This window comes from Canis aureus, chromosome 13, assembly GCF_053574225.1.
Source record: "Canis aureus isolate CA01 chromosome 13, VMU_Caureus_v.1.0, whole genome shotgun sequence".
In the NCBI taxonomy this organism is placed as follows: Eukaryota; Metazoa; Chordata; class Mammalia; order Carnivora; family Canidae; genus Canis; species Canis aureus.
The window spans coordinates 39,543,154-39,687,332 of NC_135623.1; the positions used below are offsets into that span (position 1 = coordinate 39,543,154).

At 40.3% G+C, this 144,179-nt stretch overlaps 1 protein-coding gene and 2 long non-coding RNA genes across 26 annotated transcripts; 1 reads left to right on the plus strand and 2 right to left on the minus strand.

Annotated features, from left to right (window-relative positions):
* Nucleotides 1–4,878: 4,878 nt before the first annotated feature.
* Nucleotides 4,879–87,749, minus strand: LOC144282306 (uncharacterized). 24 transcript variants are annotated; one of them, XR_013350703.1, is made up of 11 exons: nt 86,917–87,719; nt 54,326–54,392; nt 48,238–48,468; nt 47,311–47,492; nt 46,197–46,268; nt 24,082–24,183; nt 21,534–21,798; nt 20,809–20,966; nt 18,256–18,327; nt 17,086–17,132; nt 14,500–14,648 (listed from the first exon to the last, which is right to left on the minus strand). XR_013350703.1 is itself a non-coding variant. In XM_077845788.1 (7 exons), exons 4-7 carry the CDS (start codon nt 48,409–48,411, stop codon nt 45,366–45,368), a joined length of 489 nt encoding a protein of 162 aa, XP_077701914.1. In that variant the 5' UTR covers nt 48,412–48,468; nt 54,326–54,392; nt 57,184–57,269; nt 86,917–87,730; the 3' UTR covers nt 44,838–45,365. The 24 variants fall into 24 exon arrangements, 8 of the variants coding, with proteins under 8 accessions (XP_077701919.1, XP_077701918.1, XP_077701920.1 ...); XR_013350701.1 differs by having other exon boundaries at nt 14,876–17,132; XR_013350707.1 differs by lacking the exons at nt 14,500–14,648; nt 17,086–17,132 and adding an exon at nt 4,879–6,231.
* LOC144282307 (uncharacterized) lies at nt 49,045–54,944 on the plus strand. Its single transcript, XR_013350719.1, has 2 exons — nt 49,045–49,157; nt 54,819–54,944. It is a non-coding gene; the product is annotated as an uncharacterized LOC144282307 (long non-coding RNA).
* A 43,716-nt stretch (nt 87,750–131,465) lies between the features above and the next one.
* LOC144281634 (uncharacterized) lies at nt 131,466–132,281 on the minus strand. The gene is made up of 2 exons (XR_013350067.1): nt 132,103–132,281; nt 131,466–131,999 (listed from the first exon to the last, which is right to left on the minus strand). It is a non-coding gene; the product is annotated as an uncharacterized LOC144281634 (long non-coding RNA).
* Nucleotides 132,282–144,179: the final 11,898 nt, after the last annotated feature.

The window sequence follows — 144,179 nt, forward strand, 5'->3', positions numbered from 1 at the left end:
TCTTTCGTTGTAAGATTATCAGGAAGTTCTTTGACGCTGCCCTAAGAAATCACTTAATTTGGATTATTTCAGGGTATATCGCTTTTATAAAACTGGTTTGGGCAGTTGCATCTTTAATGAGGCTGATTAGATAAGAGGAACAGATCCTCTCGAGATTGAAAGCTGTCTCAACAAATGTGGACAGTGTATTCATTTAATTTGTTTTAACCAGTAGATTTATTCACGCCCTGCCTTCTTCCAGAAAGGATTTAGGGCCACTTACCTAGTGTGAAGGTCTGAAGGTATAGGTACTCATGAATGCCTCAGATTAATATCTAGAGCATATAACGTGTCCAGATAGTTTTCAATTATCAATGTGTTAATCTGAGCTTGGAAAGAGCTTTTAAACTGCAGTGAAACATCAACTAGCTTCGAACCTGCATTTTTAGTAAGCTATTTTGTCATTTGGAAGCCTGTACAATGAGCCTATTATTCCTTTAAAAAAAAGAGAGAGAGAAAGAAAGAAAAGCAACCTTCTGGTGTTGCTTTTGTCCATCTTATCTTATCATTCAGCAGCCTATTCAGGATCATATGTGGGAAACCATGTGTGTAAGATTGAGCCCTATACCCACTGCAGGAACTTCTTGGAAAAACATCCTTCTTAAGTGGGTGGCTATGTAAAAAAAACAAAAGAGAAATTCTACTTTTGTGATGAAGCTGGGGGCTTTTTATTCAGTATGCTTCAAATCTCATGTTTAAAATTAAGAACATTCAAAGCAGACCATCTATGTAGATATTTTCATACCCCATTTTTATGACAAATGCCTACTTAGCTTAGATTATTAGCAAATTCTTACAGTAAGAGGGATAGAGTACCATCTTTAAAATCATCTGCTATGCCTCAATATTCCTTTGTTTTTGAAATGAGTTTAAAGGGTGACAAAGACATCAATTTGCTATTAATGTATGCCAATATTACATGAACATTACGGGGATAAGAATATTCACAGAGTTCCCTGAACATATAAATATGCATGATTTGAGGGCCCATGACAGAAATGAAAATAAATCTTTATTGAATCCTAATCTCAAGACAAAAACAGATTCATTCTGAAATCCTGCTAACTGGAATAACCCCAGTTTATACCCAGATTTTATCTCGGAGTTACAGTGGGGCCAAAGGTCTCACAATTGAAGAATATTCATCATGTAGCATGTCTGTTGACAGGAGTTTAAGAGCATTTAGAGGTGTGACAATTGTTCAGATGCTACTGGTCATTTAGAAGCCTCACTGGATTTTTCATTAAATTTGGTGACCACTGATTAACTAAGAGCTCATTCAACTGCAACCATTCATTTTCCCTTGAACAATCTCACAGCCATCACTTCAATGAAAAAAAAAAAAAAAGATAAGTAATGATCTCAATAGTAGGTGAATACCTATTGCAAATGCAGTAATTTCTACAGGGTTTATTTCTATTCTATATCATAAAGTTTGGCTGTGGCCCAGGGTTACTAAGGAGTAAGGTGGGGGGGGGGGTGAGGTATGAGAGGGGGCTGTTGGAAAGCCAGTAGTGAACTCCATCCTCTAAGCTACTCAAACACATTAATGTACTCATCCCCATGCATGGAACATGCTGCATCCATTTACCATATGCAGCTCAAAGCCTAGAATCTGTGTGCTTTCCTCTCTATTAGGGTCAGACGTGGCTGCTATAAGATGAGAAGACAAGTTATTATTCCCATGAAACCAAATATAAAATGGTCATAAACGGAATAGGCTAACTGAATAACAACAACAGCAACAACAACAACAACAATAATAATAAAACTGTTTTGGGAGAAAGGAAAAGGAAACACATAGCAGTTACAGTTCCCTAGCAATGATCAAATGCTGCAGTGCAGAAACAGCATAGCCATGACAAGACCATGGCAATGGTGAGCAAGGTTAATTGCTGACCGCACTGACAGCCCCTGGTTCTAATCCCTGGGAGGGTTTCCCTTGTCTTTTGTCCCTTGTGGCCTTGACACTGGTCACTCCAGGAAATTCTTCTTTGTGTATCATCTTTTGTGGCCACAGCCAAGGTAGACATTGTGGAATATTTCTTTCCTTGGTGTCTTAGCTTGGGGTACAATAACAAAATACCATGGACTGGGTGGTTTGAACAACAGGCATTTACTTATCGGGACACCTGGGTGGCTCCTGCCTTTGGCTCAGGGCGTGATCTCAGGGCCCCAGGATTGAATCCCACATCAGGCTCCCCATGGGGAGCCTGCCTCTCCTTCTACCTATGTCTCTTCCTCTCTCTGTGTGTCTCTCATGAATAAATAAATAATAATCTTAAAAAACAAAACAAAACAAAACAGGCATTTACTTCTCACATTTCTGGGGGCTGGTAAGTCCAAGATGGCCAGTTTCTGGTAAGGGCCCTTTCTAGCTTAGAGATAGCCTCATTTTAGCTGTGTTCTTATATAGTAGGGGTGGGGGTAGAGACGGGTAAGAGGATAGGGAGAGAAAGGGAGCTCTGGTCTTTTCCTTTTCTTATAAGAACACTGATCCACCATGAGGGCTCTACCCTAAGGACCTCAACAAAATCTAATCTCCACCCAAAGGCCCCATCACCAATCACATTGGATGTTAGGGCTTCAACATGTGAATTTTGAAGGAACAAACATTCAGTCCACAACACTTGGGGTTGGCTAGCTTCAGCGGCCCACTTCTAGGTGGTACAGGTTAGGGGCCTGGAAGTTTATTTAGGGATTTTTATAGCACAAGCTACTTTTCAGATAGGCTTGGGGTTTCTTTGGCTGTGTATTTCTCAAAAACTTAAAGAGATTTTCCATCTATTTGCTGTCAATAAGTTTCTGTGCAGGTAACCACAGTCAAATATTTTATCTAAAAATAGTTTTTAAGTTGGAAGACTTGCTTTCACCTACAAGATTCTGTGTCCTGTCATTTCAAAATCTTCCAAAGATGGGCAGGTATTTTGAACAAGGTCTCAGGTAGGAAGATCACAATCTACATCCCATCTTGGGAGTAGCCCACCACCTGTGCAGTGTGGCCATCTCCTGCTAAGGAGGCTACTATCTAAACTGCTTTAGACTGGGGAGAGGGGGAAAAAAAAAAGACTGGGGAGAGGGGAGAAATCATTGACTTCCAACTCAACAAAACTGCAAAGGTACTAGATTTTACAAGACCTAAATCACAGACTTCAGGCGGGGAACACCTACCTGAGCAATGCAGCACTTCTTTTTAACTCTTGTGCAGACTGGTTAACTCCAGCCTGAGGTCATCTCTTGCTCATAGAGCAGGGAACACACACTGTTACATTGAATTTCACCAGTTATCAGTCCTCAGGTGGCATGTTTCCTTTCAGGGAAGGCAGGAAATCAAATGTGTCACTTGCAATTCAGTCCAATGAGCTTCCCTTTTGCATTTTCCTTCAGGGCAACCCCTGTGGCTATAGCAGTCCACTCCCAGCTGCCAGCAGCCCAGAGTGTGCACAGTCATTTGGAAATAGACTCGGGATTTTCTTCTTCTCCAACAACCAACTTGTCATAGAGAGTATCTGATGAATCCTGGGGAGTGGGTTAAGGTAGAGTTGTTGGAAAAGGAAGAGTAGGAACCCTGGGAGTGTGAGTCACCTGTTCATTCACTTACCCAAGTGGGGGAGCCTTTAAGCTCTCCTTAAACCGATTACCAAGTCAACTCACTGATGGAATGCTAAATGGTCTGCTCAGCTTTATGGCCCAGACCTGTGCTCTCCAATATGGCAGTCACTAGCCATGTGGCTACTGATCTGAATGTGGTTTCTCTGAATTGAACTGTGATAGAAGTATGAAATGCACATCATATTTTGAAAACTTAGGCCAAAAAAAGTAAAATATTGCAATAATTTTTTATTGATTACTTTTACTTGGGAAATTTGATGAAGCCATGAATTCAATCTACACTGCAATTCAGCAACCCACCAGATCAGCCTCTGCTAGAAATAAGAAATTGTTCAAAGGTGATCATTGAAATGCTATGGTTTATTAACCATGACTTGAGTAGAGAATTTAAAGGTTTGCACCTGATTATTTTTTAAAAAACAATTTAGTTCAATTACAAGAAGTCAGCACACCAGCTTTCTATTCTTGGTTATAAAATATCCATAAATAGAATAAGTGCTAGAATCTTATCACTTAGAGGCTCTGCTGGTGACAACATTAGCTTTGTGAAAACAGAAAGCATTGAAATGGCAGTGAAAAACAAATACTTCATCTAGATCCTTGATCAGCTCTAAAGTAACATTCCTAGGAATGACGTCATTCTCATTAAGTGCCAAGATTTTAGCAGCTTCAGTTATCTGGGGTCATACCCTTTTCTTTCTTTCATTCTTTTTTTTTTTTTTTTTACCCTCCCTACATAAATATCTATACATAGTCAAATGTAATTTTGAAAATTCAAGTCATTACCAGAGGACCTAAGATTATAATGGTATCCTTCTTTATTTAGAAAGGATGGCATTGTTTTTGGCTTTGATGTTACATTTATATATAAATGGTGCACAAATGTACTATACACATGCATACATGTACTATAGCTGATATCACCATATCTCAATCTGGTTGTGTCTTCTGCCTTGCAAGGCTATCATGTCATTTTGTGCATTTCCTGGAGCCAAAGGTATGTGCTTATATGAGGAAATGGAAGAAAAAACCAAAACTACTCCTATTTAACTCTTACTCAAAACAACTGGACTGAGTAAGCCAAATGAAATGTAAATCACACACACTAAGTGCACACATTTTTCTTCACTCTTCATATAGGAAGAGAGTCATAATTAAAAATAGAATATCAGTTGAATTACTATCACTGTAATTCTTGAAGAAAATATCAGAAATGTAGAGCCGAGAAAAGATAAATTTTCCATTTTATTCATCATCAGAAAAATCACTTTTGTGGAACAGAAAAGTCAGTGGTTTTAAAGCTTTACCTAACATCCTGTCACCTGGGGTATATGTGGGGAGCAGTGGCAGGTAGGGTGGGGAAGACTTGTTAAAACACAATCTGCTGAGCCTTAACCCCACCCAGAGTCTCTGAGTTAGGGTCGAAGGTAAGTCTGAGGTAGGGTCAAAGAATTTGCATTACCATAGGTTTACAGGTAATGCAAATTCTTACAGCATTACAGGTAATGCTGCTATTTTTGGCCCAGGGAACCTTACTTTGAGAACCACACCCTTAAAGTATCATTGGAGAGAAGAATGTGAATGCTTTATCTGATCAGTTCAACACCTGGAGCTGAAAGGAAAATGGAGAAGGGGGATCAATCTGTAACCAATTTGAGATCCAGAGTCCTAACCCAACCACCTCCTAGTACACCTCCTTTGGAGGTGTTGGCAATGTGGAGATATAGTAGATAGTATTTCAAACAATTATAAGTGTGGCTTCTTCATCACTCTTTTAGAAGAAGTAGGCTTGAAATAAGATTATCCTCATCAATCTTCATTGATAAAGAGCCAGTAAATAATACATGGTTTTATTTTAATTCTCATATTGACAAGAATCTTTCTCTTTCCCAATAATAGAATCTAAGAATAATAAAATTATTATTCTGGTGATGGCACAGATTAGACTGAGTCATGAGGCTAAGGTGAAGTCAAGCTGGACAATTTCTTGCCCAGAAAAAAGGAATTTCTGAGTCACAAGAAAGAATATGACAGTGATTCAGTTGTAGTTTCTGAGGGCTTACCATGTTCCCCACAATTAAAAGGATTTCTGCATCTCAGACAGGGCCTTCTATGTATCAGAGCCTTAATAAACACTGCATGAAGATATGAATGAATAAATAAATGAATGAATGAATGAAAAGAATTTATGACACAGCATTCACTATTTGATGTCACACAAGCCCAATGATCTTGATGAGTTAAAGTCCAATGCCTCACCTCAACTTCTGTGCTTTACATCAGCATCAGAATTCATGAAAAAGGCACATATCATGGCATCTGCCCAACTTAGAAAAGTTCTTCCAGTGGCCATCTCTGATTCTTTGGTGAGTTTCAATCTCTATGTCACAGAGTGGGCAAGGCCAATCAGAACATCCATTTTTTTCTGGCCATGGTGATAGATCCAAGTAGGTGGTCAGATGACCCAATCAGGGCCAGTAAAACTCTTCCCCTGGGATGTTTGAGTTGAAATTCCAAAAGAGAAATTGCTTGTCCTTTCTGGTCATGCTGCTTGTGGGATGTTACCTGGGCAGATGACAACTGGGCGAGTACATAAGTAAGCCAGGAGTTGAAAGGAGAGAGAAAGGCGAGGCAAGAGATAAAAGGTAAAAATTTATGAGTGTGATTAGAGACTCATTCCCAAATGTATGTGTTTTTCTTGCTGGGTTCACATCTGGACTAAAATTTCCAACCACCCTTACAATTTAATTTAATCATACAACTGAATTCTAGCCAGTACATATGAATGAGCATGATGGATGCCATAGAAGGCAAAATCCACAGAAATCTCTTGTGCCTGATCATTCATACTTTTTCATCTTTTCTCAGCTTGTTACAAACAAATGCGATAACCTTGTAAGCTATACGTTGAAGACAGTAGAACCACAAAAGGAAGGAGGCCACTTTGAAGAATGTTGTCAACTGATCAAGAAATCCAGTTTGGACTTCCTGTTAGCTACAAATAAGTGTCATTATGCTTAATCAGAGCATATTTCAGAATTTGTTACAGTGGCCAGTATTATCTTAACTAGTAAAGGAATTAGTTAATGTATAAATGTCATTTAAAACATGAGGCTATAAGACATTTTATAGGGACTAGGTTTAGATAGAGAATACAGGTAATTTGGGGGTGCCTAAGTGGCACAGCTGATTGAATGCTGACCCTTGGTTTCAGCTCAGGTCATGGGTTGTGGGATCAAGCCCCACTTTGGGTTCTGTGCACTCAGTGCAGAGTCTGCTTGAATTTCTCTCTCCCTAACCTCTGCCCCTATATCACATATTCTCTTTCTTTCTCAAATAAATAAATCTTAAAAAAAAAAAAAAGTAATTTGGCGAAGACTAATCCCTGAGGTCCTTCAACATTTAAAAATCAGGAAAAAGGAAAATTAGCAAAGAAGTCTTAGAAGAACCATGTAGGTGAGTAGGAGAAAAATCAAGGGGGTTATGTTGTTCTAGAATTAATGTGAAGAAAATGTTCAAGAGGATATAACATATGTACTATACTCAGTCCCTGGGACCCTTTATTTCTACATCTCCTCTTTCAATCCTATGAGATACTTCAGTGTTCTTCAAATACATGTCTTATTTTTAAAAGTAATTTGAGTTCACTCCCTGTCAACCAAGAGTCCTTGACTGTGGTAGACACCCTCTAAGATAGCCCCTGCTAATTCCTGTCTACTGGTATTCATGCCGATATATTATCTCTTGCCTTCTAGTATGGCCTGGATTTACTGGTTCACTTCTAATGAATGGGTTACAAAAAAAATTGTGGCTTTGATCTTAGGTGTCGTCTCTCATGCTCTCTCTTGGGTCAATGACCCTGGAGAACACCACTGTTAACGTTATGAGGCATCCCTGTATAGAATCTCATGTGATGAGGGATCTAGATCTGCCAACACCACATGAGTGAACTTGGAAGTGGATCCTCCCTTCCCAGTTGGGCCTTTAGATGAGACCTCAGTCCCAGTCATCAACTTGAGTGAAACCTTGAGCCCCAATCACCAGCTAAGGCATCTCCAGGTCCTTAACCTACAAAAAATGTAAGATAAATATTATTTCAGCCATTAAGTTTTTGTGATCATTTGTTATGCAGCCATAGATAATAACACACTGACTACTATACTTGAGAAGTACAGAGTTAATTATTCTTATTAAATATGCCTAAATAATAAACACCGTAAGAATATTCTTTTTCTTATTTATGCCCCATATAAAATTATTTTACAGATAATTAATCCAAGCCTTCTAAAAACAAGGTAACCTGTCCAAATATTTGTGGCTGGCAAGGGGCAAACTGCGAAGCCAAACCAATTTCGTCTCTAAGTACAAGATGTGTTTGTGGAATTTGTGAGTAGTTAAGGGTTCATATGTAGAAGTAATAGGAGAAATATCTGCAAAGGTGGGTTGGAATCAGATTGAGGAAGTTCACTTTGAATATTAGCCTAAGGAGTTTTTATTAAATCTTAGATAGTAGGGATAAAGGCTTTCTTAGAAAAGGGATGATATGATGGAGCGTTGTTTTGGAAGATTTGTTTGAAATCTGCTTAAGTGGGAAGACACTGAAAGAAGAGGGACTTGTAAAGAGCTGGTTTAAGGTACATGGAAATAAAGGGATGAGGACAAGCCTCCAAAAGAAGAATCAATAGGACTTGGAGACTAATTTAACATAGCCTGGGGGGACTGAAGTAATAAAGAAGAATCCTAATGATATAGAGAATGGTCCTACCTAAACAGAATCAGGGAAATCAAAAGAAGGACTGAACTGGGGGATAGTGGGTAAGAGAAAGGGGAAGATAAATCTCAACCGCATGGTTCCATTAGAGGTAATAGCATTGAATGGGAATGTGTAGCTAGGAATCAGGAGGAGTCTTGCCAGTCCACACAGAGACAATTAAAACCTTGAGAGCCCATGAGTTCGCAAAGAGAGAAAAGGACAAGCAGGGTAACAGACACTGGGTTTTCAACTTCTATTCCCCACTTTGACCTTCTTAACCAAATTTTCATTCAGTTATCTCCCTACCTGCCCTCAGCCATGAGCTTCACTAGAAGTCGTTTTCAGATCAAAGAAGGTGGATCCTGAATAGTCTAAGCCAATGCTGGTCACTTCCATCTCCTTAGGCATGTCCATGGGACACAGATCTAGCCAACAAGATGTAAGAAGTTCTCCAGGAAGCTCCTAAGGAGGCCTGAGAGAAGACGGCCTCCTGTGTTTCTCTGGAAGTTGTTCTAGCTTGGTCTTGACATGAAATCTGGGATAGCTCTGACATCTTGTGGGATGTCAGGCTACAACTGGGCACAGGGATCGCATCCTGTGATACACCCAGAAACCAATCCCCAGGAAATTATTCAGATTCAGAGAACTGGAGGAGGAAGCAAGCCCAGTGAAACACAAGAAGGGTTATTCAGATGCTAGGAAGACCAAGAAAATCAAGTTAGGCTCTCAAGTCAAGGTCCTGGGGAACTGAAAAAAAAAGCCAGGGATTCTGATGGGGTTTATGCTGCTGAGGAGAAACTTTCCAGTGAGGGGAGAGAGAGAGAGAGAGAGAGAGAGAGAGAGAGAGAGAGAGAGAAAGCACTAGACCTGAGAGGGGTACATGGAGAGACCACCATCCTTCCAGACCAGCATATTCAAAGAGCTGCACTTGACAGGATTCCTGAGGTGATTCTAGGGTTGGCAAAAGGTTGCTTCTGAGCTATTATTAAACACATTCTCTTCTGAACAAGTCAACATTCATCGTGTCCGGGCTGTTGACTCAAAAACCAGCCTCAGTGCGCCTATTACTCAGATTCACCCTGTTAGTGTGAAAACATGGGTTGAAATGGACTTTGCTGATTGGAATTAAGTGTGATCACACTGGGCAGCCTGGGGGAAGCGCTCAGTTAGGGGAGGCAGGGAGCACGCGGGCTGGGGTGAGCACTACGAACAGGGGATGGGGGTTTCTTTCTCGAATGTTCTTTTGCTTCCACCATCCGCGTTGCTCTCTTTCAGCGTGCTCTCACTCACTTGCCCCCTTCCCGTTGGAGAGACTTCAGAAGACGCAAATAAAATGACCAAGGCTGGCTTGGGCAGTGGCTCCTCCAAAGGGAAAGGAAGTGTTTGGTGGTAAAGTGGGGGGGTGGGGCAGGGCCGTGCTTTCTGGGGTTCACCTGCGGTGGGGGGGGTGCTCACCCCTCTGGGCTGCTCTTCCGAATCCGGGCCTGGGCAGGTGGCAGCGGAGGGCAGGGGTCCCGAGAGTGCATGAAGCAGGTGCATGAAGCTTGGACTGGCTTCAAGATGCACATGCTTGGCCCGCATTGGGTTGATGTGTTAAAAATATACTTCACCGCCTTTAGTTTAGCAAAACGAAATCCCTCCTCAGCCCCCGTGGAGGCAGGGCGATTGGGTTTCAGGGTGAGGTGCTAGCGAGGGTTTTGGGGGGCATGCATGTGCGAGCTGCTCCCCTTCATTTTATTTCCAGCCCCTAGGCTGGTTTTACACTTTGGTTTTGTGTGTGTGTATATATGTGTGCCTAAGGGAATCAGGATTAGTGGGTCTTTTGTTAGGAAGGGGAGAGAGAAGTGATTCGCTTGAGCTTCGCACACATGGGCAGCCTCACAGGCAAAGCTCACAGCTTTGATTTGCTTCTCATTCGCTGACTTTAAAAAAAAAGAAGGGTCCATTGCCTCAGGCTGCTCTGTTGGAGGCTTGTATGGCAAGGATTGGGGTGACTGCTGTCTCCAGAATCCAGTTCTCAGCCAGGAAGCCAGGGTTTCATTTGAGCTCCATAAAGATTAAATGTTCCCAACCGGGGAAGAAGAGTTGGGAACGTTCTTTTTTCTATGTTGAAAGAAAAGGCCTTGTTATCACATGGCAAAAGGCATTACTGGGTGGTCCTTGTCTGAGAGCTGAACAGAGCCTACGGATTCCTACGGGAGTCTATGAAACCGATTTTTACCTACTTGGAAATGCCCGGCTTCTACCACCGGCCACAGCCCTCCTCATCGGCCAGCTTGTCCAGGTGGAGTGACCTGCCCGAATGATCCCAGTGAGTCTCCTCGCTGAGCAAATCACCCAGCCTCTTCAAATGGAATTGCTAAACACACACATGCACGCACACGCTCACACACACAGCACGTAACTTTTTTTTTTTTTTTTTTAAGACCAGGAACAAAATTACTAAGCAAAATTTCCCAATGAACACTTCTCTTTTATTTTTAAGGACAGAGAAAGACCAAGTGAAAAAGGAGCCTCCTCTCATCCTCCTCTCCCTCCCCCTCACAGTCCAGAATCCAAACACTATTCTGAGGATGGAGCAGAGGTGGAAAAGGTCAAGAAAATTAGGCCTTGTCTATTTACTGGCTCTGTTAGGAGCTATTGTTGCTCAGCAGCTCTTCTGAAGCTGGGCTTGAGCGTAGACTCAGGGATGGAGTGTGAGTAACATCTAATATTTCTTCACCTCAGAAATGATGTGCTTTGTTTCTCAAAAAGAGCAGAGATCCTGTTTCTGGGTAGCAGCTATCAGAAACTGGTTTTAACCAAGCACAGTTGGAGTGTGTGTGTGTGTGTGTGTGTGTGTGTGTGTCTCAGTGGAAGGGGGAAGAAGAGAAGGGAAAGAGAATAAAGTCAAATCCATTCAACCTTTGATTCTGTATTTTTTTTAATATAGAAAAAACTGAAAATCTTGAGCCAAATGAAAAGCAGTAAAGTGGTTGAGAAAGATTTTATGACTAAGAGAGGATTGCAATGGAAAATATGTAAAAAGAGAAGTTAAACCAGCTGGCTTATTTAATTTTGGCTTTCCCCCCTTTCTACTTTTTTTTTTCTTCTTCTTCTTCGGCTTAAACTGGGGAAAAATGTACTGTGTAAATATTCAGTGTTTTTCCTCGTATTTAGTCCTAACAAAATTCTTCACAGGGCTTAGTTTAATGGATCTCTGGGGACTGGGCGTGAACATGACATTTCACCCCTGGGTCAGAGACCACTTCCTGCTCCAACTTATAAGTAAAAGTTCTCACTGTCCCATGGGTCTCCTCTGCTCAGGAATGGGGCTGGGAGTCGGGGCTTGGAGGGTCAGGAGAGGGGGATGGGAGGGAAGCTTAATGACAAGTATTTCTGACATTATTTTATTGTAAGAACACTTCTCTTCCCATTCTGATGTCCTAGCCAGGAGCTAAATTTCAAAACTCTGTTCCAAAGTACATATTAATATATTTCCAGTTTATTAATTTATTCATGTATTCAGTAGACACCCTTTAAACACTGTCTGTGTACTGAGCATTGTGTTAAGTCCTGGAGAATTAAAGATAACTAAACTATATTCCCTGCCTTGTATGTCCTCAAATATATAGAAGAAACAGGTACCCAGACTGACAATCATAGCAATTACAGAGAGTTCTAAGTGGCAGCACCACAGGGAAAAAAGAACACTGCCCAGGGAGGGCATCGAAGGCATTTAGGAAGTGGTGATGTCAGAAATGAGTTCTGTGAGCTAAGTAGGTGCATAACCAGGAGACGGAGGAGAGGAGGAACAGCATTACGGGCAAAGGGAACAGCCACGGAAAAAGCTTTGTCCTCCTCCTGGGGACCTGGACAAGTCTGCGATGTCTTATTCTGATTGGGGTTCTGAGAACTCAGGAGGAAAAACTGAGTGGGATGGGATAGAACTGGCTTATGGGTTCAGAGTTTGACACCAAGGAACCCCCAAAGGCAGCATTCAGGGAGAAAGGTAGAATTAAACCTAGTGGAAAAAATACCCACATAGTGTCCTTTAGGCAAAACCCAGCGGTGGAGAAGCAGGAGCTGGAGGCAGCCCAGGGTTGAGGCCTGAGTAGGAGGCAGAGGCTGGAGAGAAACCTTTGCACAGAGCTCTAGGGGATTTTTAGAGGCAGCCTGATGGCGCATCTGGGGTGGGGGAGAGCAGTGTTAAAGGCATAGACCGTGTTCAGGGCGTCGTGGAAACAAAAGGTCCTTGGCAGGAAATTAAGGTCAGTCTTTGCTACCACAATGCCCAGCAACTGACAAGAATGGTAGAAAAGGGAGAGTCAGGGGCTCGATGATGAGGAGCTTTGCAAAATGTGCTCGGAGGACTGAACCAGCCTCCCAGCTGGGCCCTCCCCCCAGGCTGGCACTAGCACCCCTGGCAGTTACCAGTGTGTCCTGAGATGGTGCACAAGCAACGCTTTAAAGGTTTTCAGAAGCTTTATGTTTATTGTATACAAATCAGAAAAAAATCCACAATTATTCAGATACAACAACTGCTTACGACGAGACCTAACATAGTACCAGGATGAGCTGGTCTGTAGAAAAATACTAATACTAATACTAATACATACAAAAAACTAATACTAATACACGCAAAAAAACACAAAAGTTGAGAAGGAAGGTGGTCTATAAATGATTGAAGTTTGAAAATGTTGGCGATAGGCAACGAGGAACCCCTGATGAGTTCTAGGCACGGGGCTATGTTCTAGAACGCCATTCTTGGGGCAGGAGGAGGTGTGGAGCGGGGACTTGGGTGAGAACTTGAATTATTTGTTAAGGGAGAATTGCATTTACCTTCCAGAACTAATGGAAACTCTGTACACTTTTCATGTTCGTGTATCTATCTATGTAAAGTCTACTTTAAACCCTAAAGTACTTAGACAATTCTTCAAGGACCTTCTTTTAGTAATTTGAAATACCTATGATTTTATTTTAAGCTTGAACAACTCCGAATATATTTAAGTGAATAATTTTGGTAGAAATGTGCAGTGGTCAAAGCGACTTCTATGGTGTAATGAGACACTAATTGTGTCTATTAAATGTTAGTAAGTCCGTGTCCTTGTAATTATTTAATTTTATTTACATAGACCCTGGTGCCTTATTTTTTAAAATATGTCTGGTGCAGTGTGTATTAGTCATTTTTTAATTTCTTATTTTTTGTGATGCTTTGACATTTGGGGACCTTGTGGACTGAAGAGGAACTACTCCGGATTCGCTAATTCCTGGAGATACTAAACACTTTGCCTGCAAGCACAGCTCTCTTATGCAAACCAACCCATCATGAGTCCATACTGTCAACCACCTCCTTTTATCAGGTACTGTGGTCTGGGACATGATCCTGTGCTCTTAGTCACCCCAAGGCCAGTTATTAGACAACTAGAGACCAGCCCTATAGCCTGTCAAAATTATTCAAACTAATCCTAAACCTGCTCAGGAGCTCATTTCATCTCATTCACCTGCCCTGCCCATTTCTTTCTGTGAAAACCAAAATAAACCCAGTTGCTCATGCTTTCCCCTCCCTCCTTCTACCCACCCCCCCAACCAACTCTGGTAGGTCTCCGTGTGGCTCCACATGGCTTAACATGTCTTTATCTTCTTGTGAATTGTAAACAAAAAGCTTTTTTCAGAAACACTTATCTCTGTGTCTGTTATCTTACCAAACTTGATCAAAACAAAATCCCAGGTACATTTTAAAATATATTAAAGAAACTCAATAAACAAATATTTGTGAAATGAATGAATGAGTGAATATCTCTACCCACTAAAAACATGCCTCTTTTACTTTATTAAAACTGTTCTCATGTGGCTAAAGCCATTTACATTAGCTATCTATGACAGCTAAGACCTAGGTTACCAGAAATTGGAATTTAGAGTAATTTACATATTGCAAAAAAAGACATGAAGTAACTATGGACAGTGTTGTTTCTTTATTCCAGGAAGAACTCTAAAGAGGACTTTTTTCCAGCCAACACACCCATATTACGGTGTCTTTCCTGTGTGAGATGTTATTTTTTTTTATGCCAGAGTGGATTAACTGCTGTAACAAATAATCTTAAATCTCTATTGCATAAGACAATACAAATTTATTTCTTAATCACAAAAATCCAATGCAGGTGTTCAGAGTTGGACAGCCCTCCTGGCTGACTCTGTGACTCAGCAGTCAAAGATTCTTCCATCTTGTGATGCTGTCAGTTTCAAAACGTGACCTCCATGGTCACTAGAGAAGGTGGAGAAATTATGGGAAAGGTATGTCAGATACATACCCAACTTCACACACAAGTGTCATGTAAAATGTCTACATACATCCTATCAGTCAGAAGTGGTCACATCCCTCCCTCCCCACTGAGGGATCCCAGGGAACAGGGGTACACAGTCTCTGGCTAGGCAGCCACTTCCCAGCAGCCCCTCTGCCCTGGAGAATCAAACCTTTGCTGGCCAACTAACCTTTCCCACCAATTCAAGACATATTTCCCAGGATAGTGTAACTATGCGTTGGTCAAGTGGTAAGGTGAATCAGTATTTCTTAATCATTTGGGGGTCACGAATTTGATAAAATTGATAGACCTTCTCCCTAGAAAAACATGTAAGAATAACATACCTAATTTTTATGGAATTTCGGAAGCTCTGTGAATGCCCTGAAGCCCCTCCACTGAAATCCTAGAGGGTCATAGGCCTACACTTGTGGTATAGTTGAGATTATTCAGCTCAGAGGTATATTTTGAACAGTGTTGTAAATCATGAACCATGAGCTAACTTAAATTAGATTTTAGTTCTGCTAAATTGGGGTCTAATTTTTTTTTATTAATTTTATCCCCATGGGGAGCCTGATGTGAAACTCAATCCCAGGACCCTGGGATCACACCCTGAGCCCAATGCAGATGCTCAACCACTGAGGTGTCCCAGAGTCTAATTTTTTTTAAAAAATATTTATTGGAACTAAAAATCCAGAATGTCAGTAGTATGCCATTCAATTTTTAGGGGCTAGTTTTTCACTGAGCAGAAATTTCTATCGCTGTTACTGCAAAAGATTTCATCCACTCATCTGCCACTCTCCAATCTACTTCACATGCCAACCAGAGTGACACCTAAAAACTCAGATTTTGGTATGTCCTTTCTAAAGACCTTTCAGTGAATAAAGACTAAAAAGACATAAAAGACACTGAGTAAACTGGCCCCACTTGCTTCACATTGTGTGCTTTTTTGCTTTTTTATACTCCCTCACAACTGGTTTTTCTTCCCTTCCTCCCACCTCAGGGCCTTTGCACATGCCTTTGCAGCTTCTTTGAATTTTTTGTCTTCATTTTATATAGTTAACTGCTACTTTTCTTCCAGATCTCAGCTCAATTGTAATTGCCTCAGAGAAGACTTCATAAAGACACCAAGAAAGTTAGTTCTCTATATATATTCTTAAATTATGCTTTTATGTTTTGCTCCTAATGTTTATCACAGTTTATAATTACATTTTTGTGGTTATTTGATTTGTCTGGGTCATTCCCAATAAAACGTAAGATTCACAAGGGCAAAAACTGAGCATCTGGTATCACAATTCAATACCTGACTTAGTGGATGGACTATAATGGGCATTCAATATTTGTTGGATAGATGGATGGATGAATAGTGCCTGCTTTGCTCTGTATCTTGAAAAAGAAAAAAATAAGTGATAAAGGATCTTGGAACCAAATTATTTTCTCATTCTGAGAAATGAACATAATATCCAAGTTAGGATTTGCTGTGATTTTTTAGGAACTTTACAGTTAAGCAATGACATTTATTGTGCTCTTAGATACCTTTTAATCCAATAAGAGAAGCAAGCAGTAAGACATATTTTCATAATTATTTTATATTGCCACAAAGAAAACAGCTCACTGATGGATTAAGGACAGTGGAAGGGGACTCTCCTTAAGAAAGCTGGTGAGTAGGAGACTTCTGGGCTAATTTAGGAAAGCTTTCTGGGGCACCTCGTCCTATGGTCATAGTTTAAAGGTCTCTTATGATAGCTATTTTTTGAAATACATTTGGCACCCTGGGTGCCAACAAAAGATTTTCCCCACAAGTCTTGCTCAGACTCTAAACAGTTTTGTCTCACACTCCTTCTGATAGATTTTATTATTTTGCAAAATAGTCACTGTGTCTGCTTTGGGACAATTTTACATTCCTATTAGATTTGGCCATGTGATTTCCTCTGGCAAGTGACATGGCAGTGAGAGTGACAGGTGTAGAAGCATTGAGAGCCATGTGAGGTTCCAATACATTTTCCCTCTGACACAAGGCTCATCATATCCTCAGTTGGGAATTTTCTAGCAACACAGATCCCAAAGTGAAGAGGAGGATGGATGGAGCCATAGGTGACCTTAACCAACATGGAACATGAGCGAAATATTAGTTTTTATTCTTGTAAGGAACTGAAATTTGAGGGTCATTTATTATCGTGGCGTAACCCAGCAAGAGATGATGGATACGCTTTCCTCCACAAAAATTATATATCATTTGACTCAAATTTGGAGCTTTTTGACTAATGAAAAAATGGTCATTCCCACTTGGGTGAGTCATCCATCAGCATTATCCAAGCGCATGGCTTCAGGAAGGCACAAATACAGTCATGAGGAAGTGGAATTCTCAACCAGTAAAGCCAGTGGACTAACTTTTGTACTCACAGACTTCAAAGATATGGAAGCCACCTTGCCTCATAGCTCTGCTGGAACTGCCAAGAGGATGCCATCGTAGAGATGGAGGAAAATTTGCAATAAGAGATTACTATTAAAAAAATATATTACTATCAACCAAACAGAGATTTCCTTTCTTGCTTAAGAAAATCAGTGGGGGTATGAGCAGCCTGGGTAGCTCAGCGGTTTAGCGCCGCCTTCAGCCTAGGACCTGAGCCGGGAGACCCGGTATAGAATCCCACATCAGGCTTCCTGCGTGGAGCCTGCTTCTCCCTCTGCCTGTGTCTCTGCCTCTCTCTCTCTCTCTCTCTGTGTGTGTCTCTGATGAATAAATAAATAAAATCTTAAAAAAAAAAAAAGAAAGAAAGTCAGTGAGGGTAAAAAGAGATTTATCTGCTGATTTATACCAAAGCAAGAGTAGTCAGAGCTCATTGTACCATCTTTTTTTAATAGAGAAGTATAAAAGAAACTCATTCAAGACAAAAAGAGTTTGTACAAATTGGCTAAGTTCTTGCATAATATTCCTTCTCCTTCCCCTTCCTCCCATTCCTGTTCCATTTTCCCTTCTCTGTCTTTCTTCCTTGTCTTTACCCCAAATCTACTCTTGGCCATCTTTGGAAGATGCAAGGAAACTAAATATAAATAGATATATAAAGATGTTCACTATTGGAAGCAAAAAATAAATATACTCTTATAAGAGTTTAGTCCACAACTCTAAAATATTAAAAGAACTTGTTTAACCCTAAACCTCTAAAGTTTGAAAAACCTTCCAAAAACTACTTGATATTTGAAGGGGTTTGACACTTTCTTTTAAGTATACTAAAGTGTATTCCCATTTCCCTTGGCTTGTCCAACCATGAACAGCTTCTTGAGTAAGTGCTAGGATCATAAATCCTGTCTTGATGTAGAACTTGTACTTTTAAAGTAAGGATCATCTTACTGAAGAGACTTTTTGCCATGAGCTTTCTAGCTCAAGGTCAGTTCCCCTAAATACGCACGCATGCACATGCACACACTCACACACATACACCAGTATTTCTGAATTTCAACTGTGGTGCACATTACCAATTATGACTCCCTATTGTCAAGCAATATTGCCCTTCCTCTAAATGTGCTGAGTTTTTAAAATATTCAATAGAAGGTGCACAAAGCTGAACTTACCATTAAATCACTCAAGTCACTTTCTGGAAGCTGAGCAGGGATACGCAATTTAGATGCCTCAGTGTTCAGTCCCTGAAACATATTTTAAACCAGGAGTAGGAGCAGTTCAATTTATGTGCCATGGTGTTTGAATTTGCAAAGGTTTTCTGGTAATCTGAGGAGTATATTGAGTTACTGTCAGCAAATATTTTGCTTTATTTTTGTAGCCTTGTGATACAGTGAAAAGAGCTCTGGATGCCGAGTTAGGAACTGAGGGACTTCTAAAAGGGCTTTATATACAATATTTTTGTGACCCAACAAAAAATGTAAACGGTTTACAATTTCGTGACCATGAAAATGATGAACTGCTCTTTGTTCTGAATTGCTCTAGTTCAATGTAGAATAGTTATAATCAGATTGATCTGCATGAGAATTCAATGCTAATTATGTATACATACGGAAGAGAGTTGATTTTCCATAATGACTCTATGGTTTAAAACCATCAAAAGAAAGGGAGTATTGCAAAATTCACCACTCCAAAAATACTACAGTCCATCAATTAAGCAATACATGAAGCATGTAATGATGATAATTTCTGGGTATGTCAACCAAGAAACAGGCAAGCTAGTTGTTAACTTGCCTCACCATAAGAATGATGATTGTGTTAGTGCTTGGGTAGGTCATTCCCTACTCCAGCTCAAACTTTGAAGGAAGACAAAATGGATTTGCTGATCTGGCTCCTTTCTTTAAAATGCCAGAGCCAAGTAAGCCCATGTCTTAGGATATCTGTGCCATCAAAACCACAAAATATCCAATTTGTGACTATAGAGAAACCAAGTTATAGAAGGTGAGAACCTGAAAGGGAACTTTTAGACATCTTGTTCATTCCATTCATTTTAACCCTGCCATTATGAAGGCCAAGAGAGACAGGCTAACTTGTCCAACACAATCACAAATCTAGTGATAATGAACATAGAGAAAAGACTTTGCCCAAATCTGTAAACTTTTAGCCCAGGGCTTTCTTCTCTGCCATGTCACTGGGAAACCAACACTGGTTCCCAAAACTGAACCTAAGAGTAACAAGCATGAAATATGAAGCTTTCTATTAGGATTCAGAACTAGAGAATATCCCTTTGGAATTTTTAAACCTGGCAATAATAAAAATGAAGTCCTACTAAGGAAGTTTCAAGTATGTTCATTTTCCCCTCAATGCTATAAAAGAAATAAAACACCTGCTAGTCATATATCAAGTTCCCAAAAGAAGTCCATAAATTTTCTGCTGAGAGTAACCTTGCATTACTCTAACCTATTTTGAATATTCCTTAAAGGTGAAGAATTATATATGAGGTACAAAAGATGAAGACATGGCTTTACAGTAAAATTATCTCTAAACCAGAAATGCTGACCAAATCTTACTTTTCTTCTTGTCAATGCTGAAACATTAATTTTTCTATTATTAAATTTATATGATACTGCAATCATTACTCAAATACATATATACATATATGTATGTTTTATACGTATGTATCATGCAACCGTAAAATATGAAACTGAGTCTTATAAACACCCTCAAGTGAATTCAAACATATAAAAGACTGTTGTCAGATCAAGCAGACTTCTGTTACTCAGATCCAGACACCACAAACTCAAGGCTGCCACACATCTGTGCAATTTTTGTTGTCGTAGTATTTGTTTTTTGTTTTTTTTGTTTTGTTTTGTTTTTGGAATTACCTTCACAGCAATGACTTTACACAATTAAATTTAATTTTACTATTATAACCACACCCTGGGTTTCACCACAGCCTTATCACTTTTTTTTTTTTTTTTTAAATCCCCCACGTTTCTTCAGACTCAGCTCCTGGTTATTTCCTCCTATTAAAAAATAAATATAATTTGTTTTTCAAGGGCAATGGTCTGTTACCAATCAATATCACTTGCAAAGAATATTAATCAGATTCTTTAAAATATTTAAAGAAAATTGGATTAGCCATGGCAAGAACATTGGAATAAGCTCATGACCTTCCAATTTCTACTACAAGAGGAAACTGATTTCATCAATATGAACACAATCTGGTACACTACTTGAACATTGGTTTTTTTGACTTGAATAACCAACATCATATAGTTTACACTTCCATAGGTATCTCTCTAAATTTTTTCTGTAAGGTGATTTGAAGCCAAAGCTGAAATTGTTCCTGCCATATATTTTAGACTATTACTTCTGTTGTTCCTTGTGCAAAGGGGGCAGAAACATTTGAGCTGTAATGATTTTCAGCTGCTCTTTTCAAGCCACAATGCCTACAAATCTCAATTTATTAATGCTTGAAATATAAAATTTCAAACATGTACCATGTGTATGTGTGCACACATGCACCTCTGTGTATGTGAATGTATATATCTGAGGATAGTGGAGAGGGGAAATTATTTGTGTCTAATTATTCTCAGTAAAAAAGTTTTTTCAACCTACTCCATGACAACCATTCCAGCTAATCTGTGCTGCAGCCCTTTGAGGCACTTGGAAGAGAGCAGAAGACCCCTCATTTCTACTTTCTCATTGTCCTAGAGCCTTCTTACCTCTTCCAGGGAGCCCGGACTGTAGAGGTTAGAACTTCCTCAATGAGTAGGTTGCCTTTTCCACCTGGAGCTATGGCTGCTGCCAGGAGAGAAAAACTGTAGGCATCAAATGAGAAAGGATGATATCCTCTTTCTCTTATAACTACACCCTGAAAAATCTGGAAAAAGAAAAGGGGCACAGAAAAGTGAACTCATTGTTAGTGGGCAATAGAATGTAGGAAAGGTTATTGGGTGGGGATGTGGAGTCAGGCTAGCTAAGATTGAATTGTGGCTCTAAGCTTACTTTGTGGACCTAGACAAGATCCATAAATTCTCTATGCCTCAGTTTCCTCATCTATAAAATGGAAACCATACTCCTTACATTACAGAGTTGTTGAAACATTGCTTGGCACATGATGAACATTCAATCAATATTAACTAAAATTATTACTATGACAATCACCTATTGACAGCTGCTGCATTTCTGAAAGCCCAGTAACGTAAAACACACATCCCTTAATTCTTCCCATGAATTTCAACTTTCCAAAGTGAAATAAAATCTCAACTACCTACTTAATGGTGATGTTTCCTTTCTTTGGTTAGCACAATCATTAGTTTACAGTACATATATCATTCTAACTCTTTATACTGGTAAATTTTACATTCTTCCCTGCACATACAAATTCCTTGAATATATAAAAGGAATATATGGCAAATATGAAAATGAATTTATAGGCTGCACTCACCCCTACTACATCTGCATTCTAGTCATTCTTCAGTGTCAACCAAGATAACTCACATCCTTGGGGAAAAGACAGAACAGAAGCTTGTCATGACAACTTCTTCCACCCAACTTCTAAGCATAGTTACTGAGCCAAATATACCCATGCTCCATGGCAGTAAGAAGGCTTGTACACTCTGCCAAGGAAGCTACAGTCATGACAGCAAGGGTGAAGCGCTGGCGACCTTCCTGGAGACCCCGAGGGAGAGCAGTCCTGGGTACTTCCGGAGCTGTCAGGGATAAAATCGAGGGCCTATTTAAGGAACTGCGGCTTCAGTGGAGATGCCTCGTCCTTTTGTAAATGAAAGGGCAATGTTTTCTTCCAACCTCCTCCGTGGCTTTCTTTAAGCTGTCTCAGCTCAAGAGCCTGAACCTAACTCCAGATATTTTTCATTTGTGCCATAAACCACTATAGGGACAACAGGACTTCAGGCCTAGAAATGAACACTAAATGGCAGTATCTCCACATTATCTACTGCCCTGGAAAGTCCACTTTGAAATCAGATTTTTAAAGGAAGTGCAATTTTGAAAGGAACCCACAATCCTTTTTTTTTTCTCTATTTTTCTTTCTTTCTCCTTTCTTTTCTTTTTTCTTTCTTTCTTCTTTTTTTCTTGCTTTCTTTCTTTCTTTCTTTTCTTTCTTTCTTTCTTTCTTTCTTTCTTTCTTTCTTTCTTTCTTTCTTTTCTCATCACCAGGAAATAGCTTGTCTATAATCCCTACTTTAAAAAAAAAAGTCTCATGGGCTAATCTCCTTTAGGCAGGTACCATTACTGGTATTTCAACTCCATAAGCAATTCAACTGCAATAAATAAACTGAAGTGATGATGATAATAATATTATGACCACACATCATTGCATTATCAATGCCTTTCATTCATGCAGTACTTTATAAAGTGCTTTCTTATATGAAGATCTCTGCCTTCCCACTCCTACCCCTATTTCCCACCAACTCTGATAAGGAAGCACTCTCTGTAACTATGAGAAATATCCAGTGGGATTATTTGGAAAGACATAATTGCAGCTACTGAGAAAGAGACTCAATGTAATTAAGATTAAATTAGGATAAAATTGTTTTCAGAGATTGATAATTGTACCCTGGGCTTTAAAATAACTAAACTTAATGCCTGTAACCTCTCCCAGACCAAGGACAGGTAAATTCCCATATATCTGTCACCGTGTGCTAGTGTATCTTGGAGTGTGGCCAATCACAGTTTTGTGAAGATTTTTCCTACATTGGCACACAATTATATTTATCTAAGATGGTTTATGCATTTGCAAATGATAGCACTTACAAGCACTGCAAGCTTCTACTGAGAAAATTAACTTGTATGCCATCACTGAAAATGCTGTTTCCTCCCTCTGGGAAGTGTCATTTTGATTGCTTTCTCATCTAAACTGCTCTATCCCCTCATTGCCTTCTTTTAATGTAACCCAAACTAGACTACTAGTGCTCCCCAATAGCAATAATTCCCTCTTCTTTCCAGGCACGGAGTTGGAATACATTTTTCAGCCTCCATTTGTCACCCTAGGGCAGTGCCTGTGACTAAGATCTTGACAACAGAACATAGATGAAAGAGATGGGTGCCATTTCCAGTCCCAAGATATCAGAACCTTCCATTCATGATTCTTGCTTTCTTTCCCTGACTAAATGGAGAAGACTCTGAGGACCTATAGTAGGCTGGTGAAGCCATTAGATGGAAAGACTGGTGTCCCTGAATGATGATATAGAGCCATCCTACATTGAACCACATAAACTACAAAGAAATAAATTTTTGTTTTGTCAAGACACTGAGATTTGGCAGTGGGGGCAAGGGAGGGTATGTTACAGAGGCTAGCATTATTTATCAAATACTGTTTTCTCACTTGCTTCTCTCTTCCATAATCATCTCACATTTTCTTTCTTTTATTTATTCTGCAAAGAATTATTGTGTGCCGAATATATAGGCTCGGAAAAGAGTACATCACACAGTAACTATGTTCAAAGTAGCCCAGAGGAACAACTAATCACTTTACAATTTAATAAGCATAATTATTTAGGTCTACTAATAATCTAGAAGGCATGTCAGAAAACTACTATCTGTTTTGGTAAATTAAATTTTGTGGGAACACAACCATGTTTATTCCTTTATACCCTATTTATGTAGTGACCTTACAACTTGCAAGAAGGTAAGAATGACCAAGAAGCTTTCATGCTACACTGGCTGCATTGAATATTAATGACAGAGACTGGTCCACAAAAATTAACTTATTTTCTGGTTCTTTACAGAAAAAGTTTACTGACTCCTGCTCTAAAGGATTTTGTAAAGGATTCTCAAAGAGGACAACACACAGCCAGATGTTATTCAGCAATGAAGCCCAGAAGGAGGGACTAGAATCTGATAGAGCCCTAGATAAAAAATAAATCACTCAGCCTGATGGTGCTCTCCTTGTCTGGACTTCCAAATTAGAGTGAGAAAGAAACAGTGGAGGAGAGACTGAAAAAAAAAAAGAACATAATGACATAGTCTCTCACATTCTCATAATGCTCAAATTCCAGGGATCCTTCAGATTTTGATTCAAAGGTAAAACTATAGACGGATCTTCTCCAGCTCAAATAGTGACAAGGTCAAAAAGTCTGTGAAGGAAATTGGGAATATGGTTAATCAGAGTTGATTTCAATCTAGCAAAAGCCGCAATCTAGCACCAGCTCAACACCCCCTTAAGAGACAGATGAATTATTAGTTCTCCATTCTAACCAAAATACAGAAGAAGGAACGTACGCTTTCTGGATTTTGAACAAAATAAAAATAACGTACTTCTATACACGATATCCAGAAAACAAATTTAAAATTTACAAGACTTGCAAAAACAAAACAAAACAAAACAGGAAAATGTGATCATATTGAAGAGAAAATATAGTCTAAAGAATAAGACCAGCAAATGATCAAACTGTTGGAATTACCAGAAAAGGATTTGAAAATAACTAATGTAAGTATATAAAAGAATTTACAGGAAAAGATAGATGTAATGGATGAAGAAATGGAATTTTCTAGGACAGAAATAGAAACAGTAAAAAAGAACCAAATGAAAAAAATTATAGAACTAAAAACACAATATCTAAAATTCTTTAAAAATGGGCTTAACAGCAATATATTAATCACAAATGCCTATTGTTCAAATTTCCTGCCATGGGGAGCAAAATTGACTAAGAGCCTAGCTACTGTTTTTCTGGATCTATCATGCGATTCATACCAAAGCCATGCTCCCAGTAGGCTGCTCCCAGCCAATGGCATGACAGGTGTATTAATGTACATCCTTTTCTGTAAATTGTTGGACTTCTCCAATGGGTGACTTTAGGTCGAGTGATTCCCATCAGCCTGGAAAAACTTGTGTACTTCTGTTGCAAAAGTCTAAATTTCCTGTATAATCCTTCTTCCTTTCACATCTCCTCTTCTCCACAGGCATCAAATTTTGATCATGGTCTGAAGGTTCTCTCTGCTGCTCCTACTCCCTCATTTTTTATCATTCACAGACATTTCCCCAATACATCTTTGGAAGTCTAATCCTATCTTTGCATCTACTTCTTAGTGTATCCAAACTAACACAAGAGGATTGTATACTTTAGAAGAAAGCATTAGTAAAATTAAAGATAAATTGGTAGAGATTTTCCAATCTGAGTCTCAGGGAGGAAAAAGATTGAGAGAAAAAAGAACAGAGAGTATCCTAAGAGATAAAGTCAAATGGTCTTTACTAGACATGCAATTGAAATCTCAGAGGGAGACAAAAGAGAATATGTTTGAAAAACTAATGGCTGAGCAATTTTCAAATTTGATTAGAAATATCCACTCCAGGATCCCAGAAACTCAATGAATCTCAAGCAGAAAAAACACAAACCAAACAATACTGGGGTGGGGGACATCATGGCCAAATTGCTGAAAATCAAGAATAAAGAGAAACTCTTATATGCAACAAGTGAAGAGGAAACATTGCACAGAGAAACGACGACTTTTCATCAAAGGCTGAGTAGACCAGATGGCAATGGAACAACATCTTTGAGGTGTTGAGAAACAGGATTGTTGGTCTGAAGTTTTGTAACCTCCAACAATACCCTGTAATTGTGGGGAGGATATAGAGATGTTTTCAGATTGTCAAAATTGAGAGAGATTATTGCCAACAGATTCACACTTCAGAAGATGCCAAAGGAGGTTGCTTAGGTTGAGGGAGGAACTTTAGGGGAGGATAGAAGCCCAGTTCTACAGGAAACACTGAAGTGCACCAGATATAATAAATATGGAAAGGGGTTTTTTTTTTAACCCCTTTTTAAAATTTATTTGGTAGAAAGTTGACCATTTAAAGCAAAAATGATGGCAGTATGTTATAAGGTTTGTAACATGTGTAGAAGTAAAAATACATGAGGATCATGGCACCCAAGGCTAGAGAGGGTAGATGGAGGTATATTGCTGTGGGAGGTGTACTAACATAGGTACATTGTATGTAGGCAACATAAATATTGTTGCTTTATATACTAAGTGGTGTCATGTTATTTCAAACTAGACCGTGTTGAGGTATGGATGTATGTGTATCATGGTCCCACCAAAAGCACTAGAAAAATAAAACAAAGGTATAAAATTTAAAACAACAGAAACAAAAACCAATAATGACTACAATCTTCTGACCATGATCTGCAATAAGAAATGCTATATATCTATCACTACTAGTACACAAATTTTCCACAATACTCACACAGCAAACATACGTACACCAGAAAAAAAAATTATTCAAAGCAATGCTTATGATTACTAAGTGCAATTAATATTTTTTACTTTTTCATTTTTTGTAACATCCATTATTATCCATTGAATCAATTTTACTACCAAATTCTTACAGTGGATCACAACTTGAAACTGGAAAAACGCTGTTCTATAGCATCTACTATCCAGCAAACCATTTACTTAAGAATTTTTTCATTTCCTTTTAATTAATGTTCATTAAAAAATTGCATGAAGAGTTCACGTTATTCCCATTTTAGAAATAAGGAAACAGAAGCGGAGAAGTTACTTAACATTCCCAGGATTATAAGGCTAGTAAGTGAAAAGGGAATAGCTCAATATAGATATAAATATAATATAACTGCTATGCTTTTAATCACTACATCATACTGCCTCCATCTTGGCCACTGTAGCTGGGGACTTGGGGGCCATTGATGGGTGCATGTAACTGGATGCATTTTTCTTGAGTAAAAGACTAGTTTTCATCTGTAAACTAAATACAAAAAAAAAACCCACAAAAACAAAAAAAACCTGAAACCTTTAGTATGAAAGTCTTACCCAGCTCTAATTTACAGTTTGTTTTTTTCATACGAGATAACTAAGATCTGTTCACATTATTTGAGCAGATGCTTTGAAAGGCTCCAGTCACTCAACCACGATAAAGCTCTAACCTTCAAGGCTTCATATCCTATACTTTTCTTTGTATATGCTATTGGTGAGTGGGTGGCAACAGAAATCTACAAAACATGCAAATGAGAAACTTTAATCTACCGAGTCTATTTTTCAGTTCTGAGATTCTAAAAACCTATAATTCTAATCAAGGGCCCAGCCACCTGCCATTCTATAACTAAGCCACAAGATAGGCGGTTGTTTAAATTGCTCAGAAAGTTATACAAAGACAGAGGTTCCTTTGTTTCTTTGTTAGCCTGCCCTGAAGTTTTGCAAGGCTTGATGTTAATTAAAGTCTCTTGGTGCAATTTAACCATATTTCTCTTCGTTTATTGTCTATCATATAGATAGAGTAACCTAGCTTTCCTTAGGATAATCATTTTTTTCAAATACTCGTATAATTGAAAATAACTATTCACTATTTAGCTTTTTCCTCTCTAGACTAAATAAATACGATCCCCTTAATCTTCCCCAGTCGGTTTGATTTTCTCTGTAATCATTTTGGTAGTGCCTCTTAGTTTCTTCATATGCATTTTAAAGGGTGGAACCCCACATTGATTGCATTACGCTAATAAGGGCCTGACCAATGCCAAGTATGGCTGGAGGATCTGCCCTTCTTGCCTGCTGTGCTCTTGCTAAAAGAGAGTTGAGTATTTTATCAGCATTTCTGAAAGCATTGTTGCCAGTTCTCTGGATGTCATCAGCTGACGTTGAATCTCACTCACACAGACTGCCTTGAGCCAATGGGACCAATGCTTTGCATTTTCTGTCTTGAAATATCTGCTAATATCTTTTATGACATTGGAATTTCTTCTTTCATTACTTGAATTTTCTTCTTCCTGTCTTATTTATTTATTTATTTATTTTTATTTTTTATTTTTTTCTTCCTGTCTTTTTTTAACATTTTTTTTAAAATTTCTTTATGATAGTCATACAGAGAGAGAGAGAGAGGCAGAGACACAGGCAGAGGGAGAAGCAGGCTTCATGCACCGGGAGCCCGACGTGGGATTCGATCCTGGGCCTCCAGGATCGCGCCCTGGGCCAAAGGCAGGCGCCAAACTGCTGCGCCACCCAGGGATCCCCTTCCTGTCTTTTTTAAATGCTTTTCTCTATTGTGACATTATTGTTTTTATCAATTTCAAGAATTTACATTAAGGATTTCAACCCTTGTGTTTGTCTATGTATTTTTTTTTTAGGTTTGTATTTAATTGAATACTTTGCCAGTATTTTCTTTGTCGTTTCTTCCATTGTTTTTATGGAAAGTTCTTTTCCAAGATCAATCAATAATTATCTATATTTGTTTTAACTGTTTTAAGATTTTACACTTTCTTAACAATCAACTTTTTACTCAGACAGCATTAATTTTGCTGTTTATCCTAGGGTAAGATATGGTAAAAATGCCATATGTGCGTGTGAGAGTTTGCCAACTTTTCCAATTCATTCTTTTTCCATTGGTTTGTGGTACTTTCTTTATAACATGTGAAATTCTTGTATAATGACATGTTTCATTATTATCTGTTTATATATTACAAAGCATCAATATGCTTACATATAAAATGCTTTTGAGAAATAAACCACCTACAGAAAATTGAGAAAGAACACTCATGAAAGGAGAAATAAAATTTCTTACAAACATATGAAAAACATTGATCTTTATAGCTAAAGAAGTAAAAAATAAAATCATATACAACTTCTATTACATCAGAAAAGATTGTTTTTAATTATTATAACGTTATGGCTATTGAGATGTTTTGAAATACATGTTTTCAAACACTCCTGCTAGGATTCTTTTTCCTGATATTTTCTTTTGATAATTTTCAAATTTTCAGAAAATCTAAATGTATAGTATCATGAACATCCATACACCTCTCAACTGTATTCAGTAGTTGTTAACATTTGCCACATTGAATTCCTCCCTCTCTTTCTTTCTCCATATGTGATGATCACCAGGCAAGCTGTAATGTCTATTTCCATTAAGTATCCAAAGCTCATTCTTATATTTATTGCTTTATTGGAGGCAAAGAACTAGGATCTCTCCCTGGAACTTCTGCAAAATCATGATTTAGTAAAGGCTGGGGGGAGGGAGACCTCGGAGGAGGCACTGGTGGTAGAGGAGTTCTGTATATGTCTGTTTATGTATATACATAAATTAAATTATATATATAATTCTTGCTGAACTATTTGAAAGCTGGTTACAAACATCATATGACTTCAGGTTCAAGATTTTAACTTACAGCTGGAGGTGTTTCAAACATGAACAATATCTCACAAAAGCAATTTGAAAAGATTCATCAAAGCCTTTCAGACATAAAATCGGCATAATAATTTCACATCTAAGCATTTGTTCAAAAATATTTTATTTTCATTCCTCAATCTGAACCTCCTTTTTTATTACATCCATTATAACATTAGTTCTTATTTATCATTCAATAGAAAACTACTCAGATTACTATAAAAGAGATATATAAAATCAATTCTAGCTTTTGACACTAATGGAATACATGTATGTGATAGCTTTTTTCCAGAAATGTGTTCTTTCATATATTCACTTATCCCACTAATATGTACTAAGCACTTTACGATACCAAAATAGATAGGATGTGGGCTTACTCTCAAAGAGTTTATTATTGTGAGTGGCTTTTTAGGCCATGCCTAATAATTTAGACTTAGCTTAAAAGAGGAAAGTATTAAGGGATTTTAGATATAGGTATAATCTGATTTGCACTTCAGAATAGTTCTAAATACAATTTTAATGTTGAATCAGATGGGGAAAATATTTGTTAAGGAAAACAGTTGGGAGGCTATGATAGTAGCCCAGGTAGGTGAAATGAGAACAGGGAAGTAGACTGATTCAGGACAAATTAACTGGAAAGACGAAATAGTTTTTTTTTTTTTTTTTTTAAGATTTGATTTTTTATTTGAGAGACAGAAAGCAAGAGAGCCTGTAGTCAAGCCGGGGAAGGACAGAGAGAGAGGGTCAGGTAGGAGAGAAGCAGACTCTCAGCTGAGCACACAGGCTACTGCAAGGCTGGATCTCAGGACCCTGAGATCATGACCTGAAATAATGACCTGAGCTGAAGTCAAGAGTTGGGTGTTCAACCAACTGAGCCACCTAGGCACCCCAGGTTTGTTGAACATTTGAGTTACATGAAAAGTAGAATTGAAGTTTCCCTTCCAGGTTTCTTAATTTGGGGTAGTTGTTGATCCATGGCTAGAGAGGCAGGAATGTAAAGTCAGGGGAAAGGATAGGGAGTACAATCATGGATTCAGTTTGGTACCTGCAAGATGCTCTGTAGCCTGGAGAATACATCAACCTTCCTCTGGAGATATGATAAGAGCTATGGAATTAGATAAAAACTATGAATGTGGAAGACATCAGTGTATTGTCAGGAGTTAATGTTGTGGGAATAAATGAGATCATCCAAGAAGAGCATAGAAATTTAAGAAGAAAATTGAAGCTGGATTTCCAGGAAACATTTTAAAAGTAAACAAGGCGGGGGGGGGGGGAAGGAAAATATAGACAATAATTTGAATAATCTAGGGAAGGAAGATCTTCCTAAAAGCAAAATAGGATACTCAGAAATCACAAAAGACAACTGACTTAAGTCCATGAATTTTAATTTTTTTTATGACAAATGATGCCATTGAACAAAGTTAAAAGGTAAGCAACTGAAGAGGAGTACAATATGCCACCCCAAAATATGCCACTTTGGCATAAGGATTATTTGGAGCTGAAGGCAATTGAGATAGAACAGATATAAGAAAAGCTCTCTGTTCTACCTCTATTTGTATAAAAACAAGACATAAATTTATAAAGCTACCCCACCTCCAGGAAGGACAGAAGTGAATTCCTGGAGATACCCCAGAACCTTATCAGCCTAGAGACAAAACCAGAGAAATCTAGATAACAAACTTTACTGACCAGCCTGTATCTTTCACTAGCTCCCCCAGTATTTATCATCCAACAGTTACCCCTGCAAAGTCCTTTTCCTTTGTCTCATCTCTTCTGGAACAATGTATTGTTTTTTGTTAAGGTGCTATGTAAGGCCAAGTTCTTACCACCTGTTTGAGTTATTCATCCCTGAGTTCTCCCATGTGTATGTGCAACACACATGTTCATAAACATCTATTTGTTTTTCTCTTATTAACCTACCTTTTGTTGGTTTAATTTATAGGGCCTCAGGCAATGGACCTAAGATGGGTAGACAGAAACAAGTTTTCCTCCTCTATACCATACACTGTAATGCCCATGATAAAAAGCTCCTATAAAAACATAAGCAGAGAGCTAATGCCAAAAAGGAAAAATGGATAAACATATAAACAAACATTATGTACCAGAAAGAAAAATTCAAAAGACATTAAACGAATGGAAACATATACAACCTAACAAATAGTTGGAGAAATGCCAATTAAAATAATGGTGATGGGATAAGCACTGTGTGTTATACTGTATGTTGGCAAATTGAATTTAAATTTAAAAAATGTAGAAATAAAATAAAATAATGGTAAGATTCCATTTTTCACCCACCAAACTGGAAAAAAAATTAAGGTATGTGTTCAATTTCAGCAAAGAAGTAAGAAAAGGAATGTGTCCACTCAGCATGTGGCTGATGGAGTTGTCAATGACCATCTCATTTTGGGAAACTAGCAACATATATTAAAATGTAAAGCACATGATGAAGCAATGTCAATTTCATCCTTGAAAGAAACAAAAACACCAACATTTTATATGTGTATGTATATGTTTGTAACTGTACATTTATTTAAAATATGTATCTGGGGATCCCTGGGTGGCGCAGCGGTTTGGCGCCTGCCTTTGGCCCAGGGCGCGATCCTAGAGACCCGGGATCGAATCCCACGTCAGGCTCCCGGTGCATGGAGCCTGCTTCTCCCTCTGACTGTGTCTCTGCCTCTCTCTCTCTGTCTCTCTGTGACTATCATAAATAAATAAAAATTAAAAATAAAATAAAATAAAATAAAATAAAATATGTATCTGTAAGAATATCTATTGTAACATTTTTAAGCAATTGCAAAAATGGATTGTTCAAAAATAGAGAAATAGTTGAATTAACTATGAACCATTTATACTACAGAATATCATGCTACTATAAATATAATTGGTGGGATCTGTATTAGCTGGCCAGAATAGATGTCCTGATGAATTAATAAGTGAAAAATAGCAAGTGTCAAATTTATGTGTATAGGTTGATTCCATCAGCACACAGCCTCCCCATATACGAGAACACGCATTTAGGTTTATCTGTCTAAGCACTCAGAAAAGAAATATGAGGAGAGGCACACATCAAACTACTAGCATTTGTTTTTCAGAGGAGTCAAAATGGGTTGGATGGAATAGGGAAGAGTCTCACCTTCTTCTCTATAAACCTTTGGATGGTTTCAAACCTTCCTTAGATTAGTAATGTTTTAAACTAAACTAAAAAATGCAAGAACAAAATACAAAACAGTGACTCGAGAACCTCCAAGAAGTTAACAGACAGCAGCCCTTTTTCATTTTTGTATATTTTACACTAACACATAAGTATAAAATATAAGAACATTATTCAAGCCAAAGCACACATCTCCTCTCACGACTTAACAAAAAAATTATTGTCGTATCAGGGGTCTTAATTTGCACCTAAGTAGTTCTTGACAGCAGAGGATTCAGACATGCTGGGGCATGCGTAGAGTCATAGCCCGTGGGGGTTGATTTCCATGAGGAACTTCAAGAACTCCTCAGAAAATGTCACTTAAACAAGTGAGAGTCGGACACACACTTTTGGTCAAACAGTGCAGGGAGGAGTTTGATGATTTGGATGGAGCACGTTGTATGGGAAGAAAGATGAACATAACATCCTTACTACGTAATGTTTTCTGACCCAGTTGAGAAGACAAGATTATACAATATGGGGACCAGAGTGGGAGACGTGGCACTGAAGTGGGTGCGCACATGGTGGGACTTGGGGGGCATTAGCAGGAAGCACCTGCAGTACCAGCAACAGCCGCAGTCACACTTGTGGACACAGTAGCATCACTGTGACACTGGAAGCCTTATCAGGTGTCCACGGGGTATGCACTCACCACAGCAGGATTTGGAGCAGACGAAGCTGTGCCTGAATAACTTGCCATCGGAGGCAGCAGGGAGGACCCTTCCTGTCCTGCTTTATTCACTTATTGTGGAGTCTAGAGTCTTCTTCATGATCATCTTAGATGGATAAACAGTATTTCATCAATATATGTAGTTTATAAAGCTTTTTTATTTTTTCTTTTTTTTACTTTCTTTCTAGTATTATAGAAGTTGATACATATAGCCTTGTTTTGATGTTCAATCATTTTCCCAGAATAAATTTCCCAGGGCACACTAATGGATTCCAAAGACTTGGACAGTGGCAAAGGCATAATGATACACCGCCTTCTTGTTTTCCCAAAATATTGAACTAATTTAGCCTCCCATCAGCAATGTTTGAGTTATTCAGCTTTGGGCACAAATAGGACACTCAGGCACTGTGGTTTATATTTAAGAAAGTTTCATTGGGTATCTCCTATGTAAACAAAACCCCAAATTCTCAGCAGGGAGCTTAGATTTCATGGAAGGAAGCTGGTGTGCTAGGCCGGAAGTCCTTTCCAGTATTCCTTCAGCTTCATGTTCTTGGTTACATGAATGTTCCTTGGTTCCATCGCATGTTCCTTGGCTGCCTGTCATTGCAGTTGTGCAAACCCCTGATTTGTGTCATTTTTTTCCGTGTTTTACATGACTTCTTAATGTGAAGTCTCATAAGTTGCCTGGCAGCTTCTATTCCCTCCAACTTCCCATGTGGTCTCCCGAGTCCTGGGATGATTGTCTTTAGAAACCACCGCCCTGTCACCACCACATAAAAAATTTACTCACGGCTAAGAAAAATGCACCTGCCACGGGATCCTGTTTCTCCTGCTTGCAGACCGTCCACGTTCCAGTGGGTCTTTAGGAGACCCCGTCGTCTTCTTGGCCTGGGCAAGCCAATTTCTCTCCTTGGCACTGAGCTTATTTTCTCGGACAGCTCTCCAAGTACTTGGCATGTCCAAAGCTGCATGCTCTCTGTTTTCCCTTCCTTCTCCCTTCTGACTAAAGGACCGTGGTGGAAGACAAAATGCCTGGGTGACCACATCTTGCCCTCCCCTCGGACCATTCCAGATCGTCAGTCCTCAGAGCCTTGCAGACCGAGGCAAGCATCAGGTCCATCCCCTTTTTCGTGCATGGGCCACGTGCAATGGGGAGATCCCAGGCGGGTCCCCACCACACCGGCCATGCACCCTCCTGGCAGCGAGTCTTCTTCTGCTGCCACAGCCCCCACAGGGAGAAAAATTGGTCTACTGCTTTCATTTCTCCTTTGAGGGTTTTCAGTACAGATGATAGCCTCTGCTTGTCATGTTTGATGTGATCCTTTCTCTTCTGCTGACCTAAGTAATTTTGTTCTTGTTGTGGTACATGTGTTTACAATTCTTTATGTAGCCAAATCTGTCAGTCTTTTCCTTTGTGATTTCTTCTGTCACTTCAAAGTGGAAAAAAAAAAATAATGATGGCTTCTTCAGGTATCTGACAGGCAATAACTTCCATTTTCTGCTAAATTTTCCATTATCTATCATGTTAGCCATTTAAAATGTATTTTGACAAGGAGGTATGACATTGGGGTACTAAATTGACTTTTTTTCCCCAAAAAGTGTTAGTTAAATATCCTAAATAATGAGTATTCAATAATTCTTCACTGTTCTTTTGAGATGTCTCTTGTTACCTATTACAGCCTATTACACTGTATGCTCATTTCCGAACTATGCTGTTCCATTTATCTACATGCTTATTCAAGGAAGACCTAGCTCCACTTTGCAAATGCTCCATTTTGCAAAATGCTAGTTAATGTTCTTAGCTGAGTGTGGTGTTGTGAAGTGCATGGGCACTGGAGACAGACGGCCTAGATTTGAACCACGGCTCAGCAATTTTTCAGTTCTCGTGTGAATGTGGCCAAGTTATCTAATCTCCCTTGGCCTCAGTTTCCTTATTTGTAAAATGAGGGCACTAAAGACAGGTATCTGTTTTCTGTGATGAGTTATTAAGTGAATTGTTCACTGTATGTGAAGCCTTTGGCATAGTACCTGGTGTATAGTAAGTGCTGAATAAATAGGATCTGTTTCTGTACATGCAAATTATACTCACTAAATTAAAAAAAATCCAATCGAGATTTTTGAGTTGGCTTATGTTCAAGCTGTAAACTGATTGAAAGAATAGAAGTCTCTCTGATTTATCATTACTTTCAAGGAAAACGTCATGCCTTTCCATTCATCATCTTTAACATTCAGTGAAGTCTTACACTTTTGTTTATATTAAACAAGATGTGTAACTCTATTATAAGAATATTCTTAAATCATTTAGACATCATGTATTATTCTGATGTGGGGTAAAAAGCTCCTAGTAATTCATAGATATTTGTTTTACATTCATCTTTTTGCTTTATTGAGGCCTATATGTTTTTTAGACTTTTCCTTTGAGTTAGAAGAAGACAATCACAATATCTAAAAATGACATTTTAATTTTGTTTGCAAATATTAATTCTTCTAGTTTTTAAAATATCTCCTTGCAGTGACCAGAACTTCAAAAACAATATTGAATACACATGAGAGTGGTCATTTTATTTTCTTACTGATTTAAAAAAAAAAAGTTTCTAACAGGAGAAAGGACAATTTGGAATAAGACTTGACATTTGCTTTGTATCGATGGTATTTCTTATTAGCTTGAAACAGAACAAATCCCACAATTTTTCTGCACCTCAGTTTCTTTATCAATAAGACAAAGATGTGAACATTTATCTCTCAGCATCGTAGGAATAACTGAGACATCATATGTAAAGTGCCCAGAACTCATGACACCCACTACATTTTAATTCCATCCAGAGTACATTATTTTTCTATTAAGAAAATCTATTTTTCTATTCCTAAATTTCCAATGTTTCTATTATAAATGGATATTCAGATGGATAGTTCTTAAATGTACTGACTTTGTGATTAAAATCCAGCTTGAAAACCATTACAGTTTTATGTCTCCTGGCATTTATGACTTATTTCCAAACCCTAAAAATACACTTGTTTCATAATTATGCAATAAATATCTGCTGACAATTTTATTGAATGAATGAGCTTAGTTAATTGAAAGAAAAAAAATCCTAAAATTTGTTTGCAGGTAATTCATAAGCAGCAGTTCACAGCTGAATACCCTTTTCTTTGTCAAGTCTGGAAAAAAGGAACTTGAAAACTTAACAAATATACATATATATCTATCTATATATATATATATATATTTGTATATATATGTATACACTATATATGTATTATTCAGAGACAAAGCTTTTCTAAGAGGAAGAAAAGTTTTGTTTACTAAGGAAAAATAAGGAGATTTTTTTTAAAAAACGAACTAGGGGTGGTGGAAGGGGAGGAGGGCGGGGGGTGGGAGTGAATGGGTGACGGGCACTGGGTGTTATTCTGTATGTTAGTAAATTGAACACCAATAAAAAAAATAAATAAAAATAAAAAAAAATAAAAAAATAAAAAAATTGTTTTATTTGTATTAATGTTCTTGAAAACATTAGTGAATTTTGTTAATCAGGTACTACTAACACAGAGAAAGAAGTAAATCAGTCTTTATGCTTATATTTAATTTACATTACGCTTGCTCATGGCTAGCATTTACACTTTTCACCTCGAATTTCATCATATCACATTTTGCCTGAAATAGCTAGTGTTCCAGTTACTTTTCTCTTAATGACCTATATATGATATTGGCCAACATGTTAAGACCCAGTGCGGGGGAAAGTGAGAGAGAGACCGGAGAAATAATATAGATTACCAAATTTAGAATCTGTGTATTTCCTTAGTAACAGTAGGATGCTGCATAGTATTTCAGAGAGTTAGTTTTTCCTTTGACTACTCGTCATGGAGAGCTGTCCATGTGCCAAGCAGTTTCTGTGCACTTACTCCTTGAATCCTTACCATCACTATGAGATATAAGCACTGCTCCCTTCATCTCCCGTGGACTGAGGCTCAGAGAGGTGAAGGCACTAGCCTGAGGTCACACCCCTGCTTCATACCAATGGGGGCAAGAGTTGAAGCCAGATCTAGAGACTTTGGGGCAATACTCATACCCCTGTGCTGTGCAACCTCTGCAGGAGGGACTGCATCTGGGTGTAGGTTGTACCCTTGTCTGGAAACAAACACAGTCACAGACTTATTGGTGGCAGCAAAGCAAGCTCTGGACACTAAGCTACTTCTCTGTCTCCCTCACACACAGATGGACCGATTTGAAATGTTTACCCTCTATCAGGTAAATACAAATTCCAAGGTGGTGGCTTGCTCTGGGAGGAGAGGCAAGAGGGTCTGTTAGAGCCAAGGGAGGAACACACAGGGAGATACAAGTTATTGATACTCTTCTGGTCCTTAGGTTGTATGGTGGTTTCATGGGTCATCATTATATTACTATTCTCTAGGGTGTATCAAATTTTATATAAATATGTAATTTTAAACTACTAAACAGAGTAAAAAAAAATCTCTAAGCACAGTTCAAAGGTAAAGAATATGAACAATGAACAATTCCTATTCTCTTTTTTTAAATGTTTTTTATTTTACTTTATTTTATTTTTTTATTTTTTAAGATTTTATTTATTCATTCATGAGAGACAGAGAGAGAGAGAGAGAGAGAGGCAGAGACACAGGCAGAGGGAGAAGCAGGCTCTATGCAGGGAGCCTGACGTGGAACTTGATCCCGGGGCTCCAGGATCAGGCCCTGGGCTGAAGGCAGCGCTAAACTATTGAGCCACCTGGGCTGCCCCTATTCTCTCTCTCTATAGTGACCAAAAGTACCCAAACCAGGCCAAGCTCCTGATTCTTTTCTCCTGACAATCGCAGCCTCCTGTTCGGAAGAACTGGGGGTTGCCAGACCAGAATTTGGGGAATTATTTATGCTGGAAAATAATACAAAATGTTTTTTCTTTAAGAACTAGTCCTCGTGGGATGCCTGGGTGGCTCAGCAGTTGAGCATCTGCCTTTGGCTCAGGTCATGATCCTGGGGGTCCTGGGATCCAGTCCCACCTGGGGATCCCCATGGGGAGCCTGCTTCTCCCTCTGCCTGTGTCTCTGCCTCTCTCTCTGTGTTTCACATGAATAAATAAAATCTAAAAAAAAAAAAAAAAAAAAAAAAAAAGAACTAGTCCTCTTTTAATCAAAGCATCACGAGGCCAAGGAAAAAATAATTCGAGAAAGCAGGCTGCTTCATTGTCAACAATTCATAAATACTTCACTGAAGGGCAAGGACCACACTTTATTCCCCTTGCCTCATCCCCAAGCACCCAGAGCAAGGCCTTGCACTTAGTAGGAGGACAATTGATGTTGCCGAATCAATATATGAATGGATGAGTCAAGTTTCACCATTTCCATGGAAATTTTAAATGTCACTCTTCTCAAAATCTGATCATGCTGCTCAACCTACTAAAAATTTCATAATGAACCGCCCACAAACACAATCTTGTATGAATATCCCCTGTGTTCCCCAAATCCTTTGTGACCTATAGACACAATTGCTGAACATGAGTCATGCTTCTACCACTGCTCCCACACAACTGGTATTTTTAATGCCCCAGCATTTCCTGAAGTCGAAGCCTCAGGAAATGGTTTGTACAATAATGACCTCACCCTCCCCATGTTCCCCTTCCCCTACCACAGAATCCCAGAATAACTGAACAGGTGTCCAAATACCTAGAATTACCCAAGAAACTTTACAACCTATCTTCTGTTTCTTCTCCAAGTCACGAGGATAACCTCTTACCCTTTGGAGTTTGAAAGGAATGTGCCCATGAACTAGCCATGCCCATGTTTGTGCTTTATTTATATCTAGATATGGGTTATTCCTAAAACTGGCAAGTTTCCCTACACACCAGGACTCAATCATTATAACGTAGTGGTGAAAGTTACGGGCTCCAGGGTCCAGCAGCCCTGAAGATCAAATTTTGATTCTGACAATAACTATGTGTTTTTGGGAAACTCAGCCTTTCAGAGCATTAATATCTGTAAAATGGAAATAATAGAGGAAACAGTGTCTTGGAATGTTGTGAACATCAAATAGCATGACCCTTGGAAACCGCTCATCTCTGGTCTGACACACAGTTCAACACTCGGTCCTTGTTAATGGTTGTTATTGTGTCATGTCTTCCCAGACCTCAGGCCCAGGGGATCTGTCTCAGACACCATTTATGACTTTGTGCTCATTGTGCCCACTCAGGGCCTTTGGGTGTCCAGATGCCTTCAGAAGCTTACCTGGCTCCACTCATTCTTGAGAGCACTGCCAGGCTGCTCTCTGAGGATCAGAAGCCAAAGGGAGACCACAGGTGAGAAGGGAGCTGATCAAACCACCTGGTCTCACCCACCCAGGTTCAAAGCAAACAAAGTTGCCACATGAGAGTGGGAGGGGAAATGTTTACACAGGGAGGCTCCTTTGAACCCTCCCAATAAAAGTCCACACTTCTTTGGTAAAGAGTATGTTTGTCTTACAATTTTTCTTTAAAGGGAAACCCGACAGTAAAGATGATATGGAAAATAAAAGGCAACCTGATGATGAGAACCAGACTCCTGCTATTGACACCAGCCCATCTGAGAAGCTTCCCAAGGGACTTTTCTAGGCTGTCCAAACAGCACAGGACAGAGTAACTTCAGGAGGATGCCCCCGGGGTGCAGTCAACTGAAATTGCCCTGGAAATCCGATTGGAACAGCTCAGCCGCCAGGGGAGGGAGAGGGCGGGATGCACAGGACGCCAAGCCACCAAGCGTGCAGCCCTGCAGAGGAGCACACACAAAGCGGCCCTAGAGGACTTGTCCTAGGGGTGCAGTTAGGAAGAAAAGGACCCCACTGGTACCGCCAGGAAACAGTGGCAGTCAGGGCAGGCCGGCCCTGGCAACCAGCACCAAACTGGCTCAGGCTGAGCAAAACCTTTCTGTGCACATGGCATGAAAGCAGACTCCTCAGAGGCTCAGACTCCATGGAGTTAAGGACCAACAACAAAAAGACATTAACCTCTCTTCTAAATGATATTTCACGGCCATCAAACAGTCATGACAGGCCCATCAAAGGAGCAGCCCATCTATGTAGGCTGGTGGGAGGTGCTCCCAGCAATTCAGACACACTGGCAGTCCCAGGGAGGGGAACACAGCCCCTGGGGTCTCTGTATTTACCAAGGGCAGAGTTTCGCATAACAAATGTTCCATGCATAATCTTTACTTGGCAGATTTTTTTTCTGGAGCCAATAAGGTGTCCTCTGTCCTAACTGAGGTCCTAATTATTGGGAAAACAAAATGGTTAATACTTCTAGAAATCAGCAGGTAGGATTAGTATGATGGACAAGGAGCCCTCCAATTTACACTCAGAGATCGGCTCTGTGTGACCCTGAGTGTGTGATACTCTTTAGTTTCCTCACCTATAAACATTTTCTTTAGGGACAGCTTGTGGGTTCTTTGGAATACTCCCACCCTAAGTTATTTATTTTTTCCTTCTAAAATTTTTACTTGAGGCTTAGCACACATGCCATAAAGTGTACCAAGAGATATAATATTCTTACTTTGAATTTTATACCTTTCAGGGAATGGAAAGGTGATGTGAGAAGATGTTGATTCTCTCCTTGTATCAGAGTCAAAGGCCATTTTATAGATGGGCAGCTAGGTAATCAAAGGCACAGAGAATGTGTCAGTTAGATCACTGAGATTAGAACCTCTAAGTCCTTTCATCAAAATAAAAAGCTTCTGCACAGCTAAGGAAACAATCGACAGAACTAAAAGATAACCTTCCGAATGGAAGAAGATATTTGCAAACATCATATCTGGTAAAGGGTCAGTATCCAAAATGTAAAAAGCTTATAAAACTCAACACCCCCCCCCCAAAAAATAATCCAGTTAAAAAATGGGCAGACATGAGCAGACATTTCTCCAAAGAAGACATACAGATGGTGAATAGACACATGAGAAGATGCTCATCACTCATCATTGGTGAAATGTAAATCAAAACCACAATGAGATATCACCTTACACCAGTCAGAATGGTTAAAATTAACAAGTCAGGAAACAAAAGATGTTGGTGAGGAGATGGAGAAAGGGAAACCCTCTTACAGTGTTGGTGGGAATGTAGGCTGGTGCAGCCACTCTGGAAACAGTATGGAGGTTCCTCAAGAAATTAAAAATAGAGCTACCCTATGACCCAACAATTGCACTACTAGGTATTTATAGAAAGGATACAAAAATACTAATCTGAAGGGATACATGCACCCCAATGTTTATAGCAATATCATCAACAATAGCCAAGTTATGGAAAGAACCCAGATGTCCGTTGACTGATAATGGGTAAAGAAGATGTGTTACACACACACACACACACACACACACACACACACACACACGGTGGAATATTACTCAGCCATCAAAAAGAGTGAAATCTTGCCATTTGCAATAACATGGATGGATTCCACTCATATGTGGAATTTAAGAAACAAAACAGATGAACTTAGCAGGGGGATAAAAAAGAGAAACCTGAAAAACAGAAAACAGACTTAACTATAGAGAACACACTAAGGGTTGCTGGCAGGGGAATGGGTTAAATAGATGAGGCGATTAAGGAAAGCACTTGTGATGAGCACCGAATGTTGTATGTAATGATGAATTACTAAATCCTACACCTGAAATTAATATTACACTGTATGGAATTTAAATAAAAACTTGGAAGAAAAAATATCTTGAAAGCTTGCTATCTTGGAAATTTACATTATTAAGAAATTAACAACAGGAAAATTACTCAGAAAAGAAATCATCTCTTAATGGCTACTTGAAAAACAGTTCAGCATTAAAAAATAATCATGCCAATAAATACATCTTTGTAACATCATCTAACCAAAAATATTACATTGTGTAGTGTATTTAATCAATCATCTTTTTAAAATTAATTTTTATTTTTGATTTGTATAACTATCACTTGAGTTCAATTTCTCTTCTATTATCTTCACAAGAGGGGGACGAGAGCTTGTCTCTATATTCAGCCTAATAACTGTTCATATATATTTATGTGTCATGAATGAAGTCCTCTTAAATCAACTTCTCTGTAGTAAGCAATGCTTGTTCTTTAAGTCTCACAATTCTCTTCTGAGTCCATTTCTGTTTAAAGTCTCTTTAACTTTCCTCATTAAAATATTAGACTGAAAAGAAAAAGAACTCTTAAGTCCTGGTTCATAATGGCCAGTCCAATGTTTAGTCTCAGAGCATCCTGTGGTGCTTTCACAAGGCTCTCCATGGTGGGGACAGTCTTGCTTAAATTAGAGATAAGAGAGGAAGGAAGCATTAGTTTTAAAAGAGATTTTTTTAGGTCACAAGCAAATGCCTTAAAAAGGTAAACACCAACATGTCTGGGAAATTATGATTTCCTTTGACCTACAAAATCTACCATAATTCAATAGCTATTATTATTGGGTGCTTATTGTATGCTAAGCACACACAGAGTTTAACATGGATTATCTCACCTAATCCTCAAAATAACCAGAGATAGATGCTCATATTACCTAATTTTACAGAAAAGGAACCTGAGGTTCAGGGAGATTAAGCTACTTTCCTTCAGTCATGGATGGAGAGTGACAAAGCTGGGATTTGGATCCAAGCCCACAGATTTTACCATGACATTATTTGGTTTTCCACAAGCCACTTTCCCACCTTATGCTACAACCAAAGCATTGCCACGCCCCAGGAAACTGCACTAGCCCAGCCAGATTGCCTGCTTTTCTTCTGTCTCTGTTGGTTTGGCCTCTAGCTTGGCATGTCTTACCCTCCACTCTGCTATCTAAATCAATCCTTCAAGACTTAATCAAATATCACCTTGTCCCAACCATCCTCTCCTCTGAAGCCATGTAAAAAGTTGCCATTCTATTCATCTGGCATCTTTGTCATTTTTCAAAAACATACACATTGTTCTTTCTCCTCCAATCATTGTCAACTAGTAGCAGACAGGAACCTTTTCTTTTCTTCTTTTCTTTTCTTTTCTTTTCTTTTCTTTTTTCTTTTCTTTTCTTTTCTTTTCTTTTTTTTCTTTCTTCTTTCTTTCTTTCTTTCTTTCTTTCTTTCTTTCTTTCTTTCTTTCTTTCTTTTTCTTTCTTTCATCTCCCAAATTATCAATCATGGTACAAAAGTTTTAAATCAAATACTGTGGTTCTGCACCATGGATATGAAAATTATGTGACATTAGAGCCATATCTTGTATCTGTTGGCTAAATTCTCCTCTTCATTTATTTCCCAAGCATCTGGCCCACTTTTCCCAAGAATAAATCATCTTTAAAAGTTCTTTCCCTCATAAGACCATAATATTCCATCTGGCACTTTTTCCATGCTGAGACATTATGTGTGTGAAAAACATATTTTGACAAAGCAAGGGACATAGGATAACAGCCCACTGCACTTTGCAGCCAGGATGGCACTGCTTGCAGGCTAACCAGCAACCTGCCTGGTAAATGAGCAACTTTTCCCAGGCTGCACTCAACCTGGTATGTGGACAACTTAGGGAGGCTTTAATTGCATTCATAAAGTAATACCCCCCTATTCCCTTTGGATTGCTTGCTTATAGTCTGAAATTGCTGAACAGGTTCTGCAGGTTTTTCTTGCTCATTTGCTGAGCTTGAATCAAGAAGGGAGAGTCCCAGGTTCACCCAACTGCAAACAGTCCCTCCCAAGGTCAAACTGGAGAGTCTGCATAATAGTTGGGGGGCAGAGGGAGGAAGGTTTCTAGATGTAACATCTGAGGGGAACATACTGAATATGTACTGTCCTACATGCCTGGACAGAAGAAAAAGTGAAGATAGAACAATGTCGTGGAGAAGAGCAGTCAAATTGATTTCTTACAGTTACCGAAACATGAGGGCAACTTCTTCAAAATAACTAGACTTCTGACCTTTGCTTTATCCACTGCCACAACCCTAAAACATTCTCTATCATTATGCAAACATCATTTGAAGTTACAAGAGCACAAGCACAGCCTAGTAAGCTAGATATTAACAACAGATAGCTAAGAGGGTCAATGAGCCAGCCAGAGTTGCCTTGAAATAAACACCTGGGACAGAGCTCCAAATTCAGGACTCTGATATATTTGATTCACTCACATATACTGGGCACAACTTTGCCCCAGGCCCGTGGACAACACTGGAAGACTTCAGACTCTAGTCTCTAGGAGCCTGCAGTGTGGGTTACAGGGATAAACATTGACACAGCCACCATAACACAACTAAGGCCAGGCAAACACAGAAGGCGAGCAGGAGAAAAACTTCTTTCCAGTGCCTTAATTTTAAAAAACACAATTCACCCACTGTGGGTCTTTGTTTGGGTGTGTTTGGGGGTTTTTAGGTCTAAGTACCTAAACTTCAGGCCCATTATTGCCTTTGCCTAGCCATGGGATATGAGTCCAAGTATATGACCAATTGGAACTTGGTTTCCTCATCTGCAAAATTAGAATGCTGGTGTAGACCAGGGTTTAGTAAATAACAGCCCAAGGGTCAAATCCAGCTCCAACCTGTTTTGTTAATAACACTTATTGGAACACACCGCACCCGTTCATTTACATATTGTCTATGGCTGGTTTCATTCTACAGCGGCGGAGTAGTTGTGACATAAGGTTCACAAAGCCTAAAATATTTGCTCTCTAGCCCTTCACAGAAAGGCTAGCTGACCCCTGGCATAGACCATCTCTAAGACCTCTTCTAGAAGTTCACAACATTGTATGTAGACAGATGAAGGCACTCTGAAAGCTGAAAATAACCACAAAATATAAGGAATTATCAAAAAAGTGTGTGCTGGTTCCAGAAAGATAGTAATTCCACATGTTTATTCTCATCAACAGCAAACATTTATTTCAGTGGGTCTCAACTCTGGATTCATATTAGAATCAACTGGAGAGATTATTATTTATTTGTTTTGTAATGTCAATGGCCAAGACTCAGTGTCTAGAGTTTCCAATTTAGCTGGCATGGAGTAAGGACCTGGTACCAGCATTTTTTTTTTTTTAAGTTTTGTTTGTTTATTTGAGGGAGTGGGCAGGGAGATGGAGAGAATCTCAAGAAGACTCTGCTGAGCACAGAACCAAACATGGAACTTGATCTCCCGACCCATGAAATCATGACCTGAGCCAAAACCCTGAATCAGACACTTAACCAACTGAGCCATCCAGGTGCCCCCCAGTGTCAGCATTTCTTAAAAGCTCTCCAAAAAATTCTAATATGTGCTCAAGATTAAAAAACAAACAAACAAAAAAAAAAAACACTGATTTATCAAAGGTTGGCACACAATACTATGATTTATTTTAGGAATATAAGAAGTCACAGTTCTTCAAGTAATTTTCAATCAGGTTGTATGAGTTTGACCTATAAAACAATTAATAAAAGACCTGTAACATTGCTATGTATCAAGCAAGCAGTGGGACGTGAGTGGTCCCCAAACTTAGATCTGCAGACTTTTGCAGAGTTGATCTGCATGAGAACTGTCACGAGTATTTGTTAAATATATAGGCCCAACTTTTGCAGAGTTGATCTGCATGAGAACTGTCACAAGTATTTGTTAAATATATAGGCCCCAGGCCCAGAGATTCAGATTTGATATATCTGGGGAAAGATCTAGGCACCAGTATTTTAAAAGCTATAGTGGTGCTTCCAACAAGTAGCTAGGTTTGGGAATCACACTCTAGAAAAACTGTGATGTAGAAATTCAGAATGAGATACAGAGATCCTAAAGCTTGGCCCCAGATCATTTTCTCTTTGACTTTCCAAAGCTAACCCAAGCACCTGGAACTTAGTAGGTATTTGGTGAATGTTTAATTAATAAAAATTAATGTAGGGAGTGACCAGTGAGTGTTTTGGTGGACGGAGACACCAGACACAGGGATTTAAGTCTGACTTTGAAAGAGACAAGACTCATGTATAATATACATATTTAACAACCATCAACTACAAACTTCCCCACCTACCCCACTCTTGTATTCACTACCAACCTGACCAAAAGATCATTACTTTGGAATCATCAAGCCACTGAAGCTCTCTTATTCAGACTGAAGTTTACATGATTGCTTAAAGCATTTTTTTCCCTGGGAATAGATCTCTTATGCCAACTGGGCAGGGTTACTGCCCCATAAACCTACCTTCTGTCACTAGCTTTGACTGTTGACACTGGCAATAAATAGACAGGGTTGAGCAAAGGGTATTTTTGCAGTCTGTAGGGAAAAGAATGGAACATAAATAAACACTGTATCTCATTACAAAGTCCTGAATGTGCAAAACATATTGGTCCAAATATCATGATTAGATAAGCACCTGCCACACCCATTAAATTCAAAGGGAAATTGAAGCCAAATTTGGGCCCATATGCTCCTTATCCTGACATTTAAGCAAGTCAGATGACCTCTGTTTTCACATTAAGTTAATTTCTGAAACAACCTACATGATTGTGACTGCTCCAGACTATTAACAATTCCCCCCGGTTGGCCTCCCCCAAACATGCTGTGAAATACTCTCCAACTACAATTTCTAGGGTTTCAGATGAACCTTTGGCCACACCCTGAACATGTTCTTTTCAAATGAGCCAGTGACAGCCTCACCCTCTCCCACAGAAGAGAATAAGGTATGATGTTGATGCACAAAGATGCATATATTTTGTGTGAGAGCAAATAATTACTAACATGGCCAGAATAAAAACTGAGGCTGACACTGAAGGATTGAGGTAATGGGCAAGGAATCCCTAAAGAGAAGAGCTCTGAAGGTCTCTCTGTCTCAATGCATGATATTCCATTGGCAAACTGCTCCTACATGCTACAGCATCACAGGCAGTTCTAAACATCAGCAATTTGAGGTGGGAGGTTATTTGCATCCTGAGGAAAAGCCATATTCAGAAATTTTTTTTTTTTGTGCCAACATGAGGTTACTATGACAAAGCAGATCTTAAAGTAATGATTCATTCAATGAGAAGGCATAGATGTAGGGAATGGTTGGCCACATGGAATGGGGTCAAAGGCCTAGGAAGACCTCTCTGTTCAAATATGTCTTGGTGATTAAGTGTTAAGGGCCCTGGAATGCCATCATGAGAACCCAGTCCTTTATGCCCTTACTGTCACAGAGGCATGTGCCACAGAAAGGACATTAGGCTGGAGGACAGATGTAGGCAAAGGGACACTCAGATGAAGAAGGAATCACAGAGGGCCCAGAAGATCTCTCCAGCAAGCCATAGTTCAACTGGTAAAGAAAATGAAAGTAAGTCACCTCCTGTCCAAAATGAGTTGATTTCTCCCTTTCCTCCCAGCACCTTCTGAATCTGTGGACATGGAGCCATGGGGTGGAGAGCTGGCTGTGCAGTGGCTACAAGGTCCATCAATTCCTAAAAGCAGCAGAAGGCAGCTTGAACCCCCAGGAGAAGCATGGGTGGAACAGAGGTAGCAACTCCACTGGAAAGGATTAGAAATATTTGGGATTTTTTGGTTTTGTTTGTTTGTTGCCATTTTCCAAGACTGAGCATATCATGTAAAGCCATGGGGGACCACAGAGAGAACTACAATCGGCCTGCTCACTGAAGTCCAGGACAGTAGGAAATCAAGAAGCCTGAATCAAAGTACCCACTCCACATGACCAGGTGGGTGGGTGGTTATTCAGAAGCAAAGGTAGAAAAGTTGTGTCTGTCCAATTCTGCTGTCCATATAATTAAAGATCTCCAGTTTATGAAAGCTCTAAATAATATTCTGCTGTGGGAAAGTTTCTCCCCCGGTTCACATATACCCAGGAGAGCTGTTACTCAGCAGGAGATGATAAAATTTTTTGTTTGTTTGCTTGTTTTTTTGTTTTTTTGGTTTTTTTTTGTTTGTTTTTGAAAACTTTTAGAAGTTTTATTTTTTATTTTTTTAATAAATTAATTTTTTATTGGTGTTCAATTTACCAACATACAGAATAACACCCAGTGCTCATCCCGTCAAGTGTCCCCCTCAGTGCCCGTCACCCATTCACCCCACCCCCTGCCCTCCTCCCCTCCCACCACCCCTAGTTCATTTCCCAGAGTTAGGAGTCTTTATGTTCTGTCTCCCTTTCTGATATTTCCCACACATTTCTTCTCCCTTCCCTTATATTCCCTCTCACTATTATTTATATTCCCCAAATGAATGAGAACATATAATGTTTGTCCTTCTCCGACTGACTTACTTCACTCAGCATAATACCCTCCAGTTCCATCCACGTTGAAGCAAATGGTGGGTATTTGTCGTTTCTAATGGCTGAGGAATATTCCATTGTATACATAGACCACAGCTTCTTTATCCATTCATCTTTCGATGAAGAGATGATAAAATTATTTGCCTGGAGGAACACGGGGCACATTGCATAGACCACCGGTTATCGTGTATGTTCAACATTGACCTTTATTCCGTCAGATATCTGTAAGATAGGCAATACTTCAATTCGTTAACATTTTACTATGAGGGAGATTCTTTCTAGTGACAGACTGGGCCCAGGGTGGAGGTTACATGTTTTAGGGGAAGTGACATGGGATACCAATAAAGGAAAAGTCAGGGAGAAGGGAAGCTCTGTCTATAAGGCCAGTCTGTGATGAAGTAGAACTTCGGAGCATTTGTCACGAATGCTCCAGATATTCACTGCGCACCAGCAACCAGACCATGCACCCGGCCCTTAGGAGGATGTGATGATCCATTACAGCACCGATGCCACCCTGGACTATCTCAAAACACAGTGGAATGAATGGCATCAATACACAACGAAATTAGAAAATGTCACAAGTTGACACAAGGACCCATAACATGGGCAGATTCTCAGACCCCACAAAGAACTTCCAAAATCATAATACGCTTTTTACCAAAATTCCCTAAGTGATTGGTTTGCACACTTGAGAAACACAGCTCCCAACAAAAGCAGGTAGGACCTCCAAAGAAGGGACTCTCACTCATTGCAGAAACCACGTTGGGGGAGGGGGGCTCCTGTTACATCACAAGGGAGCTTCGAACCTCACGGAGTTTCACTAAGAGCTGTCACTACCAGATAAGTGAGAGCAGAGGAAAAGGAACAGCAGGAGCCAATGTTCAGAAGAGAAAGACTCCATAGTTCTTCAGGTTGTTGGGGGGTGGCAGAGACAAGTTTTTGAAAACATTTAAGATACTGGCATGATGGTTATAGGGAAAAAATTCTGGAGATACAGGTGTGGGCTGACTGCAGAGTTCCATAATAACCCTAATTTTTATTTCATTAAACCCAGAGGGGTGCAAGCAGAGGAGGCCAGGGAAGATTAAGATGGCAGTAAAGATTAACATCTCCTCAGTAGAGTGGCTGGAAGGTCAGGGCCACCCCCAGTCCCCTCAATCTCTGTCAGAATCCAAGGGAGGCTCACATGTTATCCTTACACATATGATCTTGACCAAAGAGGAGACTCAGGAGGCCAGAGGCACTAGGGGTCCCAGCAGAGCTCCAACCCTGGTGAGGAATGAGAGTGCACCTCACAAGCCACGTGGAAACTCATCAACGTGTACAGAGAACTGATGCAAACATCCGTGGGACCTCAGGTTGGAGGACCCATGTTCTGGGCCTTACCTGGCTGTATAGACCAGCAGCTCAGGGTGTGAGCCACTGTCTGTGTTCTGAGGCACAGATCCCAGGCACCTGTCTTCACGGGCACCTGCATGCTCCCTGCCCCAGGACTCTCTCGCCAGCCCTCTGTGGTGACCGCACCCCATTCCGTCACTAAGAGCCAACCTATGGTAGCACTTGTGATGTACCAGGCACAGATCTGAGCGCTTTGGGCACTAAGTCGTTAGCACCTACAACCACCCTGGGACTTAAGGAACAGCTGCTGCCACGAGTGCACAGCTGAGAAAACAGCTACAGAGAGATCTCATGCTTGACTAAGGTCACTCTGCTTGTAAGAGGTGAGGCTGGCATGTCCCTCTATGCAGGTGACTCCAAAGGCCACGCTCCTGAGCAGACGTTTCTCCAGGAGGCATCCCCATCAGCTCCCTGGGAGGCTGGCAGAGATAGCTGCAGAAAACCACCCCTCGACTCATGAGCAGGGACCCACTCTCTGCCACGTGACCTGTCCGCTTATTGGGTGCCTCACGCCCACGAGGCCATGAGCCACACATCACGACTAGAGTTTTCGAGGCTGCCTCTAGATTGGGTCATCCTCTCGGGCCTCATGATGTTTCAGGTTTCTGCCAGGAAACTGGAGAGTGTATTTTAGGAAGTATTTGAAGTTGTACAAAAATTTTCTGGATCCAGGGTGATAGATGTGCCAGTGAAGGAAGGTTCTCAGAGGTGGGGAAACCAGGTAGGCTTGCACAGGACAACCAGAGGGGCCCGAAGGCACACTGACAGCCCGAAGGTTACACTTGGACCTTGGATGTGGGAATGTGTCTGTTTTGCCACTTTCAGGCAGGGAGAAGAAAACAGGGTGGCAAGAAGAGGCGGGAGGAGAGCAGGGGGGAGGCAAAGTCAATTCATTCATTTATTTGTCCATCCTTTCCTTCTACAGATATTTATGGAGCACCTGCTATGGGATACCTTCTGTGTTAAATGCTGGATCTCTGGCCCCAGGGAGCTTATGGGCTAGTCGGGGAGCCAGAAAATGAGCAAAGCAAGAGGGCTCTTTCTTCCCTTTTACATATTACAGTGTAGGAAAGAACCTTCCAGTAGGGTTTCAGGAAAGCCTGTTTCAGAGGTGGCAACTTTCAAAGAGAGACCTGCAAAACGGGAAAGAATCTGTTGTGCAAACATAGGGGCAGAGGATGAAGGAGGAAGCTGCAGGGAGAGACTATTGATTCTCCAGGGACGGCAGTAAGAGTAAGAAGGGGAAGGAGGCAGCAGTGGCTCGTTGCCTGGACGACCTCCGATTGAGCAGAGCCTGCGGCCAGAGTGGGCATGCAGGGGGGCGTTGGCGGGGGGGAGGTGGGCACAGTAGGTGGGCAATTGGTGTCAGCCGAGCAGGGGAAGATGAGCTGGGTTGTGCTAATTCAGGCCATCAGTATAGACGACGTTCAGTTTCCATTCAGGCCAGCCTGGGGACATGCCTTCCCGAAACGCCAGAATCAGGACGGTGGACTGATTCACCTCCAGTTGGCCCCCCACCAAATTCCCCACAGTCACTATTTGACACCATTTCCTTAAGCCTCTGCCCCTCCCCCCCGCCTGATGACTTCATCCCCTTCTTCTCTGACACAGAGGCCACCAGATGAAGGACCCTTTGTCTTCCTTCCATTCCATCTCACTCTTTCTCTAACATCGGCACCCTCCTGGCTCTGGACAGGAATGCCTCTTCATTCCAAGAGTGACTCCACCTAACCACGTCACGATCTCTCTCTTTTTCTCTCTTTCAGAAACATTTCCCATCAATTTTGCTCTCTCTTATTTATTTACTCTCTTTCTCATTTCCTCAGTTTATTCTTAAATCAACAGCTGACGCAAGTCAACTGAAGGCTTGCAGAAAGCTCCTGAAGGCTTCTCACTCAGTCTTGCTTATCTTTTCTGTCAACCTCCAACTCTCTGGAACTTTACATGAGGACCTCGTGGCTGTATCACTGATGTCACCTCCTAGTGACCCCCTCACCCTTCAGCCCTTGTTATCCGGCTTTCCCACCGGCCCTTGTGCATCTACCCTGCCGCATACCGTGCACCTGTCAGGTTTCTGGACCTTGTATGACTCCCCCCTGACCCCCCCACCTGAAATGCAGCCCTGTGCCAATCTGTAGAACCACCTCGAGCCAGGCAGGGGAGGCCTAAAGGTAACTCACCCCACCCTCTGAGATGTAGCATTAGTTAACACTTCCCACCGCTCCGGGTTTAAGTACATCTCTATGCGAGATCATCTCGAATCTCATAGTGCGAGCCCAGTGTTGGCTCCAGCACTGGTTTCATTTTCTTTCATCTTATTTATTAGGCATTTATTATGCACCAGGCTCTGTGGTACACACCTCCCACACATGATCTCACACTCCTCACAGCACCTCTGTGCTGGGGAGTTCCCCACACAGTCAGTAGACCATGGGACAGAGGGGTTGAGAAATTTGCCCAAGGTCCTACAGCCAATTGATGGTGGAACCAGGAATCAAATCAGGCGTTCTGACTCTAGAGGCTGTGCTCGATAAATAGTTGTAACCTTCAATAGAAGAGAAACCAGGGGCGTGTGTGTGTGTGTGTGTGTGTGTGTGTGTGTGTGATGGGCTGATGGTGGGAAAGCTTTCTGCAATCCTGCTACTCATGCCAGGTTGTCTGGTCCTGATCAGCTGCTGCCTGGCTGCCAAGAGCTGTTATGATCCCTCACTCCTGTGCCCCCGTCACTGGGCCTGCGAGGACTTGCCCTTCCTTCCTGCTCTCAGTCTTCTGATGTTGACAGCTGTCCTGGAAAATCACATGCTGGCTGCTGCCGTGCTTACCAGACACAATCGTACGTGCTGCTCTGGACTTCCTGCCCACTCTGGCCCGTGCCTGCCCGGACAGAGGGTGTTGGCCTACTTCCAGGCCAGGGCCCTTCTCAGCCTGTTTTACCTCTGTGCACACAACCTGAGCTTTCTCTACACTCCTGCTCCTGTATGGAGCCTTTCCCCAGCTCCCCGTGACAGTTCATCCTTCATGCCCTGTTCTGTTCCTTCAACTCTTGGCTTACGTCTTCCTCCTGGCTCTTTTCTTAGCCTACATTACATTAAGATAATGTCTTTCTTGTCTTGTTAGCCTCTTCTTTTTTTTTTTTTCAATGTTTTTTTTTCTTTTTTTTTTTTTCGATTGTTAGCCTCTTCTAATGTGTAATTTCCTTATTTCCTTTTTTTCAAATTAGATCTTTGTATTGAGTTATGTCAGTAGAATACACTCCTTCACCACCATGATGGTAGGGAAAAACTCAAGTAAGTAAATTTGCTGGGGAAGATGAATCCTCCAAAGGAGAGAAATCTACCAAGAGAATAAAAACAGTGATTATCAGCACAACAGTGGCCAATAACTAATATTTTCAAAGTGTTTTGCAACTTCCAAACACCAGACTCCTGAGTCCTCCTTGTCCCGAAAGATGATTTCTGTGACTCACTAAAAGCCACACAACAAGTATGGCTTGTTTACTCAACTTCCAGGCTCTGACTTCAAATTCTATCATCTCCCTAAAATGTTCTTTAAAGAAAAAAAAAATCTGTCTCATCAGCCAGCTCATATGGACCATTTGTAACCTCAAGCAGAAATTCCCCAGATCAGCATTATGTGTTCTCCAAAAGCAAGCACCTTCAAACAGAAACCAAAACCAATGAAAACCAAGTACCAATGACTTCTGGTTTCACTTTAGTAGTAGCAAGTCTTAGCTCTTTCTCCTTTTTCCATGTGAAAAAAAAAAAAAAAACTATAACCCTCAAGGGGAGTTTTGGGCTTTCCAAGAGCAGAGCAAAGAAACAGAAGTTAGGAAATGAAACTTTGAGGGATGATGTTCCCCTCCCCTCCGTGTAACAATGCTTAGTACACATCCATGTTCTTACATCTTGTTTCATCGAATTTAAAGTCAACAAAACCATAAAAGGCCAGTTTTGTATTTAGCCCTTCTTATCCTCCAGCTGCTGCTATAGCAAAACTAAATTTGCAGTGCACCAACGCTTTATGAGTCTCTTTCCAACAGAAGAATAGAATATGCACTTTTTGAGGACATCAACTCATTCACAATGATAAGACAACTTTAGGGGGAAAATTAATGTGATTCTTCTCAATATACGAAATCTGTAGGCCAAGTGGACTTCCCTTTCTGGTCTTAATATCATGTTTGTAGAAATGGTGTGCTATAGATGTCAATGTATTGAAGTGAGAAATTACCCATCCGCTGAATGAACCAGACTCCTAGCCAACTGACTTGCTGCCCTTCTGATTTGCCTCTCCCTCACACCCCTGGTGCTTTCCCATCTTTCAGGGCTGCATTCAAATATCACTTCCCAGGAGACACCTCCTAAAATTGCTCCTCTGTCACCTACCAGCCTCCCCTTTATTTTACTTATTAATAGTATTTATCACTATCTAAATGTTTTATTTTTACCGGTTTACTTCTTTACTGTCTTTTTCCTCCTGCTAGAAGATAAGACCTTTATGTGAATTTGTCTTAGTTATTGCTATTTTCCCAGAAGCCAGCATCCTGAATTCAATTTCCTGAATAAACATTCAGGATGCCACTTGCGAAAAAACAGTTCTGTTATATTCTTTCCCCTTATGTTGGAGAAACTAGGATTTGGGGATAACATTGAAAATAAATAGGAGACCAAAGTTTACTCACTGATAAGGATTTTTCACTTCCGACACTGCAGAGAGGCGTCTCCTCACTCAGAGTTTTCCTATTTTCTCTGCATCACAAGCACAAGCACAATATTTGGGTGAGAAAGAAAAGTCCAGTAAGTCTGCATCTTATCTCAAATGTCAAAGAAAGTAGAACAAAGAAGTAATTGTTCCCAATTTTTTGGAGGGATTCTAATAAACTCAGTGGCTCACACCCACTCTATGGGCTTTTTTCTAGTAGTTCAATTTGGTTTTTAAAACTTTTTCTTTTCAGAGCTGAGAAAGAAAGAAAGATACATTTATTCATTCAGCCAAAAGCTCTAATGTCACATTTCTGAGAGAGTTCCCTCATCATAGCATCTAAAGGAATCCCTCCACCTTTCTATCACTTTCTAGTCCATTACACTCCATTAACTCCTTTGTAGCGTTTATCTCTATATAAAATTATACTTTTGTTAATGTTTTACATGTTCATTGTCTTATTTTTCCTGTAGAATGTCAGACCCATGAGACCAAGAATGAGCCTGACTCTATTCCACTGAAACTTCTCTAGAACCTGAGTTCTCCACATGTGGAAAAGCCTCAACAAGCATCTGCTCAATAAATGAAAGAATAAAGTTGCATTGGCTCTGTGAAGTCTTCTTAACCAACCTTCCCCATCTAACTTTGACACTTTCACTTTTCTGAATATTCTTTGCACTTATCAACTCTTCCCCATCACCAGGGCTTTGTTTGCTAAGATTCTCTTCCCTGATGGTTGTATAGTACTACTGAGTTCTTTGCTGCTTTTTTACACCAAACTGACACTAACAACACAAGATTGTTTGTGATTACTTCATGAGCTTGCATTTTGTTTCACCAGCCAACAAGGTAGGTTCCCCACAGGGAAGGCCTATGTCTTAGGTCAAGAAATAGAGACAGAGGAGGTTTATGAGAGAATGATAATGAAGTGAGTTTCTAAGATGCTAAGTTTTATATTCCCATAGTAGATCCAGGCAGAAATGTCCATTAGGCAATTTATGTAGATGGGTCTGACATCAGAAGAGAAATCTAAACTGAAATTATGTACTTGTGATTTGTCAACATACATTCAGTATGACTCAGAAGTTGAGTGCACAGGCTCACTTGGGGAGAGTGTAGAGATTAAGAAGATGAGCAATGAAGGGCACAGCCATGGTGTTGCTGCCACTTCAGGTGTTGCTGCACTTAAGTAGCTGCCTACTACCTGTTGCTGCAGGTAGTAGGAGACTGTGAAGCAACCATGTCAGTGGTAAGAGAGGAACCAAGAGAGTTTATCCTGGTGGGTGCCAAGAAAGTTGACTTTTTCAAGATGATGGACAAAGGTCAATGGGGGCAAAAGGCACCCAGAATCCAGAGAAAAGACTAGAAAACTGCCATCGAATTTGGCAGTTGAGCTTTGCCACAGCAATTTCACCTGAGGAACAAGAACAGAAGCCTGACTGGAGAGGACAGAATGGACTTTACTGGAAGATGAGTAATTAAGGAAAGGGAGTTAAGACAATGGCCTTGACAAGCTTAGTTTGTACCTAAATCAGAGCTTTGTGGAAATGGATCGAGGTTTTTTATTCAAAAGTAGATTCTAAATTGTGCTTTCCAAATGTGTACAGTTTATTGTATGCCAATTACACCTCAGTAAAGTGGTATTTTCAAAAAGCGTGTTTTAGAATTTTACAAAATATCAGTATCTTCTGAGTTGAGAATCAAATTTCAAATTCATGATAACATATGATGGTATTTCTTGATATATAAGTGAGAAAAGCCAAGATGAGGAAAGGCCCAGATATATGTAAATTAATACTGTTGGTAAGCAAAGAAGAAGAAAATTAATTGGAACAGGAGACCTTTTACTCTTAAGGCAGAAGGAAGGAAGATGTTACCAGCTGGAACAGGGACCACCATAGGGAAAGGACTAGAATTATTGATTATAGTTTGTAGATTATTATATTACAATAATATATAATATATTACAATAATTACAATAATAATATAATTATAATATATTACAATAATATAATTATATTATTATAAGAGGCTAGACATTGGGCTAGATTCTGACCCAAAATAAGACAAATAAAGGCAAATTAAGACCTTCAGGAAAGGCTCCAAGAGTCTCCTGAGCACCAATGAAGAGACTTAATGTCATCAAAGATTTATTTAGTGTCATACTGAGAAAACATGTATATTGATGCTATACAGATGGTAGAACCACATCTAAATTAAATATCTGTCCTTTTCCAAAGAGTTGGCAATTGTCCTACCAGTGTAGGACAAAAATTGTAGGGAATAAAATGTCAAGGTTTAAACAATCTCTCAGTAGTCAGTAAACCCAAAGATGAGACAAGTAGACAAAACTGAAGAGAAATATGAACTCAGAGGATTCTGTTTATTTAGAGTGAAGCCATCTAGAATTTTCTATATAGCATTTTCACATGGAATAGGAAACAAAAAAATGACAAACAGAAAGCTAATAGACTGAATCCTAATGTACATGGTGCTTTATATTTTCTCCAAGCATACTTTTCTTCATTGGATCCTTAGGATAATTCAGTGTTAGGCGGTATGCCAGAGTCACCCCCACACTACCCCTCAAGTGATATTTGTCTTTGTGTTTTCACACAAACAGACCCTGAGAGGTAATAAGTTTTTCCTTTGACCTCTCTTGTTTTCCACAGCATTATCCAAAGAAGCAGATTTATCAGTGACTGAAAATGGAATAAAGTACACAGGGGAAATGGGAGAAGAGGCCTTTTATGTCCACTGAAATGTGTACAGTCACCTTATTAATTACCAAAAAAAATCTCTAAGCACTAAAGATAAGTGACATGGTTACCAACTTACTAATTAGAGAACTCGACAGGAGGCTAAGTGATGTGACCAGCTCATTCCAGATTGCAATTCATGATTAGAAAAACAACTTCCAGTACCTGCCACAGAATTAGTAGAGAGTCATTATAAGCTGTTCTACCCCTGTGACCTCAGGACATACAGTGGGAAGCGATGGTCATAAAAGCATGATGATTCACAGGACCTGCCAAGATATTCAGCATCAATTTGGTATCAAATGTACTCGCATCTTTAGTTTTTCATCATTCTTCCCATTTCCCCTACTCAATCCTGCTCACCCCCTGAAAATAGTAGCTAGGATTTCTAGAAGGCTTATTATGTACTCTCCATTGTTCCAAGCACTTTTCATGTACTAGCCATTGAATTATCACAATAGTTCTATGAGTAGGTGCTATTTTTTTGCATATTCATTTACAGATGAGATGGCCATGATACAAAGAGTTTAGGTAATGTACCCAGTTGGCACATGGCTGGTGAGTGTGAGAGTAGACACTCAAGCCCAAATCATTAGGAATCAGAGCCTTTGTTCTCTGTTCTCTATAACTACGAGGCTAGATCATCTCCATTTTTATTTCAGATCAGAATCACCTCTTTTCTGTGATAGTGCAACAGCTTCTTAGCTACTCTCCATCAAATCTACCTCTTTCCACAATTTTTTTCTTATAAAAAGAATATATGACCACACTTTCTAGGTAAAAGTAAAATAGCACGAATAAGACAAAATTCCATTTGGCCATCAGCTACATTCCCAAGTTTCTCCTAAAGCCCTGGTATGTCTCCTCCTAGATGTTTCTCTGCGTATATATGCACCTTTAAAAATACGCAGTATTGTTTGACAGAATTTTTAAAATAAATTTGCAAATTTTATTTTTTAATTCATCTAAATATCTTCAAGAGCATTCTAAATCAAAATAGTGTGACCTTTCAAAGAAGAAAAACCCATTCCCTTTCTTGAAAAACTACCCCCACCCCCAAAATAAAGATATTATAACCATATTGAAGGGCTTTAGTATCATTTCATTCATTTATTTTTCTTTTAAGTAGGCTCGACACCCAGCATGGATCCCAACACAGGGCTTGAATTCATGACCCTGAGATCAAGACCTGAGCTGAAGTCAAGAGTCAGACACTTAACCTACTGAGCCACCCAGGTGCTCTAATATGGTTTTAATAATCAATGAAATCAAGGAAAGTCCCCCAAAGGGGAAGGTCAGAAAATAAAAATTTAAACAGTAACAAACTGAATGGTATATACACAGAAGGATGAAGAGGACCATTGTATAGCAGCTAATACATAGGTGAAAAAATCCATAGGTTTTTTCCACGTAGTAATGCCAGATTCACTTCTTTTTTTTAATTTTTTTTTAATTTTTATTTATTTATGATAGTCACAGAGAGAGAAAGAGAGAGGGGCAGAGACATAGGCAGAGGGAGAAGCAGGCTCCATGCACCGGAAGCCCGATGTGGGATTCGATCCCAGGTCTCCAGGATCGCGCCCTGGGCCAAAGGCAGGCGCCAAACCGCTGCGCCACCCAGGGATCCCCCAGATTCACTTTTTTTTAAAAAAAGACTTTATCTATTTATTTTTGCCAGAGAGAGAGTGAGCAGGGCAGAGAGGCAGAGGGAGAAGCAGACTCCTCGCTGAACAGGCAGCCTGATGCAAGACTTTATCCTAGGACCTCAGGATCATGACCTGAACCAAACACAGATGCTTAACCATTTGAGCCACCCGCATACCCCTGGATTCACTTTTTGGCAAAGTCTGTGTAGATAACCAGAACATTCTGTTTTCTTGTGCATCTCATTCCTGTAGCAACCTGGCACATTGAAATAACATTATGGCTCCACTCCTGATCTAATGTTTTCATGGCTTGAATATGTTTACCTCTTAACTTCGGTACTATTTCTAGAGTGTAAACTCATGAAGACCAGAACTACAACTCTCTCTTGCTGCACTACCATTACCTGGCCCAGTACATGGCATGCAGTTGGAGCTCAGCAAATATTTATTTGAATGAATGAATGAAGTCAAAGATATATGGCTGACAATCAAGGTTCCATGAATGCTAGACTTGATTTTTTTTCAAGCCCTAGAAAACAGAATGATTTGATCACCCATGGCCATTGCACACAGATCTAAACAGTTTTAGATCTACAGCAGATGTTAATAACAACTACTCTAAGTAGCACCCTCTGTGGTGGAGTAGAAAGAGCCTGCACTTTAGACTCAGTCACCTGAGTTCACAAACATCTCCACCATGAGCTTGCTGTAGGACCTCTGGCAATTCTCTCATGCCTCTCTTCAGCTTCCTTATCTGTAATAACAAAGATAATAAAACTTTTAGGACTTAGTGAGGACCAGAGGAAAAAAAAATGTGTTAAAGCATCTAATAACATGTGAGCCATTGAGTAAGTGCTGGGTAAATGTCAGCCCTGCACCTATTTCTCCTTCCACCCACTCACAGCCCCCTTACTAATAATAAGACTAGGAGTTGATTTACTCTAATATGAATTTCTCTTCTCTTGTTTCCATTCGTGGCAATCAGGCAACACTTTTTTTTTCTCTCTCTTCCAGGGCTGACCTACTGTTTTGTTGGAATTGGTGCCAAGGTTTGGGCTCTATAGACTGCTTTGGACTGTGAAGCATTATGGGTCAACTCCAAGAGCTGTAGCCTATAATGGCTCTGGACATTGAAAAAAAAATCCAAATTGTTGTAGCTATCTTATGGAGCGGAATATATATCCAGAAGTTTATAATAGGGTTACCAAATACACTGTTCTAAAACCCAAAAATCATCCCCAAATTACTCATCTCCTCATAAAAATAAATTGCTATGTTGAGCATTAAGACAGACACCTTGCTCTTGAGCCTAAGGTTTTCTCCAAAGGTCCCACAATTACAAATTACAATTACAAATTTCAAAACTGAATGTGATTCAAATAGGGAAAGGTAGCATCTTTAACTTTCACCAGATTTAGACCTTCACCGTGTGATACTCTTTATCCAGCCCCCACCATTTCTGCTACTTCAAATTCTTTGGGATCTACCTAAAAGCCTCCTGTTTACAGAGTCTTAGAGTCTCAGAAACACTTGCATTTATTCCGTCAGGTACACACCCTAACAAGTCATCCCAGGGCTTTAAGAAGAATTTACGGAGACTTAGCTGACCACAATCCTTCCCCTATTAAAAGTCTCACTCTTCAGCATTTAAAAATGTCTTCCCACAAGTCATTGGAGCAGAGCTATTAGGTCGGTACCTGAAAGATCTCCCAGCAATTAGACATGTCTTTAAGCATCATATCCATTACTTCTCCTTCATCCTGCATTACAACCTTGAACAATGCCCCACTTGATGAAAGTGGTGTTACTACTATCCTGGTTAGGTTCCAACCACAACCTTGGAGTGGAGATCAGTCTGAGCAGCTTATAAATCTTGTTTAAAAGCATGAATCAAGTACGTGCTTTGAGACAGGGGGAGTTGGGAGTATTTTCTTCATGTGCCCTTGGCCTGAATATTACATCTTTTCCCTCAAAGACTTAACAAGAGCCACCCAGTTAGAATTATATTGAGTAGTATTAGCTAAACATCCTACACCCAAAGACAGGCAGCAGATGGGTTACTATAGCACAGCACACCTATTCGTGAGCACTGATCTCAGAGTTCTTTATTCACATAAAGTTCAAAACCCTGAGAGTTCTTTATTCACATAAAGTTCAAAACCCTGAGGAATTCCCACATCACTCATGCATAAAAGAACTCCAAAATGGAAATTAACAGCTAGGTGAGTCTGAATAGACCCAGGAAAAACTACATTTTCTCAATTCTGGATTCCAAGATGATGATGATGATTTTGGTCTAAGTAAGCAGCTAAGACATGCATCCAGGTCATCCACAGCTTGCTGTGAGCTTTTGCTATGTTCAGTAACCACCATGCAAATTTCATGGCGAGGCCAATGGAGAGAATTAAGCCAATTTGAGGAAATTATTATGGGGAGGTGGGATGGATGAAAAATGGGGAAATAAATAGATATATAAACAAAGCATCAGCCCTCAAGGCCAAGTATTTTCTGGCAGGAAAGGTTGGAGAACTCAATTAGGAGAGTTATTTCAGTATCTAGATCTTTCCACTGTCTGGATCATTCTTTCATGTGTCATATGTCTTACCAAGGCTTGATGTCCTCACTGAAAAATGCCCAATAATCTTAAAGTACAGTGCATTTTATGACATCATTAGTTCCTTAAAACAGCCTCCTATTTAAGAACCTTAATTCTCTAAAGATGAAAAAGAGACAGAGATGCAGGCCATTAAATCCATCCTTGGAATATTTCATCAGCTTACTGGGTAACTATAATATTCCTCATAACAAACTTGTTAATTTTGAGGGGAGGTCACTCCCATTTTAAACGGGGTTCTTCAGATTTGCCATTTGGTATTGCTGAAACAAAAAGAGCTCAGGGGGAAACAAAAAAGCAAAAAACAAAAATCACAGACAGTTCAAACACAACAGCAATTGTCCAAGGGGAAAGACTGAGACAAACACATAGTAGATAAAAATCTCCTTCTCATATAAATGTCAGCATAAAAGACTTTGAGGAGAGTTAGAATGATCTGCTTAAGGTATCAGCTCTAGAAATGTGCCTGCCAATGTCCGCATTGGTAATACCTCATTCACCAGTTCCTTACAACCAACAAGATCCAATTCAGCAGTGGCTACCCTAAATGGCTCAGAATGCCTTATGGGAAATTACACAAGTTTCTCCTCCTAAGAACTGCCACCAAAAAAAGTAAAAAAAAAAAAAAAAAAAAATCTCTGACCAGAAGAATTGGGTCACAGGATGAGAGGATGAGAGAGACACCATTCTCTTGAATGTCATTAATTCTTGATTTTTAAGGAAACATGGTTCCCATTAGGCCTAAGAGAGTTTCTTAAATGTGACCTACATTCAAGCATAATTATCTTTCTTTCCCAATTGGCAAACATACACTGCATAACCTCGTTATAAAATCCCATAATTAATACAGTTTTGAATGTCATGAGCCAGATTATCTGACCTAAAATGTAGTAAGATATGTAATAGTTGAAGACAACTGGAATACTCTGGCTCTATCTTAGCCGTGCTCCCGGTGTTTTGAAATAACAGCTTTTCCTTTATGCAACATTGATACACTTTATCAGTGGAAGGTCTCATTAAGTTCACTGAGAAGTTAGGAATGCTACATTCTTATCAAATATTCATGAATAGCTTTAAACAATATTTGAAAAGTACAACCAATACCAAAACTAAACATTTCACATGAAACTTTATGGAAATAGAAATTTATCTCTAGACAAAGTTATTTATTTACGCTGTTGGATTTATTGGGTTTTATCAGGTAGTAGGTAGGAGACATGATGTGGCTTAGGAGGAAAAACACTAGAAGGTTTGGATCTAAGTACCAGGCTTGTGCTCACCAACTCTATGATCTTAAGCTTGTGACTTGACTCTCTCAGAAGCTCCATTTCTCATCTGTGAAATGAAATAGCAATACCCTATTTCACAGTGTGATCTTAAAGAACAAATATAAACATTTGAAGTTATTTATATCTCAAAAGGATCAAACAAATGTTTGACTTGCTATTATACTTCTTAATATTAAGAATATAGCTTAAGAAAGGACACATAGTAAAAGACATATTAAATAGTTCCACTGAAAATACAGGTTTACAAATTATGTGGGCTACAAATAAGTACTGAATACACATCTAGAAATTTCCAGTCATACGAATGTGCCTTCAAAAATTAACATGAACTGGGGCACCTGGATGACTCAGCTGGTCAAGTATCTGCCTTCGGCTCAGGTCGTGATCCCAGGATTCTGAGGTGGAGCCCTGCATCATGCTCTCTGCTCAGTAGGTAGTCTGCTTCTTCCTCTCCCTCTATCTCACCTCTGGTTTGTGCTCTCTCTCTCTCTCTCTCAAATAAATAAATAAAATCTTTTTACAAAATTAACATGAACTTCCAGTTAAAGATGGCAGGCTGTGCACATGTATTTATAGTCTCTTCTATCCAGAAGCCCATTAAAATGTCAGTAAAGGAATGCAAATAAGTATAAACTTACAAGGTAAAATAAGAGTAAGACATGATCATTGGCTGACAAAACCCGTCAACAAATTTTTGGAAGACAAGTGAATGCAGACATGCTAATAGATGAAAGGGCTCCAACAAGGTTAGCTGAGAGTGAAATAAAGGAAGGTGAGGTGGTGTGCTAACAGAAATGGAGATAAGTTGCCTAGAAGAATCACTGAGATACTCAGAATTCTGATAACTCAGACACAGTAGGGGTGGATAGGAGTGGGAGCGGCACATTAGGCTGAAAAATGGAATAAATCAACCAAAACTCTGTTTATGGAATAGCTGATTTCACCACGATGTAAATCGTACCCCCAGTTGTGGTGTTTGCTTCACTCTAAAATGTGAACAGAAAAGCAATGATTTCTACACATTTGAGAAAGTCTCTAACATGGGGGATTCTGACAAAGATAAAGAGGAAATACTTATTCCAAAATAAAAAGAGAGGGGATCCCTGGGTGGCGCAGCGGTTTGGCGCCTGCCTTTGGCCCAGGGCGCGATCCTGGAGACCCGGGATCGAATCCCACGTCGGGCTCCCGGTGCATGGACCCTGCTTCTCCCTCTGCCTGTGTCTCTGCCTCTCTCTCTCTCTCTCTCTCTCCCTCTCTCTCTCTCTGTGTGACTATCATAAATAAATAAAAATTTTTAAAAAATAAAAAATAATAAAAAAATAAAAAAAACAAAATAAAAAGAGAGAATATGAAAAATGGATGTTTCTATGGAAATTCTAACATCCTTAGAAATATCCAAGAGTGCATTGTATTGATTGGACAAGAAAAGGATACTATGAAAAAAGAACAAACAGATTAAGAAGGAAACTTGACTGAAAAAAAAAAAAAAACAGGATTGCCAAAAGGAAAAAGAAAAATTTTAGAATGTAAAATTAAGAAAATCAGGATGGAAAATAAAAAAAAAAGTAGACAAAAGGATCAAATGAGGGAGCCAATTGAAAATTAGTAGGAACTATGATAAATAACTAGCAAAACTGGAGGGGAAGGTATTGTTAATTTGAATGACACAAGAGAATTTGGGATAGCTGAAAGACTTAAGACTTTAGACTGGGATAGCCCATCAGTGACTATAAAAAGACCTCCAGATCATTGCTGGAAGAAAAAAGCAGAAATAAAAAGCAGATTGGGTAGCTACACTTATTGTGGTGAGCACTGAGTAATGTATAGAATTGTTGTGTCAATATGTTGTAACTTGAAACTAATATAACATTGTTTGTCAGCTACCTTAATAACAATTTTTTTTTAAAGAAAAATCAAGTTATCAAGGAATGAGAACTAGCCTGGCAGTAAACCTCACATCAGCAGTACTGGATGTTCCAGAAAAAAGGTCCAGAAAAATGCCTTTAAAACTCTGGGGGAAGTTATTTATTTTTTTTTGGGGGGGTGAGTTATTTTTAAACTATATTTTCTACACCTCATTAAATTATTATTCAAGTGTGAACATAGATCACACTTGTATGTGCTGAATTTCATACATTCAAAGAATCGGAACAGTGACATCTCACATATAACTTCTTAGGAATTCTGTTGAGTATATACCGGAGCAAAAAGAAGTAAACAAAGAAAGCAAAAGACTTGAGTTCCAGAAATGAGGAAATAGGGCAAAAAAGGCTAATACCAAGATGATCACTGTGTAGCAGGCCTATAGAACAAATACAGACAAGAGTAGCAAGATGAAGAGGAAAAATTTTAACAAAATCTCTGGATGGACAAAAAAAATGAGCACACAAGCAAGGCAAGTAGTATGAGAAAAAAGGCAACTAGAAACTCAGTAAAATTAAAAGCTGTACAGGAAGTGTCATAACAATATACTATGTAAAAAGAAAAAAAAACAATATACTATGTAACACCACAATAAACAATATAGAGCCCCAATATAAACACCGTTTATTGGTTTACAATTTTAGAATCAACCTAAAGACAAAGATGGTAGAATTTTGATTAGAGAGCGGAGGGCAAATGTTAATAGCCTCAATGTTGTACAGGTACAGGCTACAATAAGGGGGATGAAGAAGTGAGAAAGAAGGACTAAACAGATGGGAACTCAAATTGTCAATTATTAAAGGAAAAAGTATTTTATCTAATGTTGCATAGGTAACCAATAAATATCTAAAGCAGAGATATGACAAACAGGAGGCATTGAGTGACTTAATTGAGTAACAATCTCATCTATCAGCACAGGAAAACAATGTATAATGTCCAAAACTAAGAACCCAAGAATTAGCAGTACAAGAATATCGTTTAGAGATACAGAGGTAAATAACAAAAAGAAATGCCATAAAAGTTAAAAGTCACATCTGAGAAGACACTGAAGATAGGGAACGGGACAGAGAACTCTTGTTTTTCGGCCTAAGTGCTTCTAGCTTTTATTGCTATGTGCAGTTTTTGCTTTGACGAAAAATTTTCAAAATCTTTATATAAAAATCCAAGCGTATAAATTCTATTAAGAAATGTAGAATCCACCACTATCCACAAACGGATCAAATTCATGTAAGAATTAAGCGACAAAGTATTCTTCTACAGTATATTTAATTATCTTTAACGCTGACCATGATTTCAGAATGGAGAGATGCTCATTTTATTTTGATAAACTGTCACTAACAAACTCTCGACCGCTCCGAACCCAGATGTAAAGTGTCTTTAAATATCCCCTCCATTTGGAGACATCTGCACTCATCCGTTTACAATGTGCATAGACTGCCTGATTATTTTATTATGTCATTTGCTACTGCAAGAATTATTCATGATCATTCACCAGCAAGCTGAGAACACATGGGGCTATCTTGATTCGGAACCTTAAACCTAAAGTGGATATAAGTACTTGGTAAATTTAGAAGCAGATACCACCCCTCTACCACCACCACCCGTCTTCATCTACCTTCATATATGCATTTATCACCAGGAGCTACAGGTGCATTTTGCGTGGAATGTCCTTTGTGAGCAGCAGAGAACAAAGGGAATTTCCTGCAAAGTGATGCTGAAACATGATCATTGATGTGTATTATCTTGCCAGCACCTTGCCTATTGAATATCGTCCCTGGCTATTATTCAGATATTGTTCTCTTCGGATGGGTAGGACAAAGATGGGAAGTCCCCTTAAGTGCTCAAACAGTACCCTCTGCTGGTTGAGTTCAAGCTGGAGCTTTGATTTGTAGCAGGGCTTAGTCACACAATGCAGGGCAAAGAGAGCAGGGACAGCTAAGTGAAAGCCACACACCAGGGGGTAAAAGGCAGACACAAATTAAAACCAACTAATTTTAGTTACGTATAAGGAAATGGACATTTTAGGCCATATATCCTAAATATGTAGGCGTCGTGCCACATATTTGATGCATATGTACTTCATTAAATTTTAACAGAATATAAAAAGGATGCATTAATGAAAGACTGTGCACACGACATTGAAATTCTCTGCTTTGCAAACAAAATGGTTTGTCACAAGTTCCCCCAGTGAGTTTCTCCCACGCTCTGCACATGTGACGTGACTTACACCCTGTCTTTCAGGAACGTGTTAACTGTGCAAAACAAAGTGGTTTCTTGCATCACAGCCCCGGGTCCTTACACCATACCAGACACGTCTGCGTGACTTAACATGTTTATAAATGTACAGGAAAAAAAAATCAAAACTGATTTTTTGGCTGTCTTGCTAGTATGTAAGGAGCAGTGGTTTGGAGACGCCAAGGTTAATTTATCTGACCAAGGAAACACTAATGGGTAAACATACGTCTCCAGAGCAGGGCTCTCGTATGGTCTATTTTGCTTACTGCAGTAGAAATGCTTAATAAAATGAAAGACAACTAAAAACAACTAATAAATTGAAAGTGCAGCATTACTGCATTTAGAAGCACAGAACCAGTATTTTGTATTCCTTTGACTACCAAGCAATGGAGCCTTCAGGCAGCTCTCGGTGTCTACCTCGGTGGTAGGATTGGCCATGCATAAAGCCCATCCCATTGTCACTAAGCATTTGCAGTCATCACTGAGAAAAAAAAGAAAAAAAGTCAATATGTTTGAAGCCATTAAATAGTTCAACGTGCTACTGACCTTTATTCCGTTTCCTCCGAGGTAGGAGTTGAGGGGATTTAAATGCCCACAGGCACCAAGACAGGGCCCCTGAGGAGCAGACTCTGAGGGTGAGGAAGAGCAGGGGGTTTTCTCGGTGTACCTTTCATTTGTGATCAAGACAGATATGGAGAAAGACTCGACTGCAAGAAAAACAACAGTGCCAACAAGCTGATACAGGGTAACAGGTGCTGGGAAGATGTCCCCCCCACCTCCTGGAAGGAACTCTGAGGAAGAGGAGTGTATGTGCCCCACTTGTGCCCCACCTCAGCTGCTCAGACACTTGGCATTTGTCATTATTGCCTGAAGCCCTGAGGGCCAAAGGTTGCCAGATCTTAGGCTTTTTTGAGAAGAGCTTCATGTCCGAATATTTATACAGTTCCTCCTTGAAGCTCAAAAATTTCCAGAAGAATCTGTGGGCCAAAACAAATATCTACAAACTAAATTTATCCCCTAGGCCGGCGGTGTCTAATGACCACAGACTGAAAATTCTTTCCTCCTGCTTCAGGGCCTTTGCACAAGCCCTTCATTCTGCCAATAATTCTCTTCTCCCATTTCCCTTCCCATCCTAGTCAACTACACTCATCCCTCTGGTATTTACTCGGTTGCCACTGCTTCCAAAAAAGTCTTCCCTGATGGAAGATTAGATTAGGTCCTCTTGGGCCACGCTCTCTTACCTTTCTGGGCCTTTCCATTGTAGCACATAGCACGGTGTATAATTATATGTGTATTTGTGAACTGATTTGATTCTTTTTTTCTCCTCTACCATGAAGGCCGAGGCCATCTTCTCTCTTTTGTTTGGGAGGACATTGTTCATCTTAAAATAGGCCTTGGTCGATAATTGTGAAATAAATGGGTCTTGGCTTTAAAGAGACTCTTCACAGGTGTAGCTGACCTGCTTCTCTATGATAATATGACAGGAACCCTTAGATTCGGGCTCTAGGGGCAGAAAGCTCTGGGTTTAAACCCCAGATAGCCCACCTGCTGCTGGGTGATGTTAACTAGTCACTGACCCTCCCAGAGTCTGTTTCCTCTTTTAAAAAGTGGAACCTCATAGGTTCATGCAGAGGATTAAAGATGATGCGCATCACAGCACTAACGTATAGCAGGTGCTCAAAAATGTGAACTGTTATCATTACCACTCCTACTAGCAGTTCATTGGCTCGCATAGCTTGCCCTCTTGTCCTCTGGGAGCAGTGGTGAGGGCTTGGCAAGTCTGAGCGAACGGGCCCACTCTGGTGCCTCTGACCTCAGGACAACACTCTTCCGACTATCAGCAGCATTCTCCCACCAACCAGACTAATCAGAATTCATAGAAATCAGGCCTGAAAGAGGGCTTACAATGCAGTGTCTTAATCATAGGATTTTTTGTTTTTTTTGTTTTTTTAAGTCAAAAAGACTTATTCACCACTGGTCTTTCCTGATTATATAACTGAATTTAATCAACCCCTTAAGAATGCTTGATATCTATCTGAGGCAAACCAGCTGGGAGCGAGTTACAAACAGATGGATCAATGGACATACTAACCCTAAGCATGATTTCTTGACTTATGATCTCTGGTAAAGAGGCACCGTGGTGTGTGTCATGGAAAGCAGGTCAGCTTGGATCCAGACTCACACACACAGGTTCCAAGTTTTGTCACCGACCAGCTCGGTGATCCGGGCCAAATCATTAGGCCTCACCTGTACGACTAACCCCATATTACCCACTTGGAGGGTTATGCTGAAGATTACAGATAATATGTGGAAAGAGACTGGCATGGAAGAGATGCTCAATGGACGACAGCGACCTAGTAAAAGGGAAATCGAGCATTGGACTCATTCCCTACCTCAATTCCCTAAAATGAAATTCTATTTAATTTACACAAGATAGCACAAACCACAGGCTGGACCATCTACTGTAAATCATAGGATTGCAAACTTATAGTGGAAGAAATAAAACAATCTTTGGGAGGTTTAGGATCATTGATAAACTGGGCCAGAAGTTTGGCTACTGTGTACACAGCTCTTTGTCCTTTATTTTTCCTAGGAAAGCAAGGGGGAATCTGAGCCCGGGAAACCAGTGCTCTGTAGCCCGGTCCCACCATAATCTCTGCTCACAGCCTTTACCGTCCTCAAATCAGGCTGGTCTGGATGTGACTCGTTTCTCTACCTCTTCTTAACAAAATGTTCATGAGTTTCTCCCTTCATCTTTTTTTTTTTTTCCCCACTATCTCACACTAGCTTCCCTGGTTCTTAGCCTCTGGAACAAACTGACCCCGGTGCAGGTTATCATGAATTGTTTTCCATCCCAGGCTTCCTCGGTTCTTGGTTCTACCCACACAGAAGCACTCCCCAAGTCTGACTGGGGTACCTGTTTGTCATCCAGACCGAGAACACAGGACCTTTGTCTGATGTCTGTTTGTTTTCCCAACAGCTGGTACCCAGTAGGTGTTCGTATCTGCCCACCAAAGAAGCTAATTCTGGCTGACTTAAGCAAGAAAAGAATTTATTCAAAGGACGTTGGGTCGTGCCCAGAACCTCCCAGAAGCCTGAAGATTCCAGACCCTAGATCTGTGTGGCTAGAAACAAGGCCCCAAAGAGCACCTGATGAATGCTATTCCTTAGGGAAAAGACACTTCTGTCCTCTCAACTCCACTCTTTGCTAACAACTTCCCAATTAAAAATCCAGGACATCTACCCACGCCTGCCTGCAAGGGAGGAGAGAAAGCTGAGATCTAGCACGTTCAGCTTCTCACGTGAGCCATGGCCTCCTGCCCAGCAGGACTTAAAAAGGTAAAAAATTCCTACATAGGATAAGGGTCAAGGGCTGGTCAATCAAAATTCAAATATAGCAAATCATTACTGCACCTACTTCTTCGCCTTGACCAGAGTCCAACTTTTTGGTGTTTTGGGGTTTTTTTTAGCCCTCACCATAGCACTAGAAAATTCAGGGCTGGCTACCTGTCTGTTGGAATAAATAAATGAACAATGGCTCTAAGGACATTTTCTTTCTTCCTGGGCTCCCATGACATCCACCCCATTCTTCCTTTTGTCCTGAACTTTTAAAGTAGCCCTGACTCCCCCGGGTGGGGAGCCTCCAGAGTGGATGCTGAGAAGAGCAAGCTGTGAGCACAGCAGCCTCTCATTCCCTTTTCTTCAGCGTGGCTGGCACCAGCCCCAGAGCTGCCTGGCTATCCCCTCTTTGGCTTTGTCTTCCCTTTTTCATCATCCCCTTGCCCTTTGGACTTGATAACTGCATTTGGCTCACTTACTTTTTGACCCTGGACACTTCACAGTGTTTCTCAACAGGAGCACTGGTGCAAAAACACTTCCTTGCTGAGCAGAAACACCCCTTGTGTTGCAGACTCTGTGGCATTCTTGGCCATGCTCACTTAAGGCAAGGACTATGGCATGGTCTTGGTGACAACCAGAGAAAATGGATACAGCTTTCCAAACTGACCCCAGCCTTGGTGGGGAGTGAGGAGATAGCATGATTCCAGGGGTGGTGGGAGGGGAAGCATTGCTGTGGAAAGACTGCACCCACAGGCCACCTGCCCCCTTCGGGGCTGGATCACCGCCTCCCAGTGCTGCAGCTCTGGACTTGAACTGAACCCAGCCAGCTGGACAGGACAGTTTCCTGGACAGGAAACTGCCATGTCCCCTTGGAGGGGGAAGCTTGTCGATCAAAACTGACATTGGGAGGAATTATCAAACAATAATTGAACAGAATTGGATGGAATTGGACTTTGTATCCCCACTCTTCAGTGTGATTTGGGCAAACAATTGAATCACCCTAAACTCAAATGTCTTTGTGTGTAGAATGGGAGGTGTTTTAGGGCAGGTGCCCTGGGAGTAGAACTCGAATTGGAGACTTTTGTTCAAGCAATTTACAGGGAGAGTGTTCTCCAGAGAAGAGGAGTGGGTGAAGCAGGATGAGGCAGGAAAAAGAAAAACAAGGAAAGTCTGAAACATAAATTACATCAGAGTTAGTCTGGCCTTGAGATAAGGGGACTGGCCTTTTGTACCTCCTGGGTCAGTCAGGTGTTGGCCAAGGTCTGTGTGGGGAGGGTTCCCATTGGCCAAGGGAAGCTGCCCCTTCCCCATTCCCAAGGATGTGTCAGTAAATTGTTAATGAGCCGTTTCTCAGGGCAGCCAGGGGACTGACTGAGCAGCAAGCAGTAAAGGGGATCTGGGCAGGGCACCAACGGCATCTGTTACAGGAAATGATAATATGTCCCTCAAAAAGTATGGTTAGCACCATGTTTGGTACACAGTGAATGCTCAGTAAATGGTTTTATTGAGTGGCAAGAATTGAGAGCATACTTAGTGCTCTCTAGCAGGTGTGGTGGGGCGCAGCAGGCAAGGTCACCAGTCAGGAGTCCATCAAGTTCTCCTTCCCTCTCAGGAATCCACCACATCCCCAGCCTAACCCTCACTCTGACGGGCCCCCCACTAGCCTCTGGGCCCTGTGAAATATCTATTATCTACCATTTTCACAATGCATAGAATGCACAAGTCTTAGAATGCCAAAAATATAAATTAGGAGTCATTGAAGGAAGATGATTGTCCAAGCCCTAAGAGCTTCTTTCCAGAGATAAACGGTGGGTGGATTTGCATAAAGAGGATATTCTTGCTTCTATTGGGAAGGGGAGAAGGAAGGAAGGAAGGAAGGAAGGAAGGAAGGAAGGAAGGAAGGAAGGAAGGAAGGAAGGAAGGAAAGAAGGGAGGGAGGGAGGGGGGAGGGAAGAAGGAAGGAAAATTCCAGGAAACATTTGTAGGACATTGAAAAAGAAATTCATACATTTGATGACACTGTGGCAAAAAGAGAGGAAATTAGGACTAACTGACAGGAAGCAGGGACTGACTAAATCCTCTAGATTGAGGGCCAGGTCTTTCTCCAAAAAAGGAACAAATAAATCTTTCAGTAAAGTCACTCGCTCTGACTGACTGATGAGAAGAGTGAAAGTCAAGCAGAACTAACGGAAGATGATTTGCAAGATCACCTGCAACTTTCAAAGATTTGAAGAGTTTTCTTGGAAATGAAATATTTTATACCTTGGGTGTAGATACAAAGAAAAAACACAGAGGGAAGAGACCACTGAGCTCACTGCCATCACATAGTAGGGCTTGTTAACTTGCCCCTTGGGTTTATTATAATCCCTGAGGGCTCCCACAGGGGTTCACTCTATTTGTTCCTCTTCCTAAAAGGCCTTCCCCACTTCTAGATAGATGGAAGAAATCACTCAGCAAGTATTTCCTGGGCTCTACCACAGGCTCAGCACTGTGTTTACAGGCATGGAGAATAAAGTGGAAAAACATAAAGCCACAAATACTTTCTTCAAGAATCTGACAATCCAGTGGGGGGTGAGTTAGAAAAAATTTTTAATTGCATTAATAAATTCATAAATACAGTCGATGCTCTAAAAACCAAGCATGTAAGTGCTTTTGAGTGTTTTATGACCAGATGTCTTAACCTTGTCAGGCAGACCAGGAAAAGCCTTCTTGGAGAATAATGACATTAAGTGATAAGGAAGCGTTGCTCAGGCATGGAAGGTGAGGCAAAAACAACCCAGGCGTGGGAGCAGCACCTCCGAGGGCCCTCGGCTGGAAGAGAAGGTAAATCTAAGTCCTACACAGGCTGAAAGCCAGGTGCAAATAAGCTTTTTTCCTGAAAAGTCTCTGCCAATTTCCCCTCAGGTATTTAGTCTCTCTATCCCCATCTTTTCTGCAAATTGTCCTGGCATTTTGTCACTCATGAAAATAAGAGTAAGACCACCAATCGCATTTATTATTTTTTTAAGATTATTTATTTATGTATGTATTTATTTGAGAGTGAGAGAGTGTGTGCACAAGCAAGGGGAAGGGGCAAAGGGATGGGGGGAACCAGATTCCCCACTGAGCAGGGAGCCCAATGTGGGGCTTGATCCCAGCACCTAAGGTCATGACCTGAGACAAAGGCAGACGCTTAACCCACTGAGCCACCCAGGCGCCCCACCAGTCGCCTTTGATGGGACTTACCACATGCCATCCCCTTCTGTAAGCACTTTACCTGTTGTTCTCATTTCTTTCCCACAATTTAGTCACCATTTCAGCTGCATTTCACGGGTGGAGAAGCTAAAGCAGAGACTGTTGAATGCATCGCCCCAGTTCTCAGCTAGTAAGTAGAGCAGCAGGCCGGGAACTCTTAAGTAAGGCCCCATACTGCTTCCTCAGGAGGCTTTCCTCATCCCTTTTGTAGGCCTCACCTTCTCTACCAGATGATAAAGTCGGAGAGAAGGGCCGAGAAGGTGACCCATTCGCTTGCCATTCATTCCGCCAATGCTCATTCCGTGACTACTATTTCCCAAGTTGGTGTGTGTCTACCTCCACTCTGGTGCCGTGAGGGAAGGTGGGAGTGGATGGTCACACCACACAACCCAGAGAGCCTTGTCTGGAGCAGAAGATGGAGAGCAGAAGCCTTACTGGGGGGCAGGAGCAGACGGCATGTCTCATAACTCCTCTTGCACAGCCAAGCATTTGACAACCGATTAAGTGGCTTCATGTGTCACCTCACTTCCAGTAGAATAGCCCTGTGGGTAGTTGTTATTCCAACTACATAAATAAGGAAAAGGAACTTTAGAGTGTCTGTGTGATCTGCCAAAGCCCTACAGCCAAAAAAAAAAGGCAAAAAAAAAAGGCAAAGCATATATTTCCCCTAACCTTGTCGAGGCCAAGGTCTCCTGGTGCACAGCCTCCCAGCCTGTGTTGTGGGGTCTCCCTGGGTAAACAGAAGGGGGTCAAAGGTCTAAAAAGCCTGTCAGTTTCCAAACTGCAGTGTTCCCTGATGAACACACACACACAGAAATGATTACCAGATTAAGTCAGAGCAGGAGCTATCTTGAGAGAAAAAAGGTATGTGTGTTGGAAAGGGACACTCAGCAAGCTTCCGAGGTGCTGGCTATGTTCTATTCCCTGCCCCACATGGCAATTATATGAGCATTCACTGTATAATTCACTAAGATATAAGTTTGTTTGGTGTACTTTTCTCTGTGTGTGTCGCCATGATAAAGTTGTATTTAAAAAAAAAATATTTTATTTATTTATTCATGAGAGACACAGAGAGAGAGGCAGAGACACAGGCAGAGGGAGGAGCACCCCATGCGGGACTCCATCTCAGGAACCCGGGATCATGACCTGAGCTGAAGGCAGACGCTCAACCGCTGAGCCACCCAGGTGCCCCCCACCCCCATGATCCATGATAAAGTTTTCATACAAAAGTCTGGTCATTTAAAAAAAAAAAAAAAAAGGTCTGGCCATTTCTTTCACCAAAATACAGCCTAACATAGATTATAGAGTCAAGTGGTCCTGGTAAGAGAAATGCTTGTGTTGAGTTACTTCTCAGCAAGATCCAAAGGGACAAATACTTGAGAAGGCGGCATAGAAGAGAGTAATGTCACCTGCTCCCTGGCCCAGGACGTGGACCCCAGAGATGCTCACCTTGACTGGTGTGTGTGAGAAAGAAGCCCAGAACACAAGGGCAAGACATACGGGACCAGGCGATGTTTCCAAACGGGAGTCAGGGAGGGAACGGGGCTTCACTGCAAGGGATTATCCTTCTGGAAATGTACCAAGAGTAGCTAAAGGACAGTGGGCAAAATTATAGTCTGAAAGCAGCTGCTTGTGCAAGTCACATCACGACATTCGTGCCCCAGTCTGCTGCCCCCACCAAGTCACCGCCCCAGGGGCTGGCGTGTAGGACCCTCCACTACTCCGTTCACGCAAGACAGCAGAGGCTGGGTGGCCAAGAGTGGGAAAGGGCCACAACTTCACAAGAAGAAGAACCAATGGACAATCCAAGGCCAAGTACGACCCACAGAGGAAAATCTGAGAGCTGTCACTCACATCGAATGCCCCAAGTCTCCGTCTTCTCTTTTTTTTCCCCTTATATTTTTGGCTCATTATTTTAGGTGCGGCGATCTATTCTGGTTTCCCCAAAGCAATATTTTAGCTATAGAACATCTGTCACCTTGAGAGTCTGAGTGGAACTGTTCTTCATCATTCTGTGACTGGACTCTAATATTCAGACACTGACCCCATTAGTAAGCACCAAAAATGTGCGGTGGGCCAAATCCAGAACACCAGAGGTGTGTGTGTGCGCATATGCGTGTGCGTACACACACACACACACACACACACAGACATCCTGCTTCCACATACTTCATGACATGCTCTACGGCCTTTGGGTCCCAAAAGGATACACATCAACTATTTTATTTCTTTTTGCTGCTATTTTTCTTTTTTTTTCCCCACTTAATTCATTTTTGTGATTATTGACAATGGATCACCTCATAGGCAGAATTTTAATTATTTGTTTAGAAATGCCATTGATACGGTATTTTTTCTACTCTCCTGACTACCTTAAAAATCAAATAAACCATTGGCCCTGTATAAATAACGCAGACAGCTGTCACCTGAAAATCATGAGCCCTGGGCGAGTGATTGAACCTCCCCTCTGAGCCTGAGTCTCCTCATTTATAAACAGGAGCAGGAGAGCATGGCTCCCAGGACTGTGAAATAGTGAAATGAGATAATATACGTAAATCGGATAGCACGGCGCACTGCAAACATAAGGTGGCTAATAAATGTAAGCCCTCGCCCCTCGGCTTACTGAGGCCTCTGGAGGATACTGCCAATAAACACAAAAAACACAGTGCATCCTGTGGATTAAAAATGTGATGTTCAAAGGCATGGGGTGTTTTAGTTTCTAAAACAACCATTGTATGTCCAAGAATAGCTCTGTTTATGACTGTGTGTTTTTATCCATCTGGGTTCACTCAACCCTCAATGTATCAGTTAGACTTCCACATTCGGTTTAAATTTCATTTCTCCTGAGGAAGTCTTCCCCAGACATTTCCGCTCACAACAAGCTCCCCTTTCTAAACCCACCCCCCCATGTGATAAATAATACCTTATGTGTATGTGTAGTTTGTGTATATGTATAATTTTTCTGAGTCAACCTGTAGACCTCCAAAGCAAGGATTTAACCAATGTCCCTTTATATTTTCAGAATTCGATACAGCGCCCTGCATTCAGGCAGCTATATATATATAGATGGTAGTTGGTTGGTTGGATGATCCATTGATTGACAAGGATTTAATTCTTTTGTTGTAACTATGTAACAGGCTTGTAAAATGTAGAGCTCATACAGGGGAGCCACACATCCCGAAGGCATCCAACCACCAATTCTCCAGCAGCTTTCCACATGGCCCCCCTTAGAAGAGTTGCAGAGAGATGGCCCAGGATCTGTGACTTGGGCCAGTTTGAGATCTACTATAAATCCAACAGCTTAATCCACTGCTCCCCTATCTAGGCAATAAGCAGCATTTCTTCTCCGCTGAAAACAAAAACATTTGTCCAGCTTAGCAAATGTCAGCACAGCAGCATGAGGACAAAAAAAAAAAAAAAATGAGTGCCATTTCCATGAACCAAAGTTACTGGGCCAACAGCAGATGCATCCGTTGGCATCAGGCAAGGTCCATTATGTAAGCAGCAGTAACACCAGAGATCAAGAGCACACAAAGCCCAAGCTTTCAGGCCTGGTCAAAAGGCCCATCTATTGTCTCTGGCAGACAGTGCCAGAGATAAAGTATCCTGGAGACACAATGTAAGGCAGGCTGAAAATGCATGTGCCAAGCCAAAACGAAAGCGAGGCTGCACAATGGGAACTAGTGAAGGAGCAGCTGGTCCTGGTGGCACCAGACTGTGTCTTTCAGCCCATGTCATCAACACTTGTCCATATAGTAAACATTTTCTGAAGAGGTGCCTGTCAGTTTCCATTTATTTATAAATAAGTGAATGAATAGCATCCAACTTACACATTTTTCATGGTCTTCCCCACACACACCCCTTTAAATTCCGAAACCAGATGAAAAAGGACACCACGTAGCAAAGCGATAACAGGAGGTGAATGCAGCTCTGTCCTGGAAGGAGAGTTGATGAGTGACAGATGATGCACGTTGAGACAATGGAATGAGGCGGTTGCAGGCTATTGTTGGAACAAAAGGAGGTCAAGTCTTGTTCTTTTCTCCTGCCAGGTCACAAAGAGTTGATCACAACTTTTCTTTCAAAGGAAGAGGAAGAAAGCATTCCTAAATCAAGGCTTCCCAGGGCAGGGGGGACAATCCCAGCACTCCTTAGCTACACTATCTTGGTTGGTGGACAAATATTTCTGACCTTTTATAACTGAACTCTAAGAAAATCCTTTTAAATGCAAATTGGCCATAGTCATCCCATTATCCCTCCTCTCAGAACTATCGAAATGACTGTGAAAAGATAAAACGATACGCATCCATCATGGTCCTTTATGACAGTTTTCGAGTCCAATGGCTACAGAGTTAAGTTTCCAATCAGCAAAAAATGGCCTGGTAGTTCTTTTCTCCTTACTGGTTCTCTCTTTACAAAAGATAAAAATTTAAAAATTGAGTCAAATTCATCTTAGGTCGGAGGATGCATTGGAAACAATGCAAACGTGCAAAGGATTAAATAAATGAACCTTCTTTGAAACCAGTAATGACATATTCTAGGCCCATCTTAGATGATGTGGGGCTTCCTTTGACAAAGACTCGTGGTGCACAGCAAATGGCCTGCCAGGCTCTGGGTTTAAAGCTCAGGTGACACCTACTGGCCAATTTGGTAGGTTGATTACATTAATTTTCCATTCTTCACCTCTTCCGTGTCCAGGTTCTGACTTTGGTCCCAATCATATGACCTTCTTTGGCCAACAGGTTGTTATCAGACATGTAGCAAGCAGAGGGTTAAGAAGTGCTTGCGTGTTTCAGGGTTGTGCTCCTTCCCTCAGCCATTATCAGGAGCACTTGCCAGGCCTAGCCTAGTAGATAACAGAAGGCAAAGGGAGCATAACTGAGGCCTCCTAGTAATCCCAGCCCAAGCAATCCCAAACTGCTGACAGTCAGCTGACGTCCAGGCATGTAAGTAAGCCCAGCTCAGAGCAGAACTTCCCAGCTGAGTTTAGCCTAAATCATCAACCCACAGACTAAGGAACTAAGTAAACACTATTTTAAGGCACTGGGCTGTGTGGGTTTTGTTATGCAGCATAATTGTGGCAAAAGATAACTGATACACTATGTGATACTGGGCAAATCACTTTACCCTGCACGCTTTAGTTTTCTTCAGTTTCCTCATCTGCAAAACGAGTGCACAATGACCTCTTCACAAGGTGGCTGCTGTGCTTAAATTTATAAATTTAGACAAGGTATGGGAAATTATTCAGCACTGTCCCTGGCATGTAAGTGACACATGATCTGTGAGAGTTCCTTCTGTGTCTCGTGTTCTGCCTTTAGATATCTCCCACTCATGTCCTCACTGTTGACCTCCATACAATGTAGAAGTCACATGAGCCAACGTGGTACCCTACGTTAAACACTTCAATGGAGTCCATGATATGGATTGCCGTACTTTTAAACAAAAAGTCTCTTGTGATATCCAAAGTTTCCTGCAGTGTGCCTGGAATTTCTCAGATCGCTTCAAAGACTTAGCTCACTTGAAAACACGTATCGAGGTTGAAGTCTAGAGAAATACCATTGGCTCCCACTGCCCTACGACTGTATCTGAAGGTTGGAGCCCACTCTACCTGCAAAGGGGCAATCCAGAAGAGCTATCTCTCAAGTAATGATAGAGTTTTGAATAAACTCACAAGCTCCAATACACTTGATGGGATCATTCTGGGAATCCTGGTCTATGCTATCTCCCAGGGATCCCTAGAGGAATTGAATCTCAATTGCCCACAGCACTAATCTCATCTCTAATACATTCTTTATTGGATGCTTTTCTGTCACCTACTTACTTCCTGTCACTCTCCTACCATTTCCTAGGATCACCTCCCAAATAAGCAGCTTGTATTCAAATCCTTTCTGAGATCTGTATCTGCAAGTTCCAAATGTAAATAATTGTGGAAACCTGTCTTTGGATGCACCCATCTGAAAAACCTAAAAACCTAGATCCCAAAAGCCAGAGCTGGCAAAGTATAACAGGATCATTCCCTCACTTTAAAAATATTTAATGAGGGTAACGTATCAGGATCTCAGTGCCCAAGGATCCAAGCAGGCCCTTAGCATTTCCCTTCTGGCATTTTGTAGTAATTATCTAAGTGATCTCTCTTTTTCCAAACTTGTCCCATCCCTACCCCTCCACTGCCCATTTGCCACACAACTGCCATGTAACTCCTCTACTTAAAGTTATTCAGTGTTTTCTCGCTGTCTTCAAGATGAGCTGAATATCCCTAGAATACAAGATCCTTTCCGATCTGGTCATTCCTACCTCCCCATTCTGATGCATTCCTTACCATCTGCCCATACCTTCCATCTTGGCCATACTAAACAACTTGCAATTCCTAACTCAACATGCTGTACTCTATTTCCATGCAGTTGCATAAGTTGTTTTCTCAATCTAAAATCCCTTCTTTCCACATACCTACTTGCTGAATCCCAATTCCTCCTTCAAAGCCCTGATAGGGAATGTAATGAAGGGGGCAGCCACATCTACTATGTTGCTGACTATCCCTCTAAAACATATCTCTAACCCATCCATTTGCCTCCAGGTCGACTCCACTCCATCTTACCCTCTCATAGCATCACGTATCTGCCCTCAGTACATTTGCCCAAGTTTAAATTTTATAGTATATGTTAGGTTAACAGATTAATGTCTGTCTCCTTCTGCAGATGGTAAATTCCTATGAGAACAGGGCCAGTTCTACTTTTAACCACTAGGGAGTTCCTGGTACAAGACATGCCCCGTAGTAAGCATTCAATAAATCTTCATTAGAGTAAATTTGTGAATCACTCCCTGCTATTTACAAAATTTTACCTTGAAATCACTTACATCATTTCACATCTCACATTTTGTATTAGTCAGGGTTCTCCAGAGAAACAGAACCAATAGGATATATCAAGATAGCCATAGGAGGTGATTTATTATAGACAGTGGCTCACACTTTTATGGAGACGTAGAAGTCCCATGATCTGCTATCTGCAAGCTGGAGAATCAGGGAGGCTGGCAGTGTAATTCAGTCTGAGTCCAAAAGCCTGAGTATTAGGGATCTAATGCTTTAACTCCTGGTCTAAGTCAAAAGCCCAAGAAGTAGGAGCTCTGATGTGAAGAAGGCAGGAGAAAATGAGTATCTCAACCGAAGCACAGTAAATTATCTCGTAGACTGCCTTTATGTTTTTTTAAGTATTTATTTATTTATTTATTTATTTATTTATTTATTTATTTATTCATGACAGACACAGAGAGAGAGAGAGGCAGAGACACAGGCAGAGGGAGAAGCAGGCTCCATGCAGGGAGCCTGACGTGGGACTCGATCCCGGGTCTCTAGGATCACACCCCAGGCTGAAGGCAGTGCTAAACCACTGGGCCACTAGGGCTGCCCTTAGACTGCCTTTATAGTCTATTCAGGTACTCAGTGGATTGAGAGATGGATGTCCACTTGTATTGGTGAGGCTGATCTTCTTTACTCAGTCTACTACTCAAATGTTAATTTCTTCTAGAGACACTCACAAACACACCCAGAAATAATGTTTTACAAACTATGTGGGCTTCCCTTAGCCCAGTCACATTGACACATAAAATTAACCATCATGTATTCTATAGCAACTTCTTGCTCACATGTCAATCACTACCATGTAATTGTCATCTTGGGGATCCTGGGAGGCTCAGTTGGTGAAGTGTCTGCCTTCCACTCAGGTTGTGATCCCAGAGTCATGGAATCAAGCCCCATGTGGGATCAAGCAGGGAGCCTGCTTCTCCATCATCCCTCTGCCATTCCCCATGCTTGGGCTTTCTTCTGCTTACTATCGTTCTTGCTCTCTCTCTCTCTCTCAAATATATAATAAATAAAAATATTTAAAAATGATAATAATTGTCATCGTAAGGCTCCCTTCACACAGTGTTCCATAGGAATTCACCATTTATTGAGCTCATGTGCTAAATTAAGGTTTCTGAAAGTATAAGATTATAATGCACAGATAAGAAAGTTCATTAGGCAGGCTTTGGAGGTTAGATAAGATTTCAACTGGCAGAGATGATGGCTTAAAAGAAATGGCTTGAATAAAAGGGGAAATGCAGATAAAAGGAACTTGTGTAGGAAATAGTAAGTTGTCACTATGATTGGAAAGTGATTGGAGTGTGTGTGAGAAAAGCAACAATTTAGCTGACACGTGTTGAGGGTTTATTACATGTCAGGCACTACTATAAACATTGTATACATATTAACACTTTTTTAAAATAATGAAATTTAAAACTAGAACAATAAATAAGGGTCAAAATATTGAAGGCTTTGAACGTCATCAAAGGACTTATTCTTTATCTAATGACTGATAGGGATTCATTAAAGGTTTCTGAGCAAACATGATGTATCTGACATCTCAATGCCATGCTATCATAATATTAAGCAGGTAATAGCAGGCAACAAATCTAGAAGAGGAAAGAGATGAGGGTTGGAAACTATATTGGTCATGTCTAGAGATACCGATGAGAGTTTTCAAAGAAGCCGACAAAACATGTCCCTTTTTCACATGGCATGAGAAGCAAGAAAGAATAAAGATTTAGTCCACAGACTAGATTATGAAGAGTTAACCTAAAGAGTACAAAACATTAGGATTGGAAGAGTGAGGAATGGCTAAGTAAATTACTTAATAAGTAATATGTATATTCTGCGTCTCAATCAATTGCAAAAAAGGCAAAAAAGCAAGAAAGATTAGAGACCAAAATATTACCTTTCTTATTGATGAAGTTGATATTGGATAAAGTGGCTTATATCTGAATAAGAAAAGCAAATGGACATTCCCATATAATGCTCAGAATTAAAAAGACTGCCTGCCCATCGTGCAGTGCTGGTTGGGGGGGGTGGCGGGGTGGGGACTCCTCCTGGACCAAACAAAAATGTATGCTCCCTACGGACAGCTGGTTCCCAAAAAGGAAAGAGAGAGGAAAGGACATCCCCACTTTCTCTTCTAACCTCACCAATCATATCAATCTGTCCACCCTCTTTGGGGCAGTTAGTAGGGGAGGTGAAGAAGGCAGGTTCTTATGTTAATGGCACTCACTCCACATGAAGAGCACACAAGATGTGAAGAATGAATAATCCTCCCTAATGACATTTATGGGGGATTGGCAAACTACAGCCCATGGGCCAAATCTTGCCCACTGCGTGTTTTTGTGCAGTTCCAAGCTAAGAATGGTTTTTGTATTTTTAAATAGTTGAAAAAAAATCAGAAGAATGATATTCCATGATGCATGAAATATATGACATCCAAATTTTAGTGTAAATAACTATTTATTGGAACACAGGCACATCCACTCATCACGTATGTCTATGGTTGCTTTCATGCTACATGACTGGGTTGGTTAGTTAGGACAGAGCTTATAGTGACCACAAAGTCAAAAATATTTATTCTCTGATCCCTTAAAAAAAAGGTTCACCTGGGCAGCCCCGGTGGCTTAGCGGTTTAGCGCCACCTTCCGCCCAGGGCATGATCCTGGAGACCTGGGATCGAGTCCCACATCAGGCTCCCTGCATGGAGCCTGCTTCTCCTTCTACCTGTTTCTTTCTCATTCTCTCTCTCTCTCTCTCTCTCTCTCTCTCTCTCTCTGTCTCTTTTAAAGATAAATAATCTTTAAAAAAAAGTTCACCCACACCTAAACTATTAAATTATATGTAACCATCGAAACAGAAGTGGAACTACATATACTGACCTGGAGGGTGACCCTTCCTATTCCATGGTGAGCAAAAAGTAAGCCACAGAGCAGCAGATAGAGTGCAAGTCCATTTCAGTGCAGATGCATATACAGCTAGACTGAAGGATATTCACATTATCTACCTAACAACTCAAGCTGTCAGCAGGAATGACTTGAGTGGGAAGGAGTGGGCCAGAGCCAGGAGGGCTTGGACATTTGTACATCGGTGTTGCTTAACATTTTTTGTAATGATCGTTATTACTTTTGTGAATCGACAAAACAAGAAAATAAACACAATGTTGACTTAGGCTGCAAACAAACCAGAGGAGACAAAATTTGGAAATGATTTCACGATTATCACAAAATCTCAGGATTTGGAAGCAGACATCCAGTCGTAGAGCTCATTTGATTCTCAAATCTATTCTACTACAACTTAAGCTGAGTTTGAATACCTCCAGTAGCAGGAAGCTTGCTGCTACCCACCAGGAGCCCATTTCATTTCTGGATAATTTCACTGGTAATAAAATACATCCCAATATTGTATTGAAAATTTGCCTCTGCAGAGCTTTTATTCGTTAATTCAAATTCTCCATTGTAGGCTGGTGAGAAAAGTAATCTTTCCCCATCAGAGAGCCCTTTATATATTCGAACATCATTTGCATGGCAAATCTGAGCCTTTGCTCCTCCAAACTAAATACCCTTCTGTCTTCCCACCATTCTATATGGAGTGCTAGAAGAATGGAAAAACCTAGAGTCAGTAAGTCAAGGAATAGAGTAGATAACTATAAAATATATGCTTTTGGAAAACCTCAGCAGTAAAGGTTAGTGATGAACTGAGATGGTAGCTGGAACAATAAAGCTGAAATTTCAGGAGGAAACAGGTATCTTGAGTAGAAGGAAAGACCTGAGCATACCTCTAGATGAAAGGATGTCAGAAGGAATGGAGATGGGACAAGTGCGGTATGACTCAAAGTACCCGACAGAAGAAGAGAAGACCAGGGTGAAGAATGAAGAATTTGAAAGGGAAAGAAATAAATAGAACCAAATCTTCCCAGGAAAACAAGTGAATAGGTCATGTGCTTTGAGAGAAGGAAGCCAATAATTTGTGATGAACAGTGTGGAAGGAGAGTGTTGTTGGGATGGAAACACAGGTGTTATAGTGGCCCCTGAGGAAATAGAAGACAGTCAGTGGGAGTCAAATAGAAGGAACACTTAACTTTGGTGAAGGCTGGGTGTAAGAGAGACTGGACAGCTTTCAAATTTGAGTGGGTTTTTCCAACAGCATTTAATAACTCAGATTTTCCCACCTCAGCCCATCCTCCACTCGCCCCTCCAATGCAGGGCCCAGAGGGATCGTACTATTGATTGCTGGCAGGAGATCGGGAGGCCCATTGCAGAGAGACAGCAGTGGCTCTTTGTCCCCACTTACACCAGAGTGTACCATTGTGTGTAGACCCAAAAGAACATGGCCCAATAGAAACATTATACTTTATGGGCTTATTAGAGATTCATAATGCTTTCCAAAATTTCCCAAGCCACAATAAAGGGCCAGTGTTCAACACTGTTTACCACTTGACCTATTCAGTTAGAAATAATAGGAAATATATTAAAAGTGCTACCTTTTCATGCTCTTAACATAAGGCTTTGAATTTCCCACGGCATCCCAGTGGATTACTATGAATTACTTTGCAGGCACAAAATCCTATTTGTTTTCTCTCCCACCCAAGACTGTAATCTTTGAAAATGTATTTGTCGAGAGCTAAAGTGGCTTGTTTCTCCAGCAGCCTTCTCTGGAGGGGCACATAACAGCCCCATGTGGAAAGCTCAGTGTTTAAAGAGCTAGGATTCTTTCATGTGTAACTCAGTGCTCCTCTTGTTCCTTTCTGGTTACTCCTTGGTCTCTTCCCCACTCTCATGGCTGCTTTTCTAAAATTCACCCAAGTTCCCGCCTTACCCATGGTAACCCACTCTCTTAGCTAGTGTCTTCCTGTTAACTGTGCTGGGACCCCCCCCACACACACACACACCTGTTATCTCTGAGCCTTTTTCAATAGTTATTACTTTTTAGAGTACTATGTCTCTGTAACAGAAGACAGGGAGTGGTCAGACTTAAGACTCATTGAACGGATATGATGGTGCCCATAGCTCCATAAAAACTGTGATATTAGTGTCACCTGCCCAGCTAGGAGTGTGGATATTCTCATCAAGGTTTATATGACTCATAATCGTGGCCTCCCTTAAGGGTTTTCTTAACTGGTGTCCCACCATTTCCTCTCTGGGAACTCAGCATTACTTGACATTCACCTCAACATCTTGCAGCTTGCGCCTAAGAACAATGAACCAAAAATAACAAGTAAAGTAAAGGAAACATGCATTCTTTGTTTCTCCTCCATACAAGCTCTTATTCACTTATAGCATTAACCAGTGCCAAGCAAACGAAACCTCTAGCTGAGGGGGAAGGAACCACAGAGAAACCAGGTTGGTATAAGAGTGAACTGTATGGAGAGAATGTTATATTCTTGGTTTGAATGTGGAGAAGGGCAAAGATAGTAATTTCAAAGGTGCTCTGCCTTCCAGCTGGGTAATCAGCACATTTCAACCCAATTTTATCTGAACCTAGCCTTTTAAGTCCACTAAGCCTCTTCTTCTATTTTATTGAGAAAATCAAAGCCGTCCAATAAAAACATAACAAATTTCCCTCTTCTTTATCTGGATTATATGGTGGGTTAGGGACAAGCTCTCTGGGCACCGGCAGGCTAAAGCTTTCTCTGACACTTGCTAGCTATTGGGCAAGTTCTTCAATCTTCCCATGTTTGCAAAGTGTTTCCTCATTATCAAAAAGGTAGAAAATAATCCTGTTTCACAGGATTGTTCTGCAGTGTATCCAACTGGGTCTCTCTTTTAGTATGAAATTAAAATGGCATATGAAACTCTTGGTTCTTGGTCTGTATTTAATCATGTGGGCCAAATTATGTGTTTAGTAAATGGTTATTACTATAATTTCTTTGTTTTCTGTGCTAGAAATATGGAAAAGAATAAGAAAATTAGCAAATTATACTTGATAGAAATGCTCTGTCACCATACTCCCTGTCCAAAACAATTATACTATAATTAGATTTGACAAGAGATTGGCCCATCTCTACCCACCTGAAGTTATCAAGAACATGCTTTGAAACACGGATTTTTATGTACTCTCCCTGACAGTGAATGCCACTCTAGGTGTATATTAAAATATTCGCTATAATTTTAGCGAGACACTTAAAAATGAAGCAATCAGAACAGTAATGGTATGGTTTTCAGCAAGATAAAAACTGAAAATCAATTTTAAATCTTTTAAATATAGGTTATCTTTGTCCTTTTTTTTTTCTTTGTCCTTTTTAATGTCTGCTTTTATATTTTACACTATACAACAGTTACTAGTACAAGCATGGACGTATACAATTTACAAATAAACAGATATGCATTTAGTAGCAGGACATGCTCAGTTTTCACTGATGGGGCCCACTATCAAAGGTTTAGAGAATATAGTCTACACTGCCCCCAACCAGTGTTTGCCAAACTCTGGGTTATGTGTTACTTCCTCATAAAGATCTATCTCTCATAGTTCTCCATTTCCAAATGAATATAGTCTGAGCTCCTTAGATGTGTGCAAGGCCTTTCCCAACCCTCTTGTATCCTTCCAGATCATGGCAGGAAACAGATCAACATAGTTGAAGAAAGATTAATACCGACAAAGATGTAGGTATAGAGAAACCACAGGGTGGTGACATGAAAAGATAAAAGGAAGTGTCAATCCCCTCAAAGTGAGGAAGGGAGGAAGCACTTACCCTTCCCTAGAAGCAGAGACTGTGTGAGGAGATCCTTACAGAGACCATCAGGGGAGAGATGCAGCCAGCTGGAGGCACCAACTCCTTTCTCTCCCTTAGCTGCTTCCTTTTGGTTGAATCCAACCCAGAGGGTAGATATTGATGTGGTTAGTACAGGTCAGCCTTTCATGACACAGAATTGGATGAAGGATGGAGATTGAACTTGGAGAAACCAATGGCAGATACCCAGACCAGTCTCTTTCCAAATTTTTCATCCATTCCTACATTCATTCATTGATGTTTTCCTTTTTTCATTCAACAAATTTCTATCAATCATAGAGTCAGAGATTGATCTGGACACTACGGGTACAACAGGAACAAGACAGCGTCCCTGCTCCCAGGTCTCACACTACACTGCTGAGTGTAATGACAGGTCACAATGCATCCCATGTGACATGTGGTATGTGCTGTGATAGGGAATACTAGAGGATTTGCTTCTGGGAAAATGGCCCTGAGGGTAGCCTCCTGGAGGAGGTAAGACCTAAAGAGTAAGAAAGGGTCAGCCATACAAACAGGTAGGAGAGAATGTTCCAGAGAAAAGAAGTAGTAAGTGCAGCAGCTCTGAAGTAGAATCGTGCTTACTTATGATGATCTGAAGACAAAAAGGAGTGCACGTAGCTGGTGGTTGTGAAGCAAGACATGGTCTTGGGAGGATGGACAGGGACTGTCTCATGCTAGGCTCTGCCAGCTAAGTTAAGGAAATTGGCCAATGATGCGTCATTGAAGCAGGACAGCACCATGCTCTTTCTGGACTGCTCATGCTATCCCAGTGTTGCCAACTTCTGTGCCTCCGTGCCTTTGCACATGCAGTTTCCCCCTCCTTAAGACCCACCCTCACTCCTCTCTCCAACAGTCATCCTTTGACCCAGTTTATACGTCATTTCCTGTCTAAAGCTTCCCTGGGTTCTCTGGGGCTGTCTTAGTCACTTCCTCTTCCATGCTCCTCTAGCACTTTGTACCTCTCTCACTGCTTTGTCACTCTACGTTTACTGATCTTATCTCTCTCAGGACAGTGAACATTTTGAAGTCAAGGACTACTCTACCTTTTTTGCATCCCCGCCTTTCACCTGCCCAACTGAAGACACCAAGTCTTAATCATGTTTATGTCCTCACCTACCCTCCCTCCACCCCTAGTTCACCTGGCCTGGGGCGTGTCCCATCAGTAACACTCAGGAATGCATGCCAAATGAATAGTTACAGAAAACAGACTTTCCCCTAACTCTGGCTTTAAATAACACAAAAAGTCTGCCCAGAAGAGGCTATCATGATTCCTTAGAACTTTCTGAATGTGGAAAGTAAGAAGACAGCTGGAATCCATTTTGACATTTGGAAGGGATTTTTGTTTGTTTCTTTGTTTAATAGAGCAAAGACATTTAATAAATTACTTAAGCATTTATAACAAGTCATAGTTTAAGTTGGTAAAGTTGCATAAATAGATTTGCCACACATTTTGCAAGCTTGCCTTTCCCAAGAATGCAAGGACAGTGTCTTTTTTTAAAGCTGATTTTATGTCCACACTGCCCTAGCACATAGTAAATGCTTATTGAGTAAGTATGTGAAAGAACAAGAATTAGACCTGTTCTGTCCAAACTGTATCCGTATTAGTGGTGACTTCAAGTCATGCTTAATGTGTGTATTGGTTATGCACAGCTTCATAACAAATAATCTCAAAATACAACTGCTTCAAACAACAAATATTTATTATTTCACAGTTTTAAACAATTAGAAATTTGGTGTTTACCTAGAGTTTAGAGGGCACCTTTAATTTATATGAGGGTAATAATAAATAATATTTATTAAGGGCTTACTATATGCCACACTGTTCTAATACCTCCATGTATTCACTCATTTAATCTTCAGAACGCTTTGAGATATTTATTCCTATTAACCTATTCTGTGATGCAAAACTTTGGGCACAGTGAAGTGAGGTTCACTAACTCAATAAAGGTCACATAGCCGGTAATAGGCAGGCCTGGGATCCAGACTCAGTCCAGCTCCTGCGCCAACTCTTTATCTCTAACAGACTGCCTTCAAAGATAGGAATATAGCAATCATTTACTCTTGAAGGATGAAGGTAATACCATGAAGGCTCCTCCCCCTTGTCATTGTCTTATATGGGTCACTCTATCTCTCCAAGAAAGATGATAGACTTGGATAGATCCGTTGTCCCATATGTGCCTGATGGCTGCCCATATTTGATGGTAACATCAATAGCTATGAGTTTCAACTTAGCAAATTAGCTCAAAGGAATTTCACTCCAGAGCTCTGACAGCATTAGAATGATTGGATCAAATTGTATCTTATTTAATGTAAAAGATAAAAGCTTCCGTCATTAATCTAAAGATTGTAGCCAGGACCGCTGACTATACCTAAACTCTCAGCATAAAACACTGCTCTCTCAGACTAAAAAAAATGACCAAAGGGGCTGTCAAACAATGCTTTTAGGATGCAAATCTCTTGTAGATGAGGTAAGGACCCCAGCTCTTAGAGGGTCTTTATTTTCTGCCCTTCTCCATCAGGAAAATAGAAAAATCTCCATCTCTCACACAGATATTTTACACTGGGGGACACACATATTTTTTAAATCAAATCCAAAGCCAACAAAGAGTTGAATGAGCAATGGGTCTTGAGCAAGGAGGACTGAGTTCACAGCTCAAACTAGCTGATTCATCTGATTCATCAGAGACACAGCTCTTCATCCCTCTGAGTGTCAACCTCCTCATTATAATAAAAATAAATTGGATGAGAAATTCTCTATGATCACATCTAGCTCTAAAAATTGTTGATTCTTAAAAGTACAAGTCCATATAAAATGGTGATAGATTTTATAACACTTTGTAACTGTTTACTAACTGCACGTGATTAAAAATCTCACAAAACAGGATATGAAAATGTGTCATTCATTAAAGGCCAAACACAATGTCATTTCTGAGAAAGAGAGGTGGCTTCAACCAACCCGAGACCTGCAGAGAATTTCTCATTATTCTCTTCTGTCACATAACAGGGGAACACAATAAAAGACAAGATAGACTTTCCCTTCCTTCCCCATCTCTCACTCAGCTCTGGTCATGGACTGGGACCCTCCTTCACAGGGTGTGTTTAGGAGCAGAAGTCACAGTGGGTCTGGACTGAGGAAGGCAGGTCTATACTGTGCTTTCTTGGGTATGTGGAGTATGGGTTGGTGGAGTCAGATTTCTTTAAGCTGTCTTGAGAATTGCCATGTCTATTGATTAACATGGGAAAAATACTGAATGGAACCCTGTAGACACAAAAAGTAGGAAGGTTTAGAGGGGGCTCAGGAAATGGGAGGATTGTTCTTGACACTCCAAGTATGACATAGTGGAAATGTCACTGTATAGGGAACCTGGTCCCCCAGGTAACTAATTGAAGTGTGCTGGGTAGGTCACCTTAGCTTCTGTTATAAATTAAGAAAGTTGCATTAGATTGTTGGTTTTAAACTAAGCCCTTAGACCAGAAGTGTCTCCTAGAAAAATCAGGTGGGTGAGAAGGACACAGACCCGGGTGGGTCACTCTCTTGACTTTCTATTCCATCTCCTCCATGATCATCTTTGTTTTTACCTGTTTGGTATTGGAGTTGAACAAGAGTTTATTTTTTTTCTAACTTGTGCTATTACAAAGAATAAAGAGTTTGAATCCTCCTAAACTGGATGACATCACACATCTTCAACTCTTTCTAATGAGTCCCCATGAATATGACCAAATAGGCATATACTTGCTAGTGAATTCATTTTTACTCCCATGTCAAACAGCTCAAAGTGAATCAAAAGTAATACTTTTGAATGTGGCCTCTTTCTCCTCATGTCCAACAGTGAATTCAGGAGCTCCTTAACAAAATATCTAAATTATAAAAATCACCAGTGTCTTCTCTCCACTGGAAAATAAGGCTGTTCACGGTTTTTGACCCTAAAACTCACGTGACTTGTTCTGTCAACTTTCTCAAATCATTATTCCCCTTCTGCTTCACCATGATAGTAATTATTATCATTTTTATTCATGAAGGCTTGGCAGACTCCTGAGATAATCATCTCTAATATCATACATCAGCCTTCCTATCTCCACAATCTGAGCAGAGGTTGGCAGCAGCCTTCCCAATGTTTGTTCCACCAAAACATGGCCACTTTCTGATGATCCAGACTTGAGTCTTCAATTTCCTTGGCAACCCAAAGTTGAACTTCACATGGTCACTTAAATCTTCTTTGAGGTAGGAAAGCAAAAGGCCTCATTCTGAACCTGGGAAAGGTTCAGAGGTAGTAGGAGGGATGACAGAGCCAAATGAAATTGAAATGAGTAAACAGAGCGCAGTACAGTCTTTGTGCATAGAATAACATGTGAGAAATTGAGAATGCTCCACCGTATCACCAGGTGCGGCCATCTGATTTGACTCCCCAGCAATTATCCCTATCAGACGTGTGGAATTTGCCCAGTCTTCATCAGGCTGTTTTTCCATTCTTAATAGATCCCAGAACAAAACTACATTGACGTCCCAGAAGGCATTTTGGTTGTTATCAACCAGCTTTGATTCAAATATCATGGTGGAAGGAAACAACAGTAACAACATTGTATTCTAGCTCTTGGAATCCATTCTAAGTTTTAATCACATAGAGAGTTCCCTCTGAAGTTTCGTGCTCATTCCACATTACAATATTTGAAGTCCTATATGCAGTGCCGTGTGTTGGAACATTTATCCAACTCATTCTCTGTACCTGAAAAATGCAAAGGGTCAGCAAATACTAGGCCTGCCTGCTGCCACAGCTCCTCCTGCAACCCAGGTATGCACTTAAAATCGATGACAACATTCTTTTCACTCACTCCAGGTGCAACCTCAAAAGAGTTCTCTGAGCATCCATTAAAAATTAATCAGAGACGACAGTTAAGAAGAAACTTATTCCTCACCCTGGGCATACCCTTGGTATTCATGGATTTAACATTTATAATTTCAGCCATTCGGAAGCACCCCTCAAGATCATGATAGCTAGATAACTTGGCTTAGTCCACATAATCGAATCACTTATGATGAAAACATCCCTCAGCTGATGAGTGAGCCTAACCCCTCCCACTATCTATAGCTCAACACAAGTTTTGATTTTTCTTCCTCCTGCTTTCAAAAAAAGCATTTTATGAGAAAAAAAATATGGACTATGGTAGCATTTATTAATTTGGAGAGTTCATAAATGCTCCTGTTATTTAAAAATCCACTGTTATAACTACTGATATTAATAGCCATGCACGCCACCCTCCCAATTCTAAACTCATTCATCCTCTACTATTATTATGGCAAGCAATGGCATGAATATTCAAACAGTTGTTTGGAATAGAAATCTGGAAGCCAAGTTCCAATTACCCTCTTAACTCCCTTTACCCCAATTCATGAAAACATCCCATAGATTCTGTGTCCAAATATATCATGATCTGTTCACTAACCTTCCACCTCCATTGCCGCCATCTTGGTCCAGGTCATTGTCTTCTCTTTGCTAGAATGTTGGTCCTGACTGATCTCTTCTGCCTCTCCCCACTCTGTTCTCTATTGTGTAGCCACAGAAATCACTTTGGAAAGTGAATCTAATCACGCCATAACACCACCACCCCCAACTCCCTCACCACCAATCACACATTCACATGCACTAACAATCTTTCAGTGTGTGTCCACTGTATACTCTATGTGCTGGCCTGCAACAAGATAAGGAATGTACATCAGAACATAAACACAAAGCAGCACACTCCTTTTTTCATTGAGCAAGTCATGCTACGTGTGTGTGTGTGTGTGTGTGTGTGTGTATAAGCTCAGTAAGATGTGTTCCAGGTGACATAGTTGATTTACACTTACACAAGCTCTTTTTCTTATCACAGACAGGTAGCAGTTGGCAGGCTAGAAGCTTACTTTCAGACAACAAGCTGAATAGCACGGGCTTCCCAACCCCAAATAAGGAGGCTCCTGCCTGTCTCTCAGACTTGAATTTGAGTGCTTCTTCCTCTGATCCAGCCACAATGCACTCCTTTTGGGTTCTAGACATAATCCTGTTGTCCTAGAGAGGTAACCCCTTAACCACCACCTGTCCTAGAGACTTTGAACTTGATTTCCTCAGCTGGGAATGCCTTTTCCCTGGCTTTTTATTTAAATGATACTCACTCAGGCACCTCCTTCCCAGAACACCTATACAAAACTTCCTCTCTATTCCTCATCACTAGTCTCCAACTTGACACCATTTCTTGTCCATCTGTAAGTCAATATTTATGTATGTTGAGCTGCTGCTTGTTTAGTCCTTTCTAGACTAGAAACTCCATGAAGACAGAGCCTCCACCGGTTTCTCTGGTTTCACTACTCAGAGAACCACTGCTCTGGGCATGGCACATCCCTCCGGTGTGTTATGGTGGATGGGAGCTTCGAGAATATATGGCCAGCCATGCTGACACTCCAAGATGTTAATTTATTTCTTCAAGGCCTCCCAGGATCATCTGCAAAATCAGAGTAAGACCTAGATTCTTACACTCAGGTTGCCCAATCTCTAAAGCCACGTGTCTCTCACTTTATCATCGCAACAAGTCTCAGCCAGTTTGAGGTTAGGCAACTTATAAAGGAGAGACAGAATTACTTCATGTGAGTAAACAATTCATTATCCTCACTTAGGATTTTCTCACCCTGAGTCACTGCAATGTTTTCATGTGCATTTACATCACTGACATTCTCCTTAGAGACCCCATCGTATAATAGCTGACATTTATAAAGCAGCCAAAAATTCAGATGCCAAACACTGAAGCCTCCCTTGGGAACAAGACTACTCAGACCCACCTTCATGGAGCTTATGGTTCAGTGAGAAACACAGGCAGTAATCAAGTAATAAACATAAAGAGTGGTGGGTGGAGAGAACACAGTGCTACAGGAGCACAACACAGGACACTAACAGTTCTTAGGGGTGGGGGAGGATTGACATCTGAGGGTGGATAAGGAGCAAATCATGGGGGCAGAGGAGTGATTCTGGCAGCAGGAGGCTGGAAACGGCCAGGGAAACAGAAAAGGCTTGGAAAGTTCAAGTCCGGTGGGGTTGGACTGCAAACCAATGGGAAGGAGAAGACAGGAACGAGGCCAGTGGGGAGCCAAGAGCCACATGTTACATGGCACAGCAAGGAACCTGGACTTTACCCCTTTATGCCAGGGCTTGATATCTATGTATGGGGAGTATGATATACTCCCTATCTCCAAACCTCTTATCTGTAAATTATTTACAACAATATTGGGCATGAAACATTTGTTAAGTACATGTTAGGGACTATTAGAGGTTCATGAAAGAATATGAAGCAATGGAAGAAAAAAAAAAAACTGAGACAATGTTAACATCAGGGGAAGAAAAACTGCAGAGAAAAAGACCCAGAATCCATACGTTATGTGGCTCAGCTATGAAAAAGATTCATGTGTGTGTATGTGTGCGTGTAGCACTAAAACGGATTTTACCAAATATGTGATATAACTCTCAACTCTCAACTTTTGCGAGATTGCTAGGCAGTCAGTAGTTAATATCTAAACTTGGAAAAATCAAGAAATGTCTGTAAAAACAGATACTATTTATTAATCATTATTTAGAAATATGTAAGTAAATACCAGAATAAGGAGTTGAAAAATTTGTAAGCAGTTACTTCCCAGGTAAGGAACCAGAAAAGGGAAATGAAGGCTAAGGCACAGCTGGGCACTGTTCTTATTTTATTATAATACTTGTCTATGTATTACTTTGTTATTTTTATGATTATAAGCTAGGTCTATGTGTGACTTTTTGACAGAAGAATAAACTAAATGCACACACACACCCAGCCCTAGCGAATACTAAAAAGAATGGAGAGAGGCAGTCATGATGCTTCCTACCAGCCTTCTCGCAGATTCTGTTCCTGAGTCATTTCACTGTCCAGACTTGTCTGGCTTCCTAAACCAATCAAGTCGGCAGCAGGAACAAAAACATGTTCTCCTTTTGTTGGACATGTCATGTGTTGGGCTTCCAGGCAACTTTTGGATTTGTGGTGTTAGAAACAATGAGAGCTGCCTGCTTGGATTCCCAGTTGACTCTGTCTAATGAGATCCTGAGCACAGACCAGGGCCCCAATGAAGGGAATCCTTTGGGAGTTCCAGAGCTCTCCGGGTCTGCAGAGGAAGCCAGGACGTGGAGGGAAGCTTGAACCCCATGCACAGGGAAGCAAGCTCCAGAGGCAGAACACCTACTCTCTGATTTGGTTGACTCATTCCCTTATGGGAAGGATTCACGCAATGCTGAAGTGTTACATCTCATTACTTCATGCCCCACTCGCTAGAGACGTGTGGTGTTTAACAGGACAAAATGCAAACTAGTTTTTATTACCTATGAAGGACAAAATAGTGAGAGAAAGGCCATAATCGAAACAATCTATTGCAGACAGGGAAGCTGTTTTTAAGTATTTTCAAGGACTCTAGAAGGACCCCTTTTACTGACAATGTTGGTTAAAAAACATTATTATGTATTAAAGCAATTCCCCCAATTTTCTGTACCAGACAAAATTTTATCAGGCTACTTTCAGGGACTAGATATACTTGAAAGAAAAAAAAGTGTTAAAATGTTTTGTAGATGAGAATTTTTACTTCTTCAGAATAAGTTTTACAATTGTAGTGTTCTACATTAAGTGTTATATATCCTAATACAATTTCTCCACACTTCAAGTCAATGAGGATACTTATCTCTTTGGTGTGTAGGGTGTTTTTTTTTCTTTTTCTCTTTTTTTTTTACTAAAAATTGAATGTTTTCCCAAAACAAATGCCAACTATTTCCTCATTATATGTTAAAAGGATAACTTCCATGTAAGTGACTGTTCACGTCAAACGTTATTAAGTACAAACAGCATAATAACTAAAAATAGCTCAAATATTCTAGCTACATCTTGTCAACAATCTTGCTCTAGCCAAGTTCCCCATTAATTGCACCATCTATATTTTGGGAAGGACAGAACCTGTTTCCAAACAAAATTTCAAGCCTGCATAGGATTTCCTTCCTCTGGTTGGTTTAAGTTAAATGAATTAATCTTTTAAAAGGAGAATGCAGAAAGAGAGTCTCCTCCAAAAAACTCACTTTACATTTGCATTTTATCAAGGGCTTTAATTATAAAGTTGCCTGGGTAATTTTTGTTACAGTCATCTTTGGAGAAATTTCAATTTTTTAGGGCATTACTTTCATCTTTGCCTTATTTGTCCATACATTTTGGACAAATAGCAAACAGCAAATGCCAACTTAAGAAAAGATATTTAATGCTACAAGGACCTGAAAGCAAAGCCAAAAGAATTTTCTAATGCAGTTCAAGCAATATTGTATTAAAAAAATTATTCAATCACCTTTTCTTTTTTTTAAGATTTATTTATTTTTTTATGATAGAGAGAGAGAGAGAGAGGGAGAGGCAGAGACACAGGAGGAGGGAGAAGCAGGCCCCATGCCAGGGAGCCCGACGTGGGACCCGATCCCGGGACTCCAGGATCGCGCCCTGGGCCAAAGGCAGGCACTAAACCGCTGGGCCACCCAGGGATTCCCCAATCACCTTTTCTAAAGTAAGAAATCCAAGTTACTTATGTAAGATACTGAGTAGACATTTTCTGAGTTAGTGAATGTTACTTAATCAATTTTTCTAGTACCCTTTCAAAAGGCACCAAAATTTTAAAATTCAAAACATAGTTTATGGATATCTGGAGAATATGAACAAGTATAAGATCCAGTTCTTACTCCCTAAATTGAATTGGGAGAAATCATCTTATTGTGAGCATTTTGTCTGAACTGTACTAGAATTCTCCATTAATAAGGCACAACTCAGAGGAATTTCAATGATGTTAATGTGAACAATTAAAGGCATCAAGGTGGCAGAAAGAGAAGAGTAGTAATGGGAACAGATCTGCACTGGATCCTGGTGTTTTACCAGTGAAATGTCCTTAAAATGGGATCCTTAAAAGATGCATCCTACTCAGTGATTTCTGTAATTAAGCGTACTATGCTTTATATAAATTTGTATTTAATCCTTACAACCTTTTGAAGGAGATCCTCTAGATAGTCCCCTTGTACAGATAAAGAAAAGAGGGCAATAATTTGCCCAAGGTCATGTGCGTTATTGAGTGGCAAAGTCAGGAGTTAAATCAAGGCAGTTTGACTCCAGTACATGTGCTTTTGACAAACATGTGTAGAATGTTTACACCATTTTGTTTTAAATGTAATTATGACTCACAGAGACACAGCTCTGCATGGAAAAAAAGGTATGTGTGTGTGTGTGTGTGCGCGCGCACATGTGTAGTTATTGTCATTACAGATGTCTTCTCTGGGTGGTAAGACGGAATGATTTTTTTCTTATTATTATATGAATATATAATTTGTAATTATAATGGTTGTATACTGCTTATGTAATAAAATAAATACGAAATATTATTTCAGAAATAAAATTAAATGGTAGCAATTCAAGTTGATTTATTTAATGACTAAATGAAGACAAGGGAGGGGTACCTGGGTGGTGGCTCAGTGGGTTAGGCATCAGACTCTTGGTTTCGGCTCAGGTCATGATATCAAGGTTATGAGATTGAGCCCTGTGTCGGGCTCCACACCGGGGTGAAGCCTGCTTAAGATTCTCCTTCTCCCTCTGCCCAACCCCACTCACACACACACAAGCTACCTCTCTCTCAAAAATACATAAAAAGTTTTAAAAAGACTAACCTTAAGAAAATAAATAAATGAAGACATAGGATTCTATTCTCCTATTTTAATAATAATAATAATAATAATAATAATAATAATAATAGCTGTTTGATAATAAAATATGGGCAGCCCAGATGGCTCAGCGGTTTAGCACTGCCTTTGGCCCAGGGCGTGATCCTGGAGACCCAGGATGGAGTCCCATGTCAGGCTCCCTGCATGGAGCCTGCTTCTCCCTCTGCCTGTGTTTATGCCTCTCTCTCTCTCTCTCTCTCTCTCTCTGTCTGCTGTCTGTCATAAATAAATAAATAAAATCTTTAAATAATAATAATAATAATAATAATAATAATAAAATATAAAAATAGCTGTTTGGGGGCATTTTTCAGGATTAACACTGCCAAGTCCTGTATCTGCACCATCTCATTTAGTCCACACAATTTTTTTTACATAGGTGTTGTTATTTATCACCCTTCCTTTACAAATGATGAAAATGAGACTCAGAGGGTTTATCCCAGGTCCCGTAACTATAAGTGGCAAAACTAACATCTGAAGCCAATCTCCAGAGCTTCAACTAGTAACTGCTCCAGCTGCAGTCTCTCCTGTGAGACAGGAGTACTGGCTGGGAAGAGAAGGTACTTGCCTTCCAGGCATTTCCATGCTCTGGATTCGGAGACTGAGACATGTAGAGGAATTGGTGTCAGTCTCAATTCAAAGCTAGACAGTTTTTTGGAGTCTTTCTCTCAACTCCTGTCTTAAGTAGAAAAAAATGAAAAGCCATTTTAAAGGTCTCTTGATTCAGGAAGAGGATTCTCACTAATCTTGAGTATTTTGTGAACATAAAACACTGAGATAGCCAAAATACTTGTCATTGTGTTATGATAAATTTTGTTTGATTTTCATAAAATAAAATACAGAGCCTGAGGTTTTAAAAAATATTTCCACAATTCAGGGGCACCTGCATGGCTCAGTGGTTGAATGTCTGCCTTCGGCTCAGGTTGTGACCCCGGGGTCCCAGGATCGAGTCCCCCATCGGCTTCCTGAAGGAGCCTGCTTCTCCCTCTGCCTATATCTCTGCCTCTCTCTGTGTGTCTCTCATGAATAAATAAATAAAATCTTTAAAAATTTTTCCATAATTTAAATTGTTCTGAATCCCAATTACAAATGTTTGTGTTTCATTCCAAAACAGAATTTAACATATGTTTTGGCTAAGATCCTATATTTGAAGCATTATCTGAATCACCTAAGCATCCAATAAGAGAATACTATGATTCTAAATAACCAAAAGGATGAGTTTAAGAGGAGCCAATTTTTTATTATTATCCCAGAAAAAATAATTATGGAAGTTTAGATATGTAACTGCATATGGATTTTGAATAAATTATCATGAGACATTAATTTTGAAATTTAAGAAATGACTCATAAGACCTGTTCATCTAACTTTTGACAATACGTATAAAAGCATGGATGGTTTTCAATCAACCTGATGTTAATAGATTCTTGGATTCCACAGATAATATGCTTCCAGAACGTTGGTGGAGGGGTTCTCTGAGGTTGTAGTGGCAATGGCATATATGATTACGGAGAAATTATTAACATATTCTGATATTTTGTTTCACTTGTAGTGATGTTTAACTAAACAAATATCTCCTGAAGCTAATTGTTAAGAGGTGACAAAAATCTTTGCCTTACTCACCACCTAGTTCTTCAGACAGGATGCAAATGCAGCTTAAGACAATTCTTTCCAAGTGAGAGTTTTGTGAACTAATGAAGATATTTCCTCCTAAGAGCAATTTAAAATATTTCAAAGCTTGCTTATTAAGAGGGAATCTCACTTCTTCTTACAGAGATTAATTTCATCAAACTCTACATTTCATGTTTTTATCCCCCAGTGGATTACTTAGACTGGTTTCCTTCCCAGTACACAGGGAGAATTGTTCATCCGCACTTCTGAAGTATTGGACAGCACCGTGATACATTTCAAGCCCTAACCACATGTGCATGTTAAAAATAATTATATACTGCCTATCACCCCATAATAGCACTGTCTAGTGGATCCATTAAATTGTTACTAGGTCTTCCTGTGGCACAGAATCTATCAAGCTCTTTGCTTCCTGCTGGAAGGGTCTGAAAAGCCAAGAGACATTTTCCCTTTTTTTCCTCTCCCCGCTCTCAATCATCCTTCCTACATTTAGCTGAGTTCCTAATTCCTTTTGCTTCTTTAGGAGAAAAAAGCAAAACGACTGTCACAGGCAAAGGCGGTCTTGCTTGCCCTTTCATCTCCAGGCAGATGAATCAATAAAATATGAAGACAAAAGTGCTCCATCTTCTGGCCGAGGATGAATGTTCACCAGCAAATATTCCCAGTTGTAAAAGGAAGCATTTCATCTCAGGGGCCAGATTCTGGAGACAATTATTGATGAATCCTCCGATACCATCAAGAATAAAACAGCCTTCTCCCCATCTCAGACTTAAAAGAGTTTTCTTCCAATCATGTTCTCTTTTGTCCTTCATTCACATCTACCAATCCAAGCCAGCTATCAGTGTGGTAGGCTTGGCATAGGACAAAGGTGCCCCCTCGTTGTCCCTTCGTTCCCAGCACAGATTATTTAACCTTGGGAATCCCCAGTCCCCTCATCTGCACAGGAGGTTTCTACCTTCTTTGTAATTGTGAGGACTAAATAAAATAAGATTTGTAACATACTGAACCCCACATTTTGCATGGAGAAGCACCCAACACATGTGAGTCGCTGATTATAATTATTGCTGTGACATTTTTTTTTTCTTTCACTGTCTCCCTTCCATTCAATACAAATTTTTCAACCTTCCTAGGGCCAAGATGCCAAGTGCAGTGGTAGGATTTTTTTTTTCATTTGTTTTTATTTAAGTTCGATTTGCCAACATATAGTATAACACCCAGTGCTCACAGTAGGATTTTTTTTAATGGAGCCTCTGCCTTCAACAAAGTAATAGTCTGCCTGTAGTCACAAAGAAGACCTCAAATGACTTTGATACAAGTGGAGGTATGGTACATAGCAAAAAGAGCTACCAAATGTTCCAAGACAGTGCTCTCCAACTGGACTGTGTGCACCAATCACATATGGATCCTATTAGCTGGTTTTGATTCAGTAAGTCTAGGGTAGAGCCTGAGTTTCTGTATTTCTTTTCTTTCTTTCTTTCTTTCTTTCTTTCTTTCTTTCTTTCTTTCTTTCTTTCTCTCTCTCTCTCTCTCTCTCTCTCTCTCTCTCTCTCTCTTTCTTTCTTTCTTTCTTTCTTTCTTTCTTCTTTCTTTTTGAGAGAGAGAGAGCACGTGCACACATGACCAGGGGAAGGGCAGAGGAAGAGAGACAGAGAGAATCTCAAGCAGGCTCCACACCCAGTGCAGAACCCAATGCGGAGCTCGATCTCACAACCCCAGGATCATGACCTGAGTTGAAATCAAGAGTCGGACTCTTAACCAACTGAGCTACCCAGGCACCCCAGATTTTGCATTTCTAGTAAGCACACAGGTGGTGCTGCTGCTGCTGCTGGTCTGAGGTCTACTCTTTAAGCAACAAAATTCTGGGTTATTGTGTATGATATAAACAGGGTTTGTATTTAGCTCGTGTACATCAGTACAGACCATAGCTGTACTGGTCTCTTAAAATGCTGGATACCCTCTGATAGGCCATGATCCGTGACGATCCTATTGTTAAGTCACTCATTGACTATCACCCTGAATACAAATACTACAGTACGCTGGTGGACAGCACAGATGTCACATTTGGTTTTAAGGCAGCATACATGGTATTTAAGGACAGCCTTGAAAGATTAGCCAGATTTTATTTATTTATACTTGCTTGCATAATATACTCACTTTCCCCTTCCCAAACACCATAGTCACTGTTCATTTGGAATGTAAAGGACCTTCTTATAATTTCCTCTAAAACAGTGTTTCTCTGAACCATTTAGAATAGACGTCTTTGGAACAGTAATGTCCCAGTAGTTTTTCCCATGTTCTTATGGCTTCATTGTAGCTGTTTCTGGCTTTGAAATGAAATTAAACAATAAAAATGTGCAGAGGGATCCAATATGTTCGAGATAAAATCAGGGCCTCTCCCAAGCTGAGGCCAGTCGGTTAGTGTGTTCTGGTGGCCCGGTACCCACTCTTGACTTGGATACCAATTTTTAATTGGGGGCTTTCACATATAAATCTAGATGCCCAGCTTGGAATATTGGGAAATGCAGCTGTCCAGAGCCCAAATTCACACTTAGACTTCTTCAAAGTCTCCATACTCCAGGCAAATCTCATTGTCTTTCACACCATGCACTTCACTCTCTCCTACAACTCAGCTTATGTAGGTATTTGAGTTTATGATTCCATCTTCCCAAAGCCCAGGAGTCATTTTGATTTAGAAAAAAATATATATACCATGTGTCACTAATGACATACAACCACTCACACATGGTGATTTTCAGAATACAAGGACAACTAGCTTTTTTCTGGGAAAATAAATCTTAATGTAATAATCAGACCAACTTTAAAGCATTAGCTTTATTCGTTCGCAGTCTTCATCTTTATCCATGATTTCAGTATTTGGTTCCAATAGTTTCTTTCTTTCCTTCCCTCTTGTGGATGTGAAAGGGAATCTGAGTAAGAAGGAGAAAAAGGGTAAACCAAGGAATCAATACCCCCATTTCATGAGCAAAACATTTCTAAAGGTTATGCTAGCAACTTTGTGAGCCACTAGAGAATTCACATAAAGTAAAGAAACCAGAAAAAAAGAGTGTGAGACTTTTCCTAGCCTGGGTTCTCTACTCTCAGAATTTTATTACCCACTGGATAAAACCTGCATAAATCACTTTGGTTTCTTATGCCTCATTTGTGCCTCGTGAGAGCTCACAAAATAGAGAGAGGGAGAAAAAAAAGACTAAAGAAAATATTTTTGAGTCATTTAAAAGCATATCAGATTGTCAATAATAGATATAGATTTAAATTAAGGCCCTATTCCATATTTAAAGGTAGTCAAAAACTACAAAACTACATCAATATGAAGAAGAAAGAGGTACCCACTGATTTCTCTCAGATGCAAAAAGTTTTCCAGTGTTCTCAAATTTTCAAAATAGATGACTCTTCTCTAGCAAAAGTGTTGCACAATTTGAAAAAACAGCCTTCCAGGGAAGACAAGCAAAAAAAAAAAAAAAAAAAAGCTTCTCTCAACACAGCTTCAAAATGCACCACTGCCTCACTATCTGACTGGACAGCCGATGGGCTGGAGGAAGCTGGCTCATTTCAACGTTAGAAAGTAGCATGACCCCTGGGCCAATATCCAGCCCCATTTAAAATCTATAGATTCGTGAATTTACTATATGTGGCCTGAGCACAGGAGTTTGGAGTCCACAGCCCTCTGAATGTGTGGGACTCTGCTCAGCTCACTGGCAAGGCCTGTGCCCCTCACCTTATCGAAAGGCCAGACACAGTGAAGGCCACCTCCCAAGGTTGTTGGAAAGATCCAGTCAAGAGATTGGAACTATCTGTACGATGGAGAAGAGCAATACGAAAGTAAGACATGATGTGATGAGTAAAACGCTTAGCATAGTGCCTGACACGTGTGTCCTCTTGGTTTAAAAAAAAAAAAAAAAGCTCCTCAGATCTGTGGTTCTACACTATCATGAACTTCTTGGTCATGAGCTACACAGACGATTTACACTGTTGGCCTTCTTTCCATTCACTACTTATCCCAACCCTAATACCCCTGGAAACAGCTGAACTACAGAACAGATTTGGTCTTGCTAGTACTCTTACCAAAAGGTTATCCAAGACAGATGCTTAATTAATGGAGGACAGCATTTAATATTAAATGGCCCATTATTTAATAATGGCCCATTATTTAAATATAAATAAATATTAAATGGCCCATGCTACCTTAAAGGGGTACCATATAGATGCTGAAATGCAAAGTGCTCTTTGAAATCCCAGCCACTGGGGGTTCTTAGGCTTGCAAACCAGGGGAAAAGGAGGGACTCTTTCCTAGAAGAGCATCACCAATGAGTCCTTCTGCTGCAGCAACCTGTCTCTCTCTCTCCCCGACTTGACCCTTCTCAGCACACGTCCTGCTGTATGCCTGCCTCCTTGGCTTTCTCTCACCTTCACCATGGACAGACTTCCAGCCTCAGAAGACTGATTCCTCTCTCCCTTGTCGCTTCCTGCTCTCCAAATGACAAGGTGATATTTCTCCATTTCTTGACATGACTTAGATCACACGACACCTACATGTATCAGTGGTGTTATGGATAAGTTGTCACTTCCCCCGTCCTGCCAATGTCAGGTGTACTGCACACTCGTCGGGTGCCTATTGTATATGAGGCACTGGTGAATACAAAGCTAAATAACTTTCTGTCTGTAAGCAGTTTACAATATCTAAGGCATTTGAGTCATTTTCTCATGTATAAAAAGGTGTATCATATTTTTAAAGTATAATTATATTTTGCAGGAGTGCAAAAGGGAGTGCAAAATTGTCTCCTTGCTGGTTTCTCCATCACTTTCTAGCCCTTTACCTCTCTTTATCTTACTTTATTACTTTACCTCCTATATTCCCTGACATGTTACATATCTACCTTTTTGGTTATTTATCAGTAGCTATTTTCAACTCCCAGAATGTAAATCCCATGTGAGCAGGGACTTTTTCCTTTTTCACTGCTATGCACCAGCCCTTACAACACGACCTGGCACAGAGAAGGCCCTCAATAAAAATTTGTTGAAAGCAAGTCTTCCAGAAAAAGTGGCCTTTGAGTTGGGCTTTGACCAGTGAGAAGGGCCTCAATAATTGAGAAATGGGGAAAAGAATATTCCAGCAGGAGGCTTCAGCAAAAACACAGAAGTTTCTAAGTACAATCTAAATAAGGTAATAAAGTGGTTTTAAATGGAGACATGAAAAGCTATAGTGGAATTTAACTATTTAACTAATCTTAAGAAAGAAAACAATGTTTGCAACAGTATTGTGATTTAGACATTTCAGTGACATTCATGGGCCAATCTAAGTAATTTTAGAGCAATACGGGTGCGGAACGGATAACCTGCAATGTAGAGATATATGTATTACTAATACAGAGAACAGATTGAATCCAGGAAGTAGGAGAGCTAGGGAGGAGAAGGAGAAAGGAAGGAATGAGAAAGGCAGGGGGAAGGAAGAAAACCAGAGCACTTGCCATGGCCTGCAAAAAGTCCTTTCCTTGTATTTCATGAATTTATTTCCAAGAAACCGTGTTCCATTCCTGCAGACCCTGCCTTCCCGACCCCACACTTCCCGACCCCACACTTGGCTGCTGTCCTGGATTTGGATTCTTGGTGACAGTCCTGCATCAGAGCAAACAGATGGGAGGTTTGAGGGGAGGCGTTTTATCAGGAGGCTTTGACATTCCGCCACAAGTTTCCAGCATCGATAGAAATCTCATTCAATTCCAGAAAAATCCAATAGCATCACCAACAGGGGTCATTAATGGGTATGAGGAGGAACAGCATCATATCCTGTCTCTCTATTTCTGCACACCTCCTTCTCCATGTGGCAACCTAATGGTGATTTTGTTAAGGAACAAGGTTTACAGCTTTCCAAATAGTATTTGTCTGAAAGGTTTACATCCAGATCATTCCTCTGGAAGCTCGTGGCCTTGCCGGGAATGTTTGTCTGCCACACTGCTCCTACTCGCCCTGAATTGGCTGTGACCTCAAGCCTCTGTCTTGCTTCAAGTCAAAGGTAAGTCTCTCTTCAGTGCTACAGATGACTGAACCAGCTCCCCAGGGAACCCCAGCAGCTAGGACGTAGCCCAGGTGAAGTGCCTCCCCAATCCTTGTTTGGGTCCAGCTTTCAGCCACGTTGTCCCAGCCTCTTTTCTGGTATGGAATTTAAAACTCACTACATCTCAGTTGCCTTTAGAGGGAGGCTTCCATTGTCCTCACCAGGGAGAGGGAGAGGATTTGGAGGAACTATGTGGAGGAATAATTCATCCAAACTCACTGAGTCTTCATTCTTGAAAGCAGATAGTAAAGACTGTGAAATTCAGAGCCAACTGGAAATGCCCACTTGGCCTCTACAACTCTAAAATAATAAAAACCCTCAGGGAAGACTGCCTTGCTCATTAGTTGCCTGACAAAACAGACTAACACGACAATTCCAGGAATTTGGATATTGAACTTACCAACCATCCACCCACCCCAGGGAGGCCAACCCACAATAGTGCCTGCAATCCAACTGGGTGATGCGGGTTAGACCAACTCTGGGAACATTTTCAATGCTTAAAAAAGAGCCCAAGGGGGACCAAACAGAGAATGTGGTAAAAGGGCCCATTGACTTTTTCTTTTTTTTCTGTTCATCATCCTCTTGAAATAAAAATGGATTTTTTTCTTTCTGTCTTTCTTTCTTTCTTTCTTTCTTTTTTTTTTTTTTTTAGTGCAAGCTAGAGAATAAGCACTTCCATTCTTGCAACCCGGCCAGGTCTGGGATGAAAGCAAGTCCTCCTGAAAAAGGATGAAACAGCGGCACACAAACCATGTAGGGGAGAAAGGGTTGGAAGATGAAAACTCTCTTCGTGTCGTCAAAACAAAAACTTGATCAAAGCGCACACCTCCCAGTCTTGAAACATGGTATAGAGATTTCAGTGTGGAGAACAAAAGACTTGGGAAGGGAGAATGAAAACAAAGGAATGGCCAAGAGAAACAGAGAGAGGGGGTGAAACAATGACATTCTTCCAAGACCAGGAAGGAAATTCATCCCAGAAATAAAGGGCACAAAAGAAAGACAAGTGCAGAACAGAAATAGAAAGTGCCTGTGACACGTCGGGCCAGGAAGCCGGTATGACAATATTTTCTCATGGAACGACATTCTATTTCATCACCATATGCTCTAGGAAAACCCAATATGTTCCTGACAGACTTCTAACATTTTTTCCCCACGATGGTTAAAGCTTTAGGGAACGTGTCAAAGATACTTAGCACTCACTGCATTTTTTTTTTTTGAATATTACACATCAGTAATTCTCTGGCTCATGAATTTTAAGCATTCCACCGCGATTCAGTTTGCCAATCACTGTCCCCAGCCCTGGCCGACAGGAACGTGCACCAGCAGATCCCGTTTGGGTTTTGTTCCAAGATGCTGCTGCATCTGCGAGTGGAAATCAGGTCCGCGGAAAGAAATTTTTTTCAAAGAAAACGTATGGCCACGATGGGATGCCGACAGGGCATGAAGAATGATTTCAGAACCCTGGCCGCCGCTGTTTCCTTGGAGGGTCAGTCGCCCCATCCCAGATGGGCTACTCCAGACTAAGTGACTCAAGTGAGAAGTAAACGGGGTTAAAATGAGTCGCTTGTGCCATGGGCTCCGCAGGCCTCCAGGGGGCCCTTCCGAGCTGGCTCTGCAGCCTCCTCCCTGCATCCACCTGCGTTTGCAAACCTCCAACCACCTGCGGGTCTCTAAGCAACTGCTCTGGCTTCTCACCAATGACAAACCACACCTGGAAGAGTGCCCAGCACCCCAGAAGGTGTTCTGTAGACACCGCATTAGGTGCTGCCCCCTTCGGCAGGGTGTGTCCCTATGAAACTGCAGTCATCTATTTCTCCCTTTCCCCTGGCTTCCTCCTTGCCTTCTTCTGTGTTCTTTCTGCCAGAGGCTCATTGATCCTCCCAGTCCCCTGTGATTGTCCATCACTCTCCTTTTCCTCCGGGGGCCCTCTCCGGTTACCACACTCTGTTAGCTCCCCAGGAACCCACTGTCACAGCCTTTGAACCGTCCTCCTCTTCCTCCCGTTTCCCAAAGCCAGACTCTCCCCATCTCAGAACTACACCCCGCTAAAAATTTCTTAATAGCTTCCTGCTCCCAGCTGGGGTCCTCTCCAGTTCATTCCTTTGGTTCATACTTAGTGGATCTTTCTAAAAATGCTACTTGAAGGCTCTTCTGCTCAAAAACAAAGGCAAGCACTATTTACTGGATAAAGAACAAAGTCCCCATATGATAGCTCAGGGCCAAGGCAGGCGCTGGGCTCTTTGAAGCTGCACCTTCCCACCTTCTGCTGCTTCCCAAAACAAGCCTTTTAAGGTAGGTGGATTGTTCCACCCCCAGAAACGGTGCAATTGCCAGCAGCTCCCTGCCCTGCCTGTGGCACCTTCCTCATCTTTCCACCTAAGGATCCTAGCTCCCAGGCAGGCCCGTCCAGCTTCTGTGACACCCTTGCCTAGACACTCACTTGGGGCTTGGGCAAGGTCTGCTGTGTTTCACAGGCTGCAGATGGGTCTTTTATCTTCCCCAAATAGATGCCAGCTTCGCAAGGGCAGCGACCTTCAGTGTAGCATTTATTAAGCACCTGCTGTGTGCTGAGTCCTTCTTGAAGTACCACAAAGATAGAGCGATGTCTTGGTTAGGGCTGCTATAACAAACCGCCACAGACTGGGTAGCTTATAAACAACAGAGATTTATTTCTCACAGCCCTGGAAGCTGGGTCTCCACTATCAGGGTCAAGCTCTAGTGAGGATCCTCCTCTGAGTCACAGACTACTGCCTTCTCATTATATCCTCACCTGATGGGAAGGGGAGAGAATTCTCTGGGGGCCCTTGGATGAGGGTGCCAATCCCATTAGTGATGCTCACGTTCTGATGAAGCCTTTCTTCTGGGTTGTAGAGGGCAGATTTCTCATTGAGTCCTCATAAGATAGAAGGAGACAAGGGATCCCTCGGAGCCTCTTTTGTTGGGGGGGGTGTTTATTTATTTGACAGAGAGCATAAGCAACAAGAGCAGCAGAGGGAGAGGGAGGAGCAGACTCCCCACTGAGGGCAGAGCCTGATGTGGGACTCGACCGAGGACCCCAGGATCATGACCTGAGCTGAAGGCAGATGCTAACCGACTGAGCCACCCAGGAGCTCCATCAGAACCTCTTTTATAAGGATACTAGTCCCATTTGTGAGGGCTCTGGCCCCCTTGGCTTCATCACCTCCCAACGCACCCACATCCAGACACTGTCACCTCAGGGTTAGGATTTCAGCATATGAGATTTGAGGGGCACAAATATTCAACCATTGCAAGAGGGTTATACTTCTTTTCCATCCCATAACTACAAATAGAATACTGTGCATATCAGAGCTATCCAGTGCACATTATGAGTGAATTGATTTCCATAACTTTTACATTATAAAATTATGATTTCACAATCAAACTGTCAAAATTAACCCCCAGAAATGCCTTCCTCATTTCATAGTAGGGAATCTATGGTAAGGATGGAATATCTTATTAACCCAATGTATTGGTAACAAAATTAATACCCGAACACACATATTTGTCTTTTATTTTCATGCTCCAACTGGCGAGCCTTTCTATGTCACATCAAGAAAGACGTGTCCTAGATTCAACTTTTTCCACTGGTAATTAATGAATTGTTCTTCTGCCCGAAGCACTTTTTGGCTTCTGTCCCCTGCCCAACAAGGCACCAAGTCTTGCATTCTGATCTCTTATTTTTTCGTATGCTTCTCCTTATTTAGACTCAATCATAGGAAACTCAAATCCTATGGAACTAAAGCCAAAGTCAAATAAACTAAAATAGATGTTTCTTACACTCACATACACATTGCCCTAATTTATGGTACACAGACAATTTCTGAGTTTTCTTGATAATTATAGAAATTTCAAAAAAATGTGTTTGATCACATAACTCAACTAGTTTCCATTAGATTAAAATATATGTGCATCCAGGAATATTTTACATTTGTCATAAAGAGACTTTGGTGGAAGACGGATTGATATAGCACGTGCTTTATCTTCACATCATGTTAATTAAGAAGATGAGAATATACCAGATGATAAGTGTTCACATTTGTTTAGTAGAAACAAGTGACTCAATACTGAAAATCAAACAGTCCAAACAAAACATAATTTAAAAATACATACATTTTCAAAAGTACATAAAACAAAAAAGATGCATAGGGGGAAAAAGCAGCCAACACTAAGATACTAACAACACCCCCTCCCCCCCCCCCGGGTATATTCTTATTCTTTCATTCATTTATCAATTCATTCACTAAGTGTACAATCTTAGAGAATTTATTAAGTGCCAGGTACCTTATTAGGCAGTGAGTTGTGAGCCTTTTTTTCAGCTCTCCAAAATTCCACAACATATATTAATTTTATGATGAAAAATAACCTTATAATTACTTGTGATGATTAATTTTATATGTCAACTTAGCTGGGCCACAAGGTGCCCAAATATTGGGTTAAACAATATTGTGGGTGTGTCATAAGTACATATGCACATGTGTACCTAATATGCAATGTATGGAACTAGGTAGACCTATCTACTTACCTGGCTATTTATTTGGGTTTTTTTTCATCAGTAAATATAACGTTTATAGAAAATGAATAATCAGGACTTCTTTAAGATAAAAAAGAAAATATCTTCATTTAAAGATACTACTGGGGGGACACCTGGGTAGCTCAACGTTTGAGCGTCTGCCTTCGGCTCAGGGAGTGATCCTGGGGTGCTGGGATCCAGTCCCACATCGGGCTCCCTGCTGGGAGCCTGCTTTCCCTCTGCCTATGTCTCTGACTCTATCTCTCTGTATCTCTCATGAATAAATAAATAAAATCTTTAAAAATAAAAAAAATTTTTAAAAGACACACTACTGGGTGCCTGGGTGACTCAGTTGCTTAAGCATCCATGGCTCAAGTAGTGGTCTCACAGTGGTAAGATAGAGCCCCGGGTCCAGCTCTGTGTTCAGCATGGAGTCTTCTTCAAATTCCCTCTCCCTGTCCCCCTTCCCTCCCTTCCTTTCTCTCTCTCTGAAATAAATAAATAAAATATTTTTAAAAATAAAGACACTACTGAGCGAGTGAAATGCATTGTACATGGAAGAGGATACTTGTAAAGTTTATCTGACAAAGTACTTGTGTCCAGAATATACAAAGTATGCTTAGAAATCTGTATTTAAAAGACAGGCAACCCATTAGAATTGGGCAAAAAAACTCAAATAAGCCAGTGTAAGTGAAACATTCAAATATAATTGAACATAAGAAAAGGTACTAAATATCATTAGTCATCAGGAAGATGCAAATTAAAATCATAATAACTTAGCACAATGCACACTAGAATGGCTTAAAATGTATATAACCTAAGAAATAAATTCTACTTGACAGGTCCAAATTCCAAGTGTTGGCAGGAATGCGAAGGAACTGGAATTACTATGCACCGTAAAAGTAGTTTAATGGTGAATGGTAAATGTCATTTTGGAAAACTAGCAGTAGTATCTACAAAAGCTGTGCATTTATAAGACCTATGATCTAGTAGCTCCATTCTCAAGCAAATGCCCAGAAGAAATGCATGTGTTCGCTGAAAGACACACACAGGAATGTTTATAGCAGTGTAATTATAAGAGCCAAAACTTGAAAACAACTCAAATGCTCATCAATAGTGGATTGAAGAAATAAATTACAGTATTCACAGAAAAGAAAAGGAACAAACCACTATTACCAGCCACAATCTATGTGAACTTCAAAACACTGACTGAAAAAAGCTTGGTACAAAAGAGTATAGGGACACCTGGGTGGCTCAGTCGGTTAAGCATCTGCTTTCATCTCAGGTCATGATCCCCAAGTCCCGGGATAGAGCTTCACGTTGGGCTCCCTGCTCAGCCAGGAGCCTGCTTCTCCCTCTCCCTCTGCCTGCTGTTCCCCCTGCTTGTGCTTTCTCTCTCTCTCTCTCTTTCAAATAAAGAAATAAAATCTTAAAAAAAAAAAAGGAGTATACGTAAATGGTTCCATTTACGTAAAGTTCAAATCAGGCATAATTAAATGGATGGTGCTAGAAGTCAGAGTAGTGGCTTCCTCCATGTTTAGGGGATGGAGTAATGAGGTTTTTTTGAGTGCTGGTGGTTTTGGGTCAAAGATGTTGGTTAAAAGGGTATTTTCATGGGATAAAATTTCATTGAACTACACACTTAAGATTTGTGCCTTTTTCAGTGGGTATGTTATGCCCCAACTTAAGACACAGTTTAGTAAATGGCACCACCCAGCCTGCTAACGAATTCTCATGGAACATTAAGGTCCTTTAGAGATGAGAATCTGGTAAAAATATTCTCATCCCTCTCCAAAAATAATCAGTGATCTCTTCTCTGAGTGTTTTCGCTAACAACGGCCTTTTGACCTGGATTACGTTCTCCGTCTATTTCTTCCTGTCAAAAATTCTTTCTTCCCTTTTAAGACTGAGTAAACAAGTCCCTCTTCTGTGTGAAGCATTCCCTAATTTCCTTAGGAAGCATTTTGATCGTGTTCTCCTGCATCACGCTCCACTGGTCACGCGCACTGCTTCTTCATAATTCCCAGCGTACCAGTGGGCACCTTTTGTTTTCTTTTAACTATTTATGCATTCCGCCCTCTTCTTTTGGTTATTTTTATTTCTGTGTTTTCACTGCTTAAAGGGAAAGATTACATATTCATCATTTGTTTCTAACATTATCCTAACCCACAGACTGTCCCTTGAGCCTGCATATACTACTTCTTCTCTCACAATTTCTGAATTTATACCTCCAGCCAGCCCTCTCCCCCCTCCCCGGAACTCGTCCTGTGTATCTATCTGCCAAACTCCTTACCCTCACTGGGATTCTAAGCCTGTCTCACCCCCTCAAACCTGTGTCTTCTATTCTCTGAATAAATGGAGACTCCATTAGTTGGCTCAGGCCAAAAACCTTGGCATCACCCCTAACTCCATTCTTTTTCTCTCAACCCCCTGTATCTGATGCATCATCAGTAAATCCCAGCAACGGTGCCCTCAAAGCATAACCCGAGCCTGACCCTTTCTGGATACCTCTGCCACCAACACCTTCTTCAAGTCACTGTGGCCTCATGCCAAGAATATCCCAACAGCCTCCTGCCTTTGAACTTCCACTCTTCAGTCTGTTCACACGCTGACTAGCATATCCTTTTAAAAATCTAGGTCAGATCTCGTCAGTGCCCCACTGCCAGCACTAAAATGGCTTCCCACACCCCCAGAGCAACAGCCCTTCAGTATCCAATCTCCCTCCTCCTCTTCCTCCTCCCCCCTCCCCCACCTCTCTCACACCCCCAGGACTCCCAGTGGAAACCTGCTGGCCTCTAGGCTGTTTCTCCACTACCCCCGGCACTATCCCTACTCCAGGACGTCATACCACCATCCCCTCCACCAGAAGTGCTCTTCCTTCTAGAAGCCAAGGAGCTCACTCCCTTAGTTCCTTCAAGACCTTGCCCAAACATCACCTTCGACCTCAGGGCTTCCCTGGCCAACCTACATTGAATTGCATTCCCACTCTCCCCACCCTGCTTTTCCTCTGTCCTGGCCTTACTTTTGCCAACAGCACTTAACACCGTTTATATTCTCTACAGAAGCCTTATATATTACTCTGCTTTGTATTGTCTGTTTCCTCCAATGAAAGAAAATATAAACAGACGAGGACACACAGTGGTATCTGTCGTATTCATCAGTATATCCCTAGAGTCTAAGGACTGGGCACTTAACAAACTTTTGGTGGATTAATGAATAAATAGTTGGTATTTAATATGTCATCTAGGAATGAATGAATAAACAAATAACTCATAGAATTTCATTTCCCAGAGATACCATGTGCCAATTTTTATCCTTCTCTCCAATTTATTTTACCACATCAGATAGAAATTTTTCTACATTTCACATTAATCTACCTTTTTAAATTGGTGACACCGATACCGTTTAACTCTGTCTTTGTGACTCCGAGTCATTGATAGGAACCTACGTTGCTGTGCAGTGATGCCATCAAAGCTTATGGAAACTCAGGAAGTTAGCTTTGCCCCCCATAAGCTCTGCGCCTGCTGTTGTCATTTCTCTCTGTCTTCCCATCTACTTTCTTTGAATCTATTTTGGTCAAGCCCTTTTCTAATTTGCATTTTCAAAGTCATGCTTATTAAGCTAGTTAGAAATGTGTCCTCTGTGACAACAGAGGGACTCTCCAAGGAGTTAAATTCTAATACTTCAATACTTAAGTGGAACTCAATATCTTGTTTTACTTCTGAGAAGTCGATCTGCTTCCTTCCAAGTGTTACTGTGCTGGCAATTGAAATGACAAGGTAAATGACTTCTGAACACTCGAGAAAATGAGCTATTAATGAAATGTTGGGTATATATATATATATATATATATGAATATATATGAATGAATATGCATTTCTTGGTACGAATATGTGCAGAAGTATGCATAGTGAGATATTTCACAAGTCTTTAGCACTAGCCTTCTTCAACATAAAGGGGAATGTAAAAAATGGAATTTTATTATTGCTAAATTACTTTTTAAAAGAAAATTATGTACTAAAAGTTCTCCAAAATTTTTTTCAGTTGCATAACTCATTCATACTTATTACATTCACTATTTGCCTTTTCTCAGGTTCAAATTTAACATAAAAATTTCATGATTTACTTTTTAAAGGTCAGAACTATTTTAATTGCTTTTTAGAATATGATGGTCCTAGTTCAATCACGTGGTATTAATGCCATCTCTCTATGCAACTAATTTAATAACCCTTTAGCCTGTGGATGCAGAAAGTAGTTCAGAGTTTTTGAAGAGTTGTAACCAGAACCCATTTAAGTTCTAAGATGACCTGATTAGGTTAATAAAAGCTCCCTGAACACCTTAGCCATTTCATGGTGAAGCATCCATTGTATGAAGACCCAACACACTAATACATACCTGGCCTCTTCTATCAACATTATACTGGGTCAAGCTACTTACAACCACAAGATTATTTTTGTTTTAGTTAGTTTTTTCTTTTGTTTTGTCTTATTCTATCAACAATGGAAAAGCAAAACTGCTTCAAAGAAAGATATTTTTAACTTCCCAGGGCTAATTTTCTGTCTCTGGTGCCCTTCCCACATGGATCTCCCAATTATGCGAGTCTTCTTCTTTTTTTTTTTTTAAGATTTTATTTATTTATTCATGAGCGACACAGAGAGAGAGACAGAGACATAGGCAGAGGGAGAAGCAGGCTTCCTTCAGGGAGCCTGATGTGGGACTCGATCTCAATCCCAGGACCCCAGGATCACAACCTGAGCCAAGGTATCTACCTCAACCACTGAGCCACCCAGGTGCACCTTATGCGTGTCTTCTATGCCACCTCTGCTAGGTCTTATTTTCTCAACATAAGTTCTTCCCTCCCCCCAAGACCCCCAAAATGAGTTTAAAGTCATTAAGTTCAGTTTATGTCATAGTGTTGTGGGCTGAACTGTGTCCTCTCAAAATTCATATGGTGAAGTCCTAACCCCCAGGATATCTGAATATGACTGTGGGAGGGCCCTAATCCAATACGACAGGTGTCCTGGTAGGAAGGAGAGAGCATGACACAGATGTGTGAGCACACACAGAAGAAAGATAATATGAGGATCCAGCAAGAAGGCAACATCTGTAAGCCAAAGAGAGAGGGCTCAGAAAAAACAACCTGCCAATATCTCACTCTTGAACATCCAGCCTCCACAACTCTGAAGGAAAAAAAAAAAATCTGTTTAACCCACCCAGTCTGTAGAGGATCTTGTTATAGCCACTGTGGCAAACTAAGACTGGAGCTTTGCCACTTGTTAGATATGTGATTTCTCTATTGTGGTGAGGACTATTCTTACTTTTAAGAGTTGTTTGAGACCTCTACTGCAGCAACTTCTTGCCAGATACATCTCCAAAGGCAAGGGAGACAAAGGCAAAAGTGAACTATTGGAACTTCATTAAGATAAAAAGCTTTTGCACAGCAAAGGAAACAATCAACAAAACCAAAAAACAACCAGAAGAATGGGAAAAGATATTTGCAAATGTCTCATCAGCTAAAAGGCTAGTATCCAAAATCTATAAAGAATTTATCAAACTCAACACCCAGAGAACAAATAATCGAATCAAGAAATGGGCAAAAGACATGCACAGACATTTCTCCAAAGAAGACCTACAAATGGCCAACTGACACATGAAAAAATTCTCAACATCACTCAGCATCAGAGAAATACAAATCAAAACCACACTGAGATACCACCTCACACCAGACAAAATGGCTGAAATTAACAAACCAGAAAATGACAGAATTTGGTGAGGATGCAGAGAAAGGGAAACCTTCTTATGCTGTTTGTGGAACTGCAAGCTGGTGCAGCCACTCTGGAAAACACTGTGGAAGTTCCTCAAAAAGTTGAAAATAGAGCCACCATGTGACCCAGCAACTGCACTACTGGGTATTTACCCCAAAGATACAAATGTAGTGATCTGAAGGGGCACCTGCACCCCTCTGTTTATAGCAGCAATGTTCACAGTAACCAAACTGTGGAAAGAGCCCAGATATCCATCAGCAGATGAACAGATAAAGATGTGGTCCATATATACATATATACAATGGACTACTACTCAGCCATCAAAAAAATCTTGCCATTTGCAACTATATGGATGGAACTAGAGGATATTATGCTAAGTGAAATAAGTCAACCAGAAAAAGACAATTATCATATAATCTCACTCAAATGTGGAATTTAAGAAACAAAACAGAGGATCATAGGGGAAGAGAGAAAAAAAAAAAAGATGAAATCGGAGAGGGAGACAAACCATAAGAGACTCTCAATCATAGGAAAAAAACTGAGGGTTGCTGGAGGGGAGGGGGCTTGGGGGATGAAGTAACTGGATGATGGACATTAAGGAGGGCAGATGATATAATGAGCACTGGGTATTACATAAAAGTGATGAATCACTGACCTCTACCTCTGAAACTAATAATACATGATATGTAAATTAATTCAATTTAAATTTAAAAAATAAATTTAAAAAAGAGTTGTTTGAAGAGGTAACCAAAACATATGATGTTCTTAATTTTATTATACATGACATTACCGAAATTTTTCAAATTTAAAAAAATTGAACATCATTATTACATGTTATACAATTGGGGCTCCATGTTCAGTGTGCTATAAAAAATATAAAATTCTCAATTACATCCCATTTGAAACATAATCTTTGACCATGGGTTTGCACATGGCCTATAATTTTGTTCTTTTCTTTGACAATTGAACCACAGTTGACTGGCTTAAGATCAATAAATGTCTAATTAAGGATAAATTGTCTCCGTTTTTGGCAACCAGATAATTCCCATCTTTTTCTAAATTGAATTAAGTTTATGAGATCAAATTACTTATCATTAAAACCAGCACTCTTACATTTTCCTTTTTCCATTTCATACATTTTTATAAAATATGTGCAAAAGCGCAATAAAATTCAAATTATTGCATAAAGCACTGCCGTAAAGATTAAAATGGAGGATGCCACCAGAACTGAACTATGAGCTGAGAGGCAGCTCTCCCAGGGTAAAAACATCAACTTGTCATTCCAGATCCAAATGTCCAAATTTGGCCTGGAAAAAGGAATTAAAGGATCAAATGTAAATGATCCAAATATGGTTTATATGCAAGTAATAACCCTCTGTTGGCTGGGTGCTTTGTTCTCAATAAGCAATAGCTATTATTGTTGTTGTTGTCATTTTTATTATAATTTTTGATGTTATTACATAAATATACTCTGTGTCATGTGCCTAAACAGATTGCAAGGGCCCACAGTCTTCCAGCAAGCATTCATGGGAGTCTGACTGTGGCAAGCACAGGACTGGGTGGTGGCTGTATGATGGGCAGGACTGAGCACTTTAGGTGCTCACACTCTAAGAACAAGTTATATAAATGAGCAGATCAGCCCCAGAGCAGCACAGCCAATGAGGCAACCCAGTGGTGTCTGGAATGCTCCACCATCACTTGGCCATCTATCTCTTGTAGAAAAGGGTCATAAGAGTAGAATGAGGAGAGACCTGAGAAGAAGCTGAAAACCTGAACAGGAGAGCAGAAATCATGTAAAACTCCTCTTCCATCCCAGTGCTGGCTAAATTATGCATGCTTCTGTGGTTACTTGGTCTGTGATGGGTTGGCAAGTTTGCTTTCTCCTGAGGCCTCTCCCTTTGGCTTATAGATGGCCACCTTCTTGCTGTGGCCTCACATGGTCTTCCTCTGTGTGTACTCAAATGTCTGTGTCAAGGCCTTCTCTTCTTATAAGCACACCAGTCATAATGGATGAGGGCAGACCTGTATAACAAACTATCTTACCTTATTACCTGTTTAAAGGCCCTATCTCCAAATATAATCCTATTTTTCTCAAGTACTAAGGGTTAGGACTTTACCATATGGGTTTTGGGAAGACATAATTCAGCCCATAATACTGTGACACGATTTAAAGTTAGTGAGTCTAAATTCATTTTTTACTCTTCTCCTTGTCACTGTTTATCAATATTCTTTCAACAATTCTATGAATAATCATGCCCTTGGATGTACAAAGGCTTCTGTATACATTTTTTTAATCCCAAGACATTGAGCATGAGATAGACACTGCGGTTTCAAGGGAGAAAACCAAAACTCAGAATGCAGTGTTATCTGATAAAGCTTATGTAGTTAGTAAGTGGTACAACAGGTTGTCTTGGTCATTTCAAGCTTTTGTAACAAAATACAAATAGACTGGGTGACTTATAGACAACAGAACTTTCTTTCTTACAGTTCTGGAGGCTAGCTAATCCAAAGTCAAGGTGACAGCAGTTTCAGCACCTGATGAGACCCTGCTTCCTGGTTCATAGATGGTTGTCTTTTCACTATAACTTCACATGGCAAAAGAATGGGAGCTCTCTGGGGTCTTTTTCATAAGGTTACTAATCCCATTCATGAACGTTCCACCTTCATGACTTGAATGTCTTCCAAAGGCCCCATCTCCTAATACCATCTCTAGGTTAGGGTTATGTTTCAACGTATGAATTTTGGAGGACACCAAAACTGAGTCTATAGCAGAAGTGACTGCCTAGATCTTCTGACCTCCTTCCAGAAGGTCGTCAGATGTCTAGTCAAGTGCACTTTCCTTTATACCATCCTGCCCTGCGTTATTGTGAAGCAACTCTCCATAGAGCTCTGATACAGATCACAACAGCCACTGCCTTCTCAAATTATCCAAACTGTCCAAACAATCACATTAATCACACACTCATAAATAGGATGATAAGGAGAATCCTAAAAAACAACTAGTTCAACTCTCCACATTTCACTGATAAGGAAACCAAGGCCAAAGAACAAATAACATGCCCAAGGTCACATAGGAAATAAGCTGGGGGCTATGACTAGAAACCGATCTACTCCTTCTGTCCTGCTGATAATTCAGTAACTTATTAACCAGACATTTGTGGAGCAATACACGTGGCAATTCAGAGGAACAAATCCACAGCCAGAGACTCCTGGATTCAAATGTGTTTTCCATGATATACACCAGCTTTCACTTAAGCTTTTAGCAGCTCAGTTTCTCTTCCGAAAAATTGGAATAAAACAGAAAGTCGGAGTTAAATGATATAATACAGGTAAAGGACTTGGAGCTGTACCAAATATAGTAAGTACTCAAAGAAGGGAACCTGACCTGTTCATCTTCATTACATGTTACGTAGGTACTATGTAGACACTATAATAAATAGCATGTTAGTTTCTCAGGGCAGGAGAGCTTTTGCCAGTCCCAAAGCAGGACTGCGTAAGAGTTTCACAGACCACAAGCCTTCAGTGGCTGTGTTTGGGGTTACCACTCCAAGTTTAGAAAATTTAAAGATAGAAAATTGCTGAACCCAGTGAAATGCCAGATGTTTCAGAGGAGTCAGTCTACCAGTCAAGTCAATATCACATCTGGACGAATACTGGTCACTAACATCTTTCTCAATAATATCCATACACTATTAAATCTAAATATTCTTAACAGAGAAAAATATCCTGGCTTTCTGTGTATAATTCCACCTAGCTTTTACCAGTTATAATGCTCAATACTAGATACATTTTGCTAGTAGGTTACAACCGCACAATTAGTACCCTTTTCTCCTGGTTAAATAGTCTACATTTCTGACACTGCCAGAGGAAACAAAGCAATTTTATTTTTAAACTATCATTGTTTTTAGTTCCTTTGTCCACAAAACCATAATGAGACACATACAGGGTATCCAATTTTAGATTTGGTGTGCTACCAGGATATTTTCTTTCAGGAGAAAAAAATTAGAGGAAATTACTGTACAAATAATCATGTCCCTCTGGTGACTGTGCTGGTGACCACTGGGAAAAATAGTTTGTCACTCCGAGACTTTGCCATGGAAACCACCATATCTCAAGGGGCTCCTAAAGAAACTACACATTCTTCATAACCTTCCCAAATGAAAAAATCTGGTTTGAGTAAGTTAGAAAGGCAAGAAGAGTTTGCTCAGGGATCATAGACTTTATAATCTAGGTTGAGTTATTACTTTTCTTAATGTAGAAATTTGGCAAAAGAGATCAAATAAACATTCTGAGAATTTTATAGAAAGAGACATCTCTGGCAATGATTAAGTTCAGCTAAGCTGGAGCCCAATCTTCCAGCTTAAAGGCAGTGAAAGTGGGGAACCCCAATTCAAGCTCAACTAAGCCATTCCTGACACTTGGCTGTGAGTTCAGCTGGTTCCCACAACTTCCTGTTTGTTTTGACTTGCATAGATCACTGACACAGTGTCATATTAACTTGCAGAAATTTAGATTTTTAAAATTAACATACACATATAAATTTTAAACTATATATATAAATTATAGCAAAAAGATGAGAGGCTATGAATCTATTTCTTGTTTGTTTTTTGTCTTGGGTAAAAAATAAATTAATATATATAAAAATACTCAGGGGAGGAGATCATTATGAAAAAGAAATATATGCAATTTTTACTCCCCTTCTGTTTGTTAAACCAGGAGAATGAGTTCCTCCTCTCTTCCCCTTGAGCCTCTAGAACATACACATGCTCACACATATCAAGAATTTTTCAAATATATGTAGTATCTCCATTGACCCTTGTGCCAGTTCTGAGAGGGAAGAAGAAACGCCTAAGAGAGAAACACGGGATCCACCGGGCACTACTCCAGGTGTTCGCTCCTTCATGGTGTCAACTGCCCTTTGAAGGAGAAATCAGTAACCCCCTGTAGACCTAAAAAGTGAGCATTGGGGAGATCAGGTGTCTCAGGCCAGGAAAGGGTAGAGTGAGAACTAGGGCAGCATCTGCCTATTGTTCTGCTATGACAGACACCTATAGATTAGGACCTGCCCGGTGTAGACATTCCCCAGGTGCTGCCCCAACTATGGGGAAGTGACACTTTGAGCTTATTTTTTAATTGCAATGAGAAAGAAATTTTCAGAAAATAAAATGAGGGACCTCTGGGTGGCTCAGTGGCTGAGCATCTGCCTTCGGCCCAGGGGGTGATTCTGGAGTCCTGGGATCGAATCCCACATTGGGATCCCTGCATGGAGTCTGCTTCTCACTCTGCCTGTGTCTCTGCCTCTCTCTCTCTCTCTCTGTCTCTCATGAATAAACAAATAAAATCTTAAAAAGAGAGAGAGAGAGAAAAGGAGGGAAAATTGGGGGTGGGGAAGGGAAGAGGAGAGGATTGTTGGAAAGAGGAGAAACTGGGAACAGTACCCTTGACTGCCAAGCTGCTCAAGGGCCCATGAAGAAAGTAAGTCCTGCCCCTTCAAAGAAATGTCTTCAGGGGGAAAGAAAAAAAAAGTGTCATGAACAGCTTTTTTTTCCCAGAAACTAGAATGTTTTCTCCTCAGGTCAACGGTGATCAGCTAACTGATCATTTTCTCATTTTTGTTTTGGCCCCAAACAACTGAAAATGACATTTGATGCTCAATTTTATTAACTCTGTAGGACCCTCCAGTCTATTTATTCTAGCTCTTTACCTGGCCTTGTCTTTTTTATATTTATACGTAACTCACTTTTCCCCCATCATTCAGTCAACAAATATTTATCAAGTGTTCACTATATGCCAGGCACTGAACTATCTGTTGGGTTCCCAATGGAAGCTGCACATACATAGTCTCTGTTTCCAGGAAGACAAAGCAATTGTTACACAAAAAGTACCAGAACGAAAAGTATAGGATGGTAGAGGCCCTGGAACAGGTAGACTTGAGCTAATCTTGAGGATATCAGGATGGCCCCAGGCAGATGACATTTGAACTGAGATCTATAGAGCATTAACTAAGAGAAAAACAGGATGAGGCAAGGTTGGAATTAAGGAGCACTTCAAGCAGAGAAAACAACATTTGTAAGGCTCTAGAGTGGAAAGAGCTTTGACAGCAAGGTAAGGAAGTGGTCTTGAGATAGAAAGACTATGTCAACATGTGGAGAGACATGTTAACATATAGTGAAGAATATTAAAGAGTTTGGTCTTTATCCCAAGAATGCTGATGAAGATAGTAAATGACTTGCTTGAAGTCATCCAGCCAGTGACTAAAGATGTGTGCGGGAAATAGCACATAGCAAAATTGAATCAGCTTGTAGCCAATAATCAATGCTAAGGAGAAATCTGAAATAATCACTAAAATCATTACATTAGTGCTTTCACATATCCGACATAATGAAAATTGCTGTTAAATCAAAAATTTAACACAAATCCTATTAAATTGTTATCATTAAACTGTTATTAAATCTGCTATTACATACCCCAGTTTACATATGATAAAACTGTTATTCAGAGGAGTTAAGTGTTTTGCTTGAGATTATTCCAGAAAAAGGAGCCAAAATGAGACTAGGCATCAGGACTATTGAATCAACATCTTGTTCTCTCCATGAAGCATGCTCCACGTGGTGCTTAGCTGATCCTTTAAATCCATGTTCAAGACAGGGTATCAAGGAACACAGCAGAGGATATAAACTTTTCTGTGAAACTGCCCTTGAGCTCTATTCTTGAGGCATATAAATGACAGTGGAGGAGAAAATGTGAGATAGATTTTATAAATTATTCTAATAAATGGAAAGTCATTATCTAGATTATTCATGCAAATGTATGATCAATCTTGAATTTTTACAAAGGAAAGAAAACAAAACATCTTTTACCACTGAAAGGTAATTTGAAATTTGTTACACTTAAGATGTTAAAAAATCCAGGCAGGCCTTAGCTTTAGATGCTTTGATTTTAAAAAGCTTTCCCTTTTGGGCGGAAAATTAAATGTTCTTATTCCTATTCCTCATAAGAGGAAAAGAAAAAATTTGAAGGAGTATAGAGAAATTGTTTCCTCTTTTCACATAAACAATGTTCTCTGCTGTTGGGTTGTTCTTATTTTTTAAAAAGATAGGTTTAAGCAACCTCAGGAAATGCAAATGGGGTTTAATCAAAATGGTACTCTTGACAATAAGGGAGAAGGACATCTCATGAAGAGAGAGAAGTGTCCCTTAAAGTCATTTGGCTCCTGAAGCCGAGGGATCACATGAGTTATGACACAGCAAGAGTTCTTGGAGGTCCTCAGGTATGCTTCCATCAGCAGAACCCACCTCCCCCTCTTGAGTGTGTCTTCCTTCTCTACATAACCCATTGGCATCTGTTGAGATCCCTTGGGCCTCAGGGAATATGCATATGACCCTTGACACAGACTCTGTCTCCCTGGCCATTGGAGTTCACTGAAGCTCTCTGCCACATACATCATAATCTGTCTCTTCCCATCACTATCCATTTTGTCCCCTGCTCCACATCTTTTCCCTACCTTACACCTCTACTTGCCAATACTTTTAGATGACCATTGCTTTGGTGCATTTACCACCCTGCTAGATCTCTGTGGCCCTACGGCCTCAATTTACTTGAGTTCTATCCATGGGATGTTATGGATGTTGGCCCCTTCCTTCTATATTCCCTTGCCATCTTCCTCGGTTCATACCATGGGAGGAAACCGGATTGGCCTAGTGAATAGCCCTGTTCTGATTTTGACACAGCAGTATCTAGCACGTTCCGTCATTGACTGCTGGCTGGGCTACTCTAAGATTGCGACTCTAAGTTCAGGCAGTCACCACTCTCCCAGCAAGCCCTAGTTAAGAGTAACAGAGAGTGGAGAGTAACAGAGCACACAGTGTAAGGGCAAGCTCTGATCTGATACCTGGGTTCAAATCCCAGATATGCCACTTACTAACCACCGGACTTTGGGTAAATCTTTTAATGCCTCCTCTATAACAGGAAGGAGATTGTAACATCTCTCATTGGGTTGCTGTGAGGACTAAATGAAATAACACATGAAAAAACTTATCACCTATTTAGTACCCAGTAAGGGCTCCATTGGCATCAGCTATTATTACTGTGCATCTCCATGGCTGATCCTCAGCAGGTGGCCATGAGCAGTCCAACTGACTTGACTGGGGACCATGGGTCCAGAGGAACTCATCCATGGCCCGATTCAGTCACAAGTGTACAACGTCTTGAATCTTGGCTATGCCGAACAAAGCTCACTAACAGATCTTTTTTAGATGGAAAAAATGCTGAGAGGACTTTGGATTTTTTTTCTATCTGAACTATTTTCAGATGACCAGTTCAAATCTGCAAAATTAATATATACAAATGTGGGTAACTACTGGGTTAGGCTGTCAAAAGTGCCTTCTTCATTTGAGCATTCTCTGAAATATTAGTGGTTGAGTTTAAACAGATTTTTACGGTTGTCTAGGCATTTGTGTATGTACGTGTGTGTTTTCACAAGAACTCCCTCATTATTATGTGACCTGTTAAGATCCAGAGGAATTATCAGGTGGCTGGGGAAATTAGCCTATTTAAATTTGGTTCAATCAAGCCAGTTAAGTCACTAAATATTTTTGTTTGAATTAGCAACAGTAACTGTTATATAACAATAGAGAAATAGGTTTAGTCCAAGGCAGGGTAATCTTTGACCCTTCTGAACTGGGCTAGAAATGAAATGGCCTGTGAGAGCACCCCAATCTTGAGATGACATGAAGTCACTATATTTCACTGTCTGACTCCTGGGAGCACCAGTCACATTATGTTCTAGAATATACCATGACAAGATACCATGACTTCTCAAGCCTAGACATTCCAGAAAAATCTCACTAAGGAAGGGAAGGGAAGAGGGTGGGGGTCTCAGACTGACCTTTGTCAGAGGTTGAAGCATAGCTCTCTGATACTGACCAAAAAAAACCCTGAAAATTATAAATTGGATTATGGTGATTCCCATTTTCATCCTTTCAATAGTACCTGCCTGAGCTCTTAACCATATGTGAGTGTGGCTGTCTCCCTCTCCAGCCCGTGGTTCAATACACTTCAGCTCCTGTCTCCATCCTGTTCCCAGCATATACCAAGGTCTTTCCAAGCTCAGCCATCCAGTCTCATGTCATCCTCTTCCTCACCTGAAATTCCTCCCGCAGATCCAACTCTTTTATTTCCTATCCTGATACACACCTTCATGTGTTTCCTGTGTAGCACCTGTCATGATTTATAACTATTTTATTTCTAAGCTCACTTGAATCCTGAGATCTTTGTTGCTAGACTAAAGGCTTTATGAAAGCAGGGACCGGCTCTATTTTATTTACTATTAGGGCTCCAACATTTAGCCCAATGCCCGGCCCACCGGAGGTACTCAATAAATATCTGTTGAATAAATTGAAGACAAGAGAGAAATCTAAGGGCAATTCATATGCTACAGGGAAATAAATGTCTCGTTCTTTAAATGGTTGAAGTGTATGGTATGCAAATTATATGCTACCTGAATTATGTACCAAAAGAGCCATTCTCTGAAGAACAAAAACTCACAAATGGAATCTAAACTCAGAACTTTGAGTTTCCTTCTAGAATTATGGCATGCAACTCTATTTCATGCACAAGTAAAGCCTTAGAAACAAGGAAGAATCGCATTGATACCAAAGAAACGATGAATACCATTCAGTGGTTATTAAAGCACAGACCAGCCCTTAACAGAAACTAGAGATCAACAAACCTCAGTTAGAGGGTGGCTGATAATATGCTTGCCTAGGTGCCGAGTCCTGTCATGTCAGCTTAGCCTTTGGAAAACCAGAGACTGGAGGAGGCTAAAGGAAAGTACACTTTGTTTCTATTGCAATGGGACCTAAGAGGTGCTTGGTTGGGGGTGGGAGGGCAGGGGAGGATTATTATCTTCTTCCCATCAGCTTTGTTCAATGCTTGATCTCCTGAAGCATTCAGATGTAAAAATATGATTACAGAAAAGCTTGGGTTTCATTTTTGCTTTCTGTATTTCTGTACCATTTGAATATTGGCAAAGCAATCTATAATTATTTTTGCTCTTATTCAAAGTACTTTTGTGTGGAATGGATAGGTAGATGTCTCAAGCTCGGCTGTACCTGGGCCCTTTGTATGGTGAGGATAACAGAATGTTCCAGTTAATTTAAAATAACCTACTTGGGGGCTGTCTTCTTAGAAGACACTTGTCTTCCCTATGGCAGATAAAGCTATTTGTGGGATTTTGTGACCTCTCTTATGGGCCCTCAGAGCTTTCTAAAATCCTTTCTGGACAAAGGTGGGCATTGACAAAATAAACCATCAATAACGATAGGATAAATAGGGGGTGAGTTGTTTCTTGTTCCAACCCATAATAGCAAAGTCCCTTGGATTAAAGGAATCAGGTATTTGGTGGAATGTCCTTGGCTTCTTTTTTCATAGAAAATATTGGAGAGTGAAATTCCCTTTATAGAATTAACCATCTCTGAAAGGTTAGGAGACTCCTCAGATGCAGCATCTCCACAGATCCTGTAAATTAGCCAATAATAACACGTGCTCAATTAAAACCAACCTGGATCTGAATCCTAGCTCAACCACTCCTGGGAATAGGAATATTTCCATTAGATGGGCTGACTCATGGATCAAATAAAACAGAATACAGCTATCACAGCACCTGACCCACAGAAAGTGCCCACTATGCTATAGTTGTTATTGTTGTTCCAAGAGAAAGTTCTATTAAAATCATATAGTGCACCCCACACACACCAAAAAATCATATGATGCTCAATGATGAAAGTGAAACCCCTCCAAACCTCAGGTTTCCTATTTTCTAAATGAGAATAAAACATAGAGCAAGAGTAAGAATAAAATACTTATGACAGTGATCTGTAAATTATACGGCTGCATTAGCCTGATTTAATATATTAGCTTTATCATTGTTGCTATTAGTACTTGAAGCAATCACAAGTGCTGTCACACACCACAAAATCCACAACCAGTTCTCAATTTTCAGCCTCAGAATTAAAGATGATGAAGAGACACTATTTTGTATCCTGAAGGGAGGGGAAAAAAACCCACACAAAATAAGAGAATCATTAGGAAACACAATAGCACATGTTACTGTTAATTTTTTGAAAGGGCATATTCAGCTAATGTTTTCAACCTCACGGCACCGAAGAGTAGGGGAAAGAAATTAAATATTTTAATGTATATGCAGATGGAGTAAGACAGCTAGATTTGGTTGAAAGAAGGATTCCAAATCCTGTTGGTGTCCCTACAGGCAAAATACAGGGAGGATTTGACAAAATATAGACAAAACCATCAAAAAGAATGTCATGAATCTGATCTCAATAGCTGGGGTCTTGGAAACAAGTACTAGAGCATCTCCAAGGCACAAAGGCAAGAGGAAGGAATTCTCAGCCTTGAGTAAGCAGCAGAATCACACAGAAAGCTTGTTAAAACATAAGGCACTGGGCCCCAGCATTTTATCTGAATTAGTATGTTGGGGTGCAGCCCAAGAATTTGCATTTCTAGCAAGCTCCCAGGTGATGGCGATGCTGGTCTAGGGACTGTACTTTGAAGACACCTGATCAGTCTAACATAGATACTTCTGTAGTAATGCTCAGCTCCACAAAGATGGTTGGAAGAACATGACAGTGTCTTGTTTTGTCTTTTAATTTTATTAAGGGATAATTAACAAATACAAATGTGTGTATTTAAGGTGTATGATGTGACGATTGCACATACATACACATTCTGGAATGATGACCAAGATCAGCATAATTAACTCATCCATCACCTCACGTGCTTTACTCCTTTTTTTCTCTATCTGTGTGTGTGTGTGTGTGTGTGTGGTGAGAATGCTTATGATCTACTCTCAGGAAATTTCAAGTACACAATACATATCATTAACCACAGCCATCATGTTATATGTTAGATCCTCAGAACTCATTCTTCTTATAACTGAAAATTTATACCCTTTGACCTATATCACTCCATTCCTCCTCTGCACCCCCTCCTAATCCCTGGCAACCACTACACTGCTGTTTCTATGAATATGGCTGTCTTTACATTCCACATTTAAGTGATATCATACACTATTTGTCCTTCTCTGTCTGACTTATTTCATTTAGCATAACATCCTCTGGGTCATCCATGTTGTTGCAAATGGCAGGATTTCCTGCTTTTTTTTTTTATGTTTGGATCATATTCCACTGTGTCTGTGTGTGTGTGTGTGTGTGTGTGTGTGTGTGTTTGTGTGAATATGTATGTATATACACCACATTTTCCTTATCCATTCATCCTTCAAAGGACATTTAGGTCATTTCCATATATTGGTGGTTGTGAATAATGCTGCAATGAACATGGGTGTCCAGCTATCTCTTCAAGATACGGACTTCAATTCCTTCAAATATATATAACCAGGAGTGGGATTGCTGAACCATATGATAGTTCACTTTTAAATTTTTTGAGGAAGTGCCATACCGTTTTCTATACTGGCTGTACTAATTTACCTTCCCACCAATAGTGTATAAGGGTTCCCTTTTCCCCACATTCTTGCCAACATTTGTTATCACTTGTCTTTTCAGTAATAGCCATCCTAACGGGTGTGAGGTGATACCTCATTGTGGTTTTGGTTTGCTTGACGATCAGTGATGTTAAGCATCTTTCATCTACCGATTGGCATTTCATTTGTATGTCTTTGGGAAAATGTCTATTCAGGGCATTTGCCGACTTTTTACTGTATTATTTGCTTTTTTGCTATTGAGTTATATGAGGTTTATTAAATATATTTTGGACATTGAGCCCTTATCAGATATATGGCTCACAAGTATTTTCTCCTAGTCTATACCTTGTGTTTTCAGTTTATTGATTATTTTCTTTCCTATGCGGAAGCTCCTTATTTTAATACACTTTTGTTGCCTGTGCTTTTGGTTTCTTATCTAAGAAATTATTGTGATGACCAATGTCAAAGATCCTTTTACCCCTGTTTTCTTCTAGGAGTTTTATGGTTTCGGGTCTTATATTTAAGTTTCTGATCTATTGGTGAATGGTGGAAGACAGGGGTCCAGTTTCATGTTTTCACATGTAGATATCCAGTTTTCCCAGCATTTATTGAAGAGACTATCCTTTCCATTCTTTCCCTTGTGAATTCATGGTACCATTGTCAAAAATTAGTTGACCATATACATATGAGTTTATGTCTGGGCTCTCTGTTCTGTTCCAATAGTATCTTTTTTATGCCCCCTAACACTAACACACTGTTTTGATTACTATAGCCTTGTAATATAGCTTGAAATCAGAAAGTGTGATGCCTCAAGTTTTGTTCTTCTTTGTCAGGATTGCTTTGGTTATTCAGGGTCTTTTGTGGTTCCATAAAAATTTTAGGATAGTTTTTTCCTATTTCTGTAAAAAAAAATGCCATTGAAATTTTGATAAGGATGTACTGAATCTGTAGATCATTTTGAGTTGTATGGACATTTTTACAACAATAATACTTTAAATCCAAGAAAATAAGATATCTTTCTACTTATTTGTGTCTTCTTCTCCAATATATTTCATCACTGTCTTATAGTCTTCACTGTACAGGTCTTTAAACTCCTTGGTTAAATTTATTCCAAAGTATTTTATTATTTTTAATGCTATTGTAAATTAAATCGCTTTCTTAATTTCTCTCATTAAAATAGAAATGCAACTGATTTTTCTATTTTGTGTTCTGTAACTTTACTGAATTCATTTATTAGTTCTTTTTTTTTTTTTTTTCATTTATTAGTTCTAATAGGTTTTTTGGTGGAGTCTTTAGGATGTAACATATATAAAATCATGTCACCTGCAGAGAAAATTTTATTTTTCCTTTCTAATGTTGATGCCCTTTAGTTCTTTGTCTTGCCTAATTGCTATGGCTAGGACTTCCAGTACTACGCTGAACAGAAATAGCATGTTTGTCTTTTTCCTAATTTTAGAGGAAAGGTTTTTAACTTTTCACCATTATGATGTTCACTGTGGTCTTGTCAAATAGGCCTGTATTATGGTGAGAAGCATTCCTTCTATACCTAATCTATTAAAAGTTTTTATCATGAAAAGATGTTAAATGGTGTCAAGTGCTTTTTCAGCACTTACTGAAATGTTCATATGATTTTATCCCTTGTTCTGTTAATGTTGTATGTCAGATTTATCAATTTACATATGTAGAGCCACCTTGTATTACAGGATGAATCCCACTTGATTATGGTGAATGGCCCTTTTAGTGTCTTCTCAAAATCAGTTTGCTGGGATTTTGATGAGAATTTTTACATCTATGTTTATCATGGATATTGGCCTGTAATTTTCTTATAGTATCCTTGCCTTGGTGTCAGTGTAATACTGGCCTTGTAAAACCAATTTGGAAGTATTCCTTTCTCTTCAATTTTTTTGGAAGACTTTGAAAAGGATTGGAATTAATTCTTCTTTAAATGTTTGGTAGAATTCACCTGCAAAGCCATATCATCTTGGGCTTTTATTTGTTAGGAAATTTTTAATTATTGAACATAAGGGTGTTTGATTTTAAATGGAAGCATCCCTATAAAAAGGTGAGGAATGGGAAATAAAATTGAAATTATGATCAAGATGCTGTTATTTGAGGAATATCTATTCTGTGAATCAATGGAAACCAGAGATTCCTCTGATCCTACTGGCTTGCTGAAATCTCAAAGTATTGTCAGCCTCTTAAGTGACCCGCGAAAATGCAATTTAAGAGCAAAGGGAAGTTCATTTGGCCTGATGAAGGCACCACAATCCTAGGCACTGCCACAATCACACTATAAGGATGTGAGAAAGTCAGGCCGCAGAGAGCTTCAAGGAGGAGCCCAGCTTTGTGTTTTGTGTCTTTATTGTTCAAGTTAGGCAATTTCTGGTATTACCAGATTCCCAGCTGTGACTGAATTCCAGGCCTATGAAAGCATTATTGCTATTGTAACTGGGCAAAATTATCCATAATAATGACCAGCACTTGCTTGTGGCTTACAATGCCCTGGGCACTTCATATGCATCATCCTATATAATCCTTATATCAGTCTGTAAAGTAGGAACTACCGTAATTTTCACTCATTTTTTTTTAAAGATTTTATTTATTTGTTCATGAGACACACACACACACACACACAGAGAGAGAGAGAGAGAGAGAGAGGCAGAGACACAGGCAGAGAGAGAAGCAGGCTCCATGCAGGGAGCCCGAAACTAGACTCGATCTCGGAACTACGGATCACACTCTGGGCTGAAGGCAGGTGCTAAACCACCAAGCCACTCAGGGATTCCCTTCACTTATTTATTTTTAATGAGGAAACTGAAGTTAGGCAAGTGCCTCTAAATCAGAAAGCCAGTAAACAACAGAGTTAGATTTGAAACCAGAGCTCACTCACTCCTGATCCTGGTCTATATTCAGGCAACAATTGGCACATGTGAAGAATGATCTGTGAGGTACATATCTATAAGACTTCACTGGCACCTGAGGCACCTGGGTGGCTCAGTCAGTTAAGTGTCTGACTCTTCATTTCAGCTCAGGTCACAATCTCAGGGTTGTGAGATCGAGCCCGACATTGGTCTTCACATTAAGCTTGGAGCCTGGTTAAAATTCTCTCTCTCCTTCCCCTTCCGTCACTCTGGGTTCATGCTCCTTCTCTCTCAAAACAAAACGAATGAACAAACAAAACAAAAAACTTCCCTGGTGCTAAGAACCTTTAGAAATGAAATAATTTCCCTAAGTAAATCTTCTCATTCCTCTTGAAAAACATGATTATTTTTTATTGCTATTATACAACAAACTACAACATGACGTAGAGAGAAGCAAACAGAATTCCCTTTGTTCCATCAGCCTCATAAATATTTCTTATGTTATTATACCAGCCAGAATTCTCTTTGTCCACAGACTGTACATTGATTTCTACCCAGCCTGGGCTGTCCCCTTCTCTTCTTTAATGCGAATCTTGGTCTTTCTCTTAGTCGCCATACATCTCTAAGCTAAGGAAACAAACATCTGAAGAAAGCTCATGGTTTCCATGATTCAGCATCTAAAAATCCTTCATGGCTTTGCTTTATTTAATACTTCCAACAATCTGCAAAGCCAACAGTGTCCTCTCCTTTCATGCATGAAGAAATTAGTCCAGTAGTATTGGGTATCATGGTTAATATCTCGGAGCCAGCCTAGGTGCCCACTGAGTCCATGTCCTTTGACGGCAAAGCCTGCTCTTTTTCTTTGCTTATTCTCCTTGCCCTTTCCACTGCTTCGGTACATTTCAAACATCAATGCCATAAAACCTAAAAAGGGAGGGGGAGTAGAAGGTCAAGACACAAAAGAAATGTTTTAAATAAAAATAAAATAGCTTTTCCTAGTTCTTCAAGGTCTTGGTAGAGCACTTACCCCAGTACCCCATAGCATTGGGACCACTGTTGTCATTCAGCTGAGGTCTCTGAGGATCCTTTCCCCTTGAATTAGCTAGACAGCTATGAATTCCGTGGGTTTGCATATGCGACTGGATGAACTGCTAAGGCCAATTGTACTGTCAATGGTTTGTCTATCAGACATTTGAGTCTGACATGGTGAAAAGCAGTCAGGAAGGTACAGACCCCGTCCCCCCGTGTTCAAACTGTGTAATGTTACACTGCCACCTTGTGGTTCCTTCATCACAAGCTCAAAAATGAAGCTGGGGCTTGACAAAACCAGTCATGGCAACCATAGATTTGGAACAGGGGCTGAAGAAGTGGAAGTTTGGGAGAGAGTACAGAAGAGATGTTCTAACTTGTCAGGGAAAATGTTAAGTCGTGTGTCATAAAATAATTTCCTGGTCAAGGGCACAGGACCTGGAGTTAGACAGACCATGGTTTAAACCTACCCACTAAATAACTCCTTCTTTGGGCCTTCTTCTTGTCTGTATAGTCAGAATAGTAATAATTTCTCAGGACTGCTATAAAAATTAAATAAGACAATGCATGCAGAGTGCTTGGCCTTGAGCCTGACACATGATAAGTTTTGCTGTTACTGTGGAGCCAAGACAAGAACCTCTCCAAAGCCCCAAAAAGGCCCTGCCTTCCCCATCACTCTTTCCTTTTCCACTCTGCTATTCTTTGGTGTGAGGCTTAACCATTTCACCTTTCTCCACCCTTGAAGCGTGACTTTGGAGGAATCAAGCAGAACACATTTCAAATATCATCTTAATCGGCTAGCAGTTTAATGGCCTTTTGCCAAGCCATGTAAACTGTCTGAGCCCAGATTTCCTCTCCTGTAAAATAGGGTGAATATTACTCATGTCTCCAGATTATAGAAAGAACTGGAAATAACATATATAAAGCATCCAGTTCAGTGTCTCACATAGTCGTTTTATTCTTCATGATTGTTATTATTGTCATTATTACCTTTATGCAGTCCAATTCCCCAATCCTTTCTCTGCCCTTCAAGAAGCAGCAAAATCTGCAAGCTCCTCTTAACCATCAAAGGTCCAGCAAATAATTGGAAGAGAAATAACTTTCTAATAATGTGCCTAATAATGCCGCTCCAATAAAACATTGTTCAAGGCATTTGTTCACATTTTGATGTTTCTGATATTGAACTGTACTTTATAATCAATAGCTACTTGTATACTTCTGTTTCTTCTCTCCAGTCCCCAACTCCCTCTCTCAAAAAAAAATTTTGTTAAATCAGGATATATCTCATATTCGATGACAAATTAGGACTTAAGAATATAAATGGATTCTGTTTTCACCCACTCCAATACCCAGAAGTCTAGATTTTTTATGACTTCTTGAATGTTCCTAGCCATAAGAATAGGAATTCCCAAACACACAATGTGGAGCCATGATGCTGAGGAAACAGGGAGGGGGGCCACCCAAAGGTCTCGCCCACCCAGCAGTATGACAATTCCCTTCCTTCAGAGTACGGAACAAGATTGGAACTCTTGCTTCTCCCACTTCTCCATATCCCAGAAACAAATGACAAGGCCTGAGCCCTCTAAACTCAGGTGGGAAAGATTTGGCTCTGTGTTCTGAATGTGCCCACATTTAATCACTCCCGGGCTACCTGATGTGGCAGCACAGATGCTAAACAATGAAACTGCCCGACCTTGCTCCCAGCAGGGAGCTGTACATCCAGTCACCAAAGAACAGCTGGGATCACTGCCTTGGTTTCTAATAAATGAGGACTTGTTGCATAATTGAAAACAAGCCTAACATGCTTCATTCATTAGTGTCAGAAAAAAGCAAGAAAAAACAAAATATGTCCTGATGCTAACTTTTTAAAACCCCCTCTGGTCCATTTGCTTGCATGGAAACTCCACAATTTGGCAATGACTTCTCCTTGGCCATCCCTTGACACTGAAGATAAAATGATCTTTGTAGCTGCTTCATTGGAAAGGTAACATTAGTGTAGTCAAATAACTAATAGGGATAAAGAAATAACTAAACATTTCACTCTGGCCTAAACAGGCTGTTTCAGCCACAGAGTACAGCGGGTAGGTCAGCCAACCAATACTTTTTGCTTGTTCTTTATAAAAAAAAAAACAAAAAAAAAAAATGAAGTGAACTTGGACACACACCCTCAGGGCCCTAGAGAATGTGTTGGCAGCCAAACTGAGCTACGATCAGTAGCTGTGATAACTGAAGTGCTAATGGCTTACTCGTTCTTTTCTCTCCTTGATGCATTTCTCCTGAGGTTCATTCACACTATCAGTTGCCCAAGGCCCTTGAGAGGGAGAGACACCTAGTAAGACACAGGGAGGAGCCATCAAATAGCTTGCCACTAGCTGCCATCTTTACCTGAGCTAAATGGAAACTTTGACACCGACACACAGATTTTTTTGTGTGCAAGTCCCTTCTCAAGACAAGCCACTGACAGGCAATTATAGTGAGTGATCACAGCTGAGTTATTATGTCCAGTCACTGCCCCTCCTATCAGTAGCAAAGCTGAAGAGGGCTTGGTTTCAACTGAATAAAGATTTTTCTGAGAGAAGCCACTGCTGGGTTGCCTTCAACTCAACTGTGGGTCTGTGAGAAGTTTCCAACTCATGCATCCCCACAGCCAAAGTCAATCTCCAAAGAAAGCTTATAAAAGAGCTGGTCTAGAGAATGGCCTGCATTCTGGGCTATTCAAAGACAGGAAGACCAAAAAGACCTTAATCCCAAACAATTGAAAAACCTCTGGCTGAAGAGTACCAGACTGGAGAGGGTTAGCAGAAGGATCATGTAAGGCTTACAGAGACAAAAATAGTAAATCATTTATCTTCAAGGAATTAATCTCTCTTGTTGGACAGAGAATCTTACAAGATGAATTAACCATACTCCTAGCATCTTTTAACTCCCTTTCTTTCCCTAAAAGCATCAAGGAGGTAAGCCAGCTTACAACATTGCATATTTCATTTATTCAACAAATATTACCTGAGGTCCTACCACCTGCCAGGCATTCTGCAACAGTGAAGATGCTGAACCAGTCCTAGTCTGCACAGAGTTTACAGTCTATCGCAGCCAGGTCATGCAGCAGTGAAGTAAACTGGAAAGAGCACTGGCCTCAGAGTCAAGGCATGTGAGGTTAAGATTAGGCTCTGCCATTGACCTTATATATGTGTCCATGAGCAAATCACATGGGTCTCCCCAACCCTTAGTGAAATGAGAGCTGTTTGTGAGTTGCCACATCATTTAATTTCTGTTGTGTTCAGAGCTCTGAGCATCTTGGAGACAGAGGTTTGTGGGAGCAAGCTGGCCACACAGATCTTCCACCCTCAACTTCGACCTCGGCATTTCTGCTTGCTTCTGGCTTAATACATCGGAGTTCAGAGTATTTGAGGGAAAAAAAATTTCAACAGCTAAAATGAAGTTTGAAAACTCTTGCCCTAAACAATATTAAAGTCTATTCCTATTCTGTGGTTTGTTTTCTCAAAATTCATGTTTTTGCTTATTCCAGCATACACCAGTCCTTTCATCTCTGGCAGATAAATCACCAAGGGAAATCTCTCTGAAAAAAGTTCCTCTCCTTGGAACACAGACTTCTCTCATGAATATTATCCTGCTACAACCTTGCATGGCTTGTTTGTCTCTTCTCCTGTCCCCACATTTCCTCTTCTCAGTCTTCAAATAGAAGTTCACCAATACATGGTCATCACTGGTATGATCAGCTCATTTCCTCTCAAAGTTAAGATACTTGACACCTTTCTCCTTGCATAAACTGCCATGTTTCCTATTTTAGCCAACATTATAGGCAGCTTGTCCTCCCTGGGGAAGATTTCGGTCTTGAGTGTTTGCTTGCTTATAGTCTCCCTTTTCCTCAGAAAGGATCCAAGGCAGTTTATATAAAATGGAATAAGAATGGAATGCATAAAATACAGAAGGTGGAATGAATAAAATACAAGATTGCATGACATCTTTAATTGATATCAAAATAATTTATATATACACAATTTAGAAAATATTCTTTTTTTTAAATATTCTGAACAGAATTTTAATAGTCCCACTTCCCAAAGCCAACTACTTTAAATCACTCAGCTATTTTTTTAAACCTTAGTCATTGCTTTCATATCTCTTAATAATATATCAATATTGCTATTTGTTGATTTTTACATTTTTTACCTGATCCATTGATTTCTGCTATTACGGATGAGGAGTTAACACTCACCTTCCCCATTTTCCCAAGGTAAGTGTGCCACTACTTTAGTTAAATCAATATACATTTTCTACTGTGCTGATTATGTATATATTGTTTCTGGAAAGGCCAAGCAGTTTGCTGAGCATGAAACTTAAATGGGAATCTAAAAGTAGAGAAATAAAGACTGGGGGAGGGGGGGAGAGAAAGAGCTAGAAATAAGATTTAAATGCATACTCTATATGAGTATTTCTCTGCTCCATGAATTAACCATCACTGAGATCATTCCCAGATTTATAATGTGCATAAAAATTACATTGTTAAAGTGCAGATCCTGATGCATTTAGACCTAAGTGGGACCTGAGATTCTTGCATTTCTAACAAGCTCCCAGGTGATGCCAATGGTGCCAGCCCACAAACTACGCTTTCAGTAAGAAGATCACCTCTGATGACTTCCAGCTCTTCTCCACAGAGAGCCCTGAGCCTTTTCAATAATCTCATTCTGTTCTGTTTTCTATGCTACAATGAGAGGCAACATGGCATTAGCCATAACTACTTGCATGGTGGGAGGAACAGGTGTCCCATCTCTGTCTTGCCGATGGGAAGTGTGTTGGCAGGTAAGGGACTCATGTGGAGCTAAATTGCAGAATTCTCTGATATAGAAAGAGTCTTTCAATTTCTGTCTTCTTTGCTCACAGGCTCAGATGACGTTTAAACACTTCAAAACAAGCTAAAGAGCATGTCTACCTTGAGTCTGATATAGGTCCAAGTTACTAGGGACCAACCATGCTTCCTGTGTCTTTTTTCTCATCCTTGCTTCTTTTCATTTCTCGAAGGTGCACTTTCTTTGTTCATACCCAACTGGGCTGCCAGCCTTCTGGAGACACAGGTTGATGGAAAAGATATCAAGAGACACCCTTGTCTCCTCGATTATGGCTGTCCTCCACCACCAAAGAAACTTCTTCTGAATATTCTTGGACAGAGGTACCTGTTGTTTATTACGCGGGTAAAAGCCAGGAGTATGCTGCAAATATTTTACAACTATCTGTCAAAAAACAGGCCCTGATTTGTAGCATTTGCTGATTGCCCTGGTGTAAATACTCCCACTCTAGCCAATTTCGAGCAACCAATGTGACTTTTCTGAACACAGAATTAGAAAGACATGAGCACACTTGGCTCTCACAAGCTGGTCCAGGCTGGCTCCTGCACATCACAAGGAAAGCCTGTAAGTTTAAAGACAGACAATTAAAGCTGTATATTCAGTAAAGATTTACAGTTGTTTTATCAACCGTCTCATCACCTCCCTTTACCACCAAATTAAGCTGACCTGGCAAGGTCTCTAACAGTTGATAATTTTTCTTTATTACCAAGCATTTGGCAGAAATTTTCCCACCACATAAAATTAGGCCCCTGGCCTATGGATAGCTTCAATAAATAGCTTTCTTTGTCTCCTGTTGAATTAGTGCCTGGGACCAGAGAAACAGAATTCCTTTCTTGATGGTTCCCATGCATTTGGTAACTGTCTGGAAGGGTGGAGAAAAAAATCTGCTTACTCATATGCTGAAATTAAAATTCAAAATCTTCTACTCAGCTCTCATTGTACAACTCAAGGAATTTATTTTGGACATTGCGAAGGTGTGTTGGAAATAAACACATTTATAAACTGAATTTGCTATCTGAAGGAAATTTGAGACAGAATTTTTACACAGGAACAAAAAGATCTTAAGGCTCTTGATCCACTGTATTTCAAAATTTTGTAAGTGATCAATTTCTACCAGTTTAAGAATAATTAGTTTAAACTGAAATTATAAACTTTAGGCCATATATCTATATTGACAGCTAGTAACAGTGATGGGAGCTCAAACATAGTTGCCCAAGAATAAATGGAAGGTGACTCTAAGAAGATTGCTAACTGGCTACAAATTATTCCCCTCCTTGGATAGCCATGTCCTTTGCAATATGACTTTGCAACTCCTCCCATCAACAGGTGAGGTTTACGTCTAGCTCTTGAATGTGAGCTGGCCTCACAACTTTTATAGCCCATGAGACTATGACAAAGGGCATGTGTGGTGCAAGACTAAGGCTCCAAGAGGCCTTACAGGAATTCCCACTTAGGGAACCTGGTACCGCATGAACAAACCCAGGTTAGCCTCCTGGGGGATAATAGACTGACTTCACGGAGTAAAGATGAACCCCAGGTGAGCCCCCTGCCCTCAGCCCAGCCAGACTTCTGCTGACCCAGCACCTAATCACACTTGAGCCCAGTCCAAATTGCTGAATGACAAAATCTTCTGCTAAAGGAAAGAGTGTTTATTTAAGCCACTAAGTTGTGTAGTGATTTCACAACTAAAACTATCACAATCACTTCTAGATTAGAGAAATCTCAAAAGGCACACACAGCAAAGTAATAGGTGGATTGTTTCTTTTTTGGGTGATGATTGAAATAAACTTGTAAAGGGACAATGTAAAAGGACATTAATGAGATAAATGGGGAAAATTAAAATGGAGTGAGTATTGAGGAATTATTGCCAATGTTGTGTGATGTAATAATGGCATTGTGCTTAGGTTAAAAAAATGTCCTTATCTCTTAGGGATATAAATATATACATATACACACATGTGTAATATATACATATGTATAATAAATACATACATATACACACCTATGCATATATGTACGCATAGAAATATTTAGGGGTAAAGAGCATTATGCTTGGAATTTGCTCCAGCAGAGCAAAGAGAGGGATGGCAGGGAATAGAAGAGATAAAATGGGCAAATGTTACAGTGTTAATGTTTGAGGGTTGAGGGTGACCACATGGCAGTTTCTTATACTATTTTCTCTACTTTTGCATATGTTTGAACATTTCCAAAATAGTTTTTAAAAATATTTCAGCTGGGAAGAGATTTTTAAGGTTGTTCCTGAGATTTTCCAAGTACCGGGAAAGAAAGCAATCACTGAATTGAATAGACCATATACTACAACCACTGGCCTGACTGCTCAGAGAAGCCCATATCATGATGTCACTATGGAAGCAGAAGGAATCAAGTAATGGACTTGGAGGTTAGATTAGCTGAAAAGCCGTGGTAAAAGTCAGACCCAAGAAAGTAAATCAGCTTACAACTGTAAATCCAAAATGCACTGAATGAAAATTACAAAGCTAATAGAGCAAAGACAAGGAAATTGGGTCTTCTGATTTTAGGTCTAATGTTTCCCACTGCAACACTGTCACTCCTTCACTTTATGACATTAAAGTGGCCACGAGTTGCAAGCAGGGCTCTTGTGGTTGCAAGTGAAAGAAATGCAACCTAAATTAGCTTATGTAATGAAAGGTTAACCACTACCTAGGTTAGTTAAGGTATTAATCGCTAGCTGCCTAGTAGTTAAACCCCCAAACATCAGTGTCTTCTCACAATGAATGTTTATTTTTAGCTCATGCCACTGTTCAAGGGTGGTGTTCTAGTCAGATGGCTACAGGATCCACCCTTTCCCTGAAGCTGCAGACTCTTACTCAATGACTAGGGACATGAAATGAAAGATCCCTCATGGGGTATGTTTATGGGCTAAGCCTGGAAATAGGTTATATGTGCTTCAACCACATTTGGTGAGAACTCCAGGCCATACTCAACTGCAAAGAGGTCTGGGAACCATAGTCTAGCTATGGTAAACTAGAGGAAGAAGAATTGGGTTTTGGTGAACATACTATAATTTCTGCACAAGTGGGCTTTATGCTTGGAAAGGCAGGAGTCCTACAGTAGCCACTACTGGGTCCAGGTCCCCCCCGCTGTGATGACAGGTCTCTCTCACATTCTCTTTTCCTATATTGTTTCTATCATGTTCCATCTCAGCTCTGCCTCATTCTGTCTGCTGTTTTTTGTTGTTTTGTTTGTCTACTGCAGGATGCTCGGGCATCACATTGCTTACAAATATAACTAGCAGGGCTGATGTAGGTACTGACTGTTCCTGCATATCACAATATGCAGTTTCAGCCATCCGTTGAAACATCATGGCTTCCAGTGGAGTCCCAGATGACAGAAATTGCAAATGTGACACTCAGGAAAAGCTGAAATAACATGGTCCCTCCCTCTTCATGCTCAGTTTTGTGGGCAGAAGAACATACACATAACCATAGAGAAAACAGAACAAGGTGGAGGGAGTTAAACTAGAATTATAAACGAGGTGCTCAAAGAATCCAGAAGAGAATACATGCATGGCCCAGAGTTGGAAGAACGTCCAAGAAAGGTGATTTCACTTTGCTTTACGGTAGGAAGGATGTTTAGGAAGAGGAGTCAGTGCACACAAAAGCACAGACCTGAGAGACCACGCACATTTGAAGGAGAAAATGCATGTGTTGGAAGCAAAAAGGCCACAGGGTAAGCAAACAGCAACAAACCTATAAGGGAGTCTAAGTACATCAGGTCTTATCCACCAAGCTCAAGACTTTGAATTTGTTTTCCCATAGACTCTCTCCTTGACCAACTCTAGCCAGGCTCTTCTGAGGCCTCTTCCCAGCTAGGCCTCAATCTGGCCCATGGAAATATGAACAAAACACTAACATAATCTCCAACAGCTCAAGGCTGCAGCCCTAGGATGACCCTAGTCCCTCTTAAGGTGCCTGCCTGAGAAAACTCAAGGCTGCCCAGAGAATTTATTGTTCCTTTCAGCCAAGCCCTGAAGGTAGAGCCCCTCCTTGTCCCTTAGCCTCCATGGGAGGGGAGGACCCTAAGTCCAATAAATGCTAATTAGCCAAACAAAGTGGGTTTCACACAGACCAACCCCCTTCCCACTTGTAATTTTTTATTTCCTTGACTCTACTGAGTCCCATAACCCCTTCCCTATTCCCTAAGTCTACCCTTAAGACACCCAGTCACCTCTGTATAAATCACACTTGAATTCATTTCACACTGGATTGTCTTCCCTGTGGTGGTAATATATACCGACTGCAATCTGTCCTCTCCACCTCACCTAGTATCCAGCCTTGTTTATCTTCCCCTGTTACCATATAAGTAACGGGGACTTTTGATTCAGAAAACAACCAAATGGTCTGCTTTGGGTTTTGTGGCTGTTCTTGCTTTATATCTAAGGGTAAGTAAGCTGATGGAGTGTAGCAGGCGATTTGGAGTAAGATGATACCAGACCCCTGAAGCCCGGAGAGGAAGGTGATAGAAAATAGTGCAGGCAAGACAAGGTGAAGCCTGAGCTAAGTCTTTGTCAGTCAGGAAAGAAATGAGAACATTTTCTCAGTCAGGATTTGCAAAAGTTGGCTACTGACTGGACAAGGCCAATGAGACACAGAGGACCTGGAAAAGTAGCTGAAGCTTCCAGATGGAAATGTGTATGGAGAACACCATTGATTCGTTACTTCAAAAAGAAATATAATTTGTGTGAGCCATATTCCCACATGTTTAAGCTATAAGAAGAAAATTACCAAAGAAAATTCACGGCAAAGAAATTTGCGCATTGGAGGTTTTCAAAGCGATTATAGAACACAAGGCAAATTAAAATAGCAGGGATTACATCATGTGAATTTTGATTTCTAAATAGTACATATGATGTTTCCCAATGAAAACCAAGGTCATAAATCAAGTCAATGACTTTGATATTGTTAAATATTCTAAATTTGGAGAGCTGGACACACACGCGCACACACGCACACACATGCACACATACGCACAGATACACAGAATGTTGTACCTTTAAATAAACCATTCATTTCCTTTTTGCATTGAAAATCCAGATTAAAAATTAAGGGAATCCAGAAAATTATGCTGTCTACTACCCTCAGTAGTTTTAGTTTGTAAATGTTTAACAAAAATAAATCACAAGACTAAACATTCAGTGGAGAATTTCTAAATGACACTAGTAGTAATGCACAAGAACTGGCTAGTATGTTTTAAGAAACTCATAGTAAAATTTTTAGGAAAAATGAGCCATATTTTTAAAATATTTACAAATATTGGGAACTAAAATTGAGAAAAGTGTCCAAAGTTGCCCTAATCCCTAGTCTTTTTGAAAAAGGATATAAAAGGCCTGATGTTTCCCCAGAGCCAACTAACTGTGGCAAAATTGAGCCCAGAGAAGAGAGCTGGAAACTAGAACACTTCTTTAAGACTATTCAGAAAGGGGCACTTGGGTGGCTCAGTTGGTTGAGCATATCTTGTTGGCTTCAGTTCAGGTCATAGTCTCAGGGTCGTGAGATGGAACCCTGTGTCAGGCTTTGCACTCAGCGGAGAGTCTGCTTGAGATTCTCTCTCCCTCTCCTTCTGTCTCTCCCCCCATCGACTGTACACTTTCTCTCCCTCTCTAAAATAAATAAATAACTTTTAAAAAGATTACTTAGAAAAAAGTAATTATGTCCTCATTTGTTCTGAAAATATTTTATATACTTTTAATAAAAATATGATACTTATACCATTAATTGACTTCACTTAATTATCAGTCCCAAAGGTTGGAAATGTAAGAAAATCCCCATCTTGGGGGGCTCCCCATTCCCTTGTTGTGGCTACTACTGTGCTTCCTTCACAGAAAAGGGAGAGAAGCAAACACTTTTCCTTCCAGCTTTGGGAAATCATCCTACACCATAGGCACAGCCCAAGATGGTTTCCTGCAGAACTGCAGGGCCGTGGTGGAAGGTGGGGAGGCCCCAAGAAAGCACTGGATCTGCCCTTCCAAGGCATGGATGGACAGTCTTGCCTCCACCCCCTACTATCCAAGAGACTCAGAGCGAATCACTGAAACCTTTTGTGCCTCTAAATGGCAAATCATTGTCTTTATTAGATCTTTGCTTCTGAGTGGATGTTTGAGGATGAAGTGAGATAATTCATGGGAAATAGGAAGTAGTAAATAAATAAAATAGGAAATAGGAAAGCAGAATGGATTCTTCAGTTGTTCTCATACTATCTGTAACATTATAAAGCTTGGAGAGAAGTGGGATGTATACTGTTGAAGCATAATGTCTGCTCCCTGAATCTTTCGTAAGTCCAAGAATTACACAGGCGATACCACTCAGCATGGTGTACTTATTCAATTTACAAGACAAGTATCACCAGAAGATCATTTTAGGATTTCATTTTTTTCTTCCAAAAATGAGTTTCTTTTCTTCTAGTAATACTGATTCGAGATCTCTATCATACAAAAATCACAAGGCCTATTATATGGGCCTGTGGTTATAATCTATTGAATGACAGAGGTTGTTCAGAGCATCCGTATTCTCAGTATCCCCACTCCTGAGAGGCAAAAGGATGTGGTGAAAAGAACAAGGTGTTTGGGTTCACACTTGCTTTAAATTTGCCTTGGCCACATGCTGTGTGCCCCTGCAACAATGATTTTACAGTCTCTCTGGGCTTTAGTTTCCTTATCTGTAAAACAGGAAGCAGAGGGAATTAATAGTTCAAAAGAACTCATGAAACTTTCTTGAGAATGATCTAGGAGATAAACATATTTGACAACTCCTGGGACATCAGTAATCATTATCATTTTGCTAATAGGAGTGTAAAATCTACATAGCATAACATTCAATTCCCTCCCCTTCCATCTAAATTTGCATTCACTATATCTTCACATAAATTAAGGAATTTTAGTAGTTTTTTAATAGTCGTCACCTTTGTAGTTGCAAAAAACAAACGCTCGTTCATTTACTCTTCATTAAAGAACATGAGCAGGGCCTATGGGAGAGGGAATCAACATAGATTTGTTACACCAAACAATAAGCTCTGTCTCAATTCTAGAGAGAAGACCCCATTGTTGGGATGATATAGGCATTTGTAAAACCTCTTTAGTGTCTATTGAATCAGGCACGTGCAAATGTGCTTATGGCAGCAGGTAGTGGCCAAGCACACAGATTTGCGGGTCTTGAATAATGCTGTTTGCTTGTGA

Coding starts and splice junctions, on each gene's coding strand:
- LOC144282306 (XM_077845791.1), bottom strand. CDS start 48,411: ATGTGCCCCGTGTTCCTCCAGGCAAATAATTTTATCATCTCTTCATCG. Junction 46,269..47,310: donor CAACTCATTTTGGACAGGAG/GTGACTTACTTT, acceptor TTTTCCCTACAG/ACTGCAAAAATACCCTTTGC. Junction 45,427..46,196: donor GTCAAAGCTAGTGACAGAAG/GTAGGTTTATGG, acceptor ATTGTTTTATAG/GTCAAACTCATACAACCTGA.